Source organism: Bombina bombina, chromosome 11, assembly GCF_027579735.1.
Source record: "Bombina bombina isolate aBomBom1 chromosome 11, aBomBom1.pri, whole genome shotgun sequence".
NCBI classification, from domain to species: domain Eukaryota; kingdom Metazoa; phylum Chordata; class Amphibia; order Anura; family Bombinatoridae; genus Bombina; species Bombina bombina.
In genome coordinates this window covers 173015717-173159895 of record NC_069509.1, presented here as the reverse complement: position 1 = coordinate 173159895, position 144179 = coordinate 173015717, and the positions used below count along the sequence as shown (strand labels likewise).

Sequence of the window (144179 nt, the reverse complement as noted above, 5' to 3'; positions counted from 1 at the left end):
CTTTTATATTAAATTACATTAAAAAGAAAGATTAAATCACTTGCAAACACATCGTCATAAACATTTCTCTTTTATAATGATGTCTTCAGGAAAATGTATTGATATATTTATATTGTGTGACAGATTTTATATTCAACTGGCTAATCTGAAGCTGTTGAATTATCCTCTAGATATTCAGTTAGCAACCATTACAGAAAGATAACTAATTGCTTTGCTGTACAAAGATAAATTTATTAATTTGTTCATTTATGTCTTATTTACACTGACAAGACAAATATTCTTGAAGTCTGTTGTTGAATAAAATAACATTTCCATGCAGATTAATCTGATGAAAAGTATTCAAATATATTTGTTTGTCAATATTAATATTATTATTTCCCAGCATGAAATGCTACAAATTTGTTTCTGACAAGAATAAACTCAGAATTTGTTATGTTGTAATTCGTTGATAAAATATCTGCAAGGCAGAAAGCACCTGTTTATTAGTACAGACCAGACATAACTATAAAAAATACTCTTATTGTTTGTAAAGGTGCTCCCAGTGCAATATCTGGTAACGCTACCATCAGCATTAAAGGGACAGTCAACACAAAAATTGTTAGTGTATAAAAAGATAGATAACGCCTTTACTACCCATTCCCCAGCTTTGCACAACCAACATTGTTATATTAATATACTTTATAACATTAAAACCTCTAAATTTCTGCCTGTTTCTAAGCCAATACAGACAGCCCCATGATCACATGCTTTTTTATTAGTGCTGGTTCATGGGAGCCATATAGATAACATTGTGCTCATGCCCGTGGGTTCTAACAACACAGCAGTAATTGGCTAAAATGCAAGTCAATAATAAATTAAAATTAATGTGATCAGGGGGCTGTCAGAAGATGCTTAGATACACGGTAATCACAGAGGTACAATGTATATTAATATAACAGTGTTGGTTGTGCAAAACTGGGGATTGGGTAATAAAGGGATTATCTATCTTTTTAATTAATAAAAATTTTTTTAGTTGACTGTCCCTTTAATCTCAATATTTAAGTTGTCCATAAAACATTTAGGGTTAGATTACAAGTGAAGCGCAAAAATTATTGTGCAGCCGCAAATGGGCACAGTAAAGTAAATTTGATACCAGAATAATATCCTCTTTCTACATCATGAAATAAAAATGTGTGGATTTATGTCTCTTTAAACATTCCAAAGACCTTTTAATTTGAACATACATTTGGGTTTCTGATTTAAAGGGAACCTTTGCACTAAAAGACCGCTGCTCCATAACCCTGTCTGCCTGCTCTGATGAGGTGTACAGGAATCGCCGGAATTCAACACAATCGAATACGATCGGGTTGATTGACACCTCCCTGCTGGCAGCAGATTGGCCACGAGTCAGCAGGGGGCGGTGTTGCAGCTGCTGGTGCAATGTTAAATGCGGAGAGCGTATTGCTCTCTGCATGCAAGACCTTTGATAAATAGGCCCCTGTATGTGCAGAAATGACTGAAGGAAAAGAAACTCTCCTAGAGAGTACCTACAGGAACCACAGGATGCGATAAGCTGGGACAAATATATTATAACAGACACTAGGGGGCATATATATCAATATGCGAGCGGACATGATACGAAGTAGCGTATCATGTCCGCTGCACATCGCTACACATCGATGCGTATGCTGTCAGCATTTATCAATGCCACCCCCTGCAGATTTGCAGCCAATCAGCTGCCAGCAGGGGGTGTCAATCAACCCGATCGTATTTAATCGGGTAGATTTCAGTCCGCTGCCTCAGAGCAGGCAACAAGTTATGGAGCAGCGGTCTTTTAAACAATGGGCCTCAAGCTCCATACGGAACTTGATAAATATGCCCCATAGAATCAAAGAGCAAGAATAACAGAAATGCAATATAATTAGTGTAATAAGTGCTTAACTACAAATACACATGTGTATATATTAGAATCTGAACGTATCCAGACATTCTCTAATACATACTGCAAAATCCAATCATAGGTAAAGACACAAATATATACAAGGGGATACGTTATATACAAGGGGATACGTTATATACAAGCGGATACGTTATATACAAGGGGATACATTATATACAAGGGGATACGTTATATACAAGGGGATACGATATATACAAAGGGATACGTTATATACAAGGGGATACGTTATATACAAGGGGATACGTTATATACAAGGGGATACGTTATATACAAGGGGATACGTTATATACAAGGGGATACGTACACTGATTTTCTATGTCAAATCCTAACATTACATAGTAATGCAGATATAGCAGATATACCATAGCTAGGGAACCCAAAATGAATTCTTATGGTGATATAACCTAATAGTATTGAAACTGCCGAGTGTAATGATTACATCATCATAATGGCGCACACTGCTGGCTAATATCATAAACCCATAGGTTATACACCCAAGGGTACAGATGGGGAAAGGTAGAATAGATAATACGGTCCCAATATCTGTAACTTAATAGTCACTGGAAAGGAAACAGTGCTATATAACAGGGATGTATGGTATATGATATATTGTATATTGTATATGGTATAAGCATCAGGAAACAGGTAATAGCCCTAGTCCTCTACTAGCATAATGTGTTAAACATTATCAACCTTCATACTCAAACTATTAATACATGTATAAGTAATTGAGTACTACAGAATAAACATTAACATAGTGCCAGTAGTGTATACTATGTACTCATTTAAAGACAAATTGTATATCAAACAGCAGAATATATATATTCACAATGATGGTATGTTGTGCTAAAATGCAGATAGGGCATTGTGTACATATAGGTGGCAGCATACCCAAACCGTCCCCAAATGGGGAACAGACCTGATTACAATTGATGGGTCCATACGAATATGTATCTACATTTAGTGGCCGCTATGTGTAGTACTCATCTATGCCAGTAATTTATAATATCGAACTCTGAGTTGAATCCAATAGGAACCAAAGTATTAAGTTTGTGGATCCAATATATCTCTTGGCGACACAAAATTTGAAACTTGTCACCTCCTTTTGGTGGCCTCAAGATTAGTTCAATTGCTTGCCACCTAAATGTACTTACATTACCCCCATGGATCTCAATAAAGTGTTGGGAAAGGGCCGAACACGCTCTTTCTCCTGCTCTATATGACAGATGTTCTTATATCCGTTTACCCACCTACCTAGCCATTCTACCAATGTATTGGCGAGAACAGGATGTACATTCAATAAGGTAGATAATGAATTTAATTTTACAATTAACACAAACCCTAGTGACATAAGATCCAGGGGGGTTAAGGGAATGGAATGTGTCTGTGACATGCAAATGGTCACAGGATTTACAAGACCTTTTACAACACCTGAATGTGCCTTTGAAGCGCATCCAGGAGCTGCCTGATCTGTCTTCCTTCAGAAGACTGGGGGATAAAATATTGCAAAATTTACTTTCAACTTGTAATACGTGCGCAAGTCAGCACGGGCATGATTTTGCGTATTTCGACCGGCGCTAACAATAGCTCACCACTTCAAGCCCCAAGGGTATTTAAAAAAATTGCAATATACTTTATTGTGTTCCCTTTTCATATAATTTAACTCTGAAAATTGTTTTCCAACTGTAAGAAATGGAAGTGCACACTACAGACTTCACAAGCATATCCTTGCTACATATCTGCCCCTAATTGACTTCAGTGGAGGTGATAAGATACTGCAAAACAATGCAAGGTTTTCTAACAAAATGACAGTGTCTAGTTATATCTACTCCAATAACAAGTCTAGATTGGTTCCTCCAAATGAGGTAGGTAGTGGCAGGAGTTTGGTCTTTAAAGAAATGCAGAAAAGAAGGTGTTAATGTGTTTCAAGAAAGCAGAAAGGCGTTAGGGTTTTTTATGCCCAAACACCATTTTACAGTATAACATTAATAATTATAACAGGACTGCCACCTAGTGGTATGAAGGGATGGTGCATCTGGAGCTGTTAACTTGACGACAACTCTAGAAAAAAAAGCAAAACTGTTGCCTGGTCATCCCATATATCATCATGTGCTTTGGTAACACTCTTGTCAAGTTTTTGTTTTTCATTTATAAGCCAGGCTTATCTTTGTCTTGGTGATCATTTATGGAGTTGTTTATCCTTTTTATTAGGGGCCTGATGATCAAATATTCTTCTGCTTGTAGAGACATTATAGTGCAGACTTCACAGGGGCTTACTGAATGCTAAAAGGAAATGGGTGGAACATGGAAGTCTCAGAGAGATGAGAGACACAAAGCTGTTTAAAAAGTAATATCCTAATTCCAGCATCAAAAATCTTAAGCCTTTTTATGATCATCGCTTAAACTTGTAAATAAATATATCTAGGTCAGGGATAAAAGTTCAGCAAAAAAAAAAAAAGTTCAGCAAAAAGGAAAAGAAAAAAAAGATAATACTTATAGACAATAATGTTTCAGGATTACTTTGTCAGAAATTAAATTGGAAGTCAGAGTCTTCAGCACTACAAACTATTAACACAGAGAACTAAGTAGAGTTATTTGGCCCTCAACCTCAGTAAGGAGAACTTAAAAAACAAAACAACAAAAACAAAAAAACGGCTTGTAGATAACTTTACTTTAAAGTGAGATATTGTAGGCTCCTACCCTGGATGTGAGCAGTGGGAGTTGCAGGGTTTACTCCCTCTCTCCCTGCTCTAGTCTCAAAAAGGGTTCCTGGAAGCGGCACCAGGAACAACATTTTCTTGCCTCTTAAATTCCTCAGGCCGGTGGAAAAGGGGATTGCTGAACGTGTAGGGCCTGCCTCTCTGGGAGCTGGCACAGGCTATGGCACAGACCTGTAAACAACTCAAGGTACTTTTTCCTCTAGCCTCTCGCTTTCCTCTGATCCTTGATGACCTGCACAGGGTAGACCAGGTACTGTGTCTATGTGAAGGATGCTCTCTGAGATCCATCACCCCAAACTATAGCTCTTGCCACTGGACCTCCAAGGCTTGTGAATGTGGCTTCCTTAATGCAGAGACCCGGCTCACCATGGGTTGATATCCCAGCAGGCTCCACTTCCCCTGCCTAAGGATTTTTTGCAGTGTTGGTGTAATGGTAAAGCTCTCCCAGCTGAGAGATTTCACAAATTCTGATCATACTTTGAATATTTCTGTGTATGTTTTACAAATTACATTGCACTTTGTATTTGCTCTATTGTAAAATAAAACTCACAACTTCATAAAGTGGGAGGGAAAGAGAAGTTCCCTTGGCAAGTCTGAAGCTCTCTCACAATTCACATGGAATGCTGTAAGCATTTTACACAAGCTGGTGTCACTAATTTGCTAAACATTTACAATACACTTATTTAACTGACAAAATATATATACTGTATATATATAATAAACAAGTGACAAAAGCAAGTTACATTGTAGTGAGAACAATTCAGTTTAATTTGTATTTGCTGCAAACTGAGACTTTTAAGGGACAGCCTAGTCCAAAACAAACTTTCATTATTCAGATAGGGCATGTAATTTAAAAATTGTTTCCATTTTACTTCTATCACCAATTTTGCTTTGTTCTCTTGGTATTCTTAGTTGAAAGCTAAATCTAGGAGGCTGCCCCTTAGCTCCCTGAGCTAAGGCTGCCCCTTAGCTCAGGGAATTTTGACAGTTTTTCACTACTAGAGGGTGTTAGTTCATGTGTTTCATATAGATAACACTGTGCTCACGCATATGGAGTTCCTAGGAGCCAGCACGGATTGGCTAAAATACAAGTCTATCAAAAGAACTGAAATAAGGGGCAGTTTGCAGAGGCTTAGATACAAGACAATCACAGAGGTAAAAAGTGTATTAATATAACTGTGTTGGTTATGCAAACCTAGAGAACGGGTAATAAAGGGATTATCTATGTTATTAAACAATAAATATTCTGGTGTAGACTGTCTCTTTAAACTGGTCCCAGGTGGTCCTCCTGTTAACTTCACTCTCCCCTGTGAAATTCTGTATCCCAGGGAGCCTCATTACTTTCTAAGGAAGGCCTCTCTCATCTCTCTGGGACTTCCAGGTTCCGCACTTTTTCCTATAGAATTCAGTGAGTTCAGCACCGGTGAATATAATTTCTCTCCAAACTAGAGAATCTTTAATCATCTGGCCCATAGTAATGAAGCTCTCTGGGAAACCAAAGCTAACAGTTTTATTTTAAATAGAACAAACACAAAGTGTAATGTAATTTGTAAAAGATACACATAAACATATAAAGTGTTACCCTAATTTGGTAAAGTGTCACACCTATCACTGTATAAGCAAATGGACCACCATTTCAGAGATTATTCTATTTTAATATGAGTCTTATTGCAGAGCAGTTGATGTTTTACAAGATATAGTGCACGCAATGTACCTGGGACCTAAATCAGTAAAGAAGTAAGAGATTGTATCCCTATAAGGTTGAAATGGGTACTGGTATAATCTGTATAGATTTGTTAGCAGGGGTTTGTACAGCATACGCTGTCGGCATTTATCATTGCACAAGCAGTTCTTGTGAACTGCTTGTGCAATGCCACCCCCTTCAGATTCGCAGCCAATTGGCCGCTAGCAGAGGGTGTCAATCAACCCAATCGTATTCGATCGGGTTGATTTCTGTCTGCCGCCTCAGAGCAGGCGGACAGGTTATGGAGCAGGGGTCTTTAGACTACTGCTTCATAACTTCTGTTGCCGGCGAGCCTGAACGCTTGCGCAGAAACAGGGGCATCAAGCTCCATTCGGAGCTTGATAATTCAACCATATTATTATGAGAGGTTAAATAAGTTAACTGTACCTTCCTCTTTAGGCTATGTGCTGTCTCTCTCTTTCTCTTGTGGATGGACCTCCTGTAACAGGTGTGTGAGCTGTACAAAGGTAACTCTTAAAGGGATACTAAACCCATTTTTTTCTTTAATGATTCAGATTGTGGGGCCTATTTATTAATGTGCGAGCGGACATGATACGATGTAGCGTATCGTGTCCACCGCATTTTTCATTGCGCAAGCAGTTCTTGTAAACTGCTTGTGCAATGCCACCCCCTGCAGATTCGCGGCCAATCGGGCGCTAGCATAGGGTGTCAATCAGCCTGATCCTATAGTATAGTAAGAAGCCTCAGAGGCAGCGGACAAGTTATGGAGCAGCGGTCTTTAGGCAAGCCTGAAGACTTGCGCGGAAACAGGGGCATCAAGCTTCATTCGGAGCTTGATAATTTGGCCCCAGAGAATGCAACTTTCTAATTTACTCCTATTATCAATTTATCTTCGTTCTCTTGCTATCTTTATTTAAAAGGCAGGAATGTAAAGCATAGGAGCCGTCCCATTTTTGGTTCAGTACCTGGGTTTTGCTTGCTTATTGGTGGCTAAATGTCAGCCATCAATAAGCAAGCGCTATCCATGGTGCTGAACCTAAAATGGGCCGGGCTCCAAAGCTTTACATTCCTGCTTTTTAAATAAAGATAGCAAGAGAACGAAGATAAATTGATAATAGGAGTAAATTAGAAAGCTGCTTAAAAGTACTGCTCTATCTGAATAATTAAAGTAAACATTTGGGTTTAGTGTAGAATTATGTCACAGAACCCCCTCTTCAAGAAAGCTACGGCGAGTCTTACTGTGAGGGTGAGGGAGGTGTCTGGAACTTAGTATGCAGGAATGGAAACCCAAAACAAAGAAAGTCTTCAACAAAGTTTACTGAAGAAATATAATGCAGAAACAGGTCAATCAAATTGAGGTCAATATTGAACCAGATAAAGTTTTTACAATGAAACCTTTAAGCACAAGTCTCTCAGCAAGCACAGAACCTAGCGGGTACCGTTGGTGAGGTATTTTGTGAAATGTCCAGGAACAAGAGAGCATACATAGGTATCACATCAGTTGCCCTTTTATCTTAGCAGTAAAGATAAGCATTCCCAAGTATCACAGCAGAGGTCTTTGGTCTCAGCAGTAGGTTAAGCATACACAAGTATCACAGCAGAGGTCTTTGGTCTCAGCAGTAGGATAAGCATACCCAAGTATCACAGCAGAGGTCTTTTAGAGGTCTGAGTAGCCTTTTATAGGGAATCCCACACCTGCGCCTTCCAGGTGGGAGTTCCTGCAATAATTGACTGGCCCATTAAATCTATGCAGAGTGCGGCCGTGCACGCCTAGAAAGCTTTAGCCGTAGCTTCTGGTAGACTCTCCACGTGGGATGCTGAGACGGACCGCTGGGGGCTCTGTATTCGTAACATTCAGTGTAGAGGCCCAGCACTTGTACCCAAGCAAGTAGATGCACGCTGAAGGGACCCTGCAGTAGTCCCTGATGTAATCCCAGAAAAGCAGAAAAACAGCAGCACCTTCTTAATGCAGAAAAACTTCCTTTATTGATGGAACATCATAGCAGACAAAAAAAGATACAACGTTTCGGTCACAAACTGACCTTAATCATGTTCTAAACAGCATCATCCCTGCACACACTTTATACCCTTAACAAGAGGGGAGGGGCTCAATTACCTGACTCAGGTGTATTCAAACATAGTCCTAAACTACACACCCCTCTCTGTATTCGTCGCAACAAGCGGCAAGGAGTGCGGACTATGGTAAGGACCCTGACACTTACTATCTGGTTTTAGAAGGATGGAATCTGTAAAATTGCAAAACCAATCAGTGAAAGTAAACATGAGCAGTATCTACCCAAGAACCTCTTCTTGAGTATAACCCTCCCAACGTATGAGATACTGTAGACGTTTCCTGTAAATTTGAGAGTCTAGTATTTGTTCCACTATGTATTCCTCTTGTCCTCCTATGACAATAGGTGGTGGAGGGTTCATTGTCCTCTCAGGGAATGGATTTAGTTAATATGGTTTCAGTAGGGAGACATGGAATATTGGGTGAATCCGGTATGTAAAAAGTCAGATTCAGGGAAATAGCTGTGGGGGAGAGTAACGATTGGCGTGGTGTACTGGCACCAATTGTTTGCTCACAAACTGTATAAGAATATGCAACTGACAAATATGCAGTGCTCTTTTAGAGCGGTCCTGAGCTCTATTAGTAGGAGGAGTGGGGTTCCGTCCGTTCCCTTATCAGACCGGTGCCCCTTAGCAACTATCTCACCGCCAATAAAGAGGTATATATATACACAAAAGTTCACAACGTTATTAGCCAAATGCAGAACTGTGGGATAAGAAGCAAACTTGTACCTTCGATCCTGCTGTTACCCACCGGAAACCGTCCTCTGTCTGCTGCTTGCTGCCGTGTGCTTTGTGTCTCCGCTAGTGAAAGGTGCCGTGTAGCTCCCAGGGCAGCTTCCTCTGTCAATGCGGTGTGTGTCACCTCCTCACCAAACGTCCCTAACAACGAGAAGGCTGTGCGGTCAGGATATTGCGCTCACTTCCTGCCTGTGCTCACTCCGGGAGGCCAATAGAAACAATGTGAAAGTAATTGAGGAGCACAGGTGCGAATGAGTTGCAACAAAAAGGTTTGTTTTGAAACGACTTGCATGGTTACAACGCAAATGAGTGAAACAAACACACAAAGGTTAGTAATTGACTAACCAAAACAAACAGTGTGAGGGGAGAATAGGAACATACTCCCCGGGGCTAATACATGACAGAAAAGAATCTACTGTTAGGAAGCAGACTACAAAAATAGACAGGTATACGCGTTTCAGCAGATTGCCTTGCAAGTCGTTTCAGAATAAACCTTTTTGTTGCAACTCATTCGCACCTGTGCTCCTCAATTACTTTCACATTGAATCCGGTATGATTTGGGTAGATGAACTGTGAAGGCATTTGAGTTGACAATACAGGCCACTTTAAAGGGTCCAATGTACAAACTACCTCATTTTCTTGTAGGTAATTGCATATGTAAATTTTTGGTAGCTAGCCAAACCAAATCCCCAATTTGATATTTGGGCTGTTCCCTTTGGTGTAGATCATAATAAACTTCTGTCTGTTTGAGCAGATGTTATGTTCACTTGGATAATTTCGAAACCTGTTTGAATCTTATCCAGTGTGTCTGAAACTAATGGGAAAAAAATGAATTAAGGTGTAGATAATAATGATTATAACCATTTGCAATGAAAAAGGAGATAGCTTGGTGGTTTAACTTATTGTATTGTTATATACAAATTCAGCCATTGGTAACAATGATACTCAGTCATCCTGTAAGTGGGAGCAGTATCATCATAGATATTTTTCTAACCACTGGTTGGTTTGTTCTATCTGTCCATTTGGTTGAGGGTGATAAGCTCTGCTTAATATCCTCTCAAATTCAGAATTCTGTAAAGTTCTTTTCAGAACATAGAGGTAAATTGTGAACCTCTATTGGTGGTAATATGGGTAGGACGTCCTAAAATGTTATCTATAAAAATTCTAGCAGTTGTAACTGAAATTGATGTCTTTTAAGGGAAGGAAGTGGGTAATTTTCATCAGGTAATCAAAAACTACCAAAATTTATTTATGTCCCTGGGAGAGGGGTAGTTCCACAATGAAATCTGAAATAGTTTTCCGCATTGAAGGTCACCAACATTCTCTCCTTACAAATTCAGTGGTTTTCTCTATGCCTGGATGCCTAGCTAATAATGAATCATGTGCAAAATTTAACACTGTTGCAACATTTTCTTCTCCTTGTAGAACAATCCTGTGGTATCCTTGTGTAACAGATGGTAGAGGATCTCTTGCTCATTGTGGAGTGCTTCTTGAACTTTATTAGTAAAATCAGTGGTTAGAGCCACAATATGGTGAGAATGTATAATAGAGACTTGAATATTAACACTAGGATCCTTATCACTATTACGAGATAAGGCGTCTGCCTTCCAATTTTTTCACCCTGGTCTGTAGGTGATTGAATCTCTCAAAATAAAGAGTCCAGCGAACTTGGCGTGACAATTGTGATTTATTGTTTTTTAAGAATTCTAAGTTACAGTGATCAGAGTAAATAATTATAGGTTGTGAAGTTCCAATTTTTCAATGAGGCTTTAAAGTCAAGAAGTTCTATTTCCCCCATGTGCTAATTAATCTCAACTAAATATAGTGCTCTGGATTAGAATGCCACTGGGTGTTACGATTCTAAAAGATTCTTCTTTTGAGGGAGAATTGCACCCAGTGCAAAATTTAAGGCATCTACCTCCAACACATACTGCGAAGCAGGATCATGAATTTGTAAGATTGGAGCTGAGGTAAACCTCTTTTAATATGTTGAAAGCTTGTTAAACCTTTTGATGCCATTTAAATTGGGCTGTGGTACCAGTAAGTCTGGTGAGAGGTAGGACTAATGAGGAGAAATCCTTGATAAACAATAGAAGTTTGAAAATCCTAAAAACTTCTGCAAGGGTGTCTTAGATTTTAGAATGTGCCAAGTTAGAATCACTTCAATTTTGTTCATATCTATCTGTATGCCTTCTGGAGTAATATGATATCCCAGAAATGTAATGTTGTTTGTTTCAAAAATATACTTTTCAGGTTTTGCATATAGATAATGTGTGTGCAACCTCGATAAAACCCAACTAACATGTTTGGAATGTTCTGCAATGGGTGAGGAATATACTAGTATGTAATCTATGTAGATTACTGCACATACATCAAATAAACCTCTAAAGATATCATTTATAAAGTACTTAAAAGTGGCCAGGGCATTACAGAACCCAAATGGCATCACTGTATGCTTATAAAGACCATATCATGTGCGAAAAGCTGTTTTACCCATCTTCATTCTTAATCCTGTGTCAAGATCCAGCCTAGAATTGAACCTGGGACCTGTTTCCATTTCTGCTGCTGTTCTTTCCCAGCCTGCTGACTTACCTCTTCGTCACCAGATGGCTTGGTCACAGGCTGAGAATATTGGTTTTCTGTTTGCTGCAACTTTGGCTCTCTGGCTCCACCTGCCTACCAGCTGTAACACATCATATAATCAGCAGCCTGCTATATTAGGCAGGTTTGCTTTCAGTTCTGGGTAGGGTTGCCACCTCGGTCATGTTTTCCTGGACACTTATGAGTTATACATGCTGCAGGGTAAGCAGGGCGGAACATGTATTGAGACTCTGGACATCAAATGAAAAGTGCTGATGAACAGTACAATACATGTTCCTCCCTGCACACCCTACCGCATTTGTAACTTATAAATGTCCAGGAAAACATGGCTGATGTGGCAATTCTAGTTCTGGGCCTTGACATTGAGTGTTGCACTCTGACAGAGCCTCTGCTCCAGATGCCTGTTTGAATACAGATTTGTTGGATTTCCTGGTGCCTGTTAATACAAAGATCTACATTCCTGCCTGTTAATACAAAGTTCCAGTTTACAGCCTATGTAAGTATCCTGCCTGTTATTACAAAGTTACCTGATTACATCTCTTCATATCCTGCCTGTTACTGCCAAGTTTTGGTCTACAGCATATCTACGTATGCTGCCTGCTATTGCCAAGTCTTTTGTCTACAGTTTATTTACATTTTTTGCCTGCTTTAAGACTGTCTTAACCAAGTTGCTTTCAATTCTTGTCTGCACAGAGACTTTGCCTTTTATCTAGTTTTCATCTCTTTGCATTGCTAATTAACCTATCAATAAAACCTTCACCTTCATTTCCTAAAACCTTGTACCAGTTTAATTATGCCAAAAAGGAAAGACTCACACAGACAAAACACAACTTTAACCCCAGAACCTGACACCTCTGCACAACAGCTTCCAACACCTGAACCTGCTCCCTTGAAGATCGTGACATCCTGATTAAATTATATGGTCCCGGTAAATATAATTTAATAAATACAGTAGCCCCTTGCAACCGTTCAATTAATTCAGGAATAAGAGGTAAGGAGTAACTATTCTTAATTGTTCTTTTGCTCAACTGGCGATAATCAATGATGGGTCTCAAAGTTGTATCTTTATTCCCTACAAAAAAAACATTCCAGCATGAGCTGGGGAAGTTAAATGTCTAATGAACCCATTCTTTAAGATCTAAATACTCCCTAAAATTAGATCATTCAGGTTCTGAGAGAGGGTAAATGCCCATATGGGATAGATGAACCAGGAACAGTGGAGGCTCCTCCATTTGAGCACTCCCGCACGTGAACACCCAAATAAAAGGGGGGAAAAAGAAAGAAAATAATTTATTTGGATGAATAAATATAATTTCTCCTATTGGAAAAATTATATTTATTCAGCCAAAATTTTTCTAGTCTAGACTGTCAAGTTTTATTTAAAAAAAACCCACCTTTTATATACATCTATGCTCTATTATACTTCTCTACCGCACGTGCGGTAGAGAAGTATAGCCTGTCATACAAATTTGCATATTTTTCCTCTATGCTTGCAGTGCAGCCCATAACTGAGCCTATACCTCTCTTAATCGCACACTATTTAGTGTGCTAATTGGGCTATTTGTATGGGCGGCCAGCAGAGGGAGCACTTTTTTTTTATTAAGTTTTCTTTTTTTTTTTTGCTGGCTCAGTCGCGCCAAAAATTTCAGTGCGCAGGCAGCCAGTTGGATCTCATCTGGAGTCTGGTTTGGCCGGGACTCCCGGGAGAAATGGGCATCTAAATTGTAAGTGTATCTTCTACTTTTAGCCCTGCTGTGGGCTAGCACTGCACCGGACCGGCCAGGGAGGCATTGAAGTCAGAGAGCAATGTATATCCTCCCCCAGTACACGCCTCTGGAATATGTTTGTGTGTGGTGTCGTGGGTGTCTAAGTTACAGAGTTAGCAAGATGTTGAAACGTATTTGTCTTGGGCTGCAGACTCATTTTATTACTTTAAGTAATAATAAAATGAGAGTGTCTGCAGCCCAAGACAAATACGTTTCAACATCTTGCTAACTCTGTAACTTAATAATAATAATTTTTATTGTGGTTTAGACCCTGTAATTATTGTATGATGTATCTTAGGCACTTATATTTATGATTTTTTGTTGACCATGGCATTTAACACAGCATGCAGTGTACCGTATGTTCTGCACGTTTTAGGTTGCTATGGCAACCTTGGGTGATCTGTACTGCTCATGTGTAACACTCTTACTGCTTAGAATTTTGTCTTATTTACTGCAGTGTTTTGGTTTCTATTAGGTATTCATGTACATATTATATCACCTGGTTTGTACATATTTGGGATTTCCACGCGAACTTTATTGTTATATAGGTTGCTATGGCAACCATGTTGCGGTCTGTGCAATCCCTGTGAATAATGATTGGTGCCTACATTATATGTTATAAGACTCTTTATACTGTGCTGTATAACACTGATTAAAGTGATTTTTGCTAAGTCAATTGGAGTGCGCTTGTCCTATATTTATATATATATATATATATATATATATGAGCAATCTGAGGGCGGGGCTTTATTTCAAGGGGTGTGGTCAGGGGAGGGGCTACGTGCACCTCCATCTTCATAATTCACCAGCCGCCACTGACCAGGAAGGAGGGCACTTGGACAATCATAAGGTCTGTGGGGAGGAAGTGTCTCAGCCTCTTTTTTTATTAAAAAACATCTGCAAGTTTTGGTAATGTTTAGATAGTATGCTATGGTTAATCTGTAACATTGTAATGTGTTGGTACCAGGTTGTTTTGCAGTAATCAGAGTCTAGGTGGAGTTAGAAGGAATCACATTGTATATTGAGAGCATTTAACATAACCCAGGGTAAACCAAAAAACACAGGGAATAAAGGAGATTGAATTATATTAAAAGTGATATATTCAGTTTGACCCTCTGAAGTAGTAACCCGGATGGGGATGGTGTTGTGTGTAATAGGACCCATGGATATATCTGAACCATCAATAACTCTAAGGAAAACAGGTGATATTTTTTAATCCTGGGAATTTAATTTAACTGGACAAGTGTAGAAGCAATAAAAACATTCCTCTGAATCGATGATGGTTTCAACTTCAAGACAACTTTTAGTCCCACTGTAAAAATACAGGAAGAGTACAGTAAGTAGAAGAGTCACACTTTGTGGAAAGACATTCAATTGATAGATTCCTTAAGAGAAGGACAGGATTTAACACCATGATCATTGGGTGCACAATATAAGCAGAGGTTTAAGGCTGTGACACACTGCAAGCGATGCGGCGCAATGCGAATCAGCTGCTTTGCACCGTGTTGCATTGCTTCTGAAGTTCAAATATTTCATCTGAGCGCTCAGCTACGTGACCTGACACAGCAGAGTGCTCAGAGATGAAAAGGCAGGACACACTGAGCTTGCACAGCCGCATCTACACCCTGTGCGCCGCTCCACTTGCAGTGTGTCACAGCCTTTAGTGACTACCTTCTAGCATTTTCTTTTGCAGAAAGAGGTCCTCTTATAAACCCAATCTCCATTGGTTCTGCATTTGGTCTCTGATTTTCCTGTGAGTACACAGTAGATGTAGCTCTCTTCCCCAAAGCTTCAGTGTGTGAGTGCTCAGCCCTTCTCTCCCTGATATGCCAATATTTGGTTGTGGCTAAATTGCTTCTAAAGATGAATGTGACTCAGTTGTCAGTATCTCTATTTGACCGTCAACCAAGGTTAACCCCACTAATGTTTATAGACTAAGAGACTTATTGGAACCATATATGAAAAATACTATTATATTTGTGGCTATTTATACCAATAATATAATGATAGGAATCATGCAGCTATGTTGGGGACCTTAAATATCATAATAACTAAATATGAATTATTTTGTTAAAGTACAAAAACTTCACTGTAGTCAATAATAAATTGACAACATGGGTGTTCACAAGGGGGGGCATCTGGATTTCCTTCCCCACCTGGAGTAAAACTGCAGAAAATGTAATGTTCATTTCTATGTTGTTTAATCCTTTAAATATAATTCAGTTACAGAGGAAGAAGCACAGTATTCTGGGAGTTACAAAGCATTCTGGAATTTATAGTTCACTAGTTGTCTCTCAGTATTGTGCCACTGCAGTTCGGGAATCAAATTCCCAGCATACATTATACAGTTATTTCCCTCCCTTGCTGTAGGGAATGAACATTGCATGGCAAATGGATAATGTGTAAGCCTGATCTTATATAAAATCACTGATCATGTTGCTCTTTACTTTTAAATAAATTTGTATTTTTTACATATTGCTGCAAATAAGCATAAAATAGACAAGCTGTACACTGTTCTGTATGTGTAAGTGTGCTCTTATATAAAATCCACTTACTATGTTATTCTCTACTTGTGTATAAATTTGTATTTCTGAGATATTGCGGGAGAGAACACTTCATAGCAAACGGATAATGTGTAAGCCTGTTATAAAATCACTGATCATGTTGCTCTTGTAAATAAATTTGTATTTCTGAGATGTTGCTGGAGATAAACATAATTAATGCAATTATATATATATTTATATATTTATTATGCAGGTAAATCATTCAAATATTGTCAAAACTTAGCTCCTAGCCAACCTCCCAATATTTCCTGCTGCCCCAGTACAAATTCCCTTCCATTTTATTGTGCGTCAGTATATGTGAGTGACAGTGTGTGTGTGCCAATGTATCTGTGTGTATACAAGAAGTGTATGAAAGTGTATTAAAGTTTAGCATATATCATATCATATATATCATTTTTTCTGGATATATTTTTCACTTTTTTGCCCTCCCCTAGAAAAATGTTTGTGGACGCCCATGATTGACAAGCAACACTAGTTAATAGCTACATATTAATACTGATTAATATTATATATTATATTATTATGTGTAGGTGTACCTGAATATGGGCTGGAATACAAGTGGTATTAAAATATAACGCGCATATATTACAAGTTGAAAATAAACGCAACCGCACAACCACAAACTAAATTTGCACTCGTCGGGTTAGCAACTGAAGACCTTACGTAATGGGTAAGGGCTAAAAAAAGTTGCTTTAAACACAACAAAAATACATTACAATTAACAGTTACACTCATGTACACACTATTTAATAAAAATTAATCATATAAATATATAAAAAATAGTTATAAGGGTTCAAAGGTACAGTATATGACAAGGTATTTGAATGGAAAGGGCTATATTGTATATATACATACATATACATGTATATGTATATATATATATATATATATATATATATATATATATATATATATATATATATATACTGTATATATATATATATATATGTGTGTGTGTGTGTTTACATTTGTATTAATGTTTATACAGGGAGTGCAGAATTATTAGGCAAGTTGTATTTTTGAGGATTAATTTTATTAGTGAACAACAACCATGTTCTCAATGAACCCAAAAAACTCATTAATATCAAAGCTGAATAGTTTTGGAAGTAGTTTTTAGTTTGTTTTTAGTTATAGCTATTTTAGGGGGATATCTGTGTGTGCAGGTGACTATTACTGTGCATAATTAATAGGCAACTTAACAAAAAACAAATATATACCAATTTCAATTATTTATTTTTACCAGTGAAACCAATATAACATCTCAACATTCACAAATATACATTTCTGACATTCAAAAACAAAACAAAAACAAATCAGTGACCAATATAGCCACCTTTCTTTGCAAGGACACTCAAAAGCCTGCCATCCATGGATTCTGTCAGTGTTTTGATCTGTTCACCATCAACATTGCGTGCAGCAGCAACCACAGCCTCCCAGACACTGTTCAGAGAGGTGTACTGTTTTCCCTCCTTGTAAATCTCACATTTGATGATGGACCACAGGTTCTCAATGGGGTTCAGATCAGGTGAACAAGGAGGCCATGTCATTAGATTTTCTTCTTTTATACCCTTTCTTGCCAGCCACGCTGTGGAGTACTTGGAAGCGTGTGATGGAGCATTGTCCTGCATGAAAATCATGTTTTTCTTGAAGGATGCAGACTTCTTCCTGTACCACTGCTTGAAGAAGGTGTCTTCCAGAAACTGGCAGTAGGACTGGGAGTTGAGCTTGACTCCATCCTCAACCCGAAAAGGCCCCACAAGCTCATCTTTGATGATACCAGCCCAAACCAGTACTCCACCTCCACCTTGCTGGCGTCTGAGTCGGACTGGAGCTCTCTGCCCTTTACCAATCCAGCCACGGGCCCATCCATCTGGCCCATCAAGACTCACTCTCATTTCATCAGTCCATAAAACCTTAGAAAAATCAGTCTTGAGATATTTCTTGGCCCAGTCTTGACGTTTCAGCTTGTGTGTCTTGTTCAGTGGTGGTCGTCTTTCAGCCTTTCTTACCTTGGCCATGTCTCTGAGTATTGCACACCTTGTGCTTTTGGGCACTCCAGTGATGTTGCAGCTCTGAAATATGGCCAAACTGGTGGCAAGTGGCATCTTGGCAGCTGCACGCTTGACTTTTCTCAGTTCATGGGCAGTTATTTTGCGCCTTGGTTTTTCCACACGCTTCTTGCGACCCTGTTGACTATTTTGAATGAAACGCTTGATTGTTCAATGATCACGCTTCAGAAGCTTTGCAATTTTAAGAGTGCTGCATCCCTCTGCAAGATATCTCACTATTTTTGACTTTTCTGAGCCTGTCAAGTCCTTCTTTTGACCCATTTTGCCAAAGGAAAGGAAGTTGCCTAATAATTATGCACACCTGATATAGGGTGTTGATGTCATTAGACCACACCCCTTCTCATTACAGAGATGCATATCACCTAATATGCTTAATTGGTAGTAGGCTTTCGAGCCTATACAGCTTGGAGTAAGACAACATGCATAAAGAGGATGATGTGGTCAAAATACTCATTTGCCTAATAATTCTGCACTCCCTGTATATGTATACACATATATACACATATATACTCATGTATACACATATATACTCATGTATACACATATATACACATATATATACTCATGTATACACATATATACATATGAATATATACATTGAAACCCCTTTCCTCTCAAATACCTGAAAACATGAAATATTATTTGTATTCAATTTACATTTTTAATAATGTGTTTTGTACTGTAAATATTTTACATTCCAATGTTCTTCACCTAGGGGAAAATGTTATATGTATTTTTAAATAGATATTCCTATATTTACCTGTACCTATATATATGTGAAGAACATTGGAATGTAAAATATTCATACCTACCTTGGGGTTAGCGATGTAGGTTAAATCCTGTCGATATCGCATTCTATTGGCTGATCCAATCAGCCAATCGGACTGAACTTCAATCCGATTGGCTGATTAAATCAACCAATCTGATTTTTCCTACCTTAATTCCGATTGGCTGATAGAATCCTATCAGCCAATCGGAATTCGAGGGACGCCATCTTGGATGACGTCATTTAAAGGACCAGCCATTCGTCGGTTAGTCGTCGGCGTAGAAGGATGTTCCTCGCCGGAGGTCTTCAGGATGGAGCCGTTCCTCGTCGGATGGATGAAGATAGAAGATGCCACTTGGATGAAGATGTCTGCCGGTCCGGATGTCCTCTTCTGCCTGGATAGGATGAAGACTTCTGCCGGTCCGGATGTCCTCTTCTGCCCCATCGGATGACCAATGGTGCCCGGCTGGGTGAAGACGGCTCAAGGTAGGGTGATCTTTAATGGGGTAGCGTCAGGTTTTTTTAAGGGGGGATTGGGTGGGTTTTAGAGTAGGGGTGTGTGGGTGGTGGGTTTTAATGTTGGGGGGGTATTGTATTTTTTGTAATTTAGTTTATTTAATTTAATTGTAGGTAGTTTAGGTAATTAATTTAATTATAGAGTAGTGTTAGGTGTAATTATAACTTAGGTTAGGGTTTATTTTACAGGTACTTTTGTATTTATTTTAGCTAGGTAGTTATTAAATAGTTAATAACTATTTAATAACTATTGTGCCTAGATAAAATAAATACAAACTTGCCTGTAAAATAAAAATAAATCCTAAAATAGCTACAATGTAACTATTAGTTATATTGTAGCTATATTAGGGTTTATTTTATAGGTAAGTATTTAGTTTTAAATAGGAATAATTTATTTAATTATAGTAATTTTATTTAGATTTATTAAAAATAGATTTAAGTTAGGGGGTGTTAGGGTTAGACTTAGGTTTAGATTTAATACATTTAATATAGTAGCGGTGACGTTGGGGGCGGCAGATTAGAGGTTAATAATTGTAGGTAGGTGGCTGCGATGTTAGGGACGGCAGATTAGGGGTTAATAACAAATGTTATAGTGTTATTGAGGCGGGAGTGCGGCGGTTTAGGGGTTAATACATTTATTATAGTGGCAGCGATGTCCGGTCGGCAGATTAGGGGTTAATCATTGTAGTTAGGTGGCGGGGACGTTGGGGGCAGCAGATTAGGGGTTAATAAATATAATGTAGGTGTTGGCGATGTTAGGGGCAGCAGATTAGCGGTTCATAGGTATAATGTAGGTGGCGGCGATGTCCGGTCGGCAGATTAGGGGTTAAATAATTTTATTATAGTGTTTGTGATGTGGGGGGGGCCTTGGTTTAGGGGTTAATAGGTAGTTTATGGGTGTTAGTGTACTTTTTAGCACTTTAGTTAAGAGCTTTATGTTCCAGCGTTAGCCCATAAAACTCTTAACTACTGACCTTTATATGCGGTAGGAGTCTTGGAGGTAGAGGCTGTACCGCTCACTTCTTCCAAGACTTGTAATACCAGTGTTAGGAAAATCCCATTAAAAAGATAGGATATGCAATTTACGTAAGGGGATTTGCGGTATGGAAAAGTTGCGGAAGAAAAGTGAGCGGTACACCTGTACCTGCCAGACTCGTAATACCAGCGGGCGTTAAAAAGCAGCGTTAGGACCCCTTAACGCTGCTTTTTAAGGCTAAAGCCAAACTCGTAATCTAGCCTTATATAAACACTATTTAAACAAAATAACAAACAGATTATGTAGTTATATATTTCCTACTAAATTCCAAGATAATGCAGAAGGATAATTAAACTAATTATATAAATGTTATTTTCATCTGTGTCCTCTTATAAAAACACAATATTATCTATTGTTTAATGACTTTGTTTACTGTTGCCTATCAGTGTATAACTAATTAGTATTTTAGGACTAAGAATGGCATGTAAACGTGGCATTTAATTTCTACCTTAAATCACAGCAGTTTTTAAATCTGACAGCTCATTAGCTCTCATAATCCGCAGCAATTATATGTTACACTATTGAATTTTCTCTGTTATAGATGCACCCTATTACATCTATCTATCTATCTATCCATCTATCTATAGCTCTCTATTATCTCTCTCTATCTATCTATCTATCTATCTATATGTTCAAACATTCCTTCATATGTTTATCTATAGTTTAATTTATAGTCTGTATGTCCCATTGCTATAATACTTAAAAGGATATTTTACTGTTATATTTTTCTCCCAGTTAATATGTTCCTTCCCAATGACTCATTTTACCTGCTGGAGTGTATTATTATAATTGTTTTTATAATTTATTTGTATTGCGCCAATTACACAACGCTAATTAAATTGTTTACAGGTAGCTCCTTTAAGAGGGACACGGAACCCAAAAAAAATATTTCATGAATCAGATGGAACATACCATTTTAAAGAACTTTTCAAATTACTTCTGTTTTCAAATTTGCTAAGTTCTCTCTGTATCCTTTGTTGAAAAGCATATCTAGGTAGGTTCAGGAGCTATGAGGTAGCTGCTAATTGGTGGATGCACATATATGCCTCAAATCAAATGCCTCAAATGAAATAAATTGATAATAGAAGTAAATTGGAAAGTTGGTAAAAATTGTATCTGAAAAGAAACGTGGGTTTCATGTCCCTTTAATGTTTACTTTCTTGTTTAAAATAGCTGATTTTGCCTGTTAAACCCAATTCCTATACAGTACTGACATTTTCAATACTGCAGCACTGGCTATAGAAAAGCTATTTAAATAAGAGACAACAGCAGAAATCAACCTCACAGTGGGGGGATGTGAGAAAGCTGAAGATGCTATGAGTACGGCTTTTTAGCTGAAACGCGTAAGCATCTCCTGCACAGCTGATTGTTTTGCTGTTTTTATAAGCATGTGGATTATGGACTTTTAAACTTTTTCATATTTGAATAAAACTTAAGTTTTACGTTAAGATATTTGGATGTTGCTCTGCTTCCCTGTTTTTCAGAAAGCTGAAGAGCACAGACCAGTTGAAAGAGTGTTTTATAGCTGCTTTAAATACAATGAACACTTATAAGCTGTTTGAAGAGTAAATTGTCCCTTTAATAACTGCAGGGGGGATATTACTTTATTTCAACCTGATCATTTTAAGAGATGTTAAAGGGACACAAACCCCAAATTTTTATTTTATGATTCAGATAGATCATCAATTTCAAGCAACTTTCTATTTTACTCCTATTATAAATTGTTCTTCGTTCTTTTGCTATCCTTATTTGAAATGTAGCCACCAATCAGCAAGCGCTACCCAGGCGCTGAAACAAAAATGAACCGGCTCCTAAGCTTACATTCCTGATTTTTCAAATAAAGCTACCAAGAGAACAAAGAAAAATTTATAATAGAAGTAGATTAGAAAGTTGATTTAAAAGAAAATTTTGGGTTTGTGTCCCTTTAAAATTCAGTCATGCATATAAAATTGTACTTTTAAATTATATATATTTTAGGATAAACATGTAAAGTCATTAAAGCTGTTTATTGTGACTTAGAAACTAACAAGAGGGGGCTGATTTATTAATGCTGCTCATTCAATGCAAGCCGGAAGGCTCGCCGGAATCAGGAGTTAAGAAGTAGTGGTCATAACTAGTCCGCCACCTTAACTCGCCCCAGGGGCGGAACCACAGGGGGTGCAGGGGGTGCAGAGGGTGCAACTGTGACTGGGCCACCAAAGGGGGGGGGCAGCTTTTCAATAAAAAACGTTGACCTGCCACTGCCTGCACTGATATCATGTGAGTGTGAGCAGTTCACTAGAAATGCTTGTGCAATGATAAATGCCGTATGCTGTCGGCATTTAGTGATGTCGGGCAGACATGATTCACCACATCGAATCATGTCCGCCCGCTGCTTAATAAATCGGCCCTGAAGTGTGTGTTTGTATAGAACTCATCCCTAGTAGAGATATATTGCTCACTGACTGATATAGACCACTCACATGGCTCCTACAAAGATAAAAAAGTAGTTTATTTAAGAACAGAAACATACTGTTTTATAAACCAAACAAATGTAATACATTTTAAAATGCTTTCTTCTAAGCAACAACTAAAAAATGACTTTAAAGTCCCAAGCAGACGTGGGAGAACAGATGTCCTGATTAGCATATAAAAAACAATAAGCTAGTGATGACAAATAGCCGGGAAAACACAAACAATAAAAATAGCTATGAATGTAGCCAAATAAAGAAGAATACATATTATATTACATTTTTTATAGCCATGTGCTTATTTTATTCAGGGAGCAGCCTATAGAAAATACTGAGCCCTTAGATACCTGCTAAGTGGGGAACTTCTTGTTAAACCAACAACATGTTGAAATGAGATCACTTAAAGGGACACTCAGGTTAAATTAAATGTTCATGATTTAGATACAGCATGTAATTTTAAACAACTTTACAATTTACTTCCATTAAAAAAAAATGTGCACAGTCTTTTATATTTACACTTTTTGAGTCACCAGATCCTACTGAGCATGTGCAAGAATTCACAGACTATACGTATATGCATTTGTGATTGGCTGATTGCTATCACATGGTACAAGGGGAGTGGAAATATACATAACTTTGAAATTTGTTATAAAAAAATCTACTACTTATTTGAAGTTCAGACTAAGTGCTATTGCATTGTCTTGTTATCTTGCATTTGTTGATTATGCAAATCTAATGTGTTGACTGGTCCTTTAAAGGGACAGTAACATTAAAGTTAGACTGATGATTCAGATAGAACATACTTTCATTATCCAATTTGATTTGTTCTATCTGTATAGTTTGTTAAAAAAAGCATACCTAGGTAGCCTCAGTAGCAGGAATGTACTACTGGGAGCTAACTGCTGATTGGTGGCTGCAATTATACAGTGGGGCAAAAAAGTATTTAGTTAGCCACCAATTGTGCAAATTCTCCCACTTAAGAAGATGAGAGAGGCCTGTAATTTTCATCATAGGTATACCTCAACTATGAGAGACAAAATGTGGAAACAAATCCAGACAATCACATTGTCTGATTTGGAAAGAATTTATTTGCATATTATGGTGGAAAATAAGTATTTGGTCACCTACAAACAAGCAAGATTTCTGTCTCTCACAGACCTGTATCTTCTTCTTTAAGAGGCTCCTCTGTCCTCCACTCATTACCTGTATTAATGGCACCTGTTTGAACTTGTTATTAGTATAAAAGACACCTGTCCACAACCTCAAACAGTGACACTCCAAACTCCACTATGGTGAAGACCAAAGAGCTGTCGAAGGACACCAGAAACAAAATTGTAGACCTGCACCAGGCTGGGAAGACTGAATCTGCAATAGGCAAGCAGCTTGGTGTGAAGAAATCAACTGTGGGAGCAATAAAATGGAAGACATACAAGACCACTGATAATCTCCCTCGATCTGAGGCTCCATGCAAGATCTCACCCCATGGGGTCAAAATGATCACAAGAACGGTGAGCAAACATCCCAGAACCACACGGAGGGACCTAGTGAATGACCTGCAGAGAGCTGGGACCAACGTAACAAAGGCTACTATCAGTAACACACTACGCCGCCAGGGATTCAGATCCTGCAGTGCCAGGCGTGTCCCCCTGCTTAAGCCAGTACATGTCCGGGCCCGTCTGAAGTATGCTAGAGGGCATTTGGATTATCCATAAGCGGATTGGGAGAATGTCATATGGTCAGATGAAACCAAAGTAGAACTGTTTGGTAGAAACACAACTCGTCGTGTTTGGAGGAGAGAGAATGCTGAGTTGCAACCAAAGAACACCATACCTACTGTGAAGCATGGGGGTGGCAACATCATGCTTTGGGACTGTTTCTCTGCAAAGGGAACAGGATGACTGATCCGTGTACATGAAAGAATGAATGGGGCCATGTATCGTGAGATTTTGAGTGCAAACCTCCTTCCATCAGCAAGGGCATCGAAGATGAAACGTGGCTGGGTCTTTCAGCATGACAATGATCCCAAACACACCACCCGGGCAAGGAAGGAGTGGCTTCGTAAGAAGCATTTCAAGTTCCTGGAGTGGCCTAGCCAGTCTCCAGATCTCAACCCCATAGAAAACCTTTGGAGGGAGTTGAAAGTCTGTGTTGCCCAGCGACTGCCCCAAAACATCACTGCTCTAGAGGAGATCTGCATGCAGGAATGTGCCAACATACCAGCAACAGTGTGTAACAACCTTGTGAAGACTTACAGAAAACTTTTGACCTCTGTCATTGCCAACAAAGGATATATAACAAAGTATTGAGATGAACTTTTGATATTGACCAAATACTTATTTTCCACCATAATTTGCAAATAAATTCTTTCCAAATCAGACAATGTGATTGTCTGGATTTGTTTCCACATTTTGTCTCTCATAGTTGAGGTATACCTATGATGAAAATTACAGGCCTCTCTCATCTTCTTAAGTGGGAGAACTTGCACAATTTGTGGCTGACTAAATACTTTTTTGCCCCACTGTATGCCTCTTGTCATTGACTCATGCAGTGCATTGCTGCTTCTTCAATGAAGGATACCAAGAAAATGAAGCAAATTTGATAGCAGAATTCAACTAGAAAAGTGTTTAAAAGTGTTTGCTCTTGTAAAAGAAAAATGCTAAATTTTCATGCCCCTTTAAAGGGGCATATAAATGTAAAAAGAAAATATTCAATGTGTATAATAATTTTATTGTAGCATCATTGTCTGCATAAAAATATGTGTGTAACCCCCACAAAGAAAGCTCCAGAGCATCAATGCACTACTGGGACCTAGCTTAACACATCTGGTAAGCCAATGATAAGAGGCATATGTGTGCACCCACCAATCAACATCTAGGTCTCAGTTATGCTACTCAACAAAGGATAACAAGATAATAAATTTGATAATAAATGTAAATCAAAAGGTCTCTTAAAATTGTATGCTCTTTCTAAATTCTGTTTCTTTTATATTTTTAATGAATAGCCTATTAATATTCCTCATCTCATGAAGGAGGCCATTATAAACTGCAGTAGTTTACTAATACTACAACATGCTTCAGCAGCATATGAATTCCTTGACCAGTGCAGGAGCTTGTTATATCAATCTCTAATTGGCCACATCAGAGGTCATAAGATATACTCACTATACATATTTAAGAGGCTTTGAAGGTGTGTCCCCAGTAACAAACCATGTTTTACTAACAAAAGGAACGTTTTATCTTATATGGTTAAAAAAGATAGTGAAAATGGAAGAGTCACCGGAAGTGACGTCATCTTGGAGTTTTTGATTTCTTGGTGTTTTTCGACAGAACCCCCGGTGTTCTATCGAGAACTCCAATACATTGAAAACTCCAATCTGACGTTACTTCCGATAATTCCATACATCTGATTGGTCCGTATCCAGTGAGTGAAAGGACTCACAACCAATCAGATTGGCACTATAATCGACTATCTACACTATTTTGCCTCTGCCTGGGGGATTCAAGGGCCTCTTGTAAACAGGGATAGGCACAGACAAAGGCTGTGGCGGACATTTTCCAAAGTACAAACCTTAGTGAAGAACACCAAGGTACATCAGAAATTAAAAACATTATTTTATAGTGCTTGGTGTTATTATACTGATGCAGATACCACTGATCCTATAACCAGCCCTCCTCTGGCTATACCCATGAGCCAGTGTCACTACTGAGTCATTATATAGTGCTGGGTGTTATTATACTGATACAGATACCACTGATCCTATAACCAGCCCTCCTCTTGTTATACCCATGAGCCAGTGTCACTACTGTGTCTTTGTATAGTGCTGGGTGTTATTATACTGATGCAGATACCACTGATCCTATAACCAGCCCTCCTCTTGTTATACCCATGAGCCAGTGTCACTACTGTGTCTTTGTATAGTGCTGGGTGTTATTATACTGATGCAGATACCACTGATCCTATAACCAGCTCTCCTCTGGCTATACCCATGAGCCAGTGTCACTACTGTGTCTTTGTATAGTGCTTGGTGTTATTATACTGATGCAGATACCACTGATCCTATAACCAGCCCTTGTCTGGCTATACCCATGTGCCAGTGTCACTACTGTGTCATTATATAGTGCTGGGTGTTATTATACTGATGCAGATACCACTGACCCTATAACCAGCCCTTGTCTGGCTATACGCATGTGCCAGTGTCACTACTGTGTCTTTGTATAGTGCTTGGTGTTATTATACTGATGCAGATACCACTGATCCTATAACCAGCCCTTGTCTGGCTCTACCCATGTGCCAGTGTCACTACTGTGTCTTTGTATAGTGCTTGGTGTTATTATACTGATGTAGATACCACTGATCCTATAACCAGCCCTCCTCTGGCTATACGCATGTGCCAGTGTCACTACTGTGTCTTTGTATAGTGCTGGGTGTTATTATACTGATGCAGATACCACTGATCCTATAACCAGCCCTCCTCTGGCTATACTCATGTGCCAGTGTCACTACTGTGTCATTATATAGTGCTGGGTGTTATTATACTGATGCAGATACCACTGACCCTATAACCAGCCCTCCTCTGGTTATATGCATGTGCCAGTGTCACTACTGTGTCATTATATAGTGCTGAGTGTTATTATACTGATGCAGATACCACTGACCCTATAACCAGCCCTTGTCTGGCTATACGCATGTGCCAGTTTCACTACTGTGTCATTATATAGTGCTGAGTGTTATTATACTGATTCAGATACCACTGATCCTTTAACCAGCCCTCCTCTGGCTATACCCATGAGCCAGTGTCACTACTGTGCCATTATATAGTGCTGGGTGTTATTATACTGATGCAGATACCACTGATCCTATAACCAGCCCTCATCTGGCTATACCCATGTGCCAGTGTCACTACTGTGTCTTTGTATAGTGCTTGGTGTTATTATACTGATGCAGATATCACTGATCCTATAACCAGCCCTCATCTGGCTATACCCATGTGCCAGTGTCACTACTGTGTCTTTGTATAGCGCTAGGTGTTATTATACTGATGCAGATATCACTGACCCTATAACCAGCCCTTGTCTGGCTATACGCATGAGCCAGTGTCACTACTGTGTCATTATATTGCGCTAGGTGTTATTATACTGATGCAGATACCACTGACCCTATAACCAACCCTCCTCTGGCTATACGCATGTGCCAGTGTCACTACTGTGTCTTTGTATAGAGCTGGGTGTTATTATACAGCTACAGATACCACTGACCCTATAACCAACCCTTGTCTGGCTATACGCATGTGCCAGTGTCACTACTGTGTCTTTGTATAGAGTTGGGTGTTATTATACAGATACACATCCAGTATTTCACTCAGGCTTTATTTATTCCATAATTTATCACCCAATAACGCTAGCAGTCTCCTGACAAGCCACTAACTTTGTTCACACTACATATTTTTTTATTCCTATTATTTAATCAGAAAGAAAAGATATACTAAGGTTCTGGCGGACACTGCAAGGGCTAGTCACGAACACCAATGTCCCTGTACGGACACCTTGCCTATCCCTGCTTGTAAACCTCATTCCCCAAGGTTTACTTGGGGTCTATGCCAGTGGATCGGCGGTGCACCCCCCAGACAGAGGCAAAACAGATAACAGAAGAGTTACCGGAAGTGATGTCAGATTGGAGTTTTCGAGGAATTGGAGTTCTCGACAGAACACCGGCTTTTTCAAATAAAGATAGCAAGAGAACGAATAAAAAATGATAAGAGGAGTAAATTAGAAACTTGGTTAAAATTGCTGCTCTATCCGAATCATAAAAGAAAAAAATTGTGTTTAGTATTCTATTAATGCCAAAAAAATTAAAAATAATAATAAATAAATAATTACAATGCCACTTTAAATAAGCAGATGTTTTGATGTATGTGCCATTTTTAAAGACTCTACAATTGGAGTAATTGTGATTATAGTGGGAAAGGTTATCAAAAATGTACAATTAAAGTCTATAAGATTTGCTTTCAGAAAAACTATTTAATAAGTTGTTCCAAAGGGACAACATTTATCTCCATTACATCCTCTATCCAAAAGACAATTTACTTTATGTTTCCTTGAGTCTTTCTCTCCTTTTTGGATACCAAAGTGGTAACTGTTCAGTAATTAAATAAAACTACATTTCCCGGCATCCCTTTTACAGCGGCGTGGCCTGTAGAAGGAAATACTGAATAATTTAGCAATGCATGCTGGGACTCGTAGTTGTATGGTAGATCTGAGTCTGTGAGGAACCTATGCAGCGGAGGTGGTGCTGAAAACTACCATCCGGCGTGCACTACGTCTCCGGCGCCGGCTACGTGGGCGACGTCGCGGGCACACACGAGGAGCCGTTGAGTGAGTGCTGAGTCGGGTTAGTGTCCGCTTTTCGCAGGTTAAGGCTGCGCTTTCCGCTTCCTTTTTATTTCATTTTTTTTTATTTCATTTTTTTTTTACTCTTTCGGTTCCCCCCGTTAGGGGGGTAAATATAATTATCTTTTTTACCTCAGTCGCCGCTGCTCACACCCGGAAATGGACCCCAGCGACTCAGCCCCGGATTCCTGGGACCAAGCGGACATTGACGCCCCGGAGGCCCAGCTGAATTCATCTCTGGCCCAGCTCAACGTGAACGCCAAACCCTTCGTTCCAAATGTGCACGCTGCTGAGTTCGTGCCGTCCTTCCTGATGCCCAATGCGCCGGCCAACGAGGCAGAGGAGGAGGGTAAAGCTAGAGAGAGAGGCCGGCTAGGGCCTAGCATGAGGGGACACACCCGGGGGAGGGAGATGGGCTGCTGCCTGGCATTAGGGGACACTCCCCAGATGAGACTGACAGGGCCTAGGTGAGGCCCCGGGCTCCAGTTACCTGACAGGCTGGGGTACAGTGAGCTAAGCAGCTGGGCCATTGTTCACTAAATCACTGTCACTCTTTGTATCATATTAATGGGAAGCGCAGTTTACCATGGGATCCCCACTGGTAAAACTGCAGCAGTAAATTATATTCTTATCCTCACTACCTTGTCATGGGGGTCAGTTATGGACTGAATAATGCACTGATGGTGTCCCCAGGGACTATAAATGGGGTTAAAAATTAGGGTGCACAGTTTCCCAATCAGCTTCTCTGGAGTTTTGGGAAAAGAACAGAAACTGATACTTTGTAGAAAACGCAAAAGCAGAATCTGTCACGGGTTGCTGTAATCTCTATGAAGAGTTTTGGTGATGATGCATTTTTGGAAATGTCTATGGCAACATGACATTTGTACCCCAAAGTATTGCTCCCATTTTCTTCCTGGTGGCACACATGCTTTGGCATTTCTCACAGCCTGGAAGTTAAAGGGGCAGTCAACTCCAAAATTGTTGTGGTGTGTATATACATAGATAATCCCTTTATTACCCATTCACCAGTTTTGCATAACCAACACTTATATTAATATACTTTTTACCTCTGTGTTTACATTGTAATTAAGCATCTTCTGACAGCCACCTGATCACATGGCTATTAAATATTGACTTTTTTATTTTACCCAATTAGTGCAGTGTTGTGCACAATGTTATCTATATAGCTCTCATGAACTATCCCAATACAAAAGCATGTGATGAGAGACTGTCCGTTATTGGCTTAGAAACAGGCAGAAATTTAGAGGTTTAAATGTTTTAAGTATATTAATATAACAATGTTGGTTGTGCAAAGCTGGGGAATGGGTAGTAAAGGCGTTATCTATCTTTTTAAACAATACGTTTTGTTGTTGACTGTCCCTTTTAACCTGTGTAGCATGCAGTGCAATAAGGCTGCATGGTCAGGAACATAATTAGGATGAATGAGTGTTCAAAATTATGTTCTTTATTTTTCTTAGTTTTCTTGAAACTTTTAAGTAAATTGTGTGTGTGCAGGGGTTCTATTGCCAACAGATAGGCTTGGGTGGGTCCTGCAGACTTCTGAACCCTAACTGTCCTACATTCTACACTGTAATTGAGTAGTGCAGGAGCTCATTCATAGCTGTGCTTTACAAGCTGCAACAAAGGAGAGAATATAAACATAATAAAGAATATTTTCAAGGGATCTTTCCTTGGACTGTAAAATGAGGCTAAATTTACTAATCAGATTGATATTTATTGTATATGCAGATCATTTGCTACAGTGTTTGATATATACTATGCATCTGTAAAAATGAGAAATACTTTTAAGTGGGATACTGGAAGTAAATATGAATCTTCACAGGCAGTAAGGGCATGTCATTTTAAACAACTTTCCAATTTATTTTTATCACCAATTTTGCTTTGTTCTCTTGGTATTCTTAGTTGAAAGCTAAACCCAGGAGGTTCATTTTCTAATTTCCTAGACCTTGAAGGCAGCCTCTAATCTAAATGCATTTTGATAGTTTTTCACCACTAAAAGGCATTGGTTCATGTGTTTCATATAGATAATATTGAGCTCATGCACGTGAATTTACAGTGGAGTGAGCACTGGCTAAAATGTAATTTTGTCAAAAGAACAAATAAAGGGGCAGTCTGCAGAGGCTTAGAAGGTAATTACAGAGGTAAAACGTGTATTATAAGTTTGTTATGCAAAACTGGGGAATGGGTAATTAAGAGATTATCTTTTAAAACAACAAATTCTGGTGTTGACTGTCCCTTTAACGAATCAAATACTATATATATATATATATATATATATATATATATATATATATATATATATATATATATATATATATATATATATATATATATATATATGTATATGTATATATGTGCACCTTTTCCGTTTTTAATCCATCAGTTAAAGGGTTCAATTAGTGCATATAGTAATACTTTTATTGCAGTGTTATGCCGGCCCACTTGGATTAACTTTTTTTTTTTTATTATTATTATAATTCTAGTGATCATCCAATCAATCAGAGTGTGTGTGTCATTTAACACTCTTGACAATCCATCCCCTTTAAAGCCCTTAGAAAACCTATGGAGAGAGTGGTTGTGACTGCTCTATTCATCCCAATTGGGATTTTAAATCTTTTATTATATATATATATATATATATATATATATCTATATATATCTATATCTATATCTATATCTATATCTATATCTATATCTATATCTATATCTATATCTATATCTATATCTATATCTATATCTATATCTATATCTATATCTATATCTATATCTATATCTATATCTATATCTATATCTATATCTATATCTATATCTATATCTATATCTCAAACTATTTTATTAATTGCAACATTCTTATAGTCTGAAAGTTACCATCACTTTAATTTAGGATTCAGGTCTTCTAGGATCCGAAGAGGCAGAACTTTTGTTGTTCACTTTCTGTAATGAGATCTACACTAAAGCACCAGCTTAACTGAGAATAAAGCAAACAAACTATAAAGTTTTATAATATAGTGCAGCAGTTGAAAATTGCATTGCAGATTAGCTGCAAAGAAAACCCTTTTTTTGTTTTTAAAAATGTCTCTTGAATAAATTTGCTTCCATCACTATTGGTCTAACATCAGATGATTTATAAGGCAAAAAGTAGCATTGCTCACAAGAACTTATTGCATTTAGCAGTCACAGCTTTGTAGACTGGGAAAGGTTAGGGGACGTGGTTGGAAAAAATCCCAATCAATGCACGTTAGCTTTGTTATGCTGCTCTGTATTTGACTTTTCTTTTCAAATCGCTATTCACTCTGGCTGCCCTGTGCTAAGGAAAATTTACACTGTGCAGCCAGAGCACAGTTGGAAGAGAACAGCCTGAGGTTGAGCAGCGCTGCAAAGTGAAACCGCTAACCGTTCCTGCATGTGTCCCATTCTTTCTGCAGATGTGATGACATCTCCGATTACAGCATGATCCTGGTTAAATTCATGGTAAAATTTACATAGTAGTTGTTTCAGTGAATAGCTTTTCAGTTAGTGGGAATACACAAGGCCAAGGAGAAAAATCAGAACTATCTAATAGGCCAGAGGTATTGTGTTCTCAGGACAAGGACAAGCCAGCCTTTTCTTTCTTTCAGTAAAATGTATGCCTTGCTAGCCTCCGCACACGGCGTAGCTGAAAACATTACTCTCTAGTAGCCAGGGGTTTAAGGCAAATCTTAATTTTCCTGCATAAACTAAATATAAACCAGCTTCACTAAAATAATTTCTGTTGCATTGCATAGGATTCTAATAACCTAGAAACGGTATTTCACACTCGCCAGTCATGATATGAAACATTGTCTTTTAATGGACCCTATTTTTAATTCAGTAAAGGGTCTTATTATTTTTTTTGTGTGAAGGGTTTAAATCAGTGATGGGGAACCTTGGCATTCCTGATGTTTCAGAACTAAATTAACCATGATGCTTAGGCACTCTGAAGTCCAGTTAAGCATCATGGGAAATATAATTCAGAAACATCTGGAGGGCCAAGTTTCCCCATCCTTGGTTTAAATGGACATTAGTCAAAATTAAATGGTTGCTGTCTAATTTGCTTTGTTTCTTGTTTCACTGTGATCTATATGGCACACACATGAACTAGCACTGTCTAACTTTAAAACACTGTAATAATACACTGAGATAAGAGGCAGCAGAAATTAGCAGGAGCTTACCTAGGTTTAGCTTTCAAAAAATTCTAAGAGAACAAAGGAAATTGATGATAAAAGTAAATTGGAAATTTTAAGAAGTGTGAGACAAAACAATTTTTTCACAAAATTAAAGGACACGTAAAATACACGTAAAATAATAATTAACAAATGCATGATAAGACAATGCAATAGCACTTAGTCTGAACTTCAAATAAGTAGATTATTTTATTTTTTTTCTGACAAATTTCAGTTATGTCTATTTCCCACTCCTCTTGAATCATATGACAGCCATCAACCAATCACAAATTTTGTGAATTCTTGCGCATGTTCAGTAGGATCTGTTGACTCAATACGTGTAAATATAAAGACTGTGCACATTTTGTTAATAAAAGTAAATTGGACAGTTTTTCACAGCTAGACATTGTTAGTTCATGTGTGCCATATAGGTAACATTGGGCTCATGCACAGTTACCTAGGAGTCGGCACTGATTGGCTAAAATGCAAGTCTGTCATTAGAACTGAGATAAGGGTGTGGTCTGCAGAGACTTAGATACAAGGTAATCACAGGGGTAGAAAGTATATTAATATAATTATAACAAAACTGGGGAATGGGTAATAAAGGGATTGTCTGTTTTTAAACAATAAAAAAATCTTTCATAATTCAGAGAGCAGCAACTTTCTAATTTACTCCTCTTATCAATTTCTCTTCGTTCTCCTGCTATCTTTATGTAAAAAGCAGGAATGTAAAGCTTAGGAGCCGACCCATTTTAGGTTCAGCACCCTGGATAGTGTTTGCTTATTGGTGGCTACATTTAGCCACCAATAAGCAAGTGTAACCCAGGTTCTTAACCAAAAATGGGCCGGCTCTTAAGCTTTATATTCCTGCTTTTTAAATAAAGATAGCAAGATAGCTTAAAATTGCTGCTCTATCTGATTCATGAAAGAAAACATTTGGGTTTAGTTTCCCTTTTTAGGGCAGGGGGCTGCAAACTGAATTAAAGGGTGCTGTAAAATAAGTGTTCATATAATCCTCAACTTGTTCTGTACAAGGTTTTTGTAAAATATTTTCCGCTGCTGCGTAAAGCACTAACAAATAGTTTGTCCTTGGCTATGGTGTAGCTGGTTTCTTTGACAGTTAACAATTCACAGTATTATTGGAAATGTACATAATTATGTGGGAATCCCATGAGTTTGGAGTAAACCTTTTTTGAAGAATGTTTCTTTATGTAGGTCTCTTAAGCTAATGCACACATATTGGAAGCTACAAATGGTGCTTCTTGCGCAGTATACAGCTAGCGGCGCCTTGCGCAGTATACAGCTAGCGGCGCCTTGCGCAGTATACAGCTCGCGTTTCAACTGATAGTAAGGTTGAAATATAAACCTTCATGATTCAAAGCATGCAATTTTAAACATTCTAATAAATCAATTTATTTTTTTCAGTGTATATTGAGAAGCATACATGGGTAGGCTCAGGGACAGCAGTGCACTACTGGGAGCTAGCTAGCAATTTTTTTACATCCTATTTATCTCTTGTCACTGGCTCGCTAGATGTGTTCAGCATTGCTGCTTCCCAGCCTTTTTACTCTTCAACAAAGGATGACAAGTCTATGGGGCCAATTGGCCTCTGATGCCCCCTGTTTCTGCACGAGCCTTTAGGCTTGCCAGAAAACAGCTGTTATGTCTTAAGACCGCTGCTCCTTAAAGGGACACAAAACCCCAAAATTTTCTTTCATTATTTAGATAGAACATAACATTTTAAACAACTTTCTAGTTTACTTCTATTAATTTTTCTTTGTTTTCTTGTTATTCTTTGTTAAAAAGCAGAAATGTAAGCTTGAGTGTGCATGTGTCTGCATCACTATATAGCAGCAGTTTTGCAACAATGTTCTACATTAGCAGGAGCACTAGATCTCGGCACTATTTCCTGTCATGTAGGGCTTCAGGCATGTGCACGCTACCTACCTAGGTATCTCTTCAACAAAGAATAACATAAGAATGAAATACATTTGATAATAGAAGTAAATAGGAAACTTTTTAAAAACAATATTCTCTCTGAATTATGAGAATTTTTTGGGGTTTAATTTCCCTTTAACTGGGGACATCAATCCCGACGATCAGGTTTTGCACCCCCTGCTAGCGATCGATTGGCCGTGAATCTGCAGGGGGCAGCATTGCACAAGCAATGCCACGTGACCTGGTACTATGGGTGTGCAAGGCTGGTTATCAAAACTCTGCTTATCTGTATGTAACGTAAGCTAGTGTGTGCTACTGACACTAGTAGTAGACCAAGCTGTCAACGTCTGATAGGCTAGTGTAATCAAACAACTTTTTTTTTTTTTTTTTTTTTCTCCTCCATAGATTTAGAAGACCTTGTTTTGCTGTTGGATTAGAAATTAGATTTCTTGCTTTTTTAATTTAGTGAATAGGCTGGATTTGGTAGCTATTTTTGTTTAAAGGGATATAAAAACACAATTTTTTTCTCATTCATGGTTTAGATACGGCATTACATTTTAAACAATGTTACCTTTATCGTCAAATTTGTTTTCTTGGTATTCTTTGAAACCTGTTTTAGTGTCACTTTGAAGGGACAGTCAACACCAGAATTTGTGTTTAAAAAGATAAATACCTTTTTTATGCTTTATTACCCATTCCCCAGTTTTGCATAATCTGTGCTCACTCCTAGGTAACTTCACATGCATGAGCTCAATGTTATATATATGAAACACATGAACTAACACCCTCTAGTGGTGAAAAACTGTCAGCTTAGAGGCGGCTTTCAAGGTCTAAGAAATTACCATATGAACCTCCTAGGTTTAGCTTCAAACTAAGAATACCAAGAGAACCAAGCAAAATTGTTGATAAAAGTAAATGGGAAAGTTGTCTAAAATTACATGCCCTATCTGAATCATGAAAGTTTTTTTTTTTTGGACTTGGCTGTCCCTTTAACGTATGTGTGGGTATAATGTGGCCAGAGTCTGTACAACCCTGTTTTAGATGCAGTCACCCTTGGCTATTACACTGGTGACTCTAGATGTACTTACCTGAGTGCATTGGACCTAGATGTGTGAGTGAATTTGTTTTTTTGCTTTCCCCCCTGGCTTCAGAATGAAGAGACACAACAATCAGCTGTGATCATAGTTTTAGCAAGAAATCTGTGTCATGGCTTTTAAATAAGTCAATACACTGTAATGATTCTGTCTTTACCTTTACATTTTGCTTGTTTGATGGAAGTGATTTGAAAATAAATTGTATAAATCTGTTTTCGAGCTCTGCCTCGTGAATTTGTTTTCTGCATGAAAATAATTACGTAAAATATTTGGCTGCTCCGCCTGGCTAGAACTTTTGAAGTTCGCAGTTGGAGTACGTTTTTAAAGGGATATAAAGCTACAATACGAAAATTTTCAAATGCGTTAGACCAATTTATGGTTGCACTGTCACATGTCTATACTTATGTGTTTAACCATAATCTGCACTGTGTTGAGATTAAAACAACCAGTGATTGACAGCTACTCATGCACTCTCACCTTTGCTATAAAAGTGGTATTAAAATGTATTTTGTGATCGAGTAGAATTTACTTCTATTATCAAATGTGCTTCATTCCCATCAAATTCTGTGCTGAAGAGATACCTAGCTAGGTGTCTGTAGCACTACATGACAGGAAATAGCGCTGCCCTCTAGTTAGGGCTGGGAGATATGGAGGAGAAAAAAAATCACAATTTAAAAAAAAAAAAGCGATTGCGATTTAATTGTTTTATTAGAAATTACTATAACATCTTAATTTTTCAATAAAATGTTTAACACTACAGACTTAATGTAAATGTTTCTCGATGTCCAATACTCTCTTGGAGCATAAAAATAAAAAAACAAAATAGTTGAAATAAAATGAGCTGCCTGTGCCGTGGTTACATAGCAGCAATTCACTTCACAATACATCCTACAAGCAACCCTTAAAGGCACAGTATACACTTCTTTTTATATAACTGCATGTAATAGACACTACTATAAAGAATAAGATGCACAGATACTGATATAAAAATCCAGTATAAAATGGTTTAAAAACTTACTTAGAAGCTGTCAGTTTAGCTCTGTTGAAAAGGTAGCTGGAAAGCCCACTGCAAGTGGGAAATAGGACACTCCCCCCTCCTTTTGCATATGAAAAGACCCTTTACACAAACAGGAGTAAGCTGGAGAAGGTAGCTGACGGTATTCACATAAAACTTTGGGGCTTGGTTAGGAGTCTGAAAATCAGAGCAATGTTCTTTTAAAAATAAGCAAAATTATACATTTGTAAAAAAACAACTTTATGGGCTTTATAAATAGATCATCTACAAGTCATTTATGCAAAGAAAAAATTAGTGTATAATGTCCCTTTAATGAACATATATAAATAAAATATATTGTAAAATGTAATCAAACTCAATCACAGAAGTAAAAAAAAAAGTAAGGCACTATAAAGTTTTTGTACAATACTCTCTTTATTGCTCACATTTTTGAGCTGTCCCACCGCCACGCCACTCCCAGAAGACTCCCACACACTCTGTAATCTCTCCCAAAATGGCTGTTTCGCGGGCATTCTCAGGTCCGCCCACGTTATGAAAGAGAAACATTTTGGTTTTCATGTCACTTTAGAGATGTACAAAATGACATGGTCTTTCTAATTTGCTGAAGTATATAACCTTTGGATTACTTAGCTTTCTGTGTCTTTAATCCCCACAATGTCGTTGTACACAGAACATACCATTTTAAACAACTTTCCAATTTACTTTTATCAAATTTGCTTTATTCTCTTTGCATCTTATTTTGAAGGAGCATAGCAGTGCACTACTGGTTGGTAGCTTAACACAGATGAGCCAATGACTAGACACATGTGCTTTCAACAATCGGCAGCTTGCTCCTAGTTGTGCATTGCTGCTCCTAAACCTACTTTAGTCTGCGTTTCAACAAAGGATATCAAGAGAATGAAACAAATTAGAAAATAAAAGTACATTGGAAAGTTGTTTAAAATTGTATGCTCTCTCTGAACCATAAAATAAACATTTTGGGTTTCATATACCCTTTAAAGGACCAGTACATGCAGTAGATTTGCATAAACAACAAATGCATGATAAAAAGACAATACAATATCACTTAGTCTGTTAGGTCTATTTCCACTCCCCCTGTATCATGTGACAGCCAAAAGCCAATCACAAATGCATATACGTATATCCTGTTAATTATTGCACATGCTCAGTAGGAGCTGGTAACTTAAAGTGTAAATATAAAAAGGCTGTGCACATTTTGTTAATTGAAGTAAATTGGAAAGTTGTTTTAAAATTGCTGCTTTCTGAACCATAAAAGAAAAACATTTTACTTTTCGTATCCCTTTAAGTCTCAGTCTGAAGTTGCAAGCATTGCAGCTCACATCACAAGCATAGAACCCCCAAGGCAGAACATAGAGTGATCTGAGATGTCATCGCAGAAAATGCAGCATGTCTGCAGAAAGAACAGGAACTGCTAGCACTTAAACTTTTCAGTACTGCTCCACATTAGGCTGTTCTTTTTAAACAGAGCTGTTCTCTGGCTGCATTGTATAGGTTTTCCTTAACACAGTGCATCCAGAGCAAAGTGCTGTTTGAAGACAACAGTCACATATGCAGTAGTGCATTGATTGTCTGGCTCTGAGATTTTTGTAGTCTGCAAAGCTGTTTTCCTCTGAATGTAAGATGTTTGTATGAGCAATGCACCTTTTTATTACTACATTTCTATGTTAGACTAAGAGAAAAGGAAACAAATTAATTCAAGAGACATTTTACAATTACTTTTTTTGTCTGCAGCTAATTTGCAATGCAATTTTCAACTACTGCACTAGATTATACAACTTTAAATATTGCTTTATTCTCCAGTTAACCAACACATTGTAATTGATCTGGTGCTTTAGTGTAACTGACAAATTTGCAATTTTATTTTATATAAAAATGACCTGCAGAAAAATTTTCACTAAAAAAAAAAATTATTGCAGAAAGTGAAAACAAGTTCTGCCTCTGGGCATAGAACCAATCGGCAGTGGATGTTGTACATAGACAAGAATCCCTGTCCGTGTTTTTCTCTGGTACTGCAATGCTTGCAGTTTCCAATCAGGAATTAGAATTTGAGCCATACTCTTACCCTCGCGTTTGTATTGACACTTGTGTTGTCCTCCTATATACATTTTTTAGACATTTCACATTGACTGAAGACTTAGTGCATCCCTTTAAAGCAGAAATCTCAAACTTGGCCCTCCAGAGGTTTTGAAACTACATTTCCCATGATGCTCAGCCAGCATATCAGCTGGCTGAGCATCATGGGAAATGTAGTTCCAAAACCTCTGGAGGGCCACCTGGGTAGATCTCGGGAGCTCGGGCTACTTTTAGCTCCTAGAATGGGACCTATCGGCTTGTCACATTCTAGTTGATAATTCCCGATGTCTAAAAGTCTCAATCTCTTGCTCCTAAATTATGTATTTTGACACCCCCTTACCAGACGTACAAAAGCTACTATTTCAGGATATTCAGTGTAGTGAGTGTTGTGCTACTCATAACAATGTAGTCATTTAAAATGATCTCCTACTTCATGGACAGGCTGCCTTTTGTCACAGTGCTATTTATGTCACTCTGTGCAACATTTTAAAGATTGATTTTTATTGGCAATGTTCTTATAGTAACGCATCGTGCTTCTGAGAGAAGAAATATTTTGCCAACTGAAGCAACTAAAAACGAGAACAATGGTAACGTGTGCTATTACAGGTAATATCTTTATATACCACAGCAAAATACTGTCTCTTACTAGGTACTAAATTATCAAGGCAAGCAAGACATTGTTTGTATATTATAACAACCTGTCCTTAAGTCTCTAGTGAGAGCATAATAATTCATACGTATACTGTAATTACTCAAATTTGATCTGATAAACCATCGAATAGAAGATGAATCAGATCACGCTGTGCTTTTCTAACAGTCCAGATCAGACTGGCTTTTCTTTCACCTTGTGGTGCGCCTCAAAGGATGTGCATTATCTTGGGCAAACACTGAAGAACTGCTTGAAGAATTTCTCTCTGAAATACTTGTTAAAATAATCTCTTAAAGAAGCGGAGATTATAAATAATTGCTTGGTATAATAGGCATTTGAAGTGTATGTGTGTGTATGTATATATGTATGTGTGTGTGTTATATAATTTATAAATTTATATTACCATCTCAAAGTGTTTAACCTCTTAGTGACCAGACCATTTTTTTAATTTTCTTACCCTTAAAGTGAAAGTCAAGGCAACTTTCATTCATGAAGTATAAGATACTTCATGTAGAAAGCTCCTTTATTTGTTTCAACCGATCGCCGTTCTTAGCTGCTACAGCAGCCCACGGATAAAACATTTTTTTGCTAACGGGTGACGTTTTCACCTCTTAGCCAATACCTAGGCTAAATAGTTTCTAAATTTTGTCCTGAGTTAGAAATACCCAATATCTACATGTTCTTTGCAAGTTATAGGGCAATAAGTACAAGTAGCACTTTGCTATTTCCAAACTTCTTTTTTTTTTTTTTTTTTTTTTAAATTATCCTTAGTTACATTGTAGCACTATCTGTCCGGTATCTCTGAATAACCCTTCACATGTATATATTTTTTTAGTAGACAACCCAAAGTATTGATCTAGGCCCATTTTACCGCCAAATGCGATCAAATAAAATTTTTTAAAAAAAATTGTTCATTTTTCACTAACTTTAGGTTTCTCAATAAAATTATTTACAAACAGCTTGTGCAATTATGGCACAAATGGTTGTAAATGCTTCTCTGGGATCCCCTTTGTTCAGAAATAGCAGACATATATGGCTTTGGCGTTGCTTTTTGGTAATTAGGCCACTAAATGCCGCTGCGCACCACACTTGTATTATGTCCAGCAGTTAAGGGGTTAATTAGGTAGCTTGTAGAGCTAATTTTAGCTTTCTCCCTCCTGAGACACATCCCACCCCTGTTCCCTCCCTGACCCCCCTCAAACAGCTCTCTTCCCTCCCCCACCTCACAATTATCACCGCCATCATAAAGGGATACTAAACCCAATTTTTTTTTCTTGCCTGATTCAGATAGAGCATGCAATTTTTTAAGCAGCTTTCTAATTTACTTTTTTTAATTTTTATTTGTTCTCGCTATTTTTATTTGAAAAAGCAGGAGTAAAAGCTTTGGAGCCGGCCCATTTTAGGTTGAGAACCTGGTTTGCGCTTGCTGGGATTGGATGGCTAAATGCAGGCACCAATCAGCAAGCCCTATCCAGGGTACTGAACAGAAAATAGACTGGCTCCAAAGCTTTCATTCCTGCCTTTTCAAATAAAGATAGCAAGAGAACAAAGAAAAAAATAGGAATATATTAGAAATCTGCTTAAAATTCCATGCTCTATCTGAATCATTAAAAAAAAATTGGGTTCAGTGTCCCTTTTAAAGGGGCACTCAATCAAAATTAAACTTTCATTATTCAGATAGAGCGGCCATATTAAACAACTTTCCAATTTACTTATATTAACTAAATGTGCAGTCTTTTTACATTTAGACTTTTTGAGTCACCAGCTCCTACTGAGCATGTGCAAGAATAAGTGTGTATGCATTTGTGAATGGCTGTCACATGGTACGTGTATGCATTTGTGATTGGCTGATGGCTGTCACATAGTACAGGGGGTGTGGAAATAACTTTTAAAATTGTCAGAAAAAAATTCTGCTACTCATTTGAAGTTCAGACTAAGTGCTATTGCATTGTCTTGTTATCTTGCATTTGTTGATTATACAAATCTACTGTGTTGACTGGTCCTTTTAAGTACTTGTAGATAGTCTGCCAGTACTAAAATAAAAAACTTTTTTTTTTTTTTTTTTTTAATACTTTTGCAGTGTTGGATTCCCCCCCCCCCCCCCCATACAGCTCTCTAACCCTCCTCCTGTACCTATTTGCTGCCATCTTGGGTACTGGTAGCTGTTTGCCAAATAAAAATGTTTTTTTTTTTTTTATATAGATTAAATTTTGTTCTGTAGTGTAGCTGCCCCCCCTTAAACCCTAACCCCCCCTCCCTGTTCCCTTGCCCAACATTTATTCCCTCCTCCCCATACATTTTTAGATCTATTAATGTAAATGTGGCGCGTGCGGGCACGCCACCACCTGCGCTTCCGCCCCTCTCGCGTACACTTCACTGTGACAGGATCCGGATATTACCATTGATGGGTCGCCCACCCACCTCCCTGCTGTGGCTCCCACCATCGATGGCCAATGCAGATAGGGGGCCACAGAGTGGCTCTCTGCATTGGTGGCTAAAAAAATATGACAGGATGCCTCAATATCTAGGCATCACTGCAATACCCTAAAAGTGTCTGGAAGTGATCACTATCGCTTCCAGCGTTTGAAAACCCTGAGGACGTGTCGGGCACATCCTTGGTCTTTAACTGACACTCTTTGGAGGATGTGCCTGGCACGTCCTTGGTTGTTAAGGGGATAATGTCCCTTTAAATTTGAAATGAACAGTAGAATATTGTATGGCACATTTAAGTTAATAAAATTTTCCCCTCCCCTTGTATCGTGACTGCCACAAGCCAATGACAAAATGCATATACGTATAGACTCTTCGCTTTTTTATGCACAGAAAATGTGCATATAAAGAGTGCTCATTTTGGTAATGGAAGTGTATAGGGGGGGAAATTATTTTATTATACTTATTATTTTTTTATTACATACTTTATATGAATCGTGACACTTATTTTTGGCTTTAGTGTCTCTTTAAGGGAACATTGTGTTCAAATTTGAAATGTACTTCAGTGCATTTCAAACTTAAATATAAGCGATGAGTAAAAGTGATCACTGTACATGAACATACTTCTTGAACCCTCATTCAAAATTGTACCAATCGAGAGAGCAAGAAGGGATGTGTATCATGTGAGCAATTCCTTAAAGGCATATGAAACCCCAAATTGTTATTTCATGGTTCAGAGCATATAGTTTTTAAAGTTTCCATGTGACTTTGTTCTTTTTGGTATCCTTTGCTAAAATTCAGGCTCAGGAGCATGCACGTATCTGAAGCATTATTGCAGCACGTTTGCAAGTTTATTTTTTACAAGGTTAATTTGCTAGATGACAGCAGTGTTTTGTTTCATGTAGTGTTCCAGACACATGCACACTATCTACCTAGGTATTCTCTATAACAGAATGACATGAGAACAAAGCACATTAATTTTATGCTGTATCTGAATCATTAAAGAAGTTTTAAGTTCCATGTCCGTTTGCGCCATACAAACCATCACTGGCAGTGATTTTAAATAATATATATATTGTTTACTTGTTGCACTTTTGCTTGCCTGTACCATTGTATCTTGCACTTACAAAGGGGTTGAACAGTCCCCTCCAGACCAGCAATACATTGCTGGTCATTGGCTGAAGATGGCCTTTGGAGGCTATGTGCATATGCTGATCATTGGCTCACTTATTTCCAGGGGTTAAACACACTGCCTTCATTCTGTGCTTTTAAGGTTGGCGAGGCTGTAAAGCAAATTATGCACCTGACCAGTTAGACAGTTTTGTGTTTGGAAGTCTGTCAGCTTTAAAGTTGATAAAAAGCAGTCTGGTACAGTGAAGGTTAAAGGGACAGTCAACACCAAAATTGTTATTGTTTAAAAAGATTGATAACGCCTTTACTACCCATTCCCCAGCTTTGCACAACCAACATTGTTATATTAATATACTTTATAACATTTAAACCTCTAAATTTCTGTATTTTTCTAAGCCACTACAGGCAGCCTCTTATCACATGCTTTTTTTATTTGCTTTTCACAACAGGAGAGTGCTGGTTCATGCGGGCCATATAGATAGCATTGTGCTCACGTCCGTGGAGTAGTGTATGACACTACTAATTGGCTAAAATGCAAGTCAATAGATAATAAAGTGATGTGATAATGGGTCAGTCTGCTGAGGCTTAGATACAAGGTAATCACAGAGGTAAAAAGTGTATTAATATAAACAGTGTTGGTTATGTAAAACTGGGGAATGGGTAATAAAGGGATTTATCTTTAGACTGTCCATTTTGTTACCCACATGATCTTGTGTTTTTGAACGCTCTCCCTTAGTAAAGAAACCAGGATATTGGGGTGGGGGTACATTTATTGAATGTCCTAAGATAGGTGTGTGTATATATGTATGTATGTGTGTGTATGTGTAAGTATATATATTATATAATTCTATTTATTTTTTTACTTTCACAGATGCAACTGATAATTCTTCAAAGGAGGAAAAGTCTCTGTCTTCAGAAGGTATCTAAGGCTCTTTTCCTATTTAACTGAATGTTGTGCCACTTCCTGTGGAATGTTTTCTAATTTAAAAAATCAAAAATCAATTGTTTGGGTCTTGAAATATCCGAAATGGCTTATCAAAGGCAACTCCAGCTTTTATATCTATTGCATTATGTTGGTTGCTATTGTTTCTGCAGGAAGACACTGAAAGTTATACGCCTTTGTAATAAAGAAATACGTGAACATAAAGGAGTACTATTTTAATATATTAACTATTTAAATAAATAAAATTTGTTAAAAGCCAGAAAAAAATGCATACTAGTTAAAGAAACAGTAAAGTCCAAATTTAACTTTCTTAATTCAGATAGGGCATGTAATTTTAAACAACTTTCCAATTTGCTTTGTTCTTTGTTAAAAGCTAAACCTAGTTAGGCTCATATACTAATTTCTAAGCCCTTGAAGGCCACTTTATCTCAGTGCATTTTTACAGTTTTCACAGCTTGAGGCAGTTAGTTCAGGTGTGCCATATAGATAACACTGTGCTCACTCTTGTGGATTTAACTAGGAGTCAGCACTGATTGGCTAAAATGCAAGTCTGTCAAAAGAACTGATATAAGGGGGCAGTATGCAGAGGCTTAGATACAAGGTTATCAGAGGTAAAAAGTATTAATATAACAGTGCTGGTTATGCAAAACTGGGGAATGGGTAATAAAGGGATTGTCTATCTTTTTAACCAATAACTATTTTGGTGTTGACCGTCCCTTTAACTTATTCCTATGGACATATTTCTCACTAGTTTGATAAGGACGGCTCCCACAGCCTTGTTGGTCGATATCTATAAGCATAACATGGCTTTTCCCCCCTTTTTTTTTTTTTTTTTTTTTTTTTTTTTTTTAGGGATGATTTGATTGCTCAATAAATTACACGATTTTATTTTTGTTTTCTTTAGGGTCCAATGTTGCTGTTGGCATGGAAGTATCCGAACCTGTTTGTAAGTAACTTCAATGCTTTAGGAACTATTACATCTGTTAGACCACCCGCTAAACACATTCTAAGAATAAATTAAATGGCATTATTGGACCCAGGTCATTCTTCTCAGAGAAAAAATTATATGGAAAATGTTAGCCTGGTGAGGGCAGTGCAATTTCTACTATCCAAAGCACAAAGTAATTGCATAATTTAACACAAATGTATTTAAAGTCGTGGAAAACTACAAATCTGCAACACCTCATCTAAGATTAAAAAAAATAGGGACTTTCATTCAGGAAGTCATATTAGTTTAACATTCTTAAAGGACCAGTCAACACATTAGATTTGCATAATCAACAAATGCAAGATGACAAGACAATGCAATAGCACTTAGTCTGAACTTCAAATGAGTAGTAGATTTTTTTTTTTTATTTATAACAAATTTCAAAGTTATGTATATTTCCACTCGCCTTGTACCATGTGATAGCAATCAGCCAATCACAAATGCATATACGTATAGTCTGTGATTTCTTGCACATGCTCAGTAGGATCTGGTGACTCAAAAATTGTAAATATAAAAGACTGTTCCCATTTTTTTAATGGAAGTAAATTGGAAAGTTGTTTAAAATGACATGCTGTATCTGAATCATGAAATCATGAAAATTTAATCATGAAAATTTAATTTAACCTGAGTGTCCCTTTAAGAGAGAATAACAGTTTAAAGGTTTATATCGTGCTACCGTTCCTCCACCAGTCTATTTTATTGCATTTTTTTCCCAGTCACGTTTTAACATCTCCCAATGAGAAGCTGGGCCAACAGTCGTGTTTTGAAGACACATACACATACACATACCCCTTCATCGGTGATCACATGTGCTAAAGATTTTGAGTTGCTGTATTCTAATTTGCATGCAGTGATGCTTTATTCTGACTTTTTTACTGACAATATGATACTTAATTTGAACACTCCGGGTAATCTAACGCATGCCCATCACTGCATACAAATTATAATACAGCGATTTAAAAAATCTCCCATGAAGGGGCGTGTGTTTTCAAAGGACGCCTGTTGGCCCGGCTTCTCATTGGAAGGTGTTAAACCGTGACTGGAAAAAAAAATGCAATAAAATAGACGGGCTTAGGAACAGTAGCACGATATATACCTTTAAACTGGTATTCTATCTTAAGAATGTTAAACTCAAATTACTTCATTAATGAAAGTCTTTGTTCTTTAATTCTTAATCAGATCCAGTGCTGCAGATTTGTATAGTTTACCGCCACTTTAATGATAGTTTCTGTAATAAAAATGGCTAATTTTTATTATTAGCTCATTTTTAGTTGGATGGTGAACATGTTAAAAAGGTCCTGGGGAGAACACTAAATACATTATACATCTCCTAAGCAAGCAAGTCGTTTTACTAACCTATTTTTTATTTTTGGGGTCCCAACAATTAAACTCATTTCTTTTACAAGATATGACAAGTCCACATATTTCTTCCTTATGGGATATCGCCTCCTGGTCAGCAGGAGGAGGCAAAGAGCACCACAGCAGAGCTGTATATATAGCTCCTCCCTTCCGTCCCACTCCAGTGATTCTATTTGCCTGTGTTAGTGATAGGAAGAGGTAAAGTGAGGTGTTAGATTCTATAAGAAAAGTTTATTATTTTTAAATGGTAGCAGTGTGTACTATTTCTCTTGTTAAGTGTGTTCAGTCCACGGGTCATCCATTACTTATGGGATATATTCTCCTTCCCAACAGGAAGTTGCAAGAGGATCACCCAAGCAGAGCTGCTATATAGCTCCTCCCCTCACATGTCCTATCCAGTCATTCTCTTGCAACTCTCAACAAAGGAGGAGGTCGTGAGAGGAGTTAGGAGTTTTTTACTTAATTATTGTTCAATCAAAAGTTTGTTATTTGAAATGGCACCGTAGTGTGCTGTTTTTTCTCTCAGGCAGTATTTAGAAGAAGAATCTGCCTGCGTTTTCTATGATCTTAGCAGACGTAACTAAGATCCACTGGCTGTTCTCGCACATTCTGAGGAGTGGGGTAACTTCAGAAAAGGGAATAGCATGCGGGGTCCCCTGCAAATGAGGTATGTGCAGTAAAATATTTTCTAAGGAATGGAATTGACTAAGAAAACACTGCTGTTACCCATATGATGTAAGTACAGCCTTTAATGCAGTAGTAGCGACTGGTATCAGGCTGATAAATGTATGCGCAGTAGAGTTATTTTCTAGGGAATGGAATTTGACTGAGAAAATGTTAATGCTGAAATAATGTATGAACCTTAACTGCAGTAGAAGCGACTGGTAGCAGGCTTAGTGATAACTTTACATAACATTTGAAATGTTTGTTTTTAAAACGTTTACTGGCATGTTAATCGTTTTGTGAGGTACTTGGTGATAAATCTTTTGGGGCATGATTTTTTTCCACATGGCTAACGTATATTTCTGCATAGAAACCGTTATATCAGGTCTCCCACTGTTGTAATATGAGTGGGAAGGGCCTTTTTTTAGCGCCTTGTTGCGCAGTTAAAATTCAATCAGTCTTCCTGCTTCTTCTTCCTTGATCCAGGACGTCTCCAGAGAGCTCACGGGTCTTCAAAATTTATTTTTGAGGGAGGTAATCAGTCACAGCAGACCTGTGACAGTGTGTTTGACTGTGATAAAAACGTTAACTGTTGAATTGATTATCCGTTTTGGGTATTAAGGGGTTAAATCATCCTTTTGCTAGTGGGTGCAATCCTCTGCTAATTTCATACATTTACTGTTAAAATTTGGTTGCTATAACTGAATTAGTTCATTGTTATTTCAACTGTGACAGTTTTTTTTGTGTTTTTAAAAAGCGCAGCAGCGTTTTTTATATTGCTTGTAAATTTATTGAAAGTATTTCTCCAACATAGGTGTGTCCGGTCCACGGCGTCATCCTTACTTGTGGGATATTCTCTTCCCCAACAGGAAATGGCAAAGAGCCCAGCAAAGCTGGTCACATGATCCCTCCTAGGCTCCGCCTACCCCAGTCATTCTCTTTGCCGTTGCACAGGCAACATCTCCACGGAGATGGCTAAGAGTTTTTTGGTGTTTAAATGTAGTTTTTATTCTTCAATCAAGTGTTTATTTTAAAATAGTGCTGGTATGTACTATTTACTCTGAAACAGAAAAGAGAAGAAGATTTCTGTTTTGTAAGAGGAAGATGATTTTAGCAAACGTTACTAAAATCGATTGCTGTTTCCACACAGGACTGTTGAGATGAAGTAACTTCAGTTGGGGGAAGCAGTTGGCAGACTTTTCTGCCTGAGGTATGACTGGCCACATTTCTAACACGACTTGGTAATGCTGGAAGGCTGTCATTTTCCCTATGGGGACCGGTAAGCCATTTTCTTAGATTAAGTAAAAGAATAAAGGCTTTATAAGGGCTTAAAAAACTGGTAGACATTTTTCTGGGCTAAAACGATTACTTTGCTAAGCATATTTGACAGATAGCTCTTTATAGTTATTATAATCTTGGGGATTGTTGTTAAAAAAACGGCAGGCACTGTATGGACACCTTTTTCAGATGGGGGCCTTCTCTAGTCATAGGCAGAGCCTCATTTTCGCGCCACTAATGCGCAGTTGTTTTTGGAAGGCAAGGCATGCAGATGCATGTGTGAGGAGCTAAGATCCACTGAAAAAGCTTATAGAAGGCGTCATTTGGTATCGTATTCCCCTCTGGGCTTGGTTGGGTCTCAGCAAAGCAGATTCCTGGGACTGTATAGGGGTTAAATGTAAAAACGGCTCCGGTTCTGTTATTTTAAGGGTTAAAGCTAAGTAGGGACAATGATGCCACAGATAATAATAGTGCCCAAGATGATTCTTCAGATGGGGGGAGTAAGCATGGTACTGCATCACCCCCTTCTGTGTCTACACCAGTTTTGCCCACACAAGAGGCCCCTAGTACATCTAGTGCGCCAATACTTATTACTATGCAACAATTAACGGCTGTTATGGATAATTCTATTGCAAATATTTTATCTAAAATGCCTACTTATCAAAGAAAGCGCGATTGCTCTGTTTTAAACACTGAAGAGCAAGAGGACGCTGATGATAACGTTTCTGACATACCCTCACACCAATCTGAAGGGGCCAGGAGGGAGGTTTTGTCTGAGGGAGAAATTTCAGATTCAGGAAAAATTTCTCAACAAGCTGAACCTGATGTTGTAACATTTAAATTTAAATTAGAACATCTCCGCGCACTGCTTAAGGAGGTATTATCTACTCTGGATGATTGTGACAATTTGGTCATTCCAGAGAAATTATGTAAGATGGACAAGTTCCTAGAGGTTCCGGTGCCCCCCGATGTTTTTCCTATACCCAAGCGGGTGGCGGACATAGTAAACAAGGAATGGGAAAGGCCCGGCATACCTTTTTTGTTCCTCCCCCTATATTTAAGAAATTATTTCCTATAGTCGACCCCAGAAAGGACTTATGGCAGACAGTCCCTAAGGTCGAGGGGGCGGTCTCTACTCTAAACAAACGCACTACTATTCCCATAGAAGATAGTTGTGCTTTTAAAGATCCTATGGATAAAAAAATTAGAGGGTTTGCTTAAAAGAATGTTTGTTCAGCAAGGCTACCTTCTTCAACCAATTTCATGCATTGTTCCTGTCACTACGGCAGCGTGTTTCTGGTTCGAAGAACTAGAAAAGTCGCTCAATAAAGAATCTTCGTATGAGGAGGTTATGGACAGAGTTCATGCACTTAAATTGGCTAACTCTTTTATTCTAGATGCCGCTTTGCAATTAGCGAGACTAGCGGCGAAAAATTCAGGGTTTGCTATCGTGGCGCGCAGAGCGCTCTGGCTAAAGTCTTGGTCTGCGGATGTGTCTTCTAAGACAAAATTGCTTAACATCCCTTTCAAGGGCAAAACACTGTTTGGTCCTGATTTGAAAGAGATTATTTCAGACATCACCGGAGGAAAGGGCCATGCCTTCAGGATAGGTCTTTTAAGGCTAGAAATAAGCCTAATTTTCGTCCCTTTCGCAGAAACGGACCAGCCTCTACTTCTACATCCTCTAAGCAAGAGGGTAATACTTCTCAACCCAAACCAGCCTGGAGACCGATGCAAGGCTGGAACAAGGGTAAGCAGGCCAAGAAGCCTGCCACTGCTACCAAAACAGCATGAAGGGATGGCCCCCGATCCGGGACCGGATCTGGTGGGGGGCAGACTTTCTCTCTTTGCTCAGGCCTGGGCAAGAGATGTTCAGGATCCTTGGGCACTAGAAATAGTTTCTCAAGGTTATCTCCTGGAATTCAAGGAACTACCCCCAAGGGGAAGGTTCCACAGGTCTCAATTATCTTCAAACCAAGTAAAAAGACAGGCATTCTTACATTGTGTAGAAGACCTGTTAAAGATGGGAGTAATTCATCCAGTTCCAATAAGAGAACAAGGGATGGGGTTTTACTCCAACCTGTTCATAGTTCCCAAAAAAGAGGGAACATTCAGACCAATTCTAGATCTCAAGATCCTAAACAAATTTCTCAGGGTTCCATCGTTCAAAATGGAAACCATTCGAACGATCCTTCCTACCATCCAGGAAGGTCAATTTATGACCACGGTGGATTTAAAGGATGCGTACCTCCATATTCCTATCCACAAGGAACATCATCAGTTCCTAAGGTTCGCTTTTCTGGACAAGCATTACCAGTTTGTGGCACTTCCATTCGGATTAGCCACTGCTCCGAGAATTTTCACAAAGGTACTAGGGTCCCTTCTAGCGGTTCTAAGACCAAGGGGCATTGCAGTAGTACCGTACTTGGACGACATCCTGATTCAAGCGTCGTCTCTGTCAAAAGCAAAGGCTCATACGGACATCGTCCTAGCCTTCTCAGATCTCACGGATGGAAAGTGAACATAGAAAAAAGTTCTCTTTCCCCGTCAACAAGAGTTCCCTTCTTGGGAACAATAATAGACTCCTTAGAAATGAGGATTTTTCTGACAGAGGTCAGAAAATCAAAACTTCTAAGCTCTTGTCAAGTACTTCATTCTGTTCTTCGTCCTTCCATAGCGCAGTGCATGGAAGTAATAGGATTGATGGTTGCAGCAATGGACATAGTTCCTTTTGCACGAATTCATCTAAGACCATTACAACTGTGCATGCTCAGACAGTGGAATGGGGATTATACAGACTTGTCTCCGACGATTCAAGTAGATCAAAGGACCAGAGATTCACTCCGTTGGTGGCTAATCCTGGACAACCTGTCACAGGGAATGAGCTTCCGCAGACCAGAGTGGGTCATTGTCACGACCGACGCCAGTCTGGTGGGCTGGGGCGCGGTCTGGGAACCCCTGAAAGCTCAGGGTCTATGGTCTCGGGAAGAATCTCTTCTCCCGATAAACATTCTGGAACTGAGAGCGATATTTAAATGCTCTCAAAGCTTGGCCTCATCTAGCAAAGGCCAAATTCATAAGGTTTCAATCAGACAACATGACGACAGTTGCATATATCAACCATCAGGGGGGAACAAGGAGTTCCCTGGCGATGGAGGAAGTGACCAAGATAATTCAATGGGCGGAGGATCACTCCTGCCACTTGTCTGCAATCCACATCCCAGGAGTGGAAAATTGGGAAGCGGATTTTCTGAGTCGTCAGACATTCCATCCGGGGGAGTGGGAACTCCACCCGGAAATCTTTGCCCAAATAACTCAATTATCGGCCATTCCAGACATGGATCTGATGGCGTCTCGTCAGAACTTCAAGGTTCCTTGTTACGGGTCCAGATCCAGGGATCCCAAGGCGACTCTAGTAGATGCACTAGTAGCACCTTGGACCTTCAACCTAGCTTATGTTTTCCCACCGTTTCCTCTCATTCCCAGGCTGGTAGCCAGGATCAACCAGGAGAGGGCTTCGGTGATCTTGATAGCTCCTGCGTGGCCACGCAGGACTTGGTATGCAGACCTGGTGAATATGTCATCGGCTCCACCATGGAAGCTACCTTTGAGACAGGACCTTCTTGTTCAAGGTCCATTCGAACATCCGAATCTGGTTTCTCTCCAACTGACTGCTTGGAGATTGAACGCTTGATTTTATCAAAGCGTGGGTTTTCAGATTCTGTAATAGATACTCTGATTCAGGCTAGAAAGCCTGTAACTAGAAAAATTTACCATAAGATATGGAAAAAATATATCTGTTGGTGTGAATCTAAAGGATTCCCATGGAACAAGATAAAAATTCCTAGGATTTTATCCTTTCTACAAGAGGGTTTGGAGAAGGGATTATCTGCAAGTTCCCTGAAGGGACAGATTTCTGCGTTCTGTTTTACTTCACAAAAGGCTGGCAGCTGTGCCAGACGTTCAAGCGTTTGTTCAGGCTCTGGTTAGAATCAAGCCTGTTTACAGACCCTTGACTCCTCCCTGGAGTCTTAATCTAGTTCTTTCAGTTCTTCAAGGGGTTCCGTTTGAACCCTTACATTCCGTAGATATTAAGTTATTATCTTGGAAAGTTTTGTTTTTGGTTGCAATTTCTTCTGCTAGAAGAGTTTCTGAGTTATCTGCTCTGCAGTGTTCTCCGCCCTATCTGGTTTTCCATGCAGATAAGGTGGTTTTGCGTACTAAGCCTGGTTTTCTTCCGAAAGTTGTTTCCAACAAGAATATTAATCAGGAGATAGTTGTACCTTCTTTGTGCCCGAATCCAGTTTCAAAGAAGGTTTGTTACACAATTTGGACGTAGTCCGTGCTCTAAAATTCTATTTAGAGGCCACTAAAGATTTCAGACAAACTTCTTCTTTGTTTGTTGTTTATTCTGGTAAAAGGAGAGGTCAAAAAGCAACTTCTACCTCTCTTTCTTTTTGGCTTAAAAGCATTATCCGTTTGGCTTATGAGACTGCCGGACGGCAGCCTCCTGAAAGAATCACAGCTCACTCCACTAGGGCTGTGGCTTCCACATGGGCCTTCAAGAACGAGGCTTCTGTTGACCAGATATGTAAGGCAGCGACTTGGTCTTCACTGCACACTTTTGCCAAATTTTACAAATTTGATACTTTTGCTTCTTCAGAGGCTATTTTTGGGAGAAAGGTTTTGCAAGCCGTGGTGCCTTCCATTTAGGTAACCTGATTTGCTCCCTCCCTTCATCCGTGTCCTAAAGCTTTGGTATTGGTTCCCACAAGTAAGGATGACGCCGTGGACCGGACACACCTATGTTGGAGAAAACAGAATTTATGCTTACCTGATAAATTACTTTCTCCAACGGTGTGTCCGGTCCACGGCCCGCCCTGGTTTTTTTAATCAGGTCTGATGAATTATTTTCTCTAACTACAGTCACCACGGTATCATATGATTTCTCCTATGCATATTTCCTCCTGTACGTCGGTCGAATGACTGGGGTAGGCGGAGCCTAGGAGGGATCATGTGACCAGCTTTGCTGGGCTCTTTGCCATTTCCTGTTGGGGAAGAGAATATCCCACAAGTAAGGATGACGCCGTGGACCGGACACACCGTTGGAGAAAGTAATTTATCAGGTAAGCATAAATTCTGTTTTTCCAAGCTTGCTAGCCTCATTGCTAGTCTGTTTAAACATGTCTGATACAGATGAATCTGCTTGTTCATTATGTTTAAAAGCCAATGTGGAGCCCAATAGAAATATGTGTACCAATTGTATTGATGTTACTTTAAATAAAAGTCTGTCTTTACCGGTAAAGAAATTATCACCAGACGAGGGGGAAGTTATGCCGGCTAACTCTCCTCACGTGTCAGTACCTTCGCCTCACGCTCAGGAGGTGCGTGATATTGTGGCGCCAAGTACATCAAGGCCCTTACAAATCACTTTGCAAGATATGGCTAATGTTATGACAGAAGTATTATCTAACTTGCCTGAGTTAAGAGGCAAGCGCGATAGCTCTGGGTTAAGGACAGAGCGCACTGATGACACGAGAGCCATGTCCGATACTGCGTCACAATTTGCAGAACATGAGGACGGAGAGCTTCATTCTGTGGGTGACTGATCTGATCCAGGGAGACCGGATTCAGAAATTTCAAATTTTAAATTTAAGCTCGAGAACCTCCGTGTTTTCCTAAGGGAGGTGTTAGCGGCTCTGAATGATTGTGACAAGGTTGCAATCCCAGAGAAATTATGTAGGCTGGATAAATACTTTGCGGTACCGGTGTGTACTGACGTTTTTCCTATACCTATAAGGCTTACAGAGATTATTAACAAGGAGTGGGATAGACCCGGTGTGCCTTTTTCCCCTCCTCCGATATTTAGAAAAATGTTCCCAATAGACGCTACCACACGAGACTTATGGCAGACGGTCCCTAAGGTGGAGGGAGCAGTTTCTACTTTAGCTAAGCGTACCACTATCCCGGTGGAGGATAGTTGTGCTTTCTCAGATCCAATGGATAAAAAATTAGGTTACCTTAAGAAAATGTTTGTTCAACAAGGTTTTATATTACAGCCCCTTGCATGCATTGCGCCCGTCACTGCTGCGGCGGCATTCTGGTTTGAGTCTCTGGAAGAGGCTATTTGCACAGAACCATTGGATGAGATTATGAACAAGCTTAAAGCACTTAAGATAGCTAATGCGTTTGTTTCGAATGCCGTTGTGCATTTAACCAAACTAACGGCTAAGAACTCCGGATTCGCCATCCAGGCGCGCAGAGTGCTATGGCTTAAATCCTGGTCAGCAGACGTGACTTCTAAATCTAAATTGCTTAATATTCCTTTCAAAGGGCAAACCTTATTCGGGCCCGGCTTGAAAGAAATTATTGCTGACATTACTGGAGGTAAGGGTCACACCCTTCCTCAGGACAGGGCCAAATCAAAGGCCAAACAGTCTAATTTTCGTGCCTTTTGTAATTTCAAGGCAGGAGCAGCATCAACTTCCTCCGCTCCAAAACAGGAAGGGACTGCTACTCGTTACAGACAGGGTTGGAAAGGCAACCAGTCCTGGAACATGGGCAAGCAGGCCAGAAAGCCTACTTCTGCCCCTAAGACAGCATGAAGAAAGGGCCCCATATCCGGAAACGGATCTAGTGGGGGGCAGACTTTCTCTCTTCGCCCAGGCTTGGGCAAGAGATGTCCAGGATCCCTGGACGCTGCAGATCATATCTCAGGGATACCTTCTGGACTTCAAAGCTTCTCCTCCACAAGGGAAATTTCACCTGTCAAGGTTATCAACAAACCTAATAAAGAAAGAGGCATTTCTACAATGTGTACAAGACCTCTTAGTAATGGGAGTGATCCACCCAGTTCCGCGGACGGAACAAGGGCAAGGTTTTTTCTCAAATCTGTTTGTGGTCCCCAAAAAAGAGGGAACCTTCAGACCAATCTTAGACCTAAAGATCTTAAACAAGTTCCTAAGGGTTCCATCGTTCAAAATGGAAACTATTCGAACCATCCTACCCATGATCCAAGAGGGTCAGTATATGACCACAGTGGACTTAAAGGATGCCTACCTTCACATACCGATTCACAAAGATCATTATCGGTACCTAAGATTTGCCTTTCTAGACAGGCATTACCAGTTTGTAGCTCTTCCCTTCGGGTTAGCTACGGCCCCGAGAATTTTTACAAAGGTTCTGGGCTCACTTCTGGCGGTACTAAGACCGCGAGGCATAGCGGTGGCTCCGTACCTAGACGACATTCTGATACAAGCAAGTTTTCAAAATGCAAAGTCTCATACAGAGATAGTTCTAGCTTTTCTGAGGTCGCATGGGTGGAAAGTGAACATGGAAAAGAGTTCTCTATTACCACTCACAAGGGTTCCCTTTCTAGGGACTCTTATAGATTCTGTAGAGATGAAGATTTACCTGACTGAGTCCAGGTTATCAAAAATTCTAAATGCTTGCCGTGTCCTTCATTCCATTCCAAGCCCATCAGTAGCTCAGTGCAAGGAAGTAATCGGCTTAATGGTCGCGGCAATGGACATAGTGCCATTTGCGCGCCTGCATCTCAGACCGCTGCAATTATGCATGCTAAGTCAGTGGAATGGGGATTACTCAGATCTGGACCAGGAGGCCAGAGATTCTCTTCTCTGGTGGTTGTCTCGGGTCCATCTGTCCGAAGGAATGACCTTTCGCAGGCCAGATTGGACGATTGTAACAACAGATGCCAGCCTACTAGGCTGGGGCGCAGTCTGGAACTCCCTGAAGGCTCAGGGATCGTGGACTCAGGAGGAGAAACTCCTCCCAATAAACATTCTGGAATTAAGAGCAATATTCAATGCTCTTCTAGCTTGGCCTCAGTTAGCAACTCTGAGGTTCATCAGATTTCAGTCGGACAACATCACGACTGTGGCTTACATCAACCAAGGGGGAACCAGGAGTTTCCTAGCGATGTTAGAAGTCTCGAAGATAATTCGCTGGGCAGAGTCTCACTCTTGCCACCTGTCAGCGATCTACATCCCAGGCATGGAGAACTGGGAGGCGGACTTTCTAAGTCGCCAGACCTTCCATCCGGGGGAGTGGGAACTTCACCCGGAGGTCTTTGCCCAACTGATTCTTCGTTGGGGCGAACCGGAACTGGATCTCATGGCATCTCGCCAGAACGCCAAGCTTCCTTGTTACGGGTCCGGGTAGATGCACTAGCAGCCCCTTGGGTTTTCAACATGGCTTATGTGTTTCCACCGTTTTCCGTTTGCTGCCTCGACTGATTGCCAGGATCAAACAGGAGAGAGCATCAGTGATTCTGATAGCGCCTGCGTGGCCACGCAGGACCTGGTATGCAGACCTAGTGGACATGTCGTCCTGTCCACCATGGTCTCTGCCTCTGAGGCAGGACCTTCTAATTCAGGGTACTTTCAACCATCCAAGCCTAATTTCTCTGAGGCTGACTGCATGGAGATTGAACGCTTGATTCTATCAAAGCGTGGTTTCTCGGAGTCGGTTATTGATACATTAATACAGGCTCGGAAACCTGTTACCAGAAAAATTTACCATAAGATATGGCGTAAATATTTATATTGGTGTGAATACAAGAGTTACTCATGGAGTAAGGTTAGGATTCCTAGGATATTGTCTTTTCTACAAGAGGGTTTAGAAAAGGGTTTATCTGCTAGTTCGTTAAAGGGACAGATTTCTGCTCTGTCTATTCTTTTACACAAACGTCTAGCAGAAGTTCCAGACGTTCAGGCTTTTTGTCAGGCTTTAGCTAGGATTAAGCCTGTGTTTAAGACTGTTGCTCCGCCGTGGAGCTTAAACTTAGTTCTTAAAGTTCTTCAAGGTGTTCCGTTTGAACCCCTTCATTCCATTGATATTAAGCTGTTATCTTGGAAAGTTCTGTTTTTGATGGCTATTTCCTCGGCTCGAAGAGTCTCTGAGTTATCTGCCTTACATTGTGATTCTCCTTATCTGATTTTTCATTCAGACAAGGTAGTTCTGCGTACTAAACCTGGGTTTTTACCTAAGGTAGTTTCTAACAGGAATATCAATCAAGAGATTGTTGTTCCATCATTATGTCCTAATCCTTCTTCAAAGAAGGAACGTCTTTTGCATAATCTGGACGTAGTCCGTGCCCTGAAGTTCTACTTACAGGCAACTAAAGATTTTCGGCAAACTTCTTCTCTGTCGTTTATTCTGGTCAGAGGAGAGGTCAAAAGGCTTCGGCCACCTCTCTCTTTTTGGCTTCGTAGCATAATACGTTTAGCCTATGAGACTGCTGGACAGCAGCCCCCTGAAAGAATTACAGCTCATTCCACTAGAGCTGTGGCTTCCACCTGGGCCTTTAAGAATGAGGCCTCTGTTGAACAGATTTGCAAGGCTGCAACTTGGTCTTCACTTCATACCTTTTCAAAATTTTACAAATTTGACACTTTTGCTTCTTCAGAGGCTGTTTTTGGGAGACAGGTTCTACAGGCAGTGGTTCCTTCTGTTAAAATGTTCCTGCCTTGTCCCTCCCATCATCCGTGTACTTTAGCTTTGGTATTGGTATTCCATAAGTAATGGATGACCCGTGGATTGAACACACTTACAAGAGAAAACATAATTTATGCTTACCTGATAAATTTATTTCTCTTGTAGTGTGTTCAGTCCACGGCCCGCCCTGTCTTTGTTTTTGAGGCAGATCTAAATTTTAATTAAAACTCCAGTCACCACTGCACCCTATAGTTTCTCCTTTCTCGTCTTGTTTCGGTCGAATGACTGGATATGACATGTGAGGGGAGGAGCTATATAGCAGCTCTGCTTGGGTGATCCTCTTGCAACTTCCTGTTGGGAAGGAGAATATATCCCATAAGTAATGGATGACCCGTGGACTGAACACACTACAAGAGAAATAAATTTATCAGGTAAGCATAAATTATGTTTTTTCTCAGGGCTAGAGCTTCTGGCTTTTTAGCAATGAACAGGGGAGATCTTTATTCTACTAAAATGCTCCCGTATTGGTTGATGCCCTGCTGATGGTCTTAACCAGGGTCTTAGATAATATCTGCTGTTTCCCACTGATGTGCTGAAGGTGAGGAAAAGGAACATCTTCATTGTGTGGGACAGCTTCATACTGCGTTCAGCATTGAGCATTCAGCATTTATTTCTGGGGAGACTGAAGTATCTCAGAATAGACTGACACTCCCGGTACAGGGAAGGGGTAATCGTTTTTGCATAGGGTCGAGTTATGTGCATAAGTATTGCCTTTTTTATTTGGATGATCAGTGGCCTAATAAAGGGTTAACCGGTGGCTATTCTTTTATTATGGAGTGACGCTGGGGTTTGTGGCATGCGCGGCAAAAGTGTTCTATATTATGGCAAATATCAGAATATGTGTGTTTATTGTGAGGGGACACATTGGTGGTTAGCGGTACTTGTTTAAAATACACAGACATGTTCATTTCCCATGCGGTTCTTCTCTAGCCAGGGACTTTTGGTTGCGCCCACAATGGGCGGGGCTTAGAGATTTGCGTGCTCAGACGCGCATTTATTATTAGGAGCCTGTCTTGGAGCAGCATGTGTCTATGCTCCGGTGTGGCCTAAGTCGATTGGGTTCAGTCATCACAAGCAGTTTTAGGAGCACCGTTTCCACGTCTAGTCAGTGTTCGATTGGGGCAGGTAGGCACCACAGCAGAACTGTGGCAAGATGCAAAGGGTTAAAGGCCAAATTTTGTAATTATCGTTCATACACTTACAGTATAAACTTTTCAAAGTATTTGAGTGCTTCCAAATTACTGCAGTTTTATTGCGAAGCGGCAAACGCATATTTGATTTTACTTTTTAAAGAGACAGTACACCCGTTTTTCAGCAACTTCTCTAACAGTGTTTGCTTATTAAATTTAGTTGAATTTTTAGTATAAAACGAACAATATTGCTATTGCTAGTTTGTCATGGCTGAACTTCAGGAGAGTACATGCTCTGTGTCTAGATGCCAATGTGGAACCCCCTATTACCTTTTGTCCCTCATGTACTGAGAGGGCTTTACAAATGTAAAGAACAAATTTTCTTTAATGCAAGTATGTCTAAGGATGCTTCTCAGACTGATGAGAATCGGGTATGACGCAGCTTTCTCCCCAAGCGTCACAACCTTTAATGCCCACCCAAGCGACGCCGTGTTCCTCAACCGCGTCCACTTCATTCACTCTGCAGGATATGGATGCAGTTATATCATCCACTCTTACAGAAGGACAGCAGCCTCCTGAAAGAATTACGGCTCATTCTACTGTGGCTTCCTCATGGGCATTTAAAAATGATGCTTCTGTTGAACAGATTTGCAAGGCTGCAACTTGGCCGTCTCTTCACACTTTTTCCAAATTTTACAATTTGATACTTTTGCTTCTTCTGAGGCTGTTTTTGGGAGAAAGGTTCTTCAAGCAGTGGTGCCTTCCGTTTAGGTTCCTGTCTTGTCCCTCCCTTTCATCCGTGTACTATAGCTTTGTTATTGTATCCTATAAGTAAGGATGAAATCCGTGGACTCGTCATATCTTGTAAAAGAAAACGAAATTTATGCTTACCTGATAAATGTATTTCTTTTACGATATGACGAGTCCACGGCCCACCCTGTCATTTTATAAGACAGGTCTTTATTTCTTTTACAAGATATGACGAGTCCACGGATTTCATCCTTATGGGAATATCGCCTCCTGGTCAGCAGGAGGAGGCAAAGAGCTCCACAGCAGAGCTGCATAAATAGCTCCTCTCTCCCCTCCCAATCCAGTCATTCTCTTTGCCTGTGTTAGTGATAGGAAGAGGTAAAGTGAGGTGTTTAGATTCTTCAATCAAGAGTTTATTATTTTTTAAAATAGTGCCAAAGTGTGCTATTTTTACTATAGGCTGTAGCCTAGACCAGATCAATCTCTTCGGTACAAAAAAAGTGAAGCATTTAGTGGCTTTAAGGCAATGGGAACTTGTGGGACATAATTCTCACTGCGCCTCCCAGATACTGTTGCTGCCCTAACCTAGAAAAATCTGAGGGCTATTTCTCAGTGTTTTTTTCTTTTAATCCACAGGGCCATGTGAAGAAATGGGACTTCACACACCTGGGTGCTGCCTTTGCTGCAGTATGTGATTTAAGTGCTGATTTTTTTTTCTGGGGTTAAATGAAAGACTGAGAAGTATTTGGCCACTCACGCTGTGTATGGGAAATATAAGGAAGCCTTTAGGGTATGGGCACTTTATATTTTATGCTAGTATACTATCTCCTTTACATTTAAGAGTTTATAGTTGGCAGCTACAAGCACATTCACTTGTCACGCATCTCCCGGCGGTTGCATAGTCAGACATACTACCCAGGAGATGACTGTTATGACATTGCTCTCTGCGAGCGTTATTGAGCCTTACTAGCATGGTTTTTGCTGTTCTTCTTTTTCAATCAGGAGGGACATTGTAAAGAGTTGCAGTGTCGCATCTCCCGGCGGTTACATAAAAATCATACCGACCGGGAGATGACTGCCTTATTTATTTATGGGTTTTTTTTATCCGGAGGGGCAATTGATTTAATTTCTCATTGGAGCAACTTTACATTGGCATTTTTCTCCCGGCGGCCATAGTACATCATGCCGCCCGGGAGCTTCCATTTTTGTAAACGCCCATGACGGGCGGTCCTTGGGGAGGCAGCGTTCGCATTGTGCGCCTTTTTTTCCCCTTCTCTTCCGGAGTATTTCAACTGCGCAAGAGGAAGTGTGCAGTCACTGGTCCTATTACGCAGTGTCAATATATTATAGCGTAATTAGGACCGGAGTCTGTCTTCCTGTTTGCGGTGTAGTTCCGGATCACCATGTCCTACTCTGAGAGTTAGGTTTCGATCTCGGAAGGCACCTCGGCATCCTAATGCTGATTAACTATGTTATTGCTTTACACTGTTTGGTATTTACATACAATAAAGAGACAGTTACGTTAAGGAACAGAGGAAAGTTTCCTTTTTCACTATACATGTTTACATTTTTGATAAGTCAGTAAAATGTTTTACTGTGCAAATGTTTATCTGTTAAATTCATCCTTTAATGACGTAGGATGAAACAGCACGCAAAATATGGAGTTCCTTTTAAGATTTACAGGACCAGTAACGTTTATTCTGCGTACATTTTTTTTTTTTTTAAATGGTTTTCAGCTGTTCTTTGCTTATTCATCTTTTGTGATTATAGGATGAAACAAGAGCACTCAAGTATGGCGTTATTTTTTCACATTTAAAGGAACAGTACCGTTTTTTATGTGAAGAATGTATTAAGATGATCTTACTCCCTTAAGACAACAATTGCTGTTTGGGGGTTTGTTACCAATTGCCAGGTTATGCCACAAGGTTCTCCTATTGGTGTTCCTTGAAAATTTATGCTGCCCTAAACTTTATGGCCCACAGGCAGTGCTCTGTGGTTCCTAGCTAAAACATTGCTTTGGCCTTTCATAGCGATGTCTTTTTGCAGCAGTGTTTGTTGTTTTTGGCTGGCTTCTGCACAACAGAAATAATTCATTCTTTTAAAAATTAAAGAGACAGTAACATTTTTTTTCTGTATTAATTTTATTACAGGAATTGCGGCTGTGTTTGTTTGTTCATTCATCCTTTGTGACGTAGGATTGTACGAACTTTCACAAGCATGAGTTTCTTTAAGACTTTAAGAGACAGTTATGTCTTGTCATGTGGGCATTGTATTTAATGACTTTCAGCTGTCTTTCTTTGTTAGTTCATCTCTTAGGACTGAGGATGAGACAAACTTACTCATGCCTAGAGTCAAATTTCAGATTGAAAGAACAGTTATTCCCTTTTTGGCAATTGCTTTTTGGGAGTCTGTTAACTGGCCACTTATTTCCCCAGACCAAGAGGCCGGACAGATAGCTCAGCATAGTAATGCACTGTGGCTAAGCTCTGTAGCTACCCAAGGGTTGCAGGTTCGATCCCGGCGATGTCTACTCTACCTTTCATCCTTCCGGGGTCGATAAAATGAGCATCGCTTTGAGACCCTTATAGGTGATTAGAAGCACTTTAAAGGAGCTGATGTAGCCTAGTGGTTAACTTTGTGGCTTTGCAGCACAAAGGTTGTTGGTTCGTATCCAGGTGCTGGATGACCATTTTAGCAGTACCCTGCCTGTCATTTCACACTCCGCTCGGGGTTATGTGACATTCTATGTTTTACATAGGGTTTAGAATTATTATTCTGATGGTTTCTCCATGTTGCTGAGAATTTCTGTTTCAGATGGACTTGGTGCCTTGGGCGTTCTGCATTTACAGTTTCCCTTAGCCGTGTCAGCCACAAAGCTGGGCGACGTTCCTTGGGGGAGGAGTGGTTTTGAGAATCACTACGGGAATTTAGCTATCCCTAGAGGATGGTTCTAATGGGTTCCATTTAGTTATGGAACAGTCTCCAGGGTTTCCTATGGACGACCATCTGTGCCCTTTGCTGGTGTGGCGGCATATTGGTTAATTCATTTATTGCACTTCTCCCTTCCAGTTATCACGCTGGGAGTGTTTGATGGCCCTATTCCAGCTCTTGGTATATTTTGATAGAGCCTTAGTTATGACTGTGTTCTATGGTTAAGATCTTGGTAAACGCATAGCCTGCTGTTGCATCAGGAACACACTTCGGTCCGGAGGGCAGGCTTCCCGTTCTCACTCGAGTTTCAGGCTCAGATGTTTCCTCTGAGGCAGTTTCTGCTTTCTAGTTTGTCTTGAGAATCAGATAAGTAGAGTCGTCCTTGCGCTGCGTAGGCCACCTCTCGGACCTGAGAGTGATTGTTCCAGTTCTAATATTGGTAGATTTATAGACCACATATCTTCATGTTCTTTTTGGTCTGGCCACAGCACCCAGACTTTCACGATGGTTCTGTTTTTTTTTTTTTTTTCTGCTGGCGGTTTTAGGACCGCAGGACGTGACAGGGACTTTTTCTCTAGACGATATTCTGATCCAGGCGTCTTATCAACTGTCTCAGTCTTATACCGACATTGTCCTGTCCTTCCTGAGGACTCATGTGTGGAAGTTGAATCTGGAGTAGAGTTTGCTAGTTCCATAGACCAGGGTTCCCTTCATGGGAACTCCAATTGGTTATCTATCCATGAAACTCTTTTTGATGTAGATTAGAAGATTAAAGATTCTGTACTCATGCCGATCCCTTCAGTCCAATCCTCGGCCATCAGTGGCTCTCATTCGTCATATCTTGTAAAAGAAAAGGAAATTTATTATGCTTACCTGATAAATTTATTTCTTTTACGATATGACGAGTCCATGGCCCACCCTGTTATTTTATAAGACAGGTCTTTATTTCTTTTACAAGATATTACAAGTCCACGGATTTCATCCTTACTTATGGTCTTTATTTTTGTTTAACTTCAGTCACCTCTGCTTCTTGGCTTTTCCTTTCTCTTCCTAACTTCGGTTGAATGACTGGAGTGGGAGGGAAGGGAGGAGCTATATATACAGCTCTACAGTGGTGCTTTTTGCCGCCTCCTGCTGACCAGGAGGCGATATCCCATAAGTAAGGATGAAATCCGTGGACTCGTCATATCGTAAAAGAAATAAATTTATCAGGTAAGCATAAATTTCCTTATTTAAACTTTTGAAATTCTATTAAAAGTGGTACAGTGGTAATCTTTCTTTCACTGTAGGAGACTAAGTAGCCTTCCATTTTAGTTATGCTTTTCTTTACCGCTGCAAAAGGCTTATCTAATTAAATGTAGTTCATTTAAATCTAGATGAGTCACACTGATGGTTGCTTTAAGGCATTAAAGGGACATTAAACACTTTGAGATGGTAATATAAAATGATAAATTGTATATATAAAACAACTCTGCAATATACTTTCATTATTTATTTTGTCCTCTTTGCCTGTAATTCCATTCTGAAATTGTGAGCTTTTCAGTTCCTGTTAGAAATGGAAGTGCAGAACACTGTTAAATCCAGCACAACCATTGGCTGCACACTCTAATGACCTATGTAAAACTGTCCCTAATTGGCCACAGCAGAGAAGGTAACACAAGTTACAACATGGCAGCTCCCAGTGTTTTATAGACACTAAAACTTTACACTTATTTTGTCACTTTTTAAACAATTAATGAAACTTTAAAAAATACATCTACATGTTAGTCATGGACTAATCTTTTCTTTGAATGCATCATTCTATCTAGCATGTATTTAGTGTTTAATGTCCCTTTAATGAAAACTCAAATTCATACAAATAGAACATCTGTCTACTGAATAAAACATGCAATGTGTTTTTCTTTCATGTAATTAGCAAGAGTCCATGAGCTAGTGACGTATGGGATATACATTCCTACCAGGAGGGGCAAAGTTTCCCAAACCTCAAAATGCCTATAAATACACCCCTCACCACACCCACAATTCAATTAATATCTTTAAAACCGATTGTTCGACACTCTCTAATGTGGTGGACAGATCACCATCGTTTAATTCAGGGGGCTTCTTTTGTGCTTCCGACCTGGACTGTAATTTCAACAGATGCAAGTCTCACAGGTTGGGGAGCTGTGTGGGGATCTCTGACGGCACAAGGAGTTTGGGAATCTCAGGAGGTGAGATTACCGATCAATATTTTGGAACTCCGTGCAATTTTCAGAGCTCTTCAGTTTTGGCCTCTTCTGAAGAGAGAATCGTTCATTTGTTTTCAGACAGACAATGTCACAACTGTGGCATACATCAATCATCAAGGAGGGACTCGCAGTCCTCTGGCTATGAAAGAAGTATCTCTAATTTTGGTTTGGGCGGAATCCAGCTCCTGTCTAATCTCTGCGGTTCATATCCCAGGTATAGACAATTGGGAAGCGGATTATCTCAGTCGACAAACGTTGCATCCGGGCGAATGGTCTCTTCACCCAGAGGTATTTCTTCAGATTGTTCAAATGTGGGAACTTCCAGAAATAGATCTGATGGCGTCTCATCTAAACAAGAAACTTCCCAGGTATCTGTCCAGATCCCGGGATCCTCAGGCGGAGGCAGTGGATGCATTATCACTTCCTTGGAAGTATCATCCTGCTTATATCTTTCCGCCTCTAGTTCTTCTTCCAAGAGTAATCTCCAAGATTCTGAAGGAATGCTCGTTTGTTCTGCTGGTAGCTCCGGCATGGCCTCACAGGTGTTGGTATGCGGATCTTGTCCGGATGGCCTCTTGCCAACCGTGGACTCTTCCGTTAAGACCAGACCTTCTGTCACAAGGTCCTTTTTTCCATCAGGATCTGAAATCCTTAAATTTAAAGGTATGGAGATTGAACGCTTGATTCTTGGTCAAAGAGGTTTCTTTGACTCTGTGATTAATACTATGTTACAGGCTCGTAAATCTGTATCTATAGAGATATATTATAGAGTCTGGAAGACTTATATTTCTTGGTGTCTTATCATTTTTCTTGGCATTCTTTTAGAATACCGAGAATTTTACAGTTCCTTCAGGATGGTTTAGATAAGGGTTTGTCCGCAAGTTCCTTGAAAGGTCAAATCTCTGCTCTTTCTGTTCTTTTTCACAGAAAGATTGCTATTCTTCCTGATATTCATTGTTTTGTACAAGCTTTGGTTCGTATAAAACCTGTCATTAAGTCAATTTCTCCTCCTTGGAGTTTGAATTTGGTTCTGAGGGCTCTTCAAGCTCCTCCGTTTGAACCTATGCATTCATTGGACATTAAATTACTTTCTTGGAAAGTTTTGTTCCTTTTGGCCATCTCTTCTGCCAGAAGAGTTTCTGAATTATCTGCTCTTTCTTGTGAGTCTCCTTTTCTGATTTTTCATCAGGATAAGGCGGTGTTGCGAACTTCTTTTGAATTTTTACCTAAAGTTGTGAATTCCAACAACATTAGTAGAGAAATTGTGGTTCCTTCATTATGTCCTAATCCTAAGAATTCTAAGGAGAAATCGTTGCATTCTTTGGATGTTGTTAGAGCTTTGAAATATTATGTTGAAGCTACTAAGTCTTTCCGAAAGACTTCTAGTCTATTTGTTATTTTTTTCCGGTGCTAGAAAAGGCCAGAAAGCTTCTGCCATTTCTTTGGCATCTTGGTTGAAATCTTTAATTCATCTTGCCTATGTTGAGTCGGGTAAAACTCCGCCTCAGAGGATTACAGCTCATTCTACTAGGTCAGTTTCTACTTCCTGGGCGTTTAGGAACGAAGCTTCGGTTGATCAGATTTGCAAAGCAGCAACTTGGTCCTCTTTGCATACTTTTACTAAATTCTACCATTTTGATGTATTTTCTTCTTCTGAAGCAGTTTTTGGTAGAAAAGTACTTCAGGCAGCGGTTTCAGTTTGAATCTTCTGCTTATGTTTTTCATTAAACTTTATTTTGGGTGTGGATTATTTTCAGCAGGAATTGGCTGTCTTTATTTTATCCCTCCCTCTCTAGTGACTCTTGTGTGGAAAGATCCACATCTTGGGTAATCATTATCCCATACGTCACTAGCTCATGGACTCTTGCTAATTACATGAAAGAAAACATAATTTATGTAAGAACTTACCTGATAAATTCATTTCTTTCATATTAGCAAGAGTCCATGAGGCCCGGCCCTTTTTTTTGTGGTGGTTATGATTTTGTATAAAGCACAATTATTCCAATTCCTTATTTTATATGCTTTCGCACTTTATCACCCCACTTCTTGGCTATTCATTAAACTGAATTGTGGGTGTGGTGAGGGGTGTATTTATAGGCATTTTGAGGTTTGGGAAACTTTGCCCCTCCTGGTAGGAATGTATATCCCATACGTCACTAGCTCATGGACTCTTGCTAATATGAAAGAAATGAATTTATCAGGTAAGTTCTTACATAAATTATGTTTTTTTAATGCACAATCTTAATATGGTTACAATGCCATTTTTAGGTTTGAAGCCGTATTTAAAAAAAAAAACTTGCATTTCTCTATTCATCATACAATTTATTTTATCAATTGTATGTTTTTTAAATTGGATTCAGTTCAGTTTTCAGTCTTTTTATTTATTTATATATATATATGTATGTGTGTGTATGTGTGTGTGTATATGTATATGTGTGTGTATATATGTATATATGTATATATGTATATATGCATACATGCATACATACGTCATTTAGGTTTAATAATTGGCATGTTTTATAAGTTTGTTTTTATTTTATTTTTTGATAATTCTAGTACATGTAATTGTATTGCTCTAGTGACAACATGTAAAGTTAGCATTGACTCCTTGATAACTGGTTTAGCTAACACAAAGGGATTAAATGGACAGTGTACACCATTTTTCATAAAACCGCATGTAATAGACACTACTATAAAGGAGAATATGCACAGATACTGATATAAAGATCCAGTATAAAACCTTTTTAAAAACGTACTGGGAAGCTCCTAATATAGCATGAGGTTTGACTGTAAACGCGTATATACATCTGACACTTTGGGGCTTGGTTAGGAGTCTGAAAATCGGCACAATGTTCTTAAAACATTAGCAAAACTATACATTTTTATAAAAACACTGAAATGGGCTGTATAAATTGATCATTTACAAAACATTTATGTAAAGAAAAATCTAGTGTACAATGTAGTACTTTGGTAAGTCCTAGCCTTAAAGGGACACTGAACCCAATTTTTTTCTTTTGTGATTCAGATAGAGCAGCAATTTCAAGCAACTTTCTAATTTACTCCTATTCTCAAATTTTCTTTATTTGAAAAGCAAGAATGTAAGTTTAGGTGCTGGCCCATTTTTTGTGAACCTGGGTTGTTGCTGATTGGTGGATACATTCACCCATCAATAAACAAGTGCTGTCCAGGGTTCTGAACCAATCATTGGCTGGTTCCTTAGCTTAGATGCCTTTTTCAAATAAAGATAGCAAGGGAATGAATAAAATTTATAATAGGAGTTAATTATAAAGTTGCTTAATTGCATGCTCTATCTGTATTGCGAAAGAAAAAATTTGGGTTCAGTGTCCCTTTTTAAGCTCTAAAACTTGCAGCTCCCAATCAGAGCACTGTGATTTGTGGACCATGCAGGAACCATTCCTGATTCACTCACTGGTTGTGTATCAAGTTTTAAATATCATTAACAGTATTTACACACATTGTAAACAATATTAAGAAAACTACAGAATAATTAGAGCATGTTATGATAAAATGACCGACCCTAGCAGCGGTTAGCCACATAGGCAAAGCCCTGTTCAGGAGATGCAATTCCTACATTGATAAAGTGTGCAATAGAGAGGACAAGTTGGAGCCATGTAGTTGGGTGATGGCTAGTAGACATTATCTGTGTGGTGGAAACGTTGGTCATTGTAGAATTGTTTTCATTCCAATGGCATGGAGAGTCCACAAATCTATTCTAATTACCAGTGGGAATTCAACTCCTGGCCACCAGGAGGAGGCAAAGAATACCCCAGCAGAGCTGTGAAGTATCCCTCCCACTTCCGGTAATCCCCAGTCATTCTTGCCTTGTACATCAGGAGGATGTGAGAAGATGGTGTCCGAAGATATTTAATCATTTTCTAGGTATTTTCCCTGCAAGCAAGGATTGGGGCTATATAATATATATAATTTTCTTTAGTAAGAGTAATGGTCGCTTTTAGCAGTTGGAAGATGGCGAGGTAGTCCTTACTCCACTTCCAACATGAATGCTACCCCTATATAGAAAACCAGGATTGGTTACTCTGCTTTTCTTTTTCTACAAGTCCCTGTCAGTCTGTCATACCTGAGAGGCTGTACCTGCCCTGCAGCTCAACTCCAGAGGTAAGTGCTTTTCACTTCTAGGTGAGAAGGTCCAGCACTTTGGGTGTTAATTCCTCTATTTAAAGGGACAGTTTACACTCATTTTCATATAACTGCATGTAATAGACACTACTATAAAGAATGAGATTCACAGATACTGATATAAAAATCCAGTATAAAACTGTTTAAAAACTTACTTAGAAGCTGTCAGTTTGGCTCTGTTTAAAAAGTTGCTGGAAAGCCCACTGCAAGTGGCAAATAAGACACCCCCCCTCCCCCTTCTTTTGCATATGAAAAGACCCTTTACACAAACAGCAGCAAGCTGGAGAAGGTAGCTGACAGTATTCACATAAAACTTTGGGGCTTGGTTAGGAGTCTGAAAATCAGAGCAATGTCATTTAAAAATAAGCAAAACTATACATTTATTTTGAAAAAAACCTTTATGGGCTATATAAATCTACAAAACATTTATGCAAAGAAAAAATGAGTGTATAATGTCCCTTTAACTTAGTCTCTAGGGGCTATTATTGTAATAATCTCTTCAAAGTTGGGATTAAAGTTTGGCTAGTTTTATAGGGGAGTAGCTCATTTAGAGCTGTGATAACAATCTTTTTAAGGATTTGTTTTATATGGAACCTGTGGTTCAATCCCAGACAGACTACTTTTACACTGCGTGTGTTAGTTCCTAGATAATATCTCTGGATAATTGGGACAGTAGCTAAGCCTTTTCCCTTTATTGGCACCGGAGCTCCGGCCATGTGGGAACTTGGGAAGTAATTATGTAATGGTTTTTTTAGCACACCAAGACACTTCTTTCTAGGGGTGTCTGGGTTTGAAGGTTAATCTTTATTACCCTTTTTTTTTTCACTGGGGTAAATGATTTTCAGTTTCTTCCCTTCTAAAAATCGGTCCTAAAATGAGCGTTCATGCCAGAGGTTTCTAGCCTAGAAGAGATGGTGTAACGGATCCCATACATTGGCACACTAGGGGATGTGTAGGGAGTGCCATGTTAGCTAGCACCCAAGGGTTACTTTCCATTTGGCTAGTTAAACAGCCTTTAACAGAACGCTACAGTGCCGTACACAAGTAGGTCCTCCTGCGTAGTGGTCAGTTTTGTAAGACCTACAGATAGCCTGGTTGACTTGTATATATCTGATGTTACTGCTCGATTGTAGTGCAGTTTTTATTTAGAGCTGGAGACAGGCGGCGGAGGGGTTAATGCTTCCCACCACAGGTCTGTTTGGCGCAGACTCATCGGCACAATTGTGGGTCTTGGAGCGCGCTATTCCTATATGCTATATCACTTTTACAATGTGTTTTTTAGTGATTCAGATGTTTTTTTTTTTTTTTTGTTTTTTAATTTTGTTGAATATATTGATGGCTCTTAATGTGTGTTATTCACTTTTAATTGTGTAACGGCTCTGCCCTCTGCTCTATCTAGCAGGGATTCCCAATTATTTACCACCATCTGCTGAGGTTACTGGTTATTACATATGTCTGTTGTGCAGATTTAAATGTGTGTTTTTAGGGATCCTCATCATTTTCTAGTTGATCCCTATCTTTCTACAGTATAAGTATATACTGGGCAGTATAAGCATTATGTCTGCTTGTTTTTGTTTTTTGTATGATGTACATATTGCCTGTATGTTTTGAGATTACCCTTGTCATGGTTTATCCCTATCTTTCTACAGTAAGCGTATTTTATTATTGTTATACTTAGCTCTGCGGAATCTGTCTACAAATACCTGAAAGTATATACTGGATATTTTTATAAGCATCATATTTGCTTATCTTATCTTTTGTCTTCAATCTATTTTTGGGATTATTAACATTAACATGATTTATCCCTTTTTTTTCTACAGTAATATATACTGGTTATTGTTATAAGCATTATGTTGGCTTATCTTTTGTCTGCTGTGCGTATTCAATGTATGTTTTTGGGAATTATTAACTTACATGATTTATCCATATCTTTCTCCAGTAAAAATATATACTGGTTATTATATCTACTTTGCCTGATTATCTTATCTCTAGTCTGCTGTGCATATTATATGTCTGTTTTTAGGGATTAACTTTTTCATGCTTTATCCCTATCTTTCTACAGTAGAATTTCTGGATATCGTTATAGGCTTTTATGTTTGCTTATCGTATACTTTGACTGCTGTGCATATTATAGCTATGTTTTAAGGGATTATTAACATTTACTGTAGAAAAATAACTCATGAAAAAGTATATGCTAGATATTGTGAAGCATTGTGTATGCTTATCTTTTCTTTTGGCGTCTGTACATATTAAACATATGTTTTTAGGGGTTAGTATCATTGCCTTGATTTATCCCTCTTTCTACTATGGCTGTATATGCTTGACATTGTTATAAGCATCCTATCGGCTTATCCTATCCTTTGTCTGCTCTGCATATTAAATATATATCTTTAGGGATTATTAACATTGTAATGTTTTGTCCCTCTGAAATATATCTGGCTATTGTTATATGCAGTGTATCTGCTTATATTACCTTTCTACTTCTATATATTCTCCCTCTGTCTTCAGTAGAGGGAGATTCTTGATATAGTTATAAGCAATATTGCTGCTTATCTTTTTTCTTTTGTACATATTAATGTGTACCTTTTTAGGGATTGTTCACATTTGCATGTTTGTCACTATCTTTTTAACAGTAGAAGTATATCCTGGACATTATTATAAGCATTATGTAGACTTAGCCTTTGTTTCTACTATTCATTCTAAAGATGGTTTTTAGGGATTGAAGCATTTGTTTTATCCCTTTTCTACATATAATTTGTATAAATCAGATTCTTTTATTTCCCCTATTGGGGATCTGCTGATACAAGCTTGAGTTTTTATTTTCGACACTCCTCTTCTACACTTTTCTCTACAGGTCTACTTGTCTTAGGTAGCGGTTTCTCTCCCTGGAATGGGGACATCTGAGGATTGCCCTAAACAACCCGATGAGGGGAGCAGTTTGGGGTCTTTCCCAGAGCTCAGGGAATCTGGACTCAGTCTGCCCTTCCAATAAGTATTTTAGACTTGGGAGCAATGCTCAATTTCTGATAGCCTGGCCCCAACTGAGTTGGATCCAGTTAATCAAATTTCCATTGGACAAAAGATTATCTCTACCATCAGGGAGGAACGTGGAGTCCCTTGGCAATGAAGGAGGTGACTCTCATCCTTCGGTGGGCGGAGTCTCTCAACTGCCACTTCTCTGCCATTCTCGTCCCAGGTGTGGACAACTGGGAGGCAGATTTCCTGAGCGGGCAGACGTTTCTCCTTGGGGAGTGGGCTCTTTTGCCAGAAATATCTCAAGATTTGGATCCAGCTTAAGAGATCTGCAAGTAGCTCAATAAATGATGGATGCTTTTGGGGTTCCTTGTGATTCGATCCCTTTTTCCGTTTTGCTCAGTTTGCCCTCCTTCCTTGGGTGAGAAACCATAAACTTTGGTTTGCGGACCTGGTCATGATTTCTTCTCCCTTGTGGAATTTTCCGCTTAGGAAGGACCACCTTTTTCTGGGTCCTTTTCTACATTCAATTCTATCATTTCTGAATTTTGATTTCTTGGAGATTGAACGCCTAGTTTTTTGTTTAAACAAGGCTTTTCGGTCTCCTTGATCAAGGCTCATAAGCTGGTTTCTGGATTTTCTTGAAGGTTTGGCCCATATACATAGTATGGTTCGATTCTCGTGGTTTTCCTTGGCGTTAAGTGAGAGTACCCCGTATTTTGCCTCTCTCCAGGAGGGTCTGGAGAAGGATTTTGTCAGTCAGCTCTCTGAACGGTCTGATTTCTGCTCTTTCTATTTTAATTCTAAATCGTTTGAATGACTTTTCAACTGTCCAGTCCTTTGTTCAGGCCCTGCTCAGAATCAGGCCTGTGTTCAATCCTGTTGTTCCTTCTTGGAACTTTTAATCTTGTTGTTCGTATTTTGCAGTAGGCTCTGTTTGAGCCTGTGCATTCTGTTTTTACTAGCTATTTCTTCTGCTCGTAGAGTCTCAGAACTTTCGGCTCTACAGTATGATTAGCCAGCTGTAGTAACCTGATGGTTAGCTTCCTAGCAAGCAGAAGATTTGCAGTTTGAAACCAGCTGCAGCTACTTGCACCTTGAATGTGTGTTTGCAAGCAGGTTTCCCCTTTATTTTATTTTCCAGGTGGATAAAGCAGTCCTTTGTACCAAATTGGGATTTCTTCCTAAGGTGGTTTCAGACAACAATATCAATCAGGATATTATTGTCCCTTCCTTGTGTCTTAATCCTTCTTCCCAGAAAGAACAACTGTCACACAACCTGGATGTGGTTCATGCTTTCAAATTTTATCTCCAGGCTACTAGGAATTTCGTCTATTTTCTGCCCTTTATGTTGTATTCGCTGGCAGACGTAAGGGCCTGAATGCCACGTCAACTTTTCTTTCTTTTTGGTTGAGGAGTGTCATTCGGTTGGCTTATGAGACAGCAGGGCATCTACCTTCTGAGAGGATTATGGCTCATTTAACTAGGGCTGTTTCCTCTTTTTGGGCCTTTGAAATTTTGTTTTTGTGGAGCAAATTTGCAAGGCGGCCTCTTGGTTCTAGTTGCATACATTTTCTAAAAATGTTCAATGTTTTTGCCTCGGCTGAGGCTTCCTTGTGAGAGGTTGTTCCAGCGGTGGTGTCTTTAGTTTAGGTCTGCCTGTTTTGTTTCTCTCTCCCTTTCTATTCATTATCCTCTAGCTTGGGTATTGGTTCCCACTAGTAATTAGAATGGATTTGTGGACTCTCCATGCCATTAGAAAGAGAAAGCTAAATTCATGCTTGCCTGACATTCTTTTCTTTCCTGGCATGGAGAATCCACTACTCACCCTTGTCTAAATTCAATACGGCTTTTTCTCTTATGCTACTTTAGGCACCTCTATACACCCCGGGTGTTATACTTGGAGCTTTTCTGGGGTGTTCTTATCCTCCTCCTGGTGGCCAGGAGTTGAATTCCCACTAGTAATTATGCCAGGAAAGAAAATAATTTATTAGGTAAGAATACATTTTTGTTTTCTAAGTTTTTTTTTTTTTTTTCTCCCTCTTCATTACTATAGTAGAAAATGGTGAGACTGAGATGTCCCCCGAGGAGTCCTGGGATCACAAAGATGAGCCCAGTGAAACCGAACCTGGAGGCGGGCTCTGTGGTGATGGAGGGTCCACTGAAGAAAGTGCCCAGGAAATGATGGAGGAAGAGGAGGAAATCCCTATACCCAAAGCTATTGTGGCGCCACCAGATGCCCCTAAAAAAGAACACGTTAATGTAGTATTCATCGGTCATGTTGGTAAGTTCTCTAGGACAAACGCACTTATTTACCCAACTAAAACTCAACATAGAGCAATTAAAACATAATGTGTATCATCTTGTAATTGTGAATAGTGTTAATTTAAACTATTTTCTTAATATAGATAACCAAATTCTCTATTGCAGATGCTGGTAAATCCACCATTGGCGGACAAATTATGTAAGTAACAATTTGAAGACCTAATTTGTAATCTGCATGTGAGTAAAAGTATGTTAAATATGCACTAGTTACTAGTATTAGTGGGGCTTATGATATATGATGTATAAAACTAAAGAATATATTTGTATTAGTACAGTATGCAAGTAGGATGCCCACTGTATGCAAACTGCTTTATTTTCTGAGTAGCTGCTTCCTGTCCTCGGTGTATAGCAGATTGTTTATTTTCACTTTAATTTGCAACTATTCATTTTTATTTTTGTGTTTTTAGGTATTTAACTGGTATGGTTGACAAGAGAACACTTGAGAAATATGAGAGAGAGGCTAAAGAAAAAAACAGAGAAACATGGTATTTTTATTAATGTTTTATTGTAAATATATATGATTCCCCCCCTCTATGGATTTGCCAAATCAGCCAACACTATTGATGTTACCTTGATAAAAATGCCATTCTCTTTTGTGCAGTTAAAAAGCTGACTCTTGTCATTTTTTTCCCTATAATTTGCTCAGGTATTTATCGTGGGCTTTAGACACAAACCAGGAAGAGAGAGATAAGGGTAAAACGGTAGAAGTCGGCCGTGCTTATTTTGAGACTGAAAAGAAACACTTCACTATCCTTGATGCCCCTGGCCACAAAAGCTTTGTTCCAAACATGATTGGTGGCGCTTCTCAAGCTGACCTGGCAGTGCTGGTAAGGAAATATGCTTTTTCTCCTCCAGTAGTAAAATTATTTATTTAAAAAAAAAAAAGTGCATGGATTTCAACAACCTGTCGTCAGTAGGCGAATGGGTTCTTAAACTCAAGTGTAGCAACGTATTGCTTAAAGGGACATAAAACATGTTGAGATCTGTGTATATCCTAAAAGGGCTAATTAAGTAAAAACTACATAAAAAAATATTTTAAAAATTGCTTGCAAGTATTTTAAATTTTTCAAAAATAAGCTAAATTAGTTAAATAGCCATGCTGTCTGTATTAGTGTGATCCACTCTCCCTTATCAGTGTTTAGCATCAGACACACAGGCATTGTATTTCAACAGAGTTCACAGCGGCTTATTTGCTTCTAGGCCTGCTCCAGCAGATAAGTGTCAAAGCCTTGTATTCTACCAAAGCAAAGGTGGAGCTAGATACAGCCATATAAGGAATTGTATGGGGGGAGTTAGAGCTGTACAATTCAGAAACTAAAAAGGGTTAATGACGAGGCACTGCAGTATAAATTTGCAGGTAAAGTAATTAAAGTACATATTATATTTTGTCTCTACCCCAACTTGTTTTATGTCCCTTTTTAAAAGGACATCACCTCTAACTTGCATTCAAAAAGACATTGTAAAATGTGTCTTGTGCTTTTTGGAAAAATACACATTACAGTGTTAAGGTACTTTTTAAGTGCTAGATTATGCATGGTTAAACTTTGCATTAGACTTTTCGTTATTTATTTTGTTTGTACCCCCCCCCCCCCCCCCATATAGAGACTGGAGTTCATTCAGTGGAATTAAGAGCCTCAGCATTCTGTAAAGTGGTTGTTTATCTGTTTCTGGTTACAGTAGGGAAAGTAAGAAACAAAATTCCAGCGACTTTTCAAGGTGCTCCAAGCCTGCACAATAATTAATATTTTATTAACATAATTAGTTTTTATTTTGCATGCAGTTCTCTTTGCAATAATAATTATTCCTGATGCATAAATTAAAAAAATAAACCCTTTTGGATTTTAAGTTTTAAGTTGTTTTTTGTTCCGGGGGGAGGGGGAGTTGTCCTTATCAGCCATTGAGGAACTTTGACTATGGGTAGCTGTGTACAAACCTTTTCTTCATGCAAATATATATTGCATGTTGTCGTATTTCATATTCATTTACTTTTTATGTAACACTCATAATTTTTTTCTCCATGCACATAAACCATGTTGCTATAGATTAGCTCAAGGAGAGCAGCCTCTAATTATTATAATCACAGCATCATGATTTTCAGCAGATGACATCTGGTGGTTTAAAAAAAGTGAATTATGCTTGGATTGTCGCCATTCAAATACTATATTAATCCTCCCGCTTTAAGTAAACTACAAACTATTGTGTGTTCACTCTGGTATTTTTTTGGATATTCTGAATTTTCCTTCATGGCATACATTATTAAATGATCAGTAAATACAGCAGATGAAATGATCAGTAAATATAGCAGACTTGCATAATAAAAAGACAATTTAATAGCACTTAGTCTGAACTTCGAATTAGCAGTAGCTTTATTGTTCTGACAAATATCAGTTAAGTCTATTTCCACTCCCCCTGTATCATGTGACAGCCATCAGCCAATCACAAATGTGTATATACTGTGAATTCTTGCACATGCTCAGGAGCTGATGATTCAAAGTGTAAATATAAAAATACTGTGCATATTTTCTTTTTAATGCAAGTGAATTGGAAAGTTGTAAAAAAAAAAATAAAAAAAATTGCTACTCTATCTGAATCTGTAGAGTTTAATTTTGATTTGAGTGTTCCTTAAAGATTTTTTTTTTTAATTGACTGCTGATAGGGTGACCCCAAGTACAAACTTTATTATATTACAGGTCATCTCTGCAAGGAAAGGGGAATTCGAAACTGGATTTGAAAAAGGTGGCCAGACGCGAGAACATGCTATGTTGGCGAAAACAGCCGGTGTAAAACATTTAATAGTTCTTGTTAATAAAATGGATGATCCAACGGTGAACTGGAGTAATGACCGGTATGTAGATCAGTATTCCCCCTGACTTGAAGGATGTGAGATTTACTGTATTCATTTCTCTTGTTAAGTGTATCCAGTCCACGGATCATCCATTACTTATGGGATATATTCTCCTTCCCAACAGGAAGCTGCAAGAGTCCACCCACAGCAAAGCTGCTATATAGCTCCTCCCCTAACTGCCATTCCCAGTCATTCTCTTGCAAGTCTCAACATAGATAGGAGGTTGTGAGAGTCTGTGGTTTTTTTATACTTAGTTTATTTCTTCAATCAAAAGTTTGTTATTTTTAAATGGCACCGGAGTGTGCTGTTTATCTCAGGCAGTATTTGGAAGAAGAATCTGCCTGCGTTTTTTCTATGATCTTAGCAGACGTAACTAAGATCCAGTTGCTGTTCTCACACATTCTGAGGAGTAAGGTACTTCAGAGGGGGAATGGCGTGCAGGTTTTCCTGCAAATAAGGTATGTGCAGTAAAATATTTTTCTAAGGAATGGAATTGACTAAGAAAATACTGCTGATACCGAAGTAATGTAAGTACAGCCTTTAAATGCAGTGAAAGCGACTGGTACCAGGCTGATTGATAGAGATATATGCTAAGGTATGTGCAGTAATATATTTTTCTAAGGAATGGAATTGACTAAGAAAATACTGCTGATACCGAAGTAATGTAAGTAAAGCCTTAAATGCAGTGATAGCGACTGGATCAGGCTTATTAATAGACATACATACTCTTATAAGAGTGTGTTTTAAAACGTTTGCTGGCATGTTTAATCGTTTAACATATGCTTGGTGATAAAACTTATTGGGGCCTAATTTTTCCACATGGCTGGCTTAAATTTTGCATAGAAACAGTTATAGGGAAGGTAATCCACAGCTCAGCTGTGGCAGTTTTGTTGTGTCTGTTTAAAAAAATGTCGTGTTTTTTTTTTTTTTTTTTTTTTATCTGTTTTTTGCATTAAGGGGTTAATCATCCATTTGCAAGTGGGTGCAATGCTCTGTTAACTTATTACATGTACTGTAAAAATTTCGTTTGATTTACTGCCTTTTTTCACTGCTTTTCAAATTTTGACAAAATGTGTTTCTCTTAAAGGCACAGTAACGTTTGTTATATTTGCTTGTTAACTTGATTTAAAGTGTTTTCCAAGCTTACTAGTCTCTTTATTAGTTCTAACATGTCTAACATAGAGGAGGCTCTGTGTTTATTATGTTTAAAGCCATGGTGGAACCCCATTTTAGAATGTGTACCAGATGTACTGATTTCATGTTAAACAATAAAGATCATTTTTTGTATTTAAAAACATTATCACCAGAGGATTCTGTCGAGGGGGAAGTTATGCCGACTAACTCTCCCCACGTGTCAGACCCTTTGACTCCCGCTTTAGGGACTCAAGCTCAAATGGCGCCAAGTACATCAAGGGCACCCATAGCGTTTATTTTACCAGAGGATTCTGTCGAGGGGGAAGTTATGCCGACTAACTCTCCCCACGTGTCAGACCCTTTGACTCCCGCTCCAGGGACTCGCGCTCAAATGGCGCCAAGTATATCAATGGCGCCCATAGCGTTTATTTCTCCAACATAGGTGTGTCCGGTCCACGGCGTCATCCTTACTTGTGGGATATTCTCTTCCCCAACAGGAAATGGCAAAGAGCCCAGCAAAGCTGGTCACATGATCCCTCCTAGGCTCCGCCTACCCCAGTCATTCTCTTTGCCGTTGTACAGGCAACATCTCCACGGAGATGGCTTAGAGTTTTTTAGTGTTTAACTGTAGTTTTTCATTATTCAATCAAGAGTTTGTTATTTTCAAATAGTGCTGGTACGTACTATTTACTCAGAAACAGAAAAGAGATGAAGAATTCTGTTTGTATGAGGAAAATGATTTTAGCAACCGTAACTAAAATCCATGGCTGTTCCACACAGGACTGTTGAGAGCAATTAACTTCAGTTGGGGGAACAGTGTGCAGTCTCTTACTGCTTGAGGTATGACACATTCTAACAAGACGATGTAATGCTGGAAGCTGTCATTTTCCCTATGGGATCCGGTAAGCCATGTTTATTACGATTGTAAATAAGGGCTTCACAAGGGCTTATTTAAACTGTAGACTTTTTCTGGGCTAAATCGATTGATTATTAACACATATTTAGCCTTGAGGAATCATTTTATATGGGTATTTTGATATAATAATATCGGCAGGCACTGTTTTAGACACCTTATTCTTTAGGGGCTTTCCCAAAGCATAGGCAGAGTCTCATTTTCGCGCCGGTGTTGCGCACTTGTTTTTGAGAGGCATGGCATGCAGTCGCATGTGAGAGGAGCTCTGATACTTATAAAAGACTTCTGAAGGCGTCATTTGGTATCGTATTCCCCTTTGGGTTTGGTTGGGTCTCAGCAAAGCAGATACCAGGGACTGTAAAGGGGTTTAAAGCTTAAAACGGCTCCGGTTCCGTTATTTTAAGGGTTAAAGCTTCCAAAATTGGTGTGCAATATTTTCAAAGCTTTAAGACGCTGTGGTGAAAATTTGGTGAATTTTGAACAATTCCTTCATGTTTTTTCGCAATTGCAGTAATAAAGTGTGTTCAGTTTAAAATTTAAAGTGACAGTAACGGTTTTATTTTAAAACGTTTTTTGTACTTTCTGTTCAAGTTTATGCCTGTTTAACATGTCTGAACTACCAGATAGACTGTGTTCTGAATGTGGGGAAGCCAGAATTCCTATTCATTTAAATAAATGTGATTTATGTGATAATGACAATGATGCCCAAGATGATTCCTCAAGTGAGGGGAGTAAGCATGGTACTGCATCATTCCCTCCTTCGTCTACACGAGTCTTGCCCACTCAGGAGGCCCCTAGTACATCTAGCGCGCCAATACTCCTTACTATGCAACAATTAACGGCTGTAATGGATAATTCTGTCAAAAACATTTTAGCCAAAATGAACCCTTGTCAGCGTAAGCGTGGCTGCTCTGTTTTAGTTACTGAAGAGCATGACGACGCTGATATTAATATCTCTGAAGGGCCCCTAACCCAATCTGAGGGGGCCAGGGAGGTTTTGTCTGAGGGAGAAATTACTGATTTAGGGAACATTTCTCAGCAGGCTGAATCTGATGTGATTACATTTAAATTTAAATTGGAACATCTCCGCATTTTGCTTAAGGAGGTATTATCCACTCTGGATGATTGTGAAAATTTAGTCATCCCAGAGAAACTATGTAAAATGGACAAGTTCCTAGAGGTGCCGGGGCTCCCAGAAGCTTTTCCTATACCCAAGCGGGTGGCGTCAAGCAGGAGAGGGCGTCGGTGATCTTGATAGCTCCTGCGTGGCCACGCAGGACTTGGTATGCAGATCTGGTGAATATGTCATCGGCTCCACCTTGGAAGCTACCTTTGAGACGAGACCTTCTTGTTCAGGGTCCGTTCGAACATCCGAATCTGGTTTCACTCCAGCTGACTGCTTGGAGATTGAACGCTTGATTTTATCGAAGCGAGGATTCTCAGATTCTGTTATCGATACTCTTGTTCAGGCCAGAAAGCCTGTGACTAGAAAGATTTACCACAAAATTTGGAAAAAATATATCTGTTGGTGTGAATCTAAAGGATTCCCTTGGGACAAGGTTAAGATTCCTAGGATTCTATCCTTCCTTCAAGAAGGATTGGAAAAAGGATTATCTGCAAGTTCCCTGAAGGGACAGATTTCTGCCTTGTCGGTATTACTTCACAAAAAGCTGGCAGCTGTGCCAGATGTTCAAGCCTTTGTTCAGGCTCTGGTTAGAATCAAGCCTGTTTACAAACCTTTGACTCCTCCTTGGAGTCTCAATTTAGTTCTTTCAGTTCTTCAGGGGGTTCCATTTGAACCCTTACATTCCGTTGATATTAAGTTATTATCTTGGAAAGTTTTGTTTTTAGTTGCGATTTCTTCTGCTAGAAGAGTCTCAGAATTATCTGCTCTGCAGTGTTCTCCTCCTTATCTGGTGTTCCATGCAGATAAGGTGGTTTTACGTACTAAACCTGGTTTTCTTCCAAAAGTTGTTTCTAACAAAAACATTAACCAGGAGATTATCGTACCTTCTCTGTGTCCAAAACCAGTTTCAAAGAAGGAACGTTTGTTGCACAATTTGGATGTTGTTCGCGCTCTAAAATTCTATTTAGATGCTACAAAGGATTTTAGACAAACATCTTCCTTGTTTGTTGTTTATTCAGGTAAAAGGAGAGGTCAAAAAGCAACTTCTACCTCTCTCTCTTTTTGGATTAAAAGCATCATCAGATTGGCTTACGAGACTGCCGGACGGCAGCCTCCCGAAAGAATCACAGCTCATTCCACTAGGGCTGTGGCTTCCACATGGGCCTTCAAGAACGAGGCTTCTGTTGATCAGATATGTAGGGCAGCGACTTGGTCTTCACTGCACACTTTTACCAAATTTTACAAGTTTGATACTTTTGCTTCTTCTGAGGCTATTTTTGGGAGAAAGGTTTTGCAAGCCGTGGTGCCTTCCATTTAGGTGACCTGATTTGCTCCCTCCCTTCATCCGTGTCCTAAAGCTTTGGTATTGGTTCCCACAAGTAAGGATGACGCCGTGGACCGGACACACCTATGTTGGAGAAAACAGAATTTATGTTTACCTGATAAATTTCTTTCTCCAACGGTGTGTCCGGTCCACGGCCCGCCCTGGTTTTTTTAATCAGGTCTGATATTTTATTTTCTTTAACTACAGTCACCACGGTACCATATGGTTTCTCCTATGCAAATATTCCTCCTTAACGTCGGTCGAATGACTGGGGTAGGCGGAGCCTAGGAGGGATCATGTGACCAGCTTTGCTGGGCTCTTTGCCATTTCCTGTTGGGGAAGAGAATATCCCACAAGTAAGGATGACGCCGTGGACCGGACACACCGTTGGAGAAAGAAATTTATCAGGTAAACATAAATTCTGTTTTTACAAGACATGGCAAAGGTTGTGTATAATACACTGGCAGCAGTATTAGTCAGACTACCTGAAATTAAAGGAAAGCAAAACAGCTCTGGGGGTAGATACAGAGCATACAGACGCTTTAAGAACCATGTCTGATACTACCTTACAATATGCTTAGTCTGTGGGTGATATTTGTGACTCAGGGAAGATGATTTAACCTGATTCTGATATTTCTACATTTAAAATTTATGCTTGAGAACCTCCACTTGTTGCTCAGGGAGGCTTTAGCTGCTCTGAATGAATGTGTACAATCGCAGTGCCAGAGAAATTGTGTAGACTGGATAAATAATATGCAGTGCCGGTGTGTACTTATGTTTCTCCAACATAGGTGTGTCCGGTCCACGGCGTCATCCTTACTTGTGGGATATTCTCCTCCCCAACAGGAAATGGCAAAGAGCCCAGCAAAGCTGGTCACATGATCCCTCCTAGGCTCCGCCTTCCCCAGTCATTCTCTTTGCCGTTGTACAGGCAACATCTCCACGGAGATGGCTTAGAGTTTTTTAGTGTTTAACTGTAGTTTTTATTATTCAATCAAGAGTTTGTTATTTTAAAATAGTGCTGGTATGTACTATTTACTCTGAAACAGAAAAGAGATGAAGATTTCTGTTTGTAAGAGGAAAATGATTTTAGCAACCGTTACTAAAATCGATGGCTGTTTCCACACAGGACTGTTGAGAGGAATTAACTTCAGTTGGGGGAAACAGGGAGCAGACTTTTGCTGCTTGAGGTATGACACATTTCTAACAAGACGATGTAATGCTGGAAGCTGTCATTTTCCCTATGGGATCCGGTAAGCCATTTTTATTACATGAAGAGAAAAAAGGGCTTCACAAGGGCTTTAAGACTGTAGACATTTTCTGGGCTAAAACGATTTATATATAAGCATATTTTATACTCCATAGCCTTGAGGAATTATTTTAATCTTGGGAACTATGTAAAATAACCGGCAGGCACTGTATTGGACACCTTATTCTCTAGGGGCTTTCCCTAATCATAGGCAGAGTCTCATTTTCGCGCCTCTATTGCGCACTTGTTTTTGGGAAGCATGACATGCAGCTGCATGTGTGAGGAGCTCTGATACATAGAAAAGACTTTCTGAAGGCGTCCTTTGGTATCGTATTCCCCTTTGGGCTTGGTTGGGTCTCAGCAAAGCAGATACCAGGGACTGTAAAGGGGTTAAATATAAAAACGGCTCCGGTTCCGTTATTTTAAGGGTTAAAGCTTCCAAATTTGGTGTGCAATACTTTTAAGGCTTTAAGACACTGGTGAAATTTTGGTGAATTTTGAACAATTCCTTCATGCTTTTTCACATATGCAGTAATAAAGTGTGTTCAGTTTAAAATTTAAAGTGACAGTAACGGTTTTATTTTAAAACGTTTTTTGTACTTTGTTATCAAGTTTATGCCTGTTTAACATGTCTGAACTACCAGATAGACTGTGTTCTGTATGTGGGGAAGCCAAGGTTCCTTCTCATTTAAATAGATGTGATTTATGTGACACAAAATTTAGAGAAAATGATGCCCAAGATGATTCCTCAAGTGAGGGGAGTAAGCATGGTACTGCATCATCCACTCCTTCGTCTACACCAGTCTTGCCCACACAGGAGGCCCCTAGTACATCTAGTGCGCCAATACTCCTTACTATGCAACAACTAACGGCTGTAATGGATAATTCTATCAAAAACATTTTAGCCAAAATGCCCACTTATCAGCGAAAGCGCGACTGCTCTGTTTTAGAAAATACTGAAGAGCATGAGGACGCTGATGATATTGGTTCTGAAGTGCCCCTACACCAGTCTGAGGGGGCCAGGGAGGTTTTGTCTGAGGGAGAAATTTCAGATTCAGGGAAAATTTCTCAACAAGCTGAACCTGATGTGATTACATTTAAATTTAAATTGGAACATCTCCGCGCTCTGCTGAAGGAGGTGTTATCTACTCTGGATGATTGTGAGAATTTGGTCATTCCAGAGAAATTATGTAAAATGGACAAGTTCCTAGAGGTCCCGGGGCCCCCCGAAGCTTTTCCTATACCCAAGCGGGTGGCGGACATTGTAAATAAAGAATGGGAAAGGCCCGGTATACCTTTCGTCCCTCCCCCTATATTTAAGAAATTGTTTCCTATGGTCGACCCCAGAAAGGACTTATGGCAGACAGTCCCCAAGGTCGAGGGGGCGGTTTCTACTCTAAACAAACGCACCACTATACCCATAGAAGATAGTTGTGCTTTCAAAGATCCTATGGATAAAAAATTAGAGGGTTTGCTTAAAAAGATGTTTGTTCAGCAAGGTTACCTTCTACAACCAATTTCATGCATTGTTCCTGTCACTACAGCAGCGTGTTTCTGGTTCGATGAACTAGAAAAGGCGCTCAATAATAATTCTTCTTCTTATGAGGAGATTATGGACAGAATTCATGCTCTCAAATTGGCTAATTCTTTCACCCTAGACGCCACTTTGCAATTGGCTAGGTTAGCGGCGAAAAATTCTGGTTTTGCTATTGTGGCGCGCAGAGCGCTTTGGCTAAAATCTTGGTCAGCGGATGCGTCTTCCAAGAACAAATTGCTTAACATTCCTTTCAAGGGGAAAACGCTGTTTGGCCCTGACTTGAAAGAGATTATCTCTGATATCACTGGGGGCAAGGGCCACGCCCTTCCTCAGGATAGGTCTTTCAAAGCCAAAAATAAACCTAATTTTCGTCCCTTTCGCAGAAACGGACCAGCCCCAAGTGCTACGTCCTCTAAGCAAGAGGGTAATACTTCTCAAGCCAAGCCAGCCTGGAGGCCAATGCAAGGCTGGAACAAAGGAAAGCAGGCCAAGAAACCTGCCACCAAGACAGCTTGAGATGTTGGCCCCCGATCCGGGACCGGATCTGGTGGGGGGCAGACTCTCTCTCTCTTCGCTCAGGCTTGGGCAAGAGATGTTCTGGATCCTTGGGCACTAGAAATAGTCTCCCAAGGTTATCTTCTGGAATTCAAGGGGCTTCCCCCAAGGGGGAGGTTCCACAGGTCTCAATTGTCTTCAGACCTCATAAAAAAACAGGCATTCTTACATTGTGTAGAAGACCTGTTAAAAATGGGAGTGATTCATCCTGTTCCATTAGGAGAACAAGGGATGGGGTTCTACTCCAATCTGTTCGTAGTTCCCAAAAAAGAGGGAACATTCAGACCAATCTTAGATCTCAAGATCCTAAACAAGTTTCTCAAGGTTCCATCGTTCAAAATGGAAACCATTCGAACAATTCTTCCTTCCATCCAGGAAGGTCAATTCATGACCACGGTGGATTTAAAGGATGCGTATCTACATATTCCTATCCACAAGGAACATCATCGGTTCCTAAGGTTCGCATTCCTGGACAAACATTACCAGTTTGTGGCACTTCCGTTCGGATTAGCCACTGCTCCAAGAATTTTCACAAAGGTACTAGGGTCCATTCTAGCGGTGCTAAGACCAAGGGGCATTGCAGTAGTACCTTACTTGGACGACATTCTGATTCAAGCGTCGTCCCTTCCACAAGCAAAGGCTCACACGGACATTGTCCTGGCCTTTCTCAGATCTCACGGGTGGAAAGTGAACGTAGAAAAAAGTTCGCTATCTCCGTCAACAAGGGTTCCCTTCTTGGGAACAATAATAGACTCCTTAGAAATGAGGATTTTTCTGACAGAGGCCAGAAAATCAAAACTTCTAAACTCTTGTCAAATACTTCATTCTGTTCCTCTTCCTTCCATAGCGCAGTGCATGGAAGTAATAGGTTTGATGGTAGCGGCAATGGACATAGTTCCTTTTGCGCGAATTCATCTAAGACCATTACAACTGTGCATGCTCAGGCAGTGGAATGGGGACTATACAGACTTGTCTCCGACGATACAAGTAGATCAGAGGACCAGAGATTCACTCCGTTGGTGGCTGCCCCTGGACAACCTGTCACAGGGGATGAGCTTCCGCAGACCAGAGTGGGTCATTGTCACGACCGACGCCAGTCTGGTGGGCTGGGGCGCGGTCTGGGGACCCCTGAAAGCTCAGGGTCTTTGGTCTCGGGAAGAATCTCTTCTCCCGATAAATATTCTGGAACTGAGAGCGATATTCAATGCTCTCAAGGCTTGGCCTCAGCTAGCAAAGGCCAAGTTCATACGGTTTCAATCAGACAACATGACGACTGTTGCGTACATCAACCATCAGGGGGGAACAAGGAGTTCCCTGGCGATGGAAGAAGTGACCAAAATCATTCACTGGGCGGAGACTCACTCCTGCCACTTGTCTGCAATCCACATCCCAGGAGTGGAAAATTGGGAAGCGGATTTTCTGAGTCGTCAGACATTTCATCCGGGGGAGTGGGAACTCCATCCGGAAATCTTTGCCCAAATTACTCAATTGTGGGGCATTCCAGACATGGATCTGATGGCCTCTCGTCAGAACTTCAAGGTTCCTTGCTACGGGTCCAGATCCAGGGATCCCAAGGCGACTCTAGTAGATGCACTAGTAGCACCTTGGACCTTCAAACTAGCTTATGTATTCCCGCCGTTTCCTCTCATCCCCAGGCTGGTAGCCAGGATCAATCAGGAGAGGGCATCGGTGATCTTGATAGCTCCTGCGTGGCCACGCAGGACTTGGTATGCAGACCTGGTGAATATGTCATCGGCTCCACCATGGAAGCTACCTTTGAGACGAGACCTTCTTGTTCAAGGTCCGTTCGAACATCCAAATCTGGTCTCACTCCAACTGACTGCTTGGAGATTGAACGCTTGATCTTATCAAAGCGAGGGTTCTCAGATTCTGTCATTGATACTCTTGTTCAGGCCAGAAAGCCTGTAACTAGAAAAATCTACCACAAAATATGGAAAAAATATATCTGTTGGTGTGAATCTAAAGGATTCCCTTGGGACAAGGTAAAAATTCCTAAGATTCTATCCTTTCTTCAAGAAGGTTTGCAGAAAGGATTATCTGCAAGTTCTTTGAAGGGACAGATTTCTGCCTTGTCTGTGTTACTTCACAAAAAGCTGGCAGCTGTGCCAGATGTTCAAGCCTTTGTTCAGGCTCTGGTTAGAATCAAGCCTGTTTACAAACATTTGACTCCTCCTTGGAGTCTCAATTTAGTTCTTTCAGTTCTTCAGGGGGTTCCGTTTGAACCCTTACATTCCGTTGATATTAAGTTATTATCTTGGAAAGTTTTGTTTTTGGTTGCAATTTCTTCTGCTAGAAGAGTTTCAGAATTATCTGCTCTGCAGTGTTCTCCTCCTTATCTGGTGTTCCATGCAGATAAGGTGGTTTTACGTACTAAACCTGGTTTTCTTCCGAAAGTTGTTTCTAACAAAAACATTAACCAGGAGATAGTCGTGCCTTCTTTGTGTCCGAATCCAGTTTCAAAGAAGGAACGTTTGTTGCACAATTTGGATGTAGTTCGTGCTCTAAAATTCTATTTAGATGCTACAAAGGATTTTAGACAAACATCTTCTTTGTTTGTTGTTTATTCTGGTAAAAGGAGAGGTCAAAAAGCAACTTCTACCTCTCTCTCTCTTTGGATTAAAAGCATCATCAGATTGGCTTACGAGACTGCCGGACGGCAGCCTCCTGAAAGAATCACAGCTCATTCTACTAGGGCTGTGGCTTCCACATGGGCCTTCAAGAACGAGGCTTCTGTTGATCAGATATGTAAGGCAGCGACTTGGTCTTCACTGCACACACTTACTAAATTTTACAAATTTGATACTTTTGCTTCTTCTGAGGCTATTTTTGGGAGAAAGGTTTTGCAAGCCGTGGTGCCTTCCATCTAGGTGACCTGATTTGCTCCCTCCCTTCATCCGTGTCCTAAAGCTTTGGTATTGGTTCCCACAAGTAGGGATGACGCCGTGGACCGGACACACCTATGTTGGAGAAAACAGAATTTATGTTTACCTGATAAATTACTTTCTCCAACGGTGTGTCCGGTCCACGGCCCGCCCTGGTTTTTTAATCAGGTCTGATAATTTATTTTCTTTAACTACAGTCACCACGGTATCATATGATTTCTCCTATGCAAATATTCCTCCTTTACGTCGGTCGAATGACTGGGGAAGGCGGAGCCTAGGAGGGATCATGTGACCAGCTTTGCTGGGCTCTTTGCCATTTCCTGTTGGGGAGGAGAATATCCCACAAGTAAGGATGACGCCGTGGACCGGACACACCGTTGGAGAAAGTAATTTATCAGGTAAACATAAATTCTGTTTTTTTCCAATACCTAAAGAGGTTTACTAAAATTTTTCATAAGGAATGGGATAGACCAGGTGTGCCGTTCTCTTCCCCTCCTATTTTTTAGAAGAATGTTTTCTAATAGTTGCCACCACACGGGACTTATGGCAGACAGTTCCTAAGGTGGAGAGAAGAGTTTCTACTCTAGCTAAGCGTACCACTACCTCTGGCGAGGACTGTTGTGCTTTTTTAGATCCAATGGATAAAAATGTTTATTCAACAAGCTTTTATCCTGCAGCCCCTTGCACGCATTGCTCCTGTCACTGCTGCTGCGGCGTTCTGGTTTGAGTCTCTTGATGAGGCTTTACAGGCTCCATTGGATGAATATATTTGACAAGCTTAGAGCACTTAAGCTAGCCAATTCCTTTGTTTTCTGATGCCTTTGTTCCTTTGACTAGACTAACGGCTAAGAATTCTGTTTTTTACTATACTGGCGCGCAGAGCGCTATGGCTTATATCATGGTCAGCTGTTGTGACTTTAATAAATAAGCTACTTAACTTCCCTTCAAGGGGCAGACCCTATTCAGGCCTAGTTTGAAGGAGATTATTACTTATATCACTGGAGGAAAAGATCATGCCCTTCCTCAGGACAGGTCCAAATCAAGGGACAAAAAAGGCCTAATTTTCGTGCCTTTCGAAAATTCAAGGCAGGTGTGGCATCAACTTCCTCTAAGGCAGACAACCGGACCTGGAACAAAGATAAGCAGGTCAAGGAGCCTGCTGCTGCCTCTAAAACAGCATGAGGAACGGACCCCTATCTGGTAACGGATCCTATAGGGGGCAGACTTCATTCTTCGCCCAGGCGTGGGCAAGAGATGCCCAGGATCCCTGGGCATTGGAAATTATACCCCAGAGATATCTTCTGGATTTCAAAGCTTTCCCCCCCAAAAAAAGGGGAGTTTTTGCCTTTCACATTTATCTGCAAACCAGATAAAGAAAGAGACATTCTTGCATTGTGTACGTGACCCATTCAGTTCCAATAGAGGAACAGGGACACAGTTTTCCTCAAATCGGTTTGTGGTTCCCAAGGAAAGGAAACCTTCAGACCTATTTTGGATCTAAAAGATCTTAAACAAATTCTTTAGAATTCTATCATTTAAGATGGAAACTATTCGTACCATCTTAACTATGATCCAGGAGAGTCAATAGAGGACTACAATGGATTTGAAGGATGCTTATCCTCACATTACGATGCATAAAGATCACCATCGGTTTTTCAGGTTTGCCTTTCTAGACAGGCATTACCAGTTTGTAGCTCTTTCCTTTGGGTTAACTACAGCCCCTAGAATCTTTATGGAGGTTCTGGGGTCACTTTGGCGGTCCTTAGGCCGCGGGGCATAGAAGTGGCCCCTTATTTAGACGACATCCTGATACAGGCGTCAAACATCCAAGTTGCCAAGTCTCATACGGACGTAGTACTGGCATTTCTGAGATCGCATGGGTGGAAAGTGAACAAGGAAAGAGTTCTCTATCCCCAATATCAAGGGTTTCCCTCCTAGGGATTCTGATAGATTTTGTAGAAATTAAAATTTACCTGACGGAGTCCAGGTTGTCAAAGTTTCTAAATTTCTGCCGTGTTCTTCATTCCATCCGCGCCCTTTGGTGGCTCAGTACATGAATGTAATCGGCTTAATGGTAGCGGCAAGGGACATAGTACCGTTTGCATGCCTACATTTCAGACCACTGCAACTATGCATGCTCAGCCAGAGGAACGGGGATTACACAGATTTGTTCTCCTGTTAAATCCGGACCAAGAAACCAGAGATTCTCTTCTCTGGTGACTATCTCGGGTCCATCTGTCCAAGGGTATGACCTTCCGCAGGTCAGATGGGACAATTGTTACAACAGATGCCAGCCTTTTAGGTTGGGATACAGTCTGGAACTCCCTGAAGGCTCAGGGATAGTGGACTCAGGAGGAGACCCTCCTTCTAATGAATATTCTGGAACTGGGAGCGATATTCCATGCTTTTCAGACTTGGCCTCAGTTAGCAACTCAGAGGTACATCATATTTCAGTCGGACAATATCACGACTGTGGCTTACATCAACCATCAAGGGGGAACAGAAGTTCCCTAGCAATGTTAGAAGTCTTAAAATAATTCACTGGACAGAGACTCACTCTTGTCTAAAAGCTATCCCTATCCCAGGTGTTGAGAACTGGGAGGCAGATTTTCTAAGTCGTCAGACTTTTCATCCGGGGGAGTGGGAATTCCCTCCGGAGGGGTTTGCACAAGATCAAGCAGGAGAGTGCTTTGGTGCTTTTGACAGCGCCTGCGTGGCCACGCAGGACCTGGTATGCAGATCTGGTGGACATGTCATCCTTTCCACCACGGTCTCTGCTTCTGAGACAGGACCCTCTACCTCAGGGTCTTTTCAACCATCTAAATATAACTAATCGGAGATGGACTGCCTGGAGACAGAACGCTTGATGTTATCAAAGCATGGCTTCTCCGAGTCAGTAATTGATACCTTAATACAGGCATAAAAGCCTGTCTCTAGGAAAATTTAACATAAGATATGGTGTAAATATCTTATTGTTATGAATCCAAGGGTTACTCATGGAGTAAAGTCTGGATTCCCAGGATATTATCTTTTCTCCAAGATGATTTTGAGAAAAGGGTTGTCAGCTAGTTCTTTAAAAGGACAGATTTCTACTCTGTCTATTCTTTTGCACAAGCGTCTGGCAGGTATTCTAGACGTTCAGGCATTTGGTCAGGCTTTGGTTAGAACCAAGCCTGTGGTTAAAAATGTTGCTCCGCCATGGAGCTTAAAGCTGGTTCTTAAGGTTCTTCAAGGAGTTCCATTTGAACCTTTTCATTCCATAGATATCAAACTTCTATCTTGGAAAGTTCCTTTTTGGTAGCTATTTCCTTGGCTCATAGTCTCCGAGTTATCTGCGTTGCAATGTGATTCTCCTTATCTGGTTCTCCGTACGGATAAGGTAGTCCTGTGTACCAACCTGGGTTTTTACCTAAGGTGGTATCTAACAAGAATATCACTCAAGAGATTGTTGTTCCATTCTTGTATCCTAATCCTTCAAAGAAGGAACGTCTATTACACAATTTGGACGTGGTTCGTGTTTTAAAGTTTTACTTACAAGCTACTACAGATTTTCATCAAACATTCACCTTGTTTGTTGTCTATTCTGGACAGAGGAGAGGTCAAAGGACTTCAGCAACCTCTCTGTCTTTTTGGTTAAAAAGCATAATTCATTTAGCTTATGAGACTGCTGGACAGCAGCCTCCTGAAGGGATTACAGCTCATTCTACTAGAGCTGTGGTTTTCACTTAGGCCTTTTTTAAATGTGGCTTCTGTTGAACAGATTACAAGACGGAGTCTTGGTCTGCGTTTCATACTTTTTCAAATTTAACACATTTGATACCTTGCTTCTTCGGAGGCTATTTTTGGGAGAAAGGGTTTTTTACAGGCAGTGGTAACTTCCGTTTAAGTACCTGCCTTGTCCCTCCCATCATCCGTGTACTTTAGCTTTGGTATTGGTATCCCATAAGTAATGGATGATCCGTGGACTGGATACACTTAACAAGAGAAAACATAATTTATGCTTACCTGATAAATTTATTTCTCTTGTAGTGTATCCAGTCCACGGCCCGCCCTGTCACTTTAAGGCAGGTAATTTTTCCATTAAACTACAGTCACCACTGCACCCTATGGTTTTCCTTTCTCTGCATGTTTTCGGTCGAATGACTGGTAATGGCAGTTAGGGGAGGAGCTATATAGCAGCTTTGCTGTGGGTGGACTCTTGCAGCTTCCTGTTGGGAAGGAGAATATATCCCATAAGTAATGGATGATCCGTGGACTGGATACACTACAAGAGAAATAAATTTATCAGGTAAGCATAAATTATGTTTCTTTATCACAAAGAGGAAACCGTTGCTACAGGTTAATATTTGTTATAGTCTTGCTGAAAGGGATAGTCTCTTATGTTGGGTATCAAATTTATTATATGTTTGTTTCGCATCATAATCAGTCTGAATCTTACATTTACCGAATGTTAATTTACAGGTATGAAGAATGTAAAGAAAAACTTGTGCCCTTTTTGAAGAAAGTCGGATTCAACCCCAAAAAAGATATTCACTTTATGCCATGCTCGGGTCTGACTGGAGCAAACCTAAAAGAACCAGTGGATTTTTGCCTGTGGTATAAGTAAGTCAGTAATCTTAATATGGCCAAGCTAGGGCAAGAGCATTACAGGTTACTGATCTGTAAAATACAAAATGTCAGCTTTACAGCTGCATCATATTTTATTTTTTTAAACTATAATGAAATTACATTAGAAGCTGGCAAAATGAAAGTAGGTTTTATTTTACTATCTATAATTTAATCAATTTATATTACCATATGTGAGCGGTTTTATGTTCCTTTAAAGGGACATGAAACCTAATTTTTTTCTTTCATGATTTAGAAAGAGCATGTCATTTTAAACAACTTTCTAATTTACTTCTATTATCTAATTTGCTTCATTCTCTTGATATCACTTGCTGAAAAGCATATCTAGATATGCTCAGTAGCTGCTGATTGGTTGCTGCACATAAAGGCCTTGTGTGATTGGCTCACACATGTATATTGCTATTTCTTTAACAAAGGATATCTAAAGAATTGAGCAAATTAGATAATAGAAATAAACTGGAAAGTTGTTTTAAATTGCATGCCCTATCTGAATCATGAAAGTTTAATTTTGACTAGACTGTCCCTTTAAGTTAGTCTAAAAGCACAAGTCTATATAAAGTGAAGCCTTGAAAAGATTTATTTTGCCCCTTTTCATGTAATTTAGCTCTGAAAATTTGAGCAATTTCTAATTGACAAGACTTGAAATGCAACCTGCTGACTTACCTAGGCTAACGCTTCTACATAAATGTCTATCAGATAACTGCAAAACGGTGCATTTTAAACTAACTTAGATGGTAAATTCTAGCGTTTTTAAAATGCTAGGTTTTTCCAGTGCTATAAATAAAGGGGACTTTCAATCATGAAGTATATAAAAAAACTTCATGCTGAAAGTACATTTCAATTATCCCCGAGTTTATGCCGAACTGAGCGCCTCTGGCCGCCCATGGCAAAAATGTCATTTCTCAATGAGGTGGCGTTTCTAGCTTTTAGCAATTCAGCATAATGCCTAATGCTAGCACAGCTATTGACCAAGAGGTGGAAACGAAAACCTCACCTTATTGAAAAAATAGCGTTTTGCTGTGGGTGGCCGTAGACACTCGGCTCGTCATCAACTCGCAGGCAAATGGTTACTTTCAGCGTGAAGTTTTTTTTTTAACTTCATGACAAAGTCCCTTTTATTTTTAGCACTGGTAAATCATAGCGTTTCAAAAACACTCGGATTTACTATCAATTAAAGACTTGTCTGTAAACTCAAGCCCTGGTTGGCTCCTCCAAATAAGGCAAATAGTGGGTGGAGTTTGGCTATTAAAAAATAAATGCAGTAAAAATTAGGTTTGTTTTAAAAACATTAAGACGACTGATATTCTATAGCAACACAGCAGGATTACTGTGCCTCACTGGTCATTGTTGTGCGTTATTCAGACTTTGTAATCCTCACTGACCTCTCAGGTTATTTATTCAGGAAAATGTTTTTTTTTTTCCCTAGTGGCTTACCGTTTATTCCATATCTGGACAACTTGCCAATCTTTAACAGATCGTTTGATGGACCTGTTCGGCTGCCAATTGTGGATAAGTACAAGGTATAATGTTACATCATTAAAAAAAAAAAAAGTTTTTAAATGTATTTTTACTTGTAGATTTAACATTAGAATTGATAAGTCGGCCACATTTTGTTTGTCTTTGAAGGTCATGTTAACATGAGATAAGCACTAGTATTTGTCACAAAGGCTCCTAGCTTTAAACACAAACATTTAATTTTTTTTTAAAGTTTTGCTTGAAATAAATATCTAGATTTTACATTTGTTACCTTGACCACTGTTTGACCATTTTGCTTTGACATGTAACAGCCAATCGTGATGTGTACTGCAGTTATTTCTTTCATGTAAGTGGCAAGAGTCCATGAGCTAGTGACGTATGGTATATACATTTCTACCAGGAGGGGGCAAAGTTTCCTAAACTTTAAAATGACTATAAATACACCACCTACCTCACTCGTACTTTAGTTTTTATAAACTTTGCCTCTCATGGATGTGGTGAAGCAAGTTGTGCTTAATTACTCTTCGGTGATAGGTGCTTCTAAGCAAATTGAAGCCCAATTACTCTCAAAGTACAGTGTTTGTCTGAGATGTGAAGGGAGTATTTGCCTGATGTTGCCATGTTTTCACCTATGGGAAATTTATTCTAAGGCTCTCTGTAATCGGTTGCAGAGATTCATCTGCTGCCTCCCTTTACAGATCTACATTTCTCCTCTACCATTCTCTGCTGATATGTTTCATTACTGGTTTGGCTGTCTGCCATATGTGGATGGGTGTCTTCTGGTAAGTAAATATCTATTTTTTTCATAGTGGCAAGAGTCCATGAGATCCACCCTATTTTTGGTGGTTATGGTTTTTTGTATAAAGCACTTTTTCTCCAACATAGGTGTGTCCGGTCCACGGCGTCATCCTTACTTGTGGGATATTCTCTTCCCCAACAGGAAATGGCAAAGAGCCCAGCAAAGCTGGTCACATGATCCCTCCTAGGCTCCGCCTACCCCAGTCATTCTCTTTGCCGTTGTACAGGCAACATCTCCACGGAGATGGCTTAGAGTTTTTTAGTGTTTAACTGTAGTTTTTATTATTCAATCAAGAGTTTGTTATTTTAAAATAGTGCTGGTATGTACTATTTACTCAGAAACAGAAAAGAGATGAAGATTTCTGTTTGTATGAGGAAAATGATTTTAGCAACCGTTACTAAAATCCATGGCTGTTCCACACAGGACTGTTGAGAGGAATTAACTTCAGTTGGGGGAACAGTGAGCAGTCTCTTGCTGCTTGAGGTATGACACATTCTAACAAGACGATGTAATGCTGGAAGCTGTCATTTTCCCTATGGGATCCGGTAAGCCATGTTTATTAAGATAGTAAATAAGGGCTTCACAAGGGCTTATTAAGACTGTAGACTTTTTCTGGGCTAAATCGATTCATTATTAACACATATTTAGCCTTGAGGAATCATTTAATCTGGGTATTTTGATAAGATTATATCGGCAGGCACTATTTTAGACACCTTATTCTTTAGGGGCTTTCCCAAATCATAGACAGAGCCTCATTTTCGCGCCGGTGTTGCGCACTTGTTTTTGAGAGGCATGACATGCAGTCGCATGTGTGAGGAGCTCTGATACATAGAAAAGACTTTCTGAAGGCGTCATTTGGTATCGTATTCCCCTTTGGGCTTGGTTGGGTCTCAGCAAAGCAGATTCCAGGGACTGTAAAGGGGTTAAAGTTAAAAACGGCTCCGGTTCCGTTATTTTAAGGGTTAAAGCTTCCAAATTTGGTGTGCAATACTTTTAAGGCTTTAAGACACTGTGGTGAAATTTTGGTGAATTTTGAACAATTCCTTCATATTTTTTCGCAATTGCAGTAATAAAGTGTGTTCAGTTTAAAATTTAAAGTGACAGTAACGGTTTTATTTTAAAACGTTTTTTGTACTTTGTTATCAAGTTTATGCCTGTTTAACATGTCTGAACTACCAGATAGACTGTGTTCTGAATGTGGGGAAGCCAGAGTTCCTTCTCATTTAAATAAATGTGATTTATGTGACAATGACAATGATGCCCAAGATGATTCCTCAAGTGAGGGGAGTAAGCATGGTACTGCATCATTCCCTCCTTCGTCTACACGAGTCTTGCCCACTCAGGAGGCCCCTAGTACATCTAGCGCGCCAATACTCCTTACTATGCAACAATTAACGGCTGTAATGGATAATTCTGTCAAAAACATTTTAGCCAAAATGCACACTTATCAGCGTAAGCGCGACTGCTCTGTTTTAGATACTGAAGAGCATGACGACGCTGATAATAATGGTTCTGAAGGGCCCCTAAACCAGTCTGAGGGGGCCAGGGAGGTTTTGTCTGAGGGAGAAATTACAGATTCAGGGAACATTTCTCAACAAGCTGAACCTGATGTGATTACGTTTAAATTTAAGTTGGAACATCTCCGCGCTCTGCTTAAGGAGGTATTATCCACTCTGGATGATTGTGACAATTTGGTCATCCCAGAGAAGCTATGTAAAATGGACAAGTTCCTAGAGGTCCCGGGGCTCCCAGAAGCTTTTCCTATACCCAAGCGGGTGGCGGACATTGTAAATAAAGAATGGGAAAGGCCCGGTATTCCTTTCGTCCCTCCCCCCATATTTAAAAAATTGTTTCCTATGGTCGACCCCAGAAAGGACTTATGGCAGACAGTCCCCAAGGTCGAGGGAGCGGTTTCCACTTTAAACAAACGCACCACTATACCCATAGAAGATAGTTGTGCTTTCAAAGATCCTATGGATAAAAAATTAGAAGGTTTACTTAAAAAGATGTTTGTTCAGCAGGGTTACCTTCTACAACCAATTTCATGCATTGTCCCTGTCGCTACAGCCGCATGTTTCTGGTTCGATGAGCTGGTAAAGGCGGTCGATAGTGATTCTCCTCCTTATGAGGAGATTATGGACAGAATCAATGCTCTCAAATTGGCTAATTCTTTCACCCTAGACGCCACTTTGCAATTGGCTAGGTTAGCGGCTAAGAATTCTGGGTTTGCTATTGTGGCGCGCAGAGCGCTTTGGTTGAAATCTTGGTCAGCTGATGCGTCTTCCAAGAACAAGCTACTTAACATTCCTTTCAAGGGGAAAACGCTGTTTGGCCCTGACTTGAAAGAGATTATCTCTGATATCACTGGGGGTAAGGGCCATGCCCTTCCTCAGGATCGGCCTTTCAAGGCCAAAAATAAACCTAATTTTCGTCCCTTTCGGGACCAGCCCAAAGTGCTACGTCCTCTAAGCAAGAGGGTAATACTTCTCAAGCCAAGCAAGCTTGGAGACCAATGCAAGGCTGGAACAAGGGAAAGCAGGCCAAGAAACCTGCCACTGCTACCAAGACAGCATGAAATGTTGGCCCCCGATCCGGGACCGGATCTGGTGGGGGGCAGACTCTCTCTCTTCGCTCAGGCTTGGGCAAGAGATGTTCTGGATCCTTGGACACTAGAAATAGTCTCCCAAGGTTATCTTCTGGAATTCAAGGGGCTTCCCCCAAGGGGGAGGTTCCACAGGTCTCAGTTGTCTTCAGACCACATAAAAAGACAGGCATTCTTACATTGTGTAGAAGACCTGTTAACAATGGGAGTGATTCATCCTGTTCCATTAGGAGAACAAGGGATGGGGTTCTACTCCAATCTGTTCATAGTTCCCAAAAAAGAGGGAACGTTCAGACCAATCTTAGATCTCAAGATCTTAAACAAGTTTCTCAAGGTTCCATCGTTCAAGATGGAAACCATTCGGACAATTCTTCCTTCCATCCAGGAAGGTCAATTCATGACCACGGTGGATTTAAAGGATGCGTATCTACATATTCCTATCCACAAGGAACATCATCGGTTCCTAAGGTTCGCATTCCTGGACAAGCATTACCAGTTCGTGGCGCTTCCTTTCGGATTAGCCACTGCTCCAAGGATTTTCACAAAGGTACTAGGGTCCCTTCTAGCTGTGCTAAGACCAAGGGGCATTGCTGTAGTACCTTACTTGGACGACATTCTGATTCAAGCGTCGTCCCTTCCTCAAGCAAAGGCTCACACGGACATGGTCCTGGCCTTTCTCAGATCTCACGGATGGAAAGTGAACGTGGAAAAGAGTTCTCTATCTCCGTCAACAAGGGTTCCCTTCTTGGGAACAATAATAGACTCCTTAGAAATGAGGATTTTTCTGACAGAGGCCAGAAAAACAAGACTTCTAGACTCTTGTCGGATACTTCATTCCGTTCCTCTTCCTTCCATAGCGCAGTGCATGGAAGGGATAGGTTTGATGGTAGCGGCAATGGACATAGTTCCTTTTGCGCGCATTCATCTAAGACCATTACAACTGTGCATGCTCAGTCAGTGGAATGGGGACTATACAGACTTGTCTCCGAGGATACAAGTAAATCGGAGGACCAGAGACTCACTCCGTTGGTGGCTGTCCCTGGACAACCTGTCACAAGGTATGACCTTCCGCAGACCAGAGTGGGTCATTGTCACGACCGACGCCAGTCTGATGGGCTGGGGCGCGGTCTGGGGATCCCTGAAAGCTCAGGGTCTTTGGTCTCGGGAAGAATCTCTTCTACCGATAAATATTCTGGAACTGAGAGCGATATTCAATGCTCTCAAGGCTTGGCCTCAGCTAGTTCCAAGTTCATACGGTTTCAATCAGACAACATGACAACTATTGCGTACATCAACCATCAGGGGGGAACAAGGAGTTCCCTGGCGATGGAAGAAGTGACCAAAATCATTCAATGGGCGGAGTCTCACTCCTGCCACCTGTCTGCAATCCACATCCCAGGAGTGGAAAATTGGGAAGCGGATTTTCTGAGTCGTCAGACATTGCATCCGGGGGAGTGGGAACTCCATCCGGAAATCTTTGCCCAAATCACTCAACTGTGGGGCATTCCAGACATGGATCTGATGGCCTCTCGTCAGAACTTCAAAGTTCCTTGCTACGGGTCCAGATCCAGGGATCCCAAGGCGGCTCTAGTGGATGCACTAGTAGCACCTTGGACCTTCAAACTAGCTTATGTATTCCCGCCGTTTCCTCTCATCCCCAGGCTGGTAGCCAGGATCAATCAGGAGAGGGCGTCGGTGATCTTGATAGCTCCTGCGTGGCCACGCAGGACTTGGTATGCAGATCTGGTGAATATGTCATCGGCTCCACCATGGAAGCTACCTTTGAGACGAGACCTTCTTGTTCAAGGTCCGTTCGAACATCCGAATCTGGTCTCACTCCAGCTGACTGCTTGGAGATTGAACGCTTGATCTTATCGAAGCGAGGGTTCTCAGATTCTGTTATCGATACTCTTGTTCAGGCCAGAAAGCCTGTAACTAGAAAGATTTACCACAAAATTTGGAAAAAATATATCTGTTGGTGTGAATCTAAAGGATTCCCTTGGGACAAGGTTAAGATTCCTAAGATTCTATCCTTCCTTCAAGAAGGATTGGAAAAAGGATTATCTGCAAGTTCCCTGAAGGGACAGATTTCTGCCTTGTCTGTGTTACTTCACAAAAAGCTGGCAGCTGTGCCAGATGTTCAAGCCTTTGTTCAGGCTCTGGTTAGAATCAAGCCTGTTTACAAACCTTTGACTCCTCCTTGGAGTCTCAACTTAGTTCTTTCAGTTCTTCAGGGGGTTCCGTTTGAACCCTTACATTCCGTTGATATTAAGTTATTATCTTGGAAAGTTTTGTTTTTGGTTGCAGTTTCTTCTGCTAGAAGAGTTTCAGAATTATCTGCTCTGCCGTGTTCTCCTCCTTATCTGGTGTTCCATGCAGATAAGGTGGTTTTACGTACTAAACCTGGTTTTCTTCCAAAAGTTGTTTCTAACAAAAACATTAACCAGGAGATTATCGTACCTTCTCTGTGTCCGAAACCAGTTTCAAAGAAGGAACGTTTGTTGCACAATTTGGATGTTGTTCGCGCTCTAAAATTCTATTTAGACGCTACAAAGGATTTTAGACAAACATCTTCCTTGTTTGTTGTTTATTCCGGTAAAAGGAGAGGTCAAAAAGCAACTTCTACCTCTCTCTCTTTTTGGATTAAAAGCATCATCAGATTGGCTTACGAGACTGCCGGACGGCAGCCTCCCGAAAGAATCACAGCTCATTCCACTAGGGCTGTGGCTTCCACATGGGCCTTCAAGAACGAGGCTTCTGTTGATCAGATATGTAGGGCAGCGACTTGGTCTTCACTGCACACTTTTACCAAATTTTACAAGTTTGATACTTTTGCTTCTTCTGAGGCTATTTTTGGGAGAAAGGTTTTGCAAGCCGTGGTGCCTTCCATCTAGGTGACCTGATTTGCTCCCTCCCATCATCCGTGTCCTAAAGCTTTGGTATTGGTTCCCACAAGTAAGGATGACGCCGTGGACCGGACACACCTATGTTGGAGAAAACAGAATTTATGTTTACCTGATAAATTACTTTCTCCAACGGTGTGTCCGGTCCACGGCCCGCCCTGGTTTTTTAATCAGGTCTGATAATTTATTTTCTTTAACTACAGTCACCACGGTATCATATGGTTTCTCCTATGCAAATATTCCTCCTTAACGTTGGTCGAATGACTGGGGTAGGCGGAGCCTAGGAGGGATCATGTGACCAGCTTTGCTGGGCTCTTTGCCATTTCCTGTTGGGGAAGAGAATATCCCACAAGTAAGGATGACGCCGTGGACCGGACACACCGTTGGAGAAAGTAATTTATCAGGTAAACATAAATTCTGTTTTTCCAGTTCCATTTTTTTTGTATGCTTTTTACTCCTTGGCTACACGTGAAACTGAGGTAGGAGGTGTATTTATAGGCATTTTGAGGTTTGGTAAACTTTGCCCCCTCCTGGTAGGACTATATATCCATACGTCACTAGCTCATGGACTCTTGCCACTATGAAAGAAATTATTTTATCAGGTAAGTTCTTACATAAATTAAATTATGTTTTTGCATAATTTGTAGTCCTAGAAATGTGACCATTTCCTTTCTTTCTTTTAGGATATGGGGACAGTCATTCTAGGAAAGCTGGAATCTGGTTCTATATGCAAAGGACAGCAGCTTGTCATGATGCCAAACAAGGTGATTTTGATCTACCTTTTTTTCTTTTTTAATGATACTGTGCAAAATAAAGACGTTGACTGACTGTACCAGACATAGTCAACTGTCTATGGGTAAGGAGGATAGTGAAGAGGTGGTGAATGCTAGACTAATGAAATGGTCCAACGATTCTTGGAGAGGGTATCAAGCCACAATAATTGTAAAAGGTATTGAGGATGTGGTTTAAATACAACAATGTCATGCAATGAAGAAGTCTATCAAGCACTTAATGTTCAGATTCATTCACATACCCCCAAACGTGCCAATGTTGCCAAGACTGCTGTATCTGCATGCCTCCAGAAGTTAAGGGGTTAAGAAACCGGGAAATATGAAGAAAGTTGTATTTATATCTGAGTTAAATGCTTTAAGCATCACAATTCAACATATCAAAATGCATTGGCACATTGTATGAGATAGTAACCTTTGTAAATTCTAAATCAATCGCTGTTTTACATGCAATGCCACATTTATTTTTATTTGATTAAATTATTTACATTGGAGAGACCACAGAGTCCATAATAGGATTTTGCAACATAAGTCCAATTATTTGAGGGAAGGTCCTCAATGCCCCAGTATCATTTCATACTTTAATGGATGGTCAGTCTATCTCTTCAAATGGCATTGAAAATGAAACAAATACTAGATAGAATGTGTCATTCAAAGAAAAGATTAGTCTGAGAATTACATGAAGATGTATTTTTTTTTTTTAAAGTTTCATTAGTTTAAATATTAACAAAATAAGTAACGTTTTAGTGTCTGTAAAACAATGGGAGCAACCATGTTGTAACTTAGGTTGCCTTCTCTGCTTTGGCCAATTAGGGACAGTTTTACAGTTTTATAAATGGGTAACTAGAGTGTGCAGTGAATAGTTGTGAGGAATATAACGGTGTTCTGCACTTCCATTTCTAACAGGAACTGAAATGCTCACAATTTCAGAATGGAATTACAGGTAAAGGGGACAAAATAAAATGTCCCTTTTAAGATTTCTGGTTGATTCTGTTCCTAGATGAGATCATAACAGGGACATACTTTTGCAGAATGTGAGGCTTTCTGAATCTATAATTTAGACATTGATTCCAATGAGCAGAAAACATGAATGGAATTTTTATTAAAGGGACATGAAACCCAAAATGTTTTTCATGATTTAGATAGAGAATACAATTTTAAACAACTTTCCAATTCACTTCTATTTAATTTGCTTCCTTTTCTTGTTATCCTTTGCTGAAAGGTTTATCTAGGTAAGCTCAGGAGCAGCAAAGAACCTAGTTTCTAGCTGCGGATTGGTTGCTGCAGATATATAACCATTGTTATTGGCTCACGCATGTGTTCAGTTAGAAACCAGTAGTGCATTTCTGCTCCTTCAACAAATACCAAGAGAATAAAAAAAATTAATAGAAGTTAATTAGAAAGTTGTTTAAAATTTGTATTCTCTCTCTGAATCAAAGAACAATTTTGGGTTTATGTCCCTTTAATTTATTTTGTGTAGTATATATTATATTCTAGTGATTTTATGATACCACTAGGTGGAGTTGCAAGTAACTAAAAGGAATGTTCCCTTGGATCCTCGTGCACTTTGGATATTTTCGTAGTTGGATTGATTCCTATATAAAAAAAATACTAAGACAATCTGGCTACAAAAATATCCTAAGGGTACGAACTGCTGCTTACTTCCACATTTGTATCCTGATGAAGAATGTAAATGGTTAAATATTGGTGGAGAAATGTGCCTGTTAGTTATTTAAGGTTATTCACAGTTTACAATACATGGGACATGATTAAGGGCATGTAGCCCAAAATATAGTCCAGTCTTTGTACCTGCTCCTATGGATATAATGTGAAGTTAAAGGGATACTGAACTCAAATTTTTGCTTTCATGATTCAGAGCATGATGATAAATCCTATTTTTTTTTCTTTGTACTTTTGTTATCTTTATTTGAAAAGGCAGTAATGTAAGCTGAGGAGCGGGACTATCTTTGATTCAGCAACTGGGTAGCGCTTGCTGATTGGTGGATAATTGTAGTCACCAATTAGCAAGTTCTACCCAGGTGCTGAACCAAAGATGGGCCGGTTCTTAAAGTGAAGGTAAACTTACCTTCTATTCGATCGAGTGGTTTTTTTTTTTTTGGCTGCAATCAATAGTTTAATTCATCAATTTCTTTCAATTTTATTTTAAGCAAAGTTATTGCCTTTTTAAATAGTTATCGGCTCTTTATAAATTCGACACGTGTGTTTTTTTTGGTTTTTTTTGTGGTTTATTTTTTTTCATTCTTTATCAAGTTTTTAATTTTCTCCAATTGAAAATCTGGCCGTTAGGTGGCCGTCAACTGCCTCCTTGGACGGCCCGATTTTTCAATTGGCCGGCCCGATTTTTCAATTGGCCAAGCTAAAAACGTCATCAAGACTAAAAAAAAAAAAGTTGGTTGAATTTGTAAAGCGGCTATTTTTTTGTTTACAGTAAGACTGGAAAAAAATTATGAATTAAACTCCTATTGTTTGGGGCCAAAAAAAAAGTTTACCTTCACTTTAAGCTTACATTCAAATAAAGATACCAAGAGAACGAAGAAAAGGTTATATAATAAGAGTAAATTAGAAAGTTGCTTAAAATGTATTGCTCTATCTGAATCATGAAAGAGAAAACATTTGGGTTTAGTGTCCCTTTAAGCTTTAAGTGGTGCTGCTTTTGTGGATTTTGTACCTGACGTAATTGGAACAGAATTCTCTACTGAATGAGTTATGGACTTTTACTTCTGTATAAAGTTTTCAGTGGTAATTGTACACTAATCTCTTAAATGTGAGCTTTTTGGATATTTGTTTTTTGCACATATTTGTATTACTTTTCAATTTTCTTAAAACACAACTCCTGATATTAAAAACAAATCTAAGGTTAAAGGGACAGTCTGCACGGGTTTGCAAGCATCTTGTTAGGACTGTTGTGCTGCGGACACCCCAGACCGTCCTGTGCCACCTAATAAAGGGCAAAAGTGATAACAGTATTCTAGTGGAAATTTCTTTACTCGGCAGCCCTAATATGGCCACCAATCTCCTCCTCACTCCTTGTGGGTTTGGTAGAAATCGCACCCAGCAGTGTGGGAATGGACTAAATTACATGAGACACTTGGGCAGACACATTGCACATGCTCAAAAATACAGCACGCGTCATCAATTTTACAAGTGAGAGCCTGATCTCTGGATACTGCTACACAATAGACGTGTCCGCGGATTCTCTGGGTGGAGTTATGCTGCCATCCTACAACGGGTGAATGTATTTTTTAAAAAAAAATCTTTTTCCCCTTTGCCCTACATAAGGTGCCACAGGACGGCGTAGGGTGCCCGCAGCACAACAATCCTAACAATGTGTTTGCAAACCCATCTAAAAGCTTATTTGGAAGGGGTCAGCAAACCACCTGCTACAATTACAGCTCATGCTACTCATTCAGGTTCTACTTCTTGGACTTTCAAGAATGAGGCTTCAGTGGAACAGATATGCAAGGATGCAACCTGGTCATCTTTGCATAGCTTTACAAAATGTTACCATTTTGATGTTTTTGCCACAGCCAAGGCGGCTTTTGGAAGGAAGGTCCTTCAGGCAATGGTTCCTGGTAAATAGGTTCCTGCCTTTATCTGTTTATTTCCCTCCCTAAATTTGTGGACTTCTCAGCTTGTGTTATTAGCTTTCAAGAATAAGGTCTTGTGGACATAATTTATTCTTACCTGATAAACTCATTTCTCTCTTGGTTGGGACAGTCCGCAAATCCGCATTTTTTCTGTTGCTGTCATCAGTTTTAGTTTTACACCTCTTTACCCTACGTTCTCTCCCCTTTTTCTTCCTATCCTTGGCTATATGCACTACTGGGAGGGAAGGGGGAGAGATACTTAAAGCTCTGGTGTTGGGGTGTCTTTGCCTCCGCCTGGTGGCCAGGTGATATAATCCCAAGAGTAAGGTCTCATGGCCTCTCGCAACAAAGAAAGAAATTAATTTCTATCAGGTAAGAATACTTTTTTAATGGGGAAAAATATTGTTTAAATAGTGCTCTTAAAGGGACACTGTACCCACATTTTTTCTTTCATGATTCACATAGAGCATGCAATTTTAAGCATCTTTCTAATTTACTCCTATTGGCAAATTTTCTTCTCTTGGTATCTATATTTGAAAAGCAAGAATTTAAGTTTAGATGCCTGCCCATTTTTGGTGAACAACCTGGGTTGTCCTTGCTGATTGGACAGCACCAATAAACAAGCGCTGTCCATGGTTCTGAACCACATATTTGTTGGATCCTTAGTTTAGATGTCTTTTTTAAATAAAGCAAGAGAACGAAGAAAAATTGATAATAGGAGTAAATTAGAAAGTTGCTTAAAATTGCTTGCTCTATATGAATCATAAAAGAAAAAATTTGGGTTCAGTGTCCCTTTAATAGTCAGTTGAATGTCCCTTTTAATGCTTTTATGACTTTGAGAATCGGCTATTGCTAGGCAGATTTTGATATAATTATAGTATAGTGCGAGGTAAAGTTTCCCATTGACCATGCAGTAACCATTTCATTTGCACACTTTTCACCATTAAGCATACCGTGGAAGTTCTCAGTCTCCTATCTGATGAGGTTGAGACAGAGGCTGTATCACCAGGAGAGAATCTAAAGCTCCGGCTCAAGGGCATTGAAGAGGAGGAAATTTTGCCAGGCTTTATTCTATGTGACCTAAATAATCTCTGTCACTCTGGACGCACATTTGATGCCCAGGTACTTTATTTTAACATTTAATAGATGTCCCAGTGTCTTAAAGGGACACCCAACACTTTGTAACAATTGTTTAAATATACTTTGAAAAACAAATCTTTCCCCAGTATTTTTCCTGTAAATGAAATCTGTAGATTGTAGTTTACAGTGCAGAACTCGCAAGACTAACTCCTTTAGATGCTAAACAAAATATCTAGATTTATTTATTCCAATAACAAGTCCAGGCTAGCAAGTGAGGGAGTTTGGCTGTTGAAAAGAATTGCATCAAACCTAATGGTTTTTACTTGACTGACAATTTAATTTATTACAAGGAAAATGCTGTAATTTAGAATGTTTTAAGAAGAAACCTCAGTGATTTCTTAGGGGATTCTATGTGATCTATTTGCGTGGTTGTAGTCGGAAGAGCATTTGGTGGTTTTGTTCACCTCCATGTGAAAAAAAGCGGCTCTTCGTGCTTCTTGGCTATTTTCGTTGCCACATTAATCTTTGTGCAACAACAACGCACTAAATTCTGAATTTGCAGAGATTTTAGTGTATTGCTGTTGCACAAGAATAAATGCGGCAATGAAAATAGCCGAGCGGCACGAAGAGCTTCCGCATTCAGTGGTGAACAAATTCACATATCTAGTAGTCAGGGATATCCTCTCAAACAACATTTTAGCATCCATAGTATATTTTTTTTAGCAATGTGACTGCATTAGTGATGTTCTGATAACCCTTGATAACCTCAATCACCAACATTTCCTAACCATATGTGATATTGTTGTACGCCTATATCATGGGGATCCACAAAGATCTCAAGGTCACAAAAAGAGGCTAGCCTACCTAATTGTTAAACGTGCATTTGTTATATTCTGTGCACAATGAATGCAGAATATGGCCACTGTCCGTGGGATTTTCAGAGCCGGATTACTTTGTGTGTTGTACTGTCGCACAAAGGAAATTCCACGTATAGTGGCCATATTCTTCATTCCTTGTGCATAGAGTACAGCAAATGCACATGTCTAACATTGTACTAAATAGAGTGTCTTAAATATGTTTTCTGTTTTACAGATTGTAATAATTGAGCACAAGTCCATCATTTGCCCCGGTTACAACGCAGTGCTGCACATTCATACCTGTATTGAAGAAGTTGAGATAACAGTATGTTTGCTTTCTTGTTCTACTGTAATATTGCTTCACTTATCTCTGCTTTTTAACAGACTTGCATTTTAGCCGATCAGTGCTGATTCATAAATAACTCCACAGGAGTGAACATTATCGATGTTGCACACATGAACAAGCGCTGTCTAGCTGTGGAAAACTAGTCAACGCTAAAGTTTCATGAATCGGATTATATCGGTGCATTTTGACAGACTGTTAGATTTCAAATATGTAATTTCATTTTAATACAAAAACTTTTTTTTTTTGTCTAGGCCTTAATTTGCTTGGTAGACAAAAAAACTGGGGACAAAAGTAAGACACGGCCCCGCTTTGTGAAACAAGATCAAGTATGTATTGCCCGCTTAAGAACAGCTGGAACTATCTGCCTTGAAACATTCAAAGATTTCCCTCAGATGGGGCGCTTTACCTTGCGAGATGAAGGTAGGAATTGGACTAATTGCCAATCGGTTGTCAAAGGGGCATTAACACATTTTGATTTTTGTAAAATTTGTTCCACACCTTAGACCACTGGTTTTCAAACCCTCCTCAGGCCTCCCTAACAGGCCAGATTTTGTGGATATCTGAACTAGCGCACAGGTGAAATAATCAGCTGATTGGTAAACCTGGTTATTTTACCTTCCCTTTCAAGGTAATCCTGAAAATCTGTCCCGTTAGGGAGGTCTGAGAACAGGCTTGAAAACCAGTGCCCTCTAGAATCTGAAAAGCTAATTCTGTAACCTCGGCTTTCTTCAAAATGCTGCAAAATTGGCTACATACTAGATAGGGATTACTCAGTGTGGTGGAAAATGTTTTACCACTTGCCCTGACTACAAATAAGGTAAATAAGAAACCTATTCACAGATGTTTTCAACTAGCTTTGCAAATCATTAAAGGGACATTATACACTAGATTTTTATTTGCATAAATGTTTTGTAGATTATCTATTTATATAACCCATACAGGTTTTTTTAATGTACAGTTTTGCTTATTTATAGATAACATTGCTCTGATTTTCAGACTCCTAACCAAGCCCCAAAGTTTTAGGAGAATACTGATGTATACCTACTCCAGCTTGCTCCTGTTTGTGTAAAGGGTCTTTTCATATGCAGAGGAAGGGGGGGGGGGGTGTCTGCTTTTCTTTCCTATGGCATAGAGTCCACTATTTCATTCCAATTACTAGTGGGATATACAACTCCTTGCCAGCAGGAGGAGGCAAAGAGCACCCCAGCAGAGCTGTTAAGTGTCACTTCCCTTACACATAATCCCCAGTCATTCTCTTTGCCTCTGTCAAGGGAGGATGTGCGAAGATGGTGTCTGAAGATATTTAATCCTTAAATGGGTACTTTTCCCTGCAAGCAAGTATTGGGGGTATGCTGTGTCCATGTCAATCTCTTTAGTAAGAGTAATGGTGGCTTTTAGCAGTTGGAAGACGGCGAGATAGTCCTTGCTTACCTTCCAACATTTTTGATACCCCTATTTTGAAAACCAGAGTTGATTACTCAGTTTTTTCTTTGTCTACAGGTCCCTATCGGAGGCCGGCTGAGTCTGTCAAACCTGCAGTTGGTGAGAAGAATGAAGACGTCTAACTGTAAGTCCCTGTACCCCCTGCCCCCATGGCTTGTGGTCAGTTTGAGGCATAATAGGGGTAAGGGATTTTTTATTCATTTGCTGGGTACCCTTGAGCGAAGGTGTAATATTAGCCTCAACATATATAACTTCTAGTGAAGTTTTTGTTTACCAGATTGGGCTCGGTTACTTCCTCTCTGGGGCGGCGGTTTTGTTAAGGAAACAGTCTTCTGTCCTTTTATAACCGCTCACTACTGTCAATTAGGCTGACAGTCATGATCCCTTTCAGGTAAGGGATGTTTTTATACGGACTTTAACTTTCCTTATCTGTGGGAAATAGTATCTGTTTTCCTAGAAGGGTTTTAAGGGTGCTTCATGTGTGGGTTAATTTCCTTTCTTGTAGAGCTCTTACCAGCATGCAAGATTATTTAGCCGATGCTCTATCTCCCTGATTGGGTTATGTGCTCTACAGACTAAGCATTAGCCTTCTAAGTCCAGGGGTCTGTAGTTTATTCTTCATAAGGTGAATAGTTGCGCATCAATAAATAAATTCTGGCACCATTCGTCTCTCCCCTCTGTACGGTATCCATTACAGAGCGGCAGCGCAAACAGAGTTTATCCTTATTAAAATACTCCTACCGGTATGTAATTTATCTCTGCATAACGGCGGATAGTTAGGCATCAATAATTAAATTTTGGTGCCCTTCGTCTCTCCCCTCTGTACTGTATCTATTACAGAGCAGCAGCACAGACAGATTTTTTTTTTGCAGTAAGTTTTTCTTCCTCATCCTTCATAAATATTGAGATGCGCCTTGATGTGTGTTATTGAGATGCGCCTTTAGGTTGAGACACCATTTATTTCCGCATGACTGTTAAGAATAGGCATGGCAGCTGTGTGTTGTGGTGTTTCCATTTTAATATGGGAAGAGTCCACAGCTGCATTCCTTTTGGGAAATACAAACCTGGCCACCAGGGGGAGGCAAAGACACCCCAGCCAAAGGCTTAAATACCTCCCCCACTTCCTCATAACCCCAGTCATTCTTTGCCTTTCATCACAGGATGTTGGCAGAGAAGTGTTAGAAGATTTTAGATAGTCTCTTATGGAAGGTAGTACTCTTCAAGATGGGGTTGGAGTTTTAAGTAGTCCTGTTAGCCTCTCAGTGAGAGCATGGATGAGAGTCCGGAGATGCAGGGAGAGTCTATCTGCGAAACCATTCTCACTAATATTAACAGCTCCATAGGCAATCAGCATTGACGAGTTTTGCTGCCTGCTTTTTTTTCACTCAAGTCCATGTCAGAAGCGATGCTACTATCTGTCACACTTGAAGGGCCGTATTTCTGTTCCACGGCGTAGATTCTGCTAAGATCGTTTCATATTTTATACATGTATGATAATGCAAGAAGACAGGGTCATAGTGTGACTCCTTTTATCTGTACAAAATTAAGGGTTAATATCTCCTTAGAATTATTGAACGGGGAAATAATCCTTATGTTTGATTTTATGCTGCTTTCATGTGTGAGATGTTATGGGCTCATAGGCTGTTATGGAATATAAAGGTTTCACTTCGAGAGCCATGCAGCTTACAAGCTTGGCATGCTTTCTCATAGTAGGGACGGTCCTGCATTGTGCACCATGTGATTCATTCCCTTTTTCCTGACCGGGTATCTATTAGAGAGGAGTCATAAATCTCTGTACTGTCTGGGTCATAGGAGGTGGTGTGCCCCAGCCTTTGGGGTATAAGGGTGCTGTTTTTTTTGTTTGTTTTTTTAAATTAGGTTTTATTTCTCCGGTTATTGCACTAGCGATGGAGGATTCTGTTACTTTAGAGGGCACTCCCTCTATTTCTAATGAGTAATTCCTGTTTATATGGTGAGGAGGCCTTAGTTCCGCCCTCTCAATTATGTTCCATATGCCTTGATAACGTGATATTGAATATGTTTGATACCACAGAGTCGTCCACCTCTGAGGAGTTGTCGTCCCTTGGGGTGCGTACCCTACATTCTTATATCTCTACACATTGTTTTCCCGTAGCATTGCTGATCCTTCATCTGGAGGAGGCCTTTTTTCACCAGACGTTACTGCGCCGTTCAGACGGCGGTGTCTGTGGCCTTTAATGCTTTACCTAGCCCTGCTAAGCGAAAGGTTACATATTGAACTCCTTCCCAGAGTACATCAGATGATTTATTGGATTTACCTTAGGGTTATCCGAGGATGAAGTTCTTTCTGAGACTTCAGAGTATGAACATTCTGGGTTGGAGTCTGCTGCCTCTAAACCTCCAACTTCGTAGGAACCCGACTTTAGTTTAGTAATTTCCGCTTTCTTCTAAAGGAAGTTTTTTGCGAATTCAGAAGTAACAGAGGCCAGATTGCCTGATGAACCTTATACTTCCCTGCTCCTGTTAGATGGCGAACATTATTAAGAATGAATGGGACAGGATTGGATTCCTTTTCCCCCCTCTTCTCCCTTTAACAAATTGTCCTCGGTCCTGGACTCTCAATGGAGTTGTGAGTTTCCGTCCCTAAATGGGATAGCGTCCACTTCACACTTGCTAAATGTACTACTATCCCGCTTAAGGATAGTTTTTCGTTTGACAAGCCCATGGATAAAAGATGGAAACTCTGTTGAAGATGTTTTCAACATACTGGATATTTGTTTCAACCGGTGGCGGCTGTTGCTGCAGGTACTGGAGAAACTACGTTCTGGTGTGACTCATAGGATTTGATCAGGGTGGAGGATCCCCTTGACGTTACTCAGAAAAGATTTATGGCTTTGAGGGTTGTTAATTCTTGTATCTGTGCTGCTATTAGGCAGTTGATTCGCTTGAATGCTATGGCTTCAGCTTTTTCTGTTCAGGCCTGTCGGGCTCTGGCTGAAATCATGGTCTGCGGATATAACTTCTAAGTCTAGACTTCTTCCATCCCTTTAAAGGAATGATTTTTTTCTGGTCCAGGCCTGGACTCCATTATCTCCACGGTCACAGGGGGCCAGGGTGCCCTCCTACCACAAGAGTATATGAACTAATCTAAGGGACGATTTTCGTTCTGATAAAGCCCAGGTTGGCAGTCCTCCGCTAAGCCAGAGCAAACCAAGAACTCTTGGAAGCCGGCTCAGTAATGGAATAAATCCAAGCAGAGCAAGAAGCCAGCCAAGTCTACATCAGCATGAATGGGCGGTCCCCTGTCCTCTTCTGGATCGTATAGGGGGCAGTAGGTCGCTCTTTTCAGTTGCTTTGTTCAGGGACGTGCAGGATCCATGGGTCCTGGAGGTAATAGCTCAGGGTTACAAGATAGGGTTTAAGTCTCAGCCACCCAAGGGCAGATTCTTCCTGTCTTCCTGAAAGGAGGGGAAGCCTTCTGGGGTGTGTATGGGATCTGTCCTCTAGGAGTTATTGTCCCGGTGCCTATCGCAGTTAGAGGTTTGGGATACTATTCAAACTTTTTCGTGGTCCCTAAGGAGGGAACTTTCAGTCTGATTCTGGACCTAAAGTGCTTAAGCAGGTTTTTAAACGTTCCTTCGTTTAAGAGGGAGACAATAAGGTCCTCTCTTCCCCTCGTTTTAGAGGTGTAGTTCAAGACCACAATGGATTCCTGGACCAGCACTTCCAGTTTATTGCTCTTCCGTTTGGTCTAGGTAAAGACATTTTTCGAAGAGTGGACCATTCGGAATATCTCCTCTGTCGTCTTCGATCCTGTGGATGACAGATAATCTAGAGAGAGTTCTCTTGTATCAAGTACCAGGGTAGAATTCTCGGGTATTAATAATAGTCTCCATAGACATGAGAATATTTCTAACAGACCAGAGACGTTGCAGGCTAGCTTCAACATGTCTTGCCCTCCAGATCACCTTAAGGCCATCTGTGGCTCGGTGTATGGAGGTGATTGGTCTCATGGTGTCCAGCTTGGCCATTATTTCCTTTGCCAGGTTTCACCTCAGACTGTTGCAACTGCGCATGCTGAGCTAGTGGAACGGCGATCATTCGGATCTGTCTCAATAGATTTCTCTGGACAACCAATCGGGAGAATCTCTCTTGGTGGTTTTGTCCAGATCACTTGTCCTGAGGGACATCCGTCTCAAGTCCATCCTGGGTGATTGTGACTACGGTTGGGAGTCTGTCAGGATTGGGAGTCATTTGGGGTGCCAGGAAGGCACAGGGCATCTGGTCTTAGGAGGTAAAGCTCCTAATCTCTTTTTGGATCTTCGGGCAATATACAATGCTCTGAAGGCATGGCCTCTGCTGGGTTCGTCCCAGTTATTCAGATTCCAATCAAACTATATCCTCTGTGGCTTACATCGGGGGGGAACGAGAAGCTCCCTAGGTATGAGGGAAGTATTTAGGTTTCTGGTGTGGGGGGGGGGACCCGCATTTGTTCGCGTTCAGCGATCTACATTCCGGGTGTGGACAACTGGGAAGCGGATTTCCTCAGCAGACAATCCTTTCATCCGGGAGAATGGTTTCCAGAGATTTGCAAGGGGAAGATCTTATAACGTCTCTACCAAGCTACCCAGATAAGGGTTGAGGTACAAGGATCCTCAGGCGGAGCTAACGGATGCATTAGCGGTGCCTTGGAAGTTCAATCCAATTTATCCTTTCCAACCGTTACCACTACTTCCTGGTGTAGTGGCTCGATTCAAGCAGGCGTCCATGATACTGACTGCTCCGTCTTGGCCGCAATGGCTATGGTTCGCAGATCTAGTGGGGATGTTATCTCCTCAGTCGAAATTACCTTGTCGCTGGGATCTGCTGACCAATGTCTTTGTTAATAAATGTCTAGATTATCTGAGGCTGACTGCGTTGAGATTGAACGCTTAGTCCTAGTCAAGAGTTTTTTCTGAGTTATTTTTACTCATTCAAGCTTGTAAGCTGTTTGCTCGTCGCGTTTATCATAAGGTGTGGAGGACCTACTTATTCTGTTCTCCAGGATTAATTGGAGAAGGACTTTTCTGCAAGTCCCCTGAAGGGATAGTTTTCGGCCCTGTCTGTTACTGCACAAAAGGGTTGCCGAGCTTCCAGATGTGCAGCCATTTCTTAAGGCTCTGCTGGGATCAGACCTGTGTTTAGATCTAAGGCTCCTCCTTGGAGTTTAAATCTTGTCCTTAAGGTTTTGTAACGGGCTCTGTTGGAGCCTATGCATGAAGTAGATACTAAATTGTCTTGGAAGGTTCTTTTTCTTCTAGTTATTGCTTCTGTGCGCAGAGTCTCTGAGATTGCTGCCTTGCAATGCATCCCTCCTTATCTGGTGTTTCATGCCAATAAGGCTGTTCTACAAACAAAGTTAGGTTATCTTCCTAAGGTTGTGTCAATTTGCAACAACAATCAAGAGATTGTGGTTCCTTTCTTATGTCCTAATCCTCCTCCGTCGAAGGAACGTTTACAACTTATTCTGGATGTGGTTTGTGCCTTGAAGTTCTATCTTCTGGCCACGAAGGAATTTAGACAAACCTGTTTCTCTGTTTGTTCTCTTTACTGGGAAGCGTAGGGGTCAGAGCCTCTTCAACTTATCTTTTTGTCTGAGGAGTGTCATCCGTTTAGCATAGAAACGGCAGGACATACGCCTCCTCTGAGGATTACGGCTCATTCTACGAGAGCAGTGGTTCCTCTTGGGCCTTCAAAAATGAGCCCTCTATGGATCAGATTTGTAAGGCGGCTATCTGGTCCCCCTTACACTTGCAGGCTGTGGTGCCCTCAGATTAGGCTCCGCCTTTTTTTTTTCCCTCCCCTCTCTTGTTCGCATTCTGTGTACTCTAGAACTTGGGTATATGTTTCCCACAAGTAATGAATGCAGCTGTGGATTCTTCCCATATTAATGGGACATTAAACCCAAAAAATGTATTTCATGATTCGGATAAACGACACTATTTTTAAAAAGTTTCCAATTTACTTCTATTTTTTTTCATTCTCATGTTATTCTTTGTTAAAGAGATACCTAGGTAGGTAGCGTGCACATGCCTGAAGCACTACAGGACAGGTAATAGTGCTGAGATCTAGTCCCCCTGCTAATGTATAACATTGTTGCAAAACAGCTGCTATATAGTGTTGCAGACACATGCACACTCTTGAGCTTGCATTTCTGCTTTTCAACAAAGGATAACCAGAAACTAAGAATTTGATTCTGATAGAAGTAAATTAGAAAGTTGTTTAAAATGTTATGGTCTATCTAAATCATTAAAGAGAAAAATTGGGATTGATGTCCCTTTTTAAGATGGAAAACATAAATTATGCTTACCTGATCATTTCATTTCCATCTGTATGGGAAGAGTCCACAGCTTCTGCCGTGTTTCTCCGATGGGCGGCCCTAAATTTGAATTTTTTTTTCTTCTGGCACCTTTTTCACCCTGATATTTCTCCTACTGTTCCTTTTTCCCTCGGCAGAATGACTGGGTTATGAGGAAGTGGGGGAGGTATTTAAGCCTTTGGCTGGGGCTGTCTGCCTCCTCCTGGTGACCATGTTCAGTATTTCCCACAAGTAAGGAACGCAGCTGTGGACTCATCCCATACAGATGGAAATGAAATTATCAGGTAAGCATAATTTTGTTTTTTTGTCCGCATTTGTCCTTTCTCCTTGCAATATTTAGCCGGGTCTCTTGTTTCCCACTAGGAGAGTTATTTCTCTAAAGATGTGATGTTGAGACTTCATTTTCCCCTATGTATAAAGTTTGGGGAAGACTTTTTTTTACACTGTCTTGTGGACACTGTCAGCTGTCAGTGTGCAAGGAGAAAAGGTTGATTAGATTTTTATCTGAGACTGTATGTATATGAAAAATTCAATATATGCACACTCTGGATTTACAACACAGCAATCTTTAATTCGTTGTGACGTTTTGGAGATGTTTATATTAAACCGCATATACACCCTGGTTTTTAAGAATTTGGCGAGTGGGAGTGCGCTATCTACTGTGTGTGTATGTATATGTGTGTATATTAGGGCTGGGCGATATGGGCAAAAAATAAAATTGCGATTGCGATTTTTCATGTGCTAGCTGGTGGGTAAACTCACTACCAGATGTGTATAATAACGGCCCCAACACCACCTAATACAAGTCGCACTCCCTTGCTTCCACTCTGGCCGCTTATACAAGCAACTGGGTGTTATAGAGAGGTAAGCTATGTCAGAGTACGTATTTCTGCATGTCTGTCCCTAAACATACACGCAGATACCCCTATACTGGGGTAATACAGGTGGTCTTATGCATCCAGTGGTATAATAAGGTGACAGATACACAGGCTACACCCACAGACCCCACGGCACATGCAGGCTGGTACTCGGGTAAATAAATGGAGGAGAAAGAACTCCACTTGCACACAGTGTATGACAATGTTCTGCTCTCCGCCACCATCTTGTCAGCAGGAAACCGGAGGGGGCGGGGCCCGGTTTGAAAATCTACGGTGGGCGTTGCTGTTGTGCCATTACTTTGAAGGCGTTGGAGATGTATGACATCATAACGTGGTAAACTTCTCAACGACCTTACCCTATTACCTTAAAGCACCACCTATGTTCAATAAGTGACAGATCTTATCTAAGCACGCCCATATTAGTTGATTGACATTTGACGGGTCACGCATACTCTTATAAGTAGTGATGCTGTCTGACTGTGATGTTTAGGGTTGAGACGAGAGAGTAACTGAGCTTGAGGTGTTATTACTATTAGAGAAAGGGACATCACACAAATAATTCAGCGGTTAAATGTAATTCTAGTTTGCTTAGCTACATAGCTTGGTCTTATTAAACTATACTAATTTTATCATCCAGCCAATACATATTTGGGATTGGTTTGTTCCACTATGGGACAGTATGACACTGTTTGATGTATTCTAACCAGATCACATTATGGAGGGGTAAAAAAAGTGTAAATCTTAAGTGTGATCACACAAAAACACTTAACACATTTACATGTTTAATATCTGACACTGTGGGTCTGTCAAATTAAAAACACTACCTTGTTGTATAAATGCAAAATTGCTTACCCTCTGGCCGCTTCCAAGCTTTTGATCAGCTTCTTTCGGCATAATATGTAATAGGGGGCGGGGCTAAAAAATTGCACACACTCGTGGTTTTTAAATTGTGGTGGTTAATCGCGGTATAAAACCGCATCCACCGTATATCGCCCAGCCCTTTATTTTATTTATTTATATATATATATATATATTAGTAGTAGTAGTAAAGTGAAAGGAAAAAAATTGGGTTCAGTGTCCCTTTAAGCTTGTTCTTAAAGGCTTTGTGTCAGGCTCCGTTTGAGCCTTTGCATTTCATAGATTATCTTTTTAAGGTTTTGTTTCTTTTTGCTTTCTCTTCTGCTCAGAACTCTCAGCTTTCCAGCATGATTCGCCTTCCCTTATCTTTCATGCTAATAAAGCAGTTCTAAGTTGGATTTTCTTCCTAAAGTGGTTTGGAATGAATTATTATTCAGGAACTTGTTGTTCCTTCTCTGTCCTAATCCTTATAAGGATCTTTTACTATGCAACTTGGATGTTGTGCGTGCTCCAATATTGTTCCTACAGGTGACCAAGGATCTTCGCCAGTCCTCTTTCCTGTTTTTTTTTTTTTTTTTGTCGAAAGTGTAAGGGTCAGAAAGCTTCTGCTACTTCTTTCTATTTTGGTTGAGAAGTATAATTTGTTTTGCTTATGAATACTGCTGGTCAGCAGTCTCCTGAGAGAGTTACAGCTTATTATAAGAGGGTTGTATCCTCCTCTTCTCCGACTTTCAAAGATGAAGCTTCTGTGGAACAAATTTGCAAGGCTGCAACTTGGTCCCCTCTGTAATTTTTCAACATTTTTCAAGTTTCATTCTTTTGTCTCGGCTGAGGCTTCTTTTGGGAGATAGGTTCTTCAAGCGGTGGTGCCTTCTGTTTAGGTCTGCCTGTCTTGTTCTCCCTCCCTGTTCATTCTGTGTCCTCTAGCTTGGGTATTGGTTCCCACTAGTAATTGATGACGCTGTGGACTCTCCATATCATAGGAAAGAAAACATTGTATGCTTACCTGATACATTTCTTTCTTTCCGGATATGGAGAGTCCATGACCCCGCCCTTAAATTTAAGACAGTTATTTTTTTTGGCTAAACCTCAGGCACCTCTACACCTTTTTGTGTTGCTCCTTTTTCTCTTTCCCTTCGGTCGAATGACACGGGATTGTGGGTAGGGGAGTGACACTTAAAGGGACACTGTAGTCATAAATGAAAGTCAAATAACATTGTAGTATAGGTATAAATCTATTTTCTAATGTATCTTATTTATTAAATATGTACCCTTTTGAAAATAAGTTTGAAATATTAATTTTTTCCAAACCTACTTGTATGTCGGTCGTTACGGATTCCCAATCCGTGCTGACAACTGCAGTTGTAAGATGGCGTGTTTCTGAAGTACTGCGCATGCGTGAGTTAACACAGCGTCACAGGAAACGTCACCATCTGCAGTAGAATTAGGCGTCGAATCTATCAGCAGCAGTCGAGTGAGCTGCGCACATAATGTAAGTATTTAGCTTAAGAACGCTTCCAGAATCGCCCTAGAATAAACGAGCAAACGATACTTATTTTGGAAATAGTATTGAATAAAATATTTGGCAAGAGATAAGACGTTTCTATAATATGCACAAAGTCTGGATAACCGATTGAATAGATTTTTGTCTCGAATACGCAAGCGTAAAATGTAAATAGTTGTGGGTAACTTCTGTTAAAAATGCTCAGGCGCGATTTAGCCGAATTGATGCGCAGGCTTATTAGGAAGGATTATGGTGATAATGATATGCATAGGATAGAAATGTAATTGGTGAATGATTTTATACACACAATGCCGAAAACGGTGGGCTGGAAAAGGTGACGTCATGGCCGGGTAAGATTTATTAAAAATATAAGGTTTGTAAGCTTTGTTTTTATGAAAATATAGGTTACTACGTTTTAATAGATAATTATATAAAATATGTTACTATTGTGTAATGAAAAAAAACAGTAATCCTTTAACAGCTTTGCTGTGGTGCTCTTTACCTCCTCCTGCTGGCCAGGAGTGATATTCCCACTAGTAATTGACGTCGTGTACTCTTCATATCCGGAAAGAAATTTATCAGGTAAGCATAAATTTTATGTTTTCCAAATTCTACAAATTTGATACTTTTGCCTCTGCTGAGGCTTCCTTTGGGAGAAAAGTTATTCAAGCGATGGTGCCTTCTGTTTAGGTCTGCCTGTCCTCCCTACCTTATATTCTGTGTCCTCTAGCTTGGCTATTGGTTCCCACCACTAATTGGAATGAAATTGTGAACTCTCCATGCCATAGGAAAGAAAACAAAATGTATGCTTACCTGATAAATTTCTTTCTGGACATGGAGAGTCCATGACCCGCCCTTATTTACATTTAAGATGGCACATTTTTGGTACAAACCTCTATACCCTTATCTTCTCTTTCCATTTTCCTTCGGCCGAATGACTGGGGATTATGTGTAAGGGTAGTGACACTTAACAGCTCTGCTGGGGTACTCTTTGCCTCCTCCTGCTGGCCAGGAGTTGAATATTCCACTAGTAATTGTTATGAAATTGTGGACTCTCCATACCTGGAAATATATTTTTCAGGTAAGCATAATGTTGTCTTTATGCTATTGAAGCACTTACAGTGGATGTTCCATCTAACCTTTTTTTTTTTACAGAGCTAAACTGGTAGCTTCTAATTTAAGTTTTTAAACTGTTTTATACTGGATTTTTATATCGGTATCTGTGCATATTCTTTATAGTGGTGTCTATTACATGTAGTAAATGAAAATAAGTGTATACTGTGCATTTCATAAAGTGACATAATTTTAAAACCTTTTATTTTGTATGCAGGTCTTTTGCTAATACATTCTATTCAATTTTATTAAAAAAAGTAATATCCCGTTTAATAAAAGTATATAAAAAAAAAAAGTTGCAAGTAAGTGTTGGTTATAAGTGCTAATCTCTTCTTTGCTGCTTTATTGTAGGTAAAACCATTGCAATTGGAAAGGTGTTGAAATTGGTTCCAGAAAAGGATTAAGCTTTCTTCTATACCCTGCACAAAACTGTGAGGAAATATGACGGACGCCTATTACACACGCCTTTTTACTTTCTGCTCTTTGGCAAACTATTCCCAAGACAAATTTCACAACCAAGATAAATGTCCACATAGTCAGCTTTCTCATATTGAGAGCTCTGCTATGCCACTGTTGAATTTCCCTCCTTGAACATTTGTATTTTATTTTTCCTTCCCTCTTAAATTCTGCTTCCTTGGAGAGATTTTGGCAATAGCTTCATACAAGATGTGGACACAATTGCCTACAATTGAGAACCTAAGATTTTTGTTTTGTTTTATATTTTTTTTTAAAATAAAATACATGAAATATTACCATTTATTACCCAGAATATAAAGCCTTTAAATTATAGTCAGACCATTTAAAAAAAGTGTGCAATTGTGTGAGCACATGTTACAAAGACAAACTACCATGTTAATAAAATGTTAAATTTAAAAAGTAAACTTTCGGTATTACTTGCTTTTGAATACTGTTTTTACCTGAATGTAACACTGCTGCATTAATGTTTTAATTTTCCAAGTAATATAATATTTTGTCTTGGATTTTTTTTTTATGTTCCTAAATTCTTTTACGCATTGTCACCACCCAATTTCAGAGAGACTGCTGTGTGATTATAATAATGGTGAATTAAAAATAAAGTCCCTTGTTAAACTATAACTGATACTAAACTTGAAAACTGCTTAAACTAAGTTTCGTGTTTATGGCTGAATTACATTTTTCAAGTTCTTCTGTGCTCGAATGCAGATGTTAAAATACAAATAATGTTGCTAAAAAGATGAAGCCATTATCTGCAGGTATCGTTCAGAAACAAAATAAAGAAAAAATGTAACTGCTGTTCAGAGCATTACAGATTTTATTACGTGGAAAGATTATTTGCTCTTAAGAGCGATTTAAAGGGACAGTCTACTACAACTTTTTTATTGTTTATAAAGATAGATAATCCCTTTATTACCAACACTGTTATCTTAATATACTTTTTACCTCTGATTACATTGTATCTAATCCCCTTCTGACAGCCCCCTTATCATATGACTATTATTTATTGACCTGTATTTTAACCAGTTAGTGCTGTATCCTACACAACTCCTCGGGAGAGAGCACAATGTTATCTATATGGCACACATGAATTTGCAGTTGTCTTGGTAAGCTAATTAAAAAGCATGTGATAAGGTTGTTGTAGTGGCTTAGAAACATGCAGATATTTAGAGGTTTAAATGTTATAAAGAATGTTAATATAACAATGTTAGTTGTGCAAATCTGGGGAATTGGTAGTAAAGGTGTTATCTATCTTTTCAAACAATACCAATTTTGGTGTAGACTGTCCCTTTAAGTACTAAATGGGAAGGATTTTCATTTGATTACAAAATTCAGTCTTTGTGTTGTCAGTGATGACGACTTCTCCTTGCTGCTTAAATATTGAACAGTGAGCATAGGAATATTTCTAGGCTCATGAGTTTGCACATACTGAATATTTGAATGTGGTATAGGTCCTATGTACACTTTGCATATCATCTGGGAGTTATGCTTCTCTAGGATTGAAAAGTAAGATACACGTCCCAATAACTTCCTCTGTTCTATTGAACCTCAGGATGCAAAGAGCAATAGTGTAGCAATTTGTAGCGGAAATGTCCAACACTTCGCAAGATAAATAAATATATATATATGATAGAAAAAAAATGCTTGTCGTCGGACTTTTTCATTTTCTAGACACTGATGGTATAAAATGCAGATGTAAGAATTTAACTGTTTCAGATATGTATGGAAGTGACAAGTCCAGGCACCAAAAACCAGCAGTTTGTTTTTTTATGATCTGACTGAGAACTCAAGCAGTAAAGATTGTTCAACCCTATTTGTTTCTTTGTAACTGTGGATCTTCCATTCATTTCATTGAGGATACATTGTACGGCCAGAAAAAGTTATTGTCTTTCACTTTCTAGTGATAACTCTTGTAGATGCCGTAATGCATGAAATGGAAATAAATTTTATTATGTCGGCAAAGCTGTGGGCTTTAATTCTTTTGACAGTGTTTTTCTATCTTATTTATACAATATATCTAATCTCATCTGCTAAGGGGAGATATTATCCAGTATAGTATAAGATGGGGGTCGACAAATCTGTTTAAGATTTAGGATCCAGACAGTTATATCTGTATATAGATATAGGGAGAATAACACACACAGAAGCTAGACAGTGGTATCTGTATATAGATATAGGGAGAATAACAGTTAGGAACCAGACATACTTTTGGGAGACACAGTGGTATCTGTATATACAGTAGATATAGGGAGAATAACACAAGAGCTAGTGGTAAAATTATAGGAGCCAATGGCTCCCTAGTTCCTGGTTTGTCAAGCCCCTGGTGATATATTTCTTTTTAAAGACACGATGAGTCCACGGATCATCATCCTTACTTGTGGGATATCACCTCCTGGTCAGCAGGAAGCGGCAAAGAGCAGCAGAGCTGCTATATATAGCTCCTCCCTTCCCTCCCACTCCAGTCATTCTCTTTGCTTACGTTAGTGATAGGAAGAGGTAAAGTGAGGTGTTGGTTTTAGATTCTTCAATCAAAGTTTATTTTCAAGTAGTGCCAGAGAGTGCTGCTTTGTCCTGGGGTGTAGCCTGGTTCCATTTCAGTCTCTACAGTAGAGCTTTGGTGGCTTTAGAGCAATGGGAACTTGTGGGACATAATTCTCACTGCGCCTCCCATATTTGTGCTGCCCTATATCCTTCAGTCTGAGGTACTCACTGACTCAGCATTTGTTTCCTTCTCAGGCCAATGTGAGGGAGAGGACCTCTCAAGCTTTGGAACTGCCTTCCTGCCAGGCAGTGGTTAAGGTAAGTGCTGCCTTTCTGGGACCTAAGGAGAATTAGTACATTTATTTAAAAATAGCACTATGGAACATAAGGGGTTAATGATAAAAGCCTTTATGTTGGGACTCTCAACTTTCAAGCGAAAGTTTTTGGGCAGTGACATATAGCAGGCACTGGGGCTGGAGATATGTTTTTATTATTTGTGGACAGCTCCGGTGGATTCACTTAGTTTTTTCCCCGGAGGGGAGACATTGGACTTTGGGTACGCCCACAATGGGCGGGACTTCCTGTATTTGCGCTCCACTTAGTAGAGCGCTCTTTTCCTTGTCGGATTAGTTCAACATTTAGCAGGGCTAGTTGATTATCTGTTCTAGAGCGGCATGTAGTGTAATTTCATGCACTTCTAGTACAGATACGTTGAGTCCAGAATTTGCTGAGTGTGACTGAACGGATCATCACAAGCAGGGGATCCGGTGTCATTTAGCACGGTAGGAGCACCTCGGCAGACTGCTGTGGTGCAGAGGTTCGTTTATTAAGTCAATTTTCTAACCGCTGTTATGGAAAGAATCTGACACTTTGCAGAAAAATAGTGAAACCGTTTATATTTAAAGGGACAGTAACTTTTTTTTATAGTTCTCTTGTTAATATTTTTTCTGTTGATTATTTGATTTCAGCTGTAGTCCATAGCGTCTCATGTCTTCCACTATCTCTGCCTTGTCTGCCTTTCCCATGTTGCAGGGCAATCACAAAAGGAAGACCATTCCTGCAGACAGCAAAGTCTCGGATGAAGGTGAAGTTTCAGATTCAGAGGATATTTTACCTTTGACAGATTCGGAGGTGGTATCCTTAAGATTTAAATTAGAACACCTTCGAGTGCGGCAGCATATTGGTTTGACGCTCAATCCGAGGCACTCATGAGAAAACTTCCTTGGATGAGAGATCCAAGACAGGATAAAAGATCTTAAGTTAGCTAATGCATTTATTTTGGACGCTTCCCTTCAAGTTATTAAACTGGGAGCGAAAATTTCCAGTTTCTCTCTTTTAGCTTGCAGGGCCTTATGGCTAAAGCCTTGGTCTGCGGATGTTTCATCTAAGTCTAAGCTCTTAGCTATTCCTTACAAGGGGAAAATCTTGTTTGGTCCGGAGTTGAAGGAGATTATTTCTGATATCACGTGAGGTAAGGGGCATCTTCTCCCCCAAGATAAGAGAAATAAACAAACGGGACGACAGAGTAATTTTCATTCCTTTTGAAGTTTCAAAGAAAATTCTTTCTCTTCCTCCTCTAAACCAGAACAATCTAAGCCTACTTGGAGACCCAACCAGTCTTGGAACAAGGGTAAACAATCCAAGAAGCCTGCTGTTTAATCCAAAACAGCATGAAGGACATGCCCCCAATACGGGACCAGATCTTGTAGGGGGCAGACTTTCCTTCGTTCAGGCTTGGGTTCGGGATGTTCAGGATCCCTGGGCAATAGAAAGTCTCAGGGATAGAAATTTGAGTTCAAAAGTTTTCCTCCCCGAGGAAGATTTCTTCTTTCAAGATTATCTGGAAACCAGATAAAGAAAGAGGCATTCATACATTGTGTAAGAGACCTCTCCTTCCTGGGAGTAATTATTCCCGTTCCAATACAGGGGCAGGGTTTTTATTCAAATATGTTTGTGGTTCCCAAAAAGGAGGGAACCTTCAGACCTATCTTAGACCTCAAGAGTCTAAACAAGTTTCTCAGAGTTCCATCATTCAAGATGGAGACTATTTGTACTATTCTTCCATTGATCCAGGAGGGTCAGTTTATGACCACAGTGGATTTAAAGGATGCATATCTACATGTTCCTATCCACAGAGATCATCACAGGTTCCTGAGGTTTGCCTTTCTGGACAAACACTTTCAGTTTGTGGCTCTTCCTTTCGGCCTGGCCACGGCATCCAGAATTTTCACAAAGGTTCTGGGGTCTCTGCTGGCGGTTCTAAGACCGTGGGGCATTGCGGTGGCACCTTATTTGGATGATATTCTAATCCAGGCGCCATCTTGTCAACAAGCAAGATCTCATACTGACGTTGTGCTATGCTTCCTAAGGACTCTTGGGTGGAAGGTAAATCTGGAAGAGAGTTCCTTAATTCCGAAGACAAGGGTGACCTTCTTAGGAACTCTAATAGATTCTTTATCCATGAGACTTTTTCTGACAGAGGTCAGAAAATCAAAGATTCTGTCGAGCCCTTCAGTCCACTTCTCGGCAGTCAGTGGCTCAGTGCATGGAGGTAATCGGACTGATGGTGGCAGCAATGGACATCATCCCGTTTGCTTGGTTCCACCTCAGGCCTCTGCAGTTAGACATGCTCAGGCAGTGGAATGGAGATTATGCAGACTTGTCTCCTCGAATAAACCTGGAATAGGAGACGAGGGACTCTCTTCAATGGTGGTTGTCTCAGGATTATCCGTCACAGGGGACCTGCTTTCGCAGACCGTCCTGGGTGATTGTGACAACAGACGCCAGCCTTCTAGGGTGGGGAGCTGTCTGGGGTTCCCTAAAGGCTCAGGGAGTATGGACTCAGTCTGTTCTTCCTATAAACATCCTGGAACTAAGAGCGATCTTCAATGCTCACCTGGCCTCAGTTGGCTTTGACACCGTTCATCAGATTCCATTCGGACAACATAACGACAGTGGCTTACATCAATCATCAGGGAGGAACGAGGAGTTCCTTAGCGATGACCGAGGTAGCCAAGATAATCCGGTGGGCGGAGGCCCATTCTTGCCATCTGTCAGCAATCCACATCCCAGGGGTGGACAACTGGGAGGCGGACTTTCTGAGCAGACAGACTTCTCATCTGGGAGAGTGGGAACTCAATCCGGAAGTGTTCTCCAACCTGATTCTCAAATGGGGTCGGCCGGAGTTAGATCTCATGGCATCTCGTCAGAATGCCAAGCTCCCGAGATACGGGTCGAGGTCCAGGGATCCCCAGGCGGAACTGATAGATGCTCTGGCAGTTATTTGGTCTCTCAGCCTAGCATACCTGTTTCCCCCGTTTGCGCTTCTGCCTCGGGTCATTGCTCGAACCAAGCAGGAGAGGGCATTGGTGATCCTCATTGCTCCTGCTTGGCCTTGCAGGATTTGGTATGCCGATCTGGTGGACATGTCATCCCTGCCACCTTGGAGACTTCTGTTGAGGAAGGATCTTCTTATTCAAATCTAGTTTCTCTGAAGCTGACTGCTTGGAGATTGAATGCTTAATCCTATACAAGCGGGGGTTTTCGGATTCGGTCATAGAGACCTTGATTCAGGCGCGTAAGCCTGTAACTAGAAAGATTTACCATAAGATATGGCGTAAATATCTCTCTTGGTGTGAATTTAAGGGCTACTCATGGAGTATTGTGGTATTTCCTTATTTGGACGATATCTTGGTACTTGCTCAGTCTTTACATTTAGCAGAATCTCATACGAATCGACTTGTGTTGTTTCTTCAAGATCATGGTTGGAGGATCAATTCACCAAAAAGTTCATTGATTCCTCAGACAAGGGTAACCTTTCTGGGTTTCCAGATAGATTCAGTGTCCATGACTCTGTCTTTAACAGACAAGAGACGTCTAAAATTGATTTCAGCTTGTCGAAACCTTCAGTCACAATCATTCCCTTCGGTAGCCTTATGCATGGAAATTCTAGGTCTTATGACTGCTGCATCGGACGCGATCCCCTTTGCTCGTTTTCACATGCGACCTCTTCAGCTCTGTATGCTGAATCAATGGTGCAAGGATTACACAAAGATATCTCAATTAATATCTTTAAAACCGATTGTACGACACTCTCTAACGTGGTGGACAGATCACCATCGTTTAATTCAGGGGGCTTCTTTTGTGCTTCCGACCTGGACTGTAATTTCAACAGATGCAAGTTTCACAGGTTGGGGAGCTGTGTGGGGATCTCTGACGGCACAAGGAGTTTGGGAATCTCAGGAGGTGAGATTACCGATCAATATTTTGGAACTCCGTGCAATTTTCAGAGCTCTTCAGTTTTGGCCTCTTCTGAAGAGAGAATCGTTAATTTGCTTTCAGACAGACAATGTCACAACTGTGGCATACATCAATCATCAAGGAGGGACTCACAGTCCTCTGGCTATGAAAGAAGTATCTCGAATTCTGGTTTGGGCGGAATCCAGCTCCTGTCTAATCTCTGCGGTTCATATCCCAGGTATAGACAATTGGGAAGCGGATTATCTCAGTCGCCAAACGTTGCATCCGGGCGAATGGTCTCTTCACCCAGAGGTATTTCTTCAGATTGTTCAAATGTGGGAGATTCCAGAAATAGATCTGATGGCGTCTCATCTAAACAAGAAACTTCCCAGGTATCTGTCCAGATCCCGGGATCCTCAGGCGGAAGCAGTGGATGCATTATCACTTCCTTGGAAGTATCATCCTGCTTATATCTTTCCGCCTCTAGTTCTTCCAAGAGTAATCTCCAAGATTCTGAAGGAATGCTCGTTTGTTCTGCTGGTAGCTCCGGCATGGCCTCACAGGTTTTGGTATGCGGATCTTGTCCGGATGGCCTCTTGCCATCCGTGGACTCTTCCGCTACGACCAGACCTTCTGTCGCAAGGTCCTTTTTTCCATCAGGATCTCAAATCCTTAAATTTAAAGGTATGGAGATTGAACACTTGATTCTTGGTCAAAGAGGTTTCTCTGACTCTGTGATTAATACTATGTTACAGGCTCGTAAATCTGTATCCAGAGAGATATATTATAGAGTCTGGAGGACTTATATTTCTTGGTGTCTTTCTCATCATTTTTCTTGGCATTCTTTTAGAATCCCGAGAGTTTTACAGTTTCTTCAGGATGGTTTAGATAAAGGTTTATCCGCAAGTTCTTTGAAAGGACAAATTTCTGCTCTTTCTGTTCTTTTTCACAGAAAGATTGCTAATCTTCCTGATATTCATTGTTTTGTACAAGCTTTGGTTCGTATAAAACCTGTCATTAAGTCAATTTCTCCACCTTGGAGTTTGAATTTGGTTCTGGGGGCTCTTCAAGCTCCTCCGTTTGAACCTATGCATTCATTGGACATTAAATTACTTTCTTGGAAAGTTTTGTTCCTTTTGGCAATCTCTTCTGCCAGAAGAGTTTCTGAATTATCTGCTCTTTCTTGTGAGTCTCCTTTTCTGATTTTTCATCAGGATAAGGCGGTGTTGCGAACTTCTTTTGAATTTTTACCTAAGGTTGTGAATTCCAACAACATTAGTAGAGAAATTGTGGTTCCTTCATTATGTCCTAAGAATTCTAAGGATAAATCGTTGCATTCTTTGGATGTTGTTAGAGCTTTGAAATATTATGTTGAAGCTACTAAGTCTTTCCGAAAGACTTCTAGTTTATTTGTTATCTTTTCCGGTTCTAGAAAAGGCCAGAAAGCTTCTGCCATTTCTTTGGCATCTTGGTTGAAATCTTTAATTCATCTTGCCTATGTTGTGTCGGGTAAAACTCCGCCTCAAAGGATTACAGCTCATTCTACTAGGTCAGTTTCTACTTCCTGGGCGTTTAGGAATGAAGCTTCGATTGATCAGATTTGCAAAGCAGCAACTTGGTCCTCTTTGCATACTTTTACTAAATTCTACCATTTTGATGTATTTTCTTCTTCTGAAGCAGTTTTTGGTAGAAAAGTACTTCAGGCAGCGGTTTCAGTTTGAATCTTCTGCTTATGTTTTTCTTTAAACTTTATTTTGGGTGTGGATTATTTTCAGCAGGAATTGGCTGTCTTTATTTTATCCCTCCCTCTCTAGTGACTCTTGCGTGGAAAGATCCACATCTTGGGTAATCATTATCCCATACGTCACTAGCTCATGGACTCTTGCTAATTACATGAAAGAAAACATAATTTATGTAAGAACTTACCTGATAAATTCATTTCTTTCATATTAGCAAGAGTCCATGAGGCCCGCCCTTTTTTTGTGGTGGTTATGATTTTTGTATAAAGCACAATTATTCCAATTCCTTATTTTATATGCTTTCGCACTTTTTTATCACCCCACTTCTTGGCTATTCGTTAAACTGAATTGTGGGTGTGGTGAGGGGTGTATTTATAGGCAATTTGAGGTTTGGGAAACTTTGCCCCTCCTGGTAGGAATGTATATCCCATACGTCACTAGCTCATGGACTCTTGCTAATATGAAAGAAATGAATTTATCAGGTAAGTTCTTACATAAATTATGTTTTTTTTTTTTTTTTTATGGACGTTCTAATGTATTTAGCTTCCAAGCACAACACAACCAGTTATTGGTGGGTTATGCAATTGTTGCTCCTGATTGGCTGACCGACACTGTGTGTTCTGTCTGGGAGCTGCAATGCTTACAGCTGACGTGTGGGACTTTACCGGTGTGTTTGATACCTTTGTGGTGGTTAAGCACACAGTATGCCTGTGTTAGTAATGCAAAAAATGTATGCTCTAATGAACAGCATTGCAGATCAAGGTAAAAGTTTTAGATTTGTCACATGCAAAGTGGCTTCTTGCTTTTCCAACTTCCAGCACACACTTGCTTCATACATGAGAAAAGAGTGTTTTCTTCCTCTGTAAAGATGCATGCAGTAATATAGTTTGACTTCACATTCATTTTTGTCCCCTGAATGAAGTTGGACACTTTTGGTCCTATTTTAACAATGTAGATGATAAATTGGGTATTTTCCAGGTGCTTAAAGTGAAGGCATAGACTGTGTGTACTTATACTCAGTATGCCTGTGCTTTTCCCTATACTGACATCCATTTAGCCCACAATCTCTCATAGATCACGCAGTCCTTTTTTTAATGTAGCAATTGGCTACTAGACTATCACAAAAATAGTGGAAGTGAATTTTCCCTCTATTGTCTGGTATTACCAGCTGTGTTTTTAAATGTATGTGTTGCATATATGTAAATAAAGTGTAGCTTTTAACTTTAAATAAATTTATTATAATAGTGCTTAATTCAGCACTGAACTCAAAACCCCAAATCCTTATTTGGATCCCTAATCCGATATAAGGTTGTTTCAACCAAGAATATTAATCAGGAGATTGTGGTTCTTTCTTTGTGTCCTAATGCTTCTCCTAAGGAGCATTTGTTGCACAACCTAGATGTTGTGCGTGCATTAAAGTTCTATCTTCAGGCAACTAAGGACTTTCATCAGTCTTCTGCTTTGTTTGTTTTTCTGGGAAGCGCAAGGGTCAGAAAGCTACGGCTACTTCTCTTTCGCTAAGGAGTATTATTAGTTTGGCCTATGAGACTGAGCCGTAACTCTCTCAGGAGGTTGCTGTCCAGCATTCTACGAGGGCTGTTTCCTCTTCCTGGGCATTTCAAAATGAAGCTTCTGTGGAACAGATTTGCAAGGCTGCAACTTGGTCCTCTTTACACACTTTTTCTAAGTTTTATAAATTTGATACTTTTGCCTCAGCTGAGGCTTTATTTTGGGAGAAAGGTTCTTCAAGCAGTGGTGCCTTCTGTTTAGGTCTACCTGTCTTGTCCCTCCCTTATCATCTGTGTCCTCTAGCTTGGGTATTGATTCCCACTAGTAATTGATGATTCCGTGGACTCACCCTATCTTAGAAAATAAAACATAATTTATGCTTACCTGATAAATTTATTTCCGGATATGGTGAGTCCATGGCGCACCTTTTTTTTAAGACAGTTATTTTTTTCTAAAACCTCAGGCACCTCTACACTTTTGTGTTATCGTCTTTTTCCATTTTTCCTTCGTTCTGTTGGCCAGGAGTGATATTCCCACTAGTAATTGATGATTCCGTGGACTCACCACATCCGGAAATAAATTTATCAGGTAAGCGTAAATTTAGTTTTTTCCATACTCTGCTTTCCTCGGAAGGAAGGAAGGAATGGAGTAGGAGGTAATGATACGATAAGTATAGTCACATGATTTTATCTGAATAAGGATGTAACGGATTCAATTAACATTTACTGCTTGACGTTCTCTTTCAGGTAGTTAAACAAATATCTTATAAGATGAGAGGCGGTAATTCTAACTACGATCTGATTGGCCACTATTTTATTTAAATCTGAGTTTGGGTGATTTTTTTTTCCCATAATATAGGCTTGAAAAAGGCCCTTATACAAGTCGAAATGTGTAGCATTTTTCCTCTCGTAATTTGTTTTATTTTTTTGGAGCCTGCACTTGGGCATACCCCCAACTGATGCCGACGTGATCAGTTATCGGCCAGGAATACGGGGGTATTGTGGTCAGCATTTTTTGTCTGCAGGCTCCAGTGTGTGTTCATTAGATAATGTTTATTTACTTGTTCTGGTATCCAAAATTACTTTTTAAAGGTATTTATTAAAAGTTAATGTTTTAACCTTACACTCAAGATATTTGTTAGTGCATTTGTAAACTTCCTATTTGTTGCACCCATATGAGTGCAACATTTTTGAACACCAGATAGTACCCTGATTGGAGAAGATTGAGGACCTCTTTGTCCGAAAAGCTGGATACCCAAACCTCCCTGAAATTGTAGTCTTCCTCAGAGCATAAAAGTTTGGGGCTGCATACCATCGTTGCTTCTTGGCACAAAAGGAAGGAAAGGGCTTACCATGTCCTCTGCTTTTGGCCTAAAAACCAGATCTACCCTCTTGTGAACAAAAATTCTCATCATGAAAGAGGCCTTATAATTTTGGTATTGAGAGCCTTGTCTAGGAGCTTTGGAAGCCTGTGGAAGAAAAGGGCTTTAACCTCTTGTTCTCTTAAATAGCAAGAGATCCAATTGCTTTCCAAATAGCATATCCCCTTCAAAAAGTAGATTTAGCAGATTAGAGTTGGAGCTAGGATCAGCCTCCCAATGATGAAGCCACAAGGCTTTCTTACCAAATTAGCAGAGACCATAGATTTGGTATTCAACTCCAACATCTCAGAGGCAGCAGAGGGACAAAAAGAAAGTAACCTTAAGCGCTGAAAGAAAAGGTGCAACAGTCTCATTTTCTGGCATGGAATGAGACACATTGGCAGACAAAATATCAGTAGCTTGAGAACAGAACATAAAGGAAGATGATGAAACAAAGCTCCCTGTTGAAGGTAAACTCTCTTCAAATTTTGTTTCATTTTTTTATTTTTTTTTATTTATATCTATTAAATCTTTAAAGGAACCAGCATCATCAGTGGGGGGGAAAAAAAAATCATCTTTTTTTTATTATATATACACACACAGTGGATAAAAAAAAAAATCTACACATCCCTGTTAAATGTCAGGTTTCTATGATGTAAAAAAATGAGACAAAGATAAATCATTTCAGAACTTTTTCCACCTTTAATGTGACCTATAAACTGTACAACTCAATTGAAAAACAAACTGAAATCTTTTAGGTAAAGGGAAATAAAAAAAAATAATAATATGGTTGCATAAGTGTGAACACTTTATAACTGGGGATGTAGCTGTGTTCAGAATTAAGCAATCACATTCAAAATCATATTAAATAGGAGTCAGTACACACCTGTCATCATTTAAAGTGCCTCTGATTAACCCCAAATAAAGTTCAGCTGTTCTAGTTGGTCTTTCCTGACATTTTGTTAGTCGCATCCTACAGCAAAAGCCATGGTTCTCAGGAGAAGGGTACAAAAGAATTTCCAAGGCATTAGATATACCATGGAACACAATGAAGACAGTCATCATCAAGTGAAGAAAATATGGCACAACAGTGACATTACCAAGAACTGGATCTCCCTCCAAAATTGACGAGAAGAAAACTGGTCTGGGAGGCTGCCAAGAGGCCTACAGCACCATTAAAGGAGCTGCAGGAATATCTGGCAAGTACTGGCTGTGTGGTACATGTGACAACAATCGCCCGTATTCTTCATATGTCTGGGCTATGGGGTAGAGTGGCAAGACGGAAGCCTTTTCTTACAAAAAAAACATCCAAGCCCGGCTAAATTTTGCAAAAACACATCTGAAGTTTCCCAAAAGCATGTTGCAAAGGTGTTCTGGTCTGATGAAACCAAAGTTGAACTTTTTGGCCATAATTCCAAAAGATATGTTTGGCGCAAAAACAACACTGCACATCACCAAAAGAACAACATTCCCACAGTGAAGCATGGTGGTGTCAGCATCATGCTTTGGGCTGTTTTTCGTCAGCTGGAACTGGGGCCTTAGTCAAGGTAGAGGGAATAATGAACAGTTCGAAATACCAGACAATATTGGCACAAAACCTTCAGGCTTCTGCAAGAAAGCTGAACATGAAGAGGAACTTCATCTTTCAGCATGACAACGACCCAAATCATACATCCAAATCAACAAAGGAATGGCTTCACCAGAAGAAGATTAAAGGGCCACTGTAAGTAAATATTTTCTATGCCTGTTACTAACTACCCCAAATACGCTTTTTATCAATAGCATTTCATTAACATATCTCTACCGTATATCAGAAATCTTGTCTGCAAATTTAATTGTTTTCCAAACCCACTCTATGGGTATTCTTTGCTCTGTACCAATCCGCTTACAATACCTAGGTTTCAAAATGTTGCTTTAAACACAAAGTTATTGGTTTAAGTATTTTGAACACGCAGTGCTGAAAATAGTGGGCAGGATAACGTGACATCATCAGCGAATAAAATATATAACTTTTAGAACGTTATGAAACTTCGTTTTGGAGAAAATATAGGTCAGTAGGTTTTAATTAATGTTTATTAACTTTAATATGTTAGTGGTTTAGCTTAAAAATTATAACAGAAAGTAATCCTTTAAAGTTTTGGGAAGGCCCAGCCAGAGCCCAGACCTGAATCCAATTCAAAATCTGTGGGGTGATCTGAAGAGGGCTGTGCACAGGAGATGCCCTCGCATTCTGACAGATTTAGAGTATTTTTGCAAAGAAGAGTGGGCAAATCTTGCCAAGTCAAGATGTGCTATAATGAAAAACTCATACCCAAAAAGACTGAGTGCTGTAATAAAATCAAAAGGTGCTTCAATAAAGTATTAGTTTAAGGGTGTTCACACTTATGCAATCATATAATTTTAGTTTTTTATTTTTATTTCCCTTTACCTAAAAGATTTCAGATTGTTTTACAATTGAGTTGTACAGTTTATAGGTCACATTAAAGGTGGAAAAAGTTCTGAAATGATTTATCTTTGTCTCATTTTTTTTACATCACAGAAACCTGACATTTTTTTTTTTATTGAGGGTTAGAAATAAGTAAGACAAGCAAGTTATTGCACAGAATGTCAAACCACACACATAATTAACAAATACAAAGTAAATAAAAAAATAACACCATCAATTAATACAAACGTTGCTTGAAAGTATGCAGAAGTATTACACAATGAACCTCAGTTTTTAATAGGAAATGTCCTCTTAAAGCATGGTACTCTATAGAGAAAAATTTATTTCCCCCAGCGAGTTAATGAGGTCTCTCTTGGGCCTCCTGGACTACATCATATACATAATGGGGGACTTTAAAGAGGAAAGAAAAATAACAAAATAGGCCACTCTTGGACCTAGGTCTAGATACTGTAGACATAGAATGGTGGGAGGATCATCCTTATTAAATTTTCAAAGTTAACATTTGGGTGAATGTCTACATCAAAACTTAAATGCAGGAAGCTTAGGGGTGGGAAAGTATAGTATGTAGGTACCCTTAGATGAGGTCCTCTAAGGTTAGCTGACAAGTCCCGGACCGTATGGATATTATATAATGAGTGGCTAAGAATAACAACTTATAAACAGGTATATCATTATCTATATGAGCGTTAAAAGCTGAGGAAGTAAGGGTAAGAAATAGGTAAGCATTAAGCATATCACATATGGGCAATGGTAATTAAAAAAAATAAAGTGTGGTGCGCTGCCTCGGCCGCAGACAGCACCCCAATATATTGAGCTAAATAAAACCAGCCCCACAAAAATTAATGATCAGAATGCTTAACAATTACAATGTTATAATCTGTATATGCTGGCTCAGAAATTATACTTGGGCTGCTACATATCCTCCCATATCCTCATATAACTCAAAGTAGGTATAAAATAGTATAAATATCCAGGCACTGCTAGGTACTGTTAGTAGACATAACTGACAATGATAGGTTTGTAGCTACTAAAGTATTGCAGAGTTGTTTACATGGCAAACCGTATTAACCTAAAACGAACAGTCATAAAAAGCCTACCAAATAATATTTTTACACATGAAATAGGCAATGTTCTCATTACAGTCCCATATACGAATACTTAGCCAGAGCTGAATGAACCTATGCTAGTATGCTTTGATTGCAATGGGACTTAGAAGAGTATTTACATCGTAAGGGAATCTTCATTGCAATGGCACAGCAATAAGTTGCAGCCTTATTATAAAGTAGGCTCAGTGAGATTTACATGTTAGGTATGTAGACTAACAAGAACATAACAAGTAACTAGCTTGAGAATAGTCAGAGTGGGAGTCACTATGTGGCATGAAACATTCAAACACCCAAAAGTCGATAAACAGTATTCTCAAATAAAATAAGGAAGCACAACATTATAAACAAAAAACAGCCATCTTCTGCTCCTCAAACTAATAAGGAGCTTAGACACACATTTCTGTATCATGTCCTCAGGCCTGCAAGATTAGCAATGTCCTGTATTAGTACCCGCAAGTCCCCTTGGCCTCCAACATTTCCGGACCTGGTACCCATGTGTAGAACTATAGCTAATTCTCAGCCCACTCCGTGTCGGTCAGTGAGAAAGGTAGTCACTCGTATGTGGGACCCTAAGTACCTGAAGTGTTCATCCCGCCATTTAGGGGCTCGTGAGTGTCCCCCTGCATGCGAGTCCCGGCTTCCCCGATCCACCAGAGGCTCTCTGCTTGTTTTCCCATCAGCTCCGGACACAATCAAGGGTGAGTATATCAGCGGGAGCCAGCAGAAGTTCTCAGAGACTACCGCTTTGACACCAGACCCTGTCTGCTTCTTAGTGTCGCCATGATCTGCGGCTTGAGGGTACTTTGAAGTGGTAACCACCACCTTTGAGGCTACGACCTCCTCACTCAAACTCTGCTTCTTAGTGTCGCCATGATCTGCGGCTTGAGGGTACTTTAAAGCGGTAACCACCACCTTTAAGGCTACGACCTCCTCACTCAAACTCTTATAGTCATCTTCAACCATCGGCTCAAGAGTCGATGACTGCACATAAGGAGACCAGGCTTCTGTAATGGTAAGACCCTCATCTAACTTAGACAGCGTTAGCTTTCTCTCTGGTTCCTCGAGGTTCCCTGGGCAGGCCATGTCCGCTTGTCTAATAGAGTCAGATGCCCTCACGCCGTTCCAGGTAGGTAAGCAAGGTGCATTGTCACAATTAGTTTCAGCCGGTGGGGCTGCTGAGGTTACAGATGTGAATAGAAGTCTAGTAAACTCGGTTTCCAGGTTCCGATAATGGTCTTCAATGAGCTGCACCAACTTTTTTTCCCACGTGTCCAAGGCCTCCATTGTCAGGCCGGTAGCTACTCCTCATACACGCTAATATGGAAGTTACAGTTAAATGTCCCCACGGATGATTCTCCACTCTAGTATAGTGTACAGTCTATTTTACGACTGTTATACCCCGGGGTACGGGGGGGGGTGTTAAAGTCTTGTAGAAAGGCCGCCGCCTATAAACTTAACGGGCCAGATTTGGATCCCAAAGGTCATACGCTCAGCAGGTGTAGTAAAAATCAATGCTTCTGTGCTCCATCTAATTAAAGATAAGAAAGCTGTCAATAAATATAGCAGAGTCCTTGCATAAATCGGCGGAATATGCACATCGCTTTAGGAGCTCCAAATATTGCGACTGTCCATGGCCGCTGCCTGGCCACTCCCCCGAAACCTGACATTTTAACAGGGGTGTGTAGACTTTTTATATCCACTATATATATATATATATATATATATATATATATATATATATATATATATATTATTATTATCGGTTATTTGTAGAGCGCCAACAGATTCCGCAGCGCTAAATATTAGTTGCAGCATCAATTTTAGGTGGAGTAGAAAACTAGTTCTGCAAAAGATTTTTCCAAGGGGAAAAACATTTTCTCAGGTACTGAGGTTAAGAAAAAAATAAATTAAATTCATATATTTTAAAGTTTTAGAATATTTGTCAGAACTTGAACTAAACCATTCTGAGGAACTTGAGGTAATTCATATTCAATTCCCAGCATAACTTTGATTTGTTTAAAGGGACAGTCTAGTCCAAAATAAACTTTCATTATTCAGATAGAGCATGTAATTTTAAACAATTTTCCAATTTACTTTTATCACCAATTGTGCTTTGTTCTCTTGGTATTCTTAGTTGAAAGCTAAACCTAGCAGGTTCATATACTAATTTCTAAGCCCTTCTCTCAGGGCATTTTGACAGTTTTGTCACCACTAGAGGGTGTTAGTTCATGTGTGTCATATAGATAACTGGCTAAAATGCACATCTGTCAAAAGAACTGAAATAAGGGGACAGTTTCTAGAGGCTTTAGATACACGATAATCACAGAGGTAAAAAGTGTATTTATATAACTGTGCTGGTTTTGCAAAACTAGGGAACGGGTAATAAAGGGATTATCTTTTAATGCAATAAAAATTCTGGTGTAGACTGTCCCTTTAATAAAATCAGAAATAGTTAGTGTTAAATGACATAGTATCAGGAATTTCCTCTTCAGAAGCAGAATCAAAGACTTGAAAATGATCTATAGAGCCCTCAGGTGTAATAGAAAAAACGTCCACCATATATTTGTCCAATACACACTTTACACAACTTCTTATCTTGCCAGCAAGGATTTGCACACAGGGAACAGGTGGGCATAAGCTGAGTTTCATAACTAAAGAAAAAGGAACATAGCCAGCCATAAATAAATGATATAATAGTATACAGATCATGAAAAGCATGACATTAGGAAATAGTAAAGAAACATACCTTAAAGGGACACTGAACCCAATTTTTTTATTTCGTGATTCAGATAGAGCAGCAATTTTAAACAACTTTCTAATTTACTCCTATTATCAATTTTTCTTTGTTCTCTTGCTTTCTTTATTTGAAAAAGAAGGCATCTAAGCTATTTTTTTGGTTCAGAACCACGGAAAGCACTTGTTTATTGGTAGGTGAATTTACCCACCAATCAGCAAGAACAACACAGTGAGTTCATCAAAAATGGGCCGTCATCTAAACTTACATTCTTGCATTTCAAATAAAGATACCAAGAGAATGAAAATAATTTGATAATAGGAGTAAATGAGAAAGTTGCTTAAAATTGCATGCTCTATCTGAATCATGATAGAAAAAAATTGGGTTCAGTGTCCCTTTAAAGCCGTATCAGAATCTCTTTGGGCAGTTTCAGGCTCCATAATAGAAAATACATTGTAGGCAAAAGCTTAATAACAGTCCCCATGCTGCCAAAGTATGAAAAAAACCACCAGAGCAGTGAACAATCCGACACAAGCAGCAAGATGCAGCCAGCATCAGAACCGGAACAGCTGATGGAAAAGGAGGCAAACAGAGAAGCTGCGCTCCCAAACGCTTAAGGCCACGCCGAGGCTAAATTTAAATCTCACGTGTGCGAAAATGCCTGCCCTCAGACAAGACCCCCGCGGCGTCCCTTACCCATGACCTCACTGAAACATAATGGCTCCCACTGCCTTATGTCATATTAGTGACCGGGGTCAAAGCTTTCATTGCACCGGGTATACAAACATAAAGGCAAACAAGCACGTCTGGAAATGGGTAACAGCAACTGCCCAAAAACGGGTAAATACGGAGAGGGACTCCTAGTGGGTGGACAGAACTAGGAGGAGGGAGTGGTGTCTCTGAGCTACCTTTATAAGGTAACTAGGGGCGGTTCTGTCCACGCCCCTCTGGAGAGGTGGTCTCGCTGGTATTACCAGGTGGGCCGAGATAGATACATATATTATATAGCTTACTAGTCAGGGGCAGTCTGCAGAGGCTTGTATACAAGGTAATCACAGAGTATAAAGTACATCAAAGGGATCGTAAACACCAAAAATGTTATTGTTTAAAAAGATAATCCCTTTATTCACTATTTCTGTTTTGCAAAACCAACACTATTATTGAAATGTACCTTTTACCTCTGTAATTACCCTGTATCTAAGCCTCATTATCTCAGATCATTTGACAGACTTGCATTTCAGGCAATTAGTGCTGACTCTTAATTACACATGCATGAGCACAATGTTATTTATATGAAACGCATGAACTAGCTCCCTCTAGCTGTGAAAAATTGTCAAATGCATTCAGATAAGAGGCGGCCTTCAAGGGCTTAGACATTAGCATATGAGCCTACCTAGGTTAAGCTTTCAACTAAGAATACCAAGAGAACAAAGCAAATTTGATAACAGTAAATTAAAAAGTTGATTAAAATTACATGCCCTATCTGAAACATGACAGTTTAATTTGCACATTACTATCCCTTTAATATAGTTGGTTATGCAAAAACTGGGGAATGTGGGTAATAAAGGGATTATCTTTTGAAACAAAAATTCAGGAGTAGACTATCCCTTTAACTGTAGTGGCAAATCATCTAGATGCATAGACTTCAGCCAACCACATATTTTGTATAAGTATTTTATCAGAATGTTGAGCACATTAACAACAGGGAATTCTTGTTCGATCAAATGGAAGTGTCTTGGATTTTCCAAACTAATGCAAGACATCCTCCAAGGGTTAAAAGAAATTGATGAGAATATTTATTTCTTTCATGTAATTAGCAAGAGTCCATGAGCTAGTGACGTATGGGATATACATTCCTACCAGGAGGGGCAAAGTTTCCCAAACCTTAAAATGCCTATAAATACACCCCTCACCACACCCACAAATCAGTTTTACAAACTTTGCCTCCGATGGAGGTGGTGAAGTAAGTTTGTGCTAGATTCTACGTTGATATGCGCTCCGCAGCAGGCTGAAGCCCGGTTTTCCTCTCAGAGTGCAGTGAATGTCAGAGGGATGTGAGGAGAGTATTGCCTTTTTGAATACAATGGTCTCCTTCTACGGGGTCTATTTCATAGGTTCTCTGTTATCGGTCGTAGAGATTCATCTCTTACCTCCCTTTTCAGATCGACGATATACTCTTATATATACCATTACCTCTACTGATTCTCGTTTCAGTACTGGTTTGGCTATCTGCTATATGTAGATGAGTGTCCTGGGGTAAGTAAGTCTTATTGTTTGTGACACTCTAAGCTATGGTTGGGCACTTTATATGTAAAGTTCTAAATATATGTGTTTAAACTTATATTTGCCATGATTCAGGATAATCAGTATTCCTTCATTCAGACTGTCAGTTTCATTATTTGGGATAATGCATATGAATAAATATTTTTTTCTTACCTTAAAAATTTTCAATTGACTTTTTTACCGGCGGGCTGTTAGGCTCGCGGGGGCAGAAAATGCTTCAATTTATTGCATCATTTTTGGCGCAAACTTTTTTGGCCGTAATTGACGCCGGAAGTTTGTTCGTTGTTACGTAATTTTTTGACGCATGTGTGTTCAGACGTTTTTTTGCGCCAAAAAATGTGGGCGTTGTTTTCGGCGTCAGAGGATGTGGCATCATACTTGGCGCCAAAAAATATGGGCGTTGTACTTAGCGCCAATAATGTGGGCGTCATACTTGGCGCCAAAAATGTGGACGTTATACTTGTTCCACTTTTTCTCACATTATTTAAGTCTCACTTTTTTGTTGCTTCTGGTTGCTAGAGGCTTGTTTGTTTTGCATTTTTTCCCATTCCTGAAACTGTCATTTAAGGAATTTGATAATTTTGCTTTATATGTTGTTTTTTTCTATTACATATTGCAAGATTTTCCATACACTGTTCCTGGATCAGAACATGCTGAGGGATTCCTGTTGACTGATATCAGTCCTACTAAAGCTAAGTTCATTTATTTTAATGTTATGAATGTTTATCTTTAGCTATGGTTTGTAATAAGTTATCATGATAAACTTTTACATGCAGAATCCATTAGTATTTATGCTTTATATATTGCTATTCTTTTTACATCTTATGTACAAGATATACTTTGAAAAATTATAAGAATATTTTTCAGATTTTATTTTAAAGACATCCCGCATTCTAATAAAATTTTTAGGTCTTTTTTAAACTTCTTTTTTAGTTGATGAAGTTTCAAAATGACCAACAACATACTGAATTATCCTTCTCTGATGGTGTTTTTTCTCATTCAGAATTTTTTCTTCATCAGATATTGACACTAACAAATCTACTTTTTTAATTTTTAATAGAGTACATTTGTTCTTTGTTCAAAAGGTGTTGATTATTTTGGATATTGAAGTAATTAGTTCTTTTGATTTAAAGGCTAGCTAACATTTAAATTCTGCTTACTTATCTTCTGTGGTTTCTTCAGAGGTTTTTTTTCAGTTCCTGATACTAGGGAATGGAATAGGCTGAGAATTTTCCTTTAGTCCTTCTTTAAGGTTTTTAAATTGTATTCTTTGCCGGCAGTTAGTTTTCAGTTTTGATGAAAGATTCCCCAAGTTAATGGGGTTATCTCTACTTCTGCTAAATATACTATTATTCTTATAGCAAATAGTATTTATTTTTTTCCTTCAGATGGTCATATCTTATTTAAGGAAAATTATTTTCAGGTACTTTTCTTAGACCTGTAATTTATTTGGCTGATGTTGCAATTGCTTCATCTTTCTGGTTGGATACTTTAAGATCAAGTATCGGATTATGATTTGTTTAGCATTGTTAAAAGGACAAAATCTACTACTCATTTGGAGTTCAGACTAAGTGCTTTTGCATTGTCTTGTTTTCTTGCATTTGTTGATTGTGCAAATCCAGTATGTTGACTGGTCCTTTAACTTAATTAACATGCTAATAATTTCATTTGTGTTGTAATTTTATTAAATATTTTCGCAAATGAGGTTTAATCTATGTCTTTAGCTATTTTAGCTAGAAGAACTTTGTGATTTCAATCTTGGAATGCTAATTTGATTTTTAAAATCCATATTTCTTTTTTTCCAAGATAATCAATTATTTGGTTCATAATTGGATTCAATTCTTTAACTGTTACTATGGGCTTTAAGATTGAGTTCTAAGACTAAAACTTTAAGCTTATATTAGTTTTCTGTTCTTACTAAGGAATGGAGTCCTGAATTCTTCCCCAAGTAACATGTTTATAATTGGAAATTTTTTTCTTCATTCAATTAAGCTTTTTAAGAGTCTGCTCCCCAAATTTGCATGTAGGTGCGGTTCTTATTCCAGCTTGGCTGGTAGGGGGCAGGTTAAGACTTTTTTGAAATTTGTTTGGTTCTATTCGGTCCAAACTTCTTAGACTTTGGGTACAGAATAGGATTCAGAGTAAAATCATCTGTGAGAAGTCTTTTTTCTCTATCGTATTCCAGCTATTCCAGTAAGACTAACACTTTCCTGAAGTGTGTTTCAGACCTATATGTTTTGGGTACTGGTGAAGTGTGGCGGGTCACCCGTTAGAGCTCAAGCGCTGCTCAGACCTGGAGTCTTCTGGGGTATTTATTCCAGTTCCATTTTTAGGAACTGGGTTTTGGGGTTTTATTCAAGACTATTCATTGTTCCAAAGATAGAAAATCTTTTTGAATTGTCATATAAATGTACCATCTTTTAGAATGGTGTTTATATGGTCTATTCTGCCTTTTTGGTCAGTGATGGCATTATTTGTTTACATTAGATACAATAGATGCATATCTTCATTTTCTGTTTTCATTCAGATTATTTTTATTTTCTGAGATTCTCTTTTGTTGACAAGCATTACCAATTTGTTGCTTTTCCTTCTGGTCTAGCGACAGCTCTAAGAATCATTTCAAGGTTCTCAGTGTTTCTTATTTGGACGGTATTGTGGTACTGGCTCAGTCTTTTCATTCTGTGGAATCTCATACGATTCAACTTTGTTGTTTCTTCAAGACATGGTTAGAGGATCTTTTTATCAAAAGCTCCTTGATTTCTCACACAAGGGTCACCTTTTTTAGGTTTCCAGATAAATTGTGTCAATGTTTTTGTCTCTAATAGACAAGTGACAGGTTTATTGGGTTCCGTTTGTCAGAACTTTCAGTCTCTTATTTTCTTCAAGTTGCTATATATGCATGGAAGTTTTAGGTTTCATGGCTGCAGCATTGGATTTGATTCCCTTTGCTCATTTAGGAAACCTTTCCAGTTTCTTATACTGAATAATGGTGCAGGGATTCTAGGATATCACTTTTTATATCTTTGAATCCTAATGTTTAACTATCTTTGATTCAGTGGTTAAGATCACCATCATTTAGTTCTTCAGGTCTCTTCGGTTCTTTCAACCTGGACCATGATCTCTACAGATGCGAGTCTTTTAGGTTGGGAGGCTGTCTGAGGATCTCTGTTAGCACAAGGGGTTTGGAAATCTCAGGAGGCGAGATTACCATTTGATATTTTGGAACTCCGTGCATTCTCAGAGTTCTTCAGTTTGGTTTCTTTTGAAGAAGAGACGTTTATTGTTTTTTCAGACAGACAATGTCACAACTGTGGCGTATGTCAATCATCAGGGTGGGACTATCAGTTCTTAGGCTGTGACAGAAGTATCTTGGATATTTGCTTGGGCTAAATCCAGCTCCTATCTAATTTCTGTGGTCTTTTTCCACAGGTATAGACAATTAGGAAGCGGATTATCTCTGTTAATCAAGCTTTACATCCGGGAGAATGGTCCTTTTACCCAGATATGTTTTTCAATTTTTCAGATGTGAGGGTTTCCAGAAATAGATCTGTTGGTATCTCATCTAAACAAGGAACTTCCCAGGGGCCTATTCAGGTCCGGGATCCTCAGGCGGAAGTAGTGTATGCATCGACACTTCTTTGGAATTATCAATCTGCCTATATTTTTTCATCTTTGGTTCTTCTTTTAAGAGTGATTTTCAAAATCATCAGAGAGCAATCTTTGGTGTGGCTGGTGGCTCTAGCATGGCCACACAGGTTTTGGTATATGGTTTTTGTTTGGATGTTCAGTTGCCAATCTTGGTTACTTCCATTACGGCCAGACCTTATATCTTAACATTTGTTTTTTTCATCAGGAATTCAAATTATTAATTTGACCGTAT

At 39.6% G+C, this 144179-nt stretch overlaps 1 protein-coding gene across 3 annotated transcripts; it reads left to right on the top strand.

Annotated features, from left to right (window-relative positions):
• The first annotated feature begins 29206 nt into the window (after positions 1–29206).
• Positions 29207–122364, top strand: GSPT1 (G1 to S phase transition 1). 3 transcript variants are annotated; one of them, XM_053694569.1, is made up of 16 exons: positions 29207–29330; positions 29467–29678; positions 44754–44801; positions 45730–45771; positions 74856–75083; positions 75230–75263; positions 75532–75609; positions 75771–75951; positions 77815–77969; positions 93172–93312; positions 94763–94856; positions 101800–101880; positions 106461–106634; positions 107685–107774; positions 108047–108215; positions 120280–122364. In XM_053694569.1, exons 2-16 carry the CDS (start codon positions 29489–29491, stop codon positions 120330–120332), a joined length of 1758 nt encoding a protein of 585 aa, XP_053550544.1. In that variant the 5' UTR covers positions 29207–29330; positions 29467–29488; the 3' UTR covers positions 120333–122364. The 3 variants fall into 3 exon arrangements, with proteins under 3 accessions (XP_053550544.1, XP_053550545.1, XP_053550546.1); XM_053694570.1 differs by having other exon boundaries at positions 29299–29314; XM_053694571.1 differs by lacking the exon at positions 29467–29678 and having other exon boundaries at positions 29312–29330.
• The last annotated feature ends 21815 nt before the right edge of the window (positions 122365–144179 follow it).

Coding starts and splice junctions, on each gene's coding strand:
- GSPT1 (XM_053694569.1), top strand. CDS start 29,489: ATGGACCCCAGCGACTCAGCCCCGGATTCCTGGGACCAAGCGGACATT. Junction 77,970..93,171: donor GTGAACTGGAGTAATGACCG/GTATGTAGATCA, acceptor GTTAATTTACAG/GTATGAAGAATGTAAAGAAA. Junction 94,857..101,799: donor CAATTGTGGATAAGTACAAG/GTATAATGTTAC, acceptor TCTTTCTTTTAG/GATATGGGGACAGTCATTCT.